At 41.9% G+C, this 144179-nt stretch overlaps 1 protein-coding gene and 1 pseudogene across 2 annotated transcripts; both read left to right on the forward strand.

Annotated features, from left to right (window-relative positions):
• Window positions 1–698: 698 nt before the first annotated feature.
• On the forward strand, window positions 699–1557 carry LOC308233621 (dnaJ homolog subfamily C member 7-like; annotated as a pseudogene). The gene has a single exon. The product of its transcript is annotated as a dnaJ homolog subfamily C member 7-like (transcript).
• A 25050-nt stretch (window positions 1558–26607) lies between these two features.
• On the forward strand, window positions 26608–67518 carry CTSC (cathepsin C). Its single transcript, XM_080643006.1, has 7 exons — window positions 26608–27380; window positions 29174–29319; window positions 49865–50031; window positions 55602–55757; window positions 59929–60044; window positions 65392–65523; window positions 66660–67518. Exons 1-7 carry the CDS (start codon window positions 27209–27211, stop codon window positions 67160–67162), a joined length of 1392 nt encoding a protein of 463 aa, XP_080499132.1. The 5' UTR covers window positions 26608–27208; the 3' UTR covers window positions 67163–67518.
• Window positions 67519–144179: the final 76661 nt, after the last annotated feature.

The raw sequence follows: 144179 nt of genomic DNA on the forward strand, positions 1-144179 counted from the left end.
CCAAAAAACTGGAGAAGGAGGAAGAATAGCTCATCTCTCAGGAGTCCTCAGATGAGGAGCAGACCACGCAGTGCCCCTGCTTCCTCACTGAGGAGCAGTTTCCTTCTGGGACTGGACAGCTCCGCTCCTACCATCCCTGCCCCTTCCCAAAGCCCATAGTCAACACCACCCACTAGGCCCGCCTGCACCAACTCAATACACAGCAAACCAGCTGCTGCAGCTCCCTCAGTGGCGGGGACATTGCCAACTGGGCTTCTGGTTTGGGGGGTCCTTTTCCCACTTTTCCCTCTGCCTGCTCATTAAGGGTCCTGGGAGGGCTCCCCTGGCCTTAAAAGGATTTGAGCCCCATCTCATTCTGACATGCCCACTCCCCTGTACTGGCAGCAGCAGACACCGCAAGGAAGCAGGTTTGAATTCTAGGCTATGGCCTCTGGGAGAGAAACCCTAAGTTTATCCTCAGTCTCTCCATTAAACTTACATTGCCAGCTCTTTGCTTTTACTCCTCTTATTTCAAGTACCTCAGCAGCTGGTCCTGTGTTCTTTACATCCCTCTGATTTCTAGCAAAATGGAAAGGGAAACTTGGGGACATATGATGGAGGAAGGATGATTTGATCCTACCTAAGAAATATGGATGATGTTCCGTGTTGTGGTAACAATAGTCAAGAAAAAGTTGCAACAGAGAGATCCTCCCATATGAATGGAGTCCACCAATGCAGACGCTCTATATGTATCAGACCTTTGCCTTCATTATGAAGATTGTCTTGAGAAGGTGGTTCAGTTTTTCGTGCAGGCTCTCAGGATGACTCCTGGACATGAGAAGGCCTGTGTTGCTTGCAGAAATGCCAAAGCACTTAAACAAAAGAAAGAAGATGGGAATAAAGCCTTTAAAGAAGGAAATTACAAGTTAGCATATGAACTGTCCACAGAAGTCCTGGGGATAGACCCCAACAATAATATAAAAACAAATGCTAAACTTTATTGTAATCAGGGTAGCGTTACTCCCAAGCCTGGGAAACTGGATGATGCAATGGAAGGCTGCACAAATGCAGTGAAGCTCGATGACACATACTCAAAAGCCTACCTGAGAAGAACTCAGGGTTACATGGACACAGAACAGTAGGAAGAAGCAGTGCTGGAACATGAAAAAGTATCAGATGGAGAAAACAGAAGAACACAACTCAAAAGATGCACGGCTGGAACTGAAGAAGAATAAGAGGAAAGATTACTACAAGATTCTGGGAGTGGACAAGAATGCCACTGAGGATGAGATCAAGAAAGCTTATTGGAAATGGGCCTTGATGGACCATCCGGATGGGCACAGTGGAGCCAGTGCCCAAGTTTAGGAGAAAAATTTCAAGGAAGTGGGAGATGCTTTTACCATCCTCTCTGATCGCAGGAAAGAGACTCGCTATGGCAATGGAAAGGACCTGGATGAGGGGGGCATGAATATGGGTAATTTTGGTGCATATAATATCTTCAAGACATTCTTCAGTGGTCCTGGGGATTTCAGCTTTGAAGCATCTGGTCCAAGGAATTTCTTTTTTCAATTTGGCTAATGAAAGGAAACAATCCGTAACCCAGGAAATGCAGACTTGTTCAGTTTAACCCTGAGTGTGGACACAGTTCACCACCTCCCTTCATCATGTCTCCATGTGCTTTGAGCAGTTCATTTTCTCAGTTGGATGCCTGTGTCTGTGAGTGGGATGAAGGAAAGGGAGCAAGTGCCCAAGACTGCAGGTAGGAGAGGGAGGTGGGGGGAGGGAGGGTTGGACAAGAAGGCAGCTTGTGAATTTTTGTTTTATTGTTTATTTTTATTTAAAAAGAAAAATATAAAGAGAACAAAATGTTTAGACCTTTCTGGGGAAAAAAACCCACAAAAATAAAATAATAAAAAACACCAAATATCCAGTTATCTCATATAATTTATTTTTTTGCATATATAAACACAAAATTACAGAAAATTTTTAGCAGGGAACTTGTTTTCATATGCATTATGGCCATCTTCCCATGTCTGTATTTAAAGTTTTATGTTACTATTTTTAAAAAACCTCCAAAAATATCTTACATATGGATTTTCCTAAATTTACTTCATTAGCCCTTATTACTAAACATTTCACTCTGATGAGCAATGCTATAATGAACCAATAACCCATACAGTTGCAGAGTTAAAGCGCATGTACCTAAAAATTTTATTGATATGTTCAATTGCTCTTTAAAGGGGCTATTTCCATTGTTGTACCTACTTACCCACATTTTCACCCGAGTGCATATGCCCAAACTATTAATTTTCATCAATCTTGTAGGCAAAACAGACTCATTTTAATATGCATTTTGAGTTAATTGGAAAGAATTAAAATATTTTTACTTCACTTAAGCTGCTAATTCATGTCTCTGAGTCATTTTTCTATTGCATTTTCTTTCCTTTTAATGAAGAATATATATTTGTTCAAAAGAGAGATTGACAGAGCTGACAAAAAAAAAAAAAAGAAAAGGAAGATTGAAATGCAATCAGTGATGAGCCTGTTAAATTTGAGTATTTTCCCTAAATTTAAGTATTTTCCCTGGGAGAAATAAATTATTTACAACTTTGTAGAGAAGAAAAGCCCTGAAGGGAGAGGAAAGAGTGAGAATCAAACTGGACAATTACAGCAAGAGCTAGGTTTGCCCCGATTCCTTCCCCATAAGCAGAGAATACCCTCAGCTCCTGAAAACAGGTATCTTAGCCAAAAAGCAGCAAGGAGGGTGAGGCAGGGCCCTCAGATTTCCAGAGGAAAAGCTACTGCTAATGCTTTGGATACTTCAGCTTGAGGAGATGTCAGGTCATCCATTCAGCAGGTAATAAGTTGCCCTGACTGAGCTTACAGTAAAGCTGGAGAGAAAAGCTGTTTGAATTCTTCTGCTTCCATGTGTTAAGCAGAGGTTAAGGAATAAGGGCAGGTGAGTAATGAGGAGCAAAGGTGGACAAGAATGATTATACCAACTGATCAATTTTGAGAAACTCTTGTTGTCAGAATGGGTAGATAGAGAGGGAGGGCTAGAGAATGTGCATATGGTGATTATTTTTCAAACATTTTTAAAAAAATCCTCACCCAAAGATATATCCTATATAATAAAGAGGAAATATGCTAATTGACTATCTTGCCCTCACAAGATGGCGGCACCCACAGCCAATAAAGAGGGAATATGCTAATTAACTACCATGCCCTCACAAGATGGTGTCACCCACAGCCACAAGATGGAGGCACCCTCAGCCCCGCCTCATCCAGCTGGAGTCCCCTAGTCCCCTCAGGCCTGCAGGGGAAGGCAGTTGGGGGTGATCAGTCCAGTAGGGGAGGGCAGTTGGAGGCCATCAGGCTGGCAGGGGAGGGCAGTTGGGGATGATCATGCTGGCAGGGGAGAAGTTTGGCATCAATCAGGCCGGCAGGGGAGCAGTTAGGGGGCTATCAGGCTGGCAGGCAGAGTGGTTAGGAGCCAGCAGTCCCGGATTGTGGGAGGGATGTCCCACTACCAGTTTAGGCCAGATCCCTGCAGTTGGACATCCCCCAAGGGGTCCCAGATTGGAGAGGGTGCAGGCTGGGCTGAGGGACACCCACCCCCGCCATGCACAAATTTCATGCACTGGGCCTTTAGTCTATATATATAAAAGCCAAGTGATCAGTATGATGGAACAACTGGAACGACCAGTCGCTATGACACACACTGCCACACCAACCGGCTAATCAGCACCCTGATTGGCCCTCCCAACCTCCCATGTCCCCTCCCCGCAATTGGACCCTCCACCTGATTGGGGGCAGGGCCAGCCGGCCAACCACCCATGGGCCCCCCTGCGGCTGGCCCCATCCCCAATCAGCCCCCCCATCAGGGGTGGGGCCGGCCAGCCTGGCCCCAATCAGGCCCTGATCAGGGTTGGGGCCAGCTGGCCAACCTTCCACATTCCCTCCCTACCACTGGCCTGGCCTGATCAGCCCCCATCAGGGCGGACCAGCAGGACCCCACCCATGCACAAATTCGTATCTCTAGTGTATATATAATTTTAGAGAGAGAGGGAGAGAAAGAGAGAAACATTGATGTGAGAAACTTTGATTGGTTCCCTCCTGTACTCACCCTGACCAGGATTGAACAGGCAACCCAAGTATGTGCCCTGACCAGTAACTGAGCCCATGAAACACTCCAACCAACTGAGCCAACCAGCCAGGGCTATCAAACATTTTTTATGAAGCCTAACAACTTATTATTCTTTGACCTATTAATTCTTTATAATTAACTAGTGTCCCAGTGCATGGATTTGTGCACATTGAAGGGAAACTAATTAGAAGAAATCCTATCTAATAAAAGATTAATATGCAAATTAACCATCACTCTGCTACACCCACAAGCCACGCCCACCAACCACACCCACCAGCCAATAAGGAGCGAATATGCAAATAAACCCAACCAACATGGCTACGGCCACAGAGAGCAGGAGGGAGGCTTGTGGAGGAAGCCAAGCTTTCCGCCTGCCCTTGCCAGCCTAGGCCTCCACTCAAGGCTACAAAGTTTCAATGATAGAAGATACATAAACCCAAACAGAAATGGCAGCAGCCACGGAGCTGGAAAGAGCAGGAGGCGAGGGTTGCCCCCGGTGATGGAGGAAGCCAAGCTCCCACAGCCCTGGCCAGCCCAGGCCTCGCTTAAGGCTACATAGTTTCAATGATAGAAGATACATAAATCCCAACAGAAATGGCTGCCGCCACGGAGCAAGCAGAAGGCTTGGCTCCGCTCCAGGCTACAAAGTTTCAATTGTAGAAGATAAATAAACCCCAGATACCAGGGCCTCTGCTTGGGTCGCCAGGGGGCATGGCCGGCCTGCAAACCACCACAGGCCCCTCGCCAAGGCCACCCCACACCCCAAGGGAACCCCCACCCTGATCCAGGACACCCTTCAGGGCAAACCAGCTGGCCCCCACCCGTGCACCAGGCCTCTATCTAATAAAAGAGTAATATGCAAATTGACCATCACTCCAACACACAAGATGGCTGCCCCCATGTGGTCAAAGACCCTGCCCCCATGTGGACACAAGATGGCCACCACAAGATGGCCAGCAGGGGAGGGCAGTTGGGAGGGACCAGGCCTGCAAGGGAGGGCAGTTGGGGGCAATCAAGCCTGCTGGGGAGGGTAGTTAGGGGTGACCAAGGCGGCAGAGGAGGGAAGTTGGGGGGACCCAAGCCTGTAGGGAAAGGCAGTTGGGAGGGACCCAGGCCTGCAGGGGAGAGCAGTTGGAGGGGACCAGGCCTGCAGGGGAGAGCATTTGGGGGGGACAAGACCTGCAGGGGAGGGCAGTTAGGGGTGAGCAGGCCTGCAGGGGAGGGCAGTTAGGGGCAAACAGGCTGGCAGGGGAGCAGTTAGGCATCAATCAGGCTGGCAGGGGAGTGATTAGGGGGTGATCAGGCTGGCAGGCAGAAGCGGTTAGGGGCAATCAGGAAGGCAGGCAGGCAGGCGAGCAGTTGGGAGCCAGCAGTCCTGGATTGTGAGAGGGATGTCCCAGATTGGAGAGGGTGCAGGCTGGGCTGAGGAACACACACCCCCGTGCACGAATTTCGTGCACCGGGCCTCTAGTATTTTAATATTGCTATTCGCATCTTGCTAATGAAAAGAAAATAGGATTCTATCGAGTCTCCTATCTACCTACTCCAGGACTTCTGTGAGGATCAAATGAGATGAGGCACAAGGAAATGCTTAACAAACATTTGGTTAAACTGTAAAATGTTTGCACCTGACTATAAAGCAAGCTGGGTTCCTGGGTTGAAGAAACTCCAGGGAGGCTAGTTGCTAGGGAGAGGAAGCCGGGTGTTGCTATGTGATGTCAATACCCAGTGCCCACAGTGACTGTTTCCAGGCTGGGCTGGGCTATGGCCACATTTTGCACCATGGGTCTTGGCAACATTGGCTGCAATTTGGTGGGGTGTTGCTCCAGGGTGGTGGTGGGGCCTGTGCCCCACTTGGGGGAAGGCAAGTGTTGGTTTGTCAGCACCAGGTCCATGGTGCCGTTTATTTTTAAATGGCCAGTGCGTGTCATGGCAGTTCCTGTGTTGAGTGTCTGCCCCCTGGTGATCAGTGTGCATCATAGCTACCGGTCGGATGGATGGACACTTAGCCTTTTATATATATACACTAGAGGCCCAGTGCATGAAATTCATGCATGGGAAGGGGGTTCCCTCAGCTCGGCCTGCACTCTTTCCAATCTGGGACCCCTCAGGACCTCTGGCTCCTAACTGCTCACCTGCCTGCCAGCCTGATCCCCCTAACTGCTCTCCCCTAACAGCCTGTTTGCCCTAACTGCTGTCCCCTGCTTGTCTGATCCCTCTAACTGCTCTCCCCTGCCTGCCTTGGCCCTGCCAACATGGCTTTGTCAGGAAGGACATCCGGAAGGATATCTGGAAGGTCATCCAGAAGATGTTCAGTCTAATTGGCATATTACCCTTTTATTAGTATAGATGCCACCTTGTCCTAAAAATGCAGGTTGTTCCCAGGTTTTCCTATCATGGAAGGGAAGCCCGCAGTAGCATCCTGGGTTCTGACCAGGGCTTATGCACTTGTGCCTTATCTCAGCAGATGTGATTCCTAGAAGAAGACTCTTGGATGAACCTTGAACATTCCTATTGAATTTGCCAAATCATCCTCCAAAAATGTTGAACCACTTTAAACTCCCACCAGTAACCATGCGTGTGCCCTCCATCCCACTTTGATGCCAATATCATTGATTTCTCCCTAGAAGCTTCCCTCCTGTCAGCCAGGACTGCTTGGTACTTGAGCCAACCTCATTGTTCAGCTGGGAACTCAATTTCCCGAGATAGAATTGTGGAGGAGGAAAAATCGTTTTCCTCTACCTTTCTGAGTTCTTAGTGGAGGCCCTTGTAATGAAAGACAGATCACCAAGAGAAAAACAAAAGTTCATTAACATGTGTACCTCGTGTATATGTGGGAGATCCCAGGGAAAAATGAGTAACTCCTTAAGGTGGCTTAGAATGCAGATTTAAATACCTTCTTCCTAGGGAAAGGGGATGGGAGATGTAGGCCTCTTAGAGGAGAGTAAATGATTTTTAGGAAAGATGAATGGGAGTGAGGGGGAAATAGTTTTTAACAAAGTTTGAGTGTGATGTCAACTTCTATTCTCCTGTCCTGTGACAGGAGTCAGTTTTCTCTGCCTGATGACACTTCTCCCGTCAAGGGGACCTATGACATTTAAGCTCCTTTGGGCGGGGGGGGGGGGGGGGGGGGGTGGTCCGATTTTAGGCAGATCGGGAGACTTCAGTATAAGCCTCTGCATGCATTTGCCGTTTTTCAAGCATCTGCAGCTCAAGATATCAATATAACAACACAGCATATGTTGGGGTGGCATGTTCTCTGACCTTCAGAATAAACCCAACAAAAGCTTGTTTCCTCTCTTAGATGATTTGCCACAGTAGCCTTATTCCCTGGAGACAGTATTCTGACCAGACCTTCCTGGGAGTGGTCATAACGTACCCTGTGCTTGTAGAAAGGTGTGGGCAACATCACTAAATAAACCAGGGGCAGTTTTCTCATCTTGTGGAAAGGGAGATAAAGTTATGATAGTTTATTTCCCTTTCCGCAGGTTTCTTGCGGGTTTGTGTCTCGGCTGCTCCCCCCCCCCCCCCCAGCAGCCCCAGTGCCTCGGCTGCCAGCCTTGGGGCTGCTGGGGTTTGTGTCCCCGATCTGGCCCCCTGCAGCCCCAGCGCATCCATGGTGGGGCTTGGAGCTGCAGGGTGCCGGCCGCCTGGCCACTATGGGCATCACCATCTTTGTTGGGTAATTTGCATACTCACTCCTATTGGCTGGTAGCGTAGCAGAGTGATGGTCAATTTTCATCTTTCTCTTTTATTAGTGTAGATTATTTAGCAAAGTTAACAAAAAACAGTTCCTGAGGTTCTTGGAGTAAACCTCCCTTGATCACCTCATCCCATTCCAGAGATGCTGATGGTTTTATTCAAGGAATAGACAATTCTTATAACAACATTAGTCTATTTAGCTTTATTAACTTGTCAGAAATGCCAGTAGATCCTTGGTGTGTTCCATGTTTGAAGAAATAGCCTATTTCTGCCTATCCCTAAAAATGTGAAATGTTTTATAAATCCCAACCTAAAATAAATTTCTAAATTTGAAATTTAAAACTGTGGTTTCAGCATATCACAACTAAAAGAACAAACAATCCAATTCCTCACTTTAGGAGAAAATGAATCAAGATTCAAATGACTTAAAATCCCTTCCGCTATGCATTCTACTCCTTTCATTCAAAACTCTTTATTTGTGCAAGAAAAGATGAAGCTAGAGAGAAAGATAATTAAAAGGGAAATTAGTACTGGGTTGGGTGGCATATGTATTCTGACTGTGCAAGTGAGAGTTAGCAGCTACAGAACCATTTCCTCTTTTCTTAGGGCCACTGCATGTCAGTTCACTATTCCCCTGAATCATTTATTACCCCACCTTCCAGACCTGATCAGCCCCTCTCACATCCCCAGTATACCTCACCCTACCCCCTTGAGAGCCATGGGATCTATTTGGGTGGTAGTTGCTCTTATTTTGAAACAAAGGAAGTTAAAAATGACTCTGCTCCCCAAAAGGCGAATCTTTACTTGTGGTTTTGTGAGCTCTGCCAAACTATTTGGCTTCCTGACTTCCAAGTTTTCTCTAGTGAAAGAGATATATTTGTTCAATAATATAAATGCTGCCTGGATTGTTAATTTTCCAAGGGATAATTTGTAGAGGGAAGTAGAGGCTCATGATAATGTTCAATTTTTCAGGTCATGGTGAACAGCAAGCTTTCCCTTTATTTTTATATATGGGTGCATGAGGCATATAGCATCGTGCAACAGAGCACGGGGACTGAACACTGACCTAGATTGAACACTGACATCATTACTTAGAAGCTGTGGGCTATCTTCAGGATGATAAACTGCATGTTATTATACCTATTTTAGGTTTTTTGAGGATTTTAAAAAGTAAAGTATTCGCAGAAGTAATGCAAAACACCTGCAATAGTAGTGGGTACTTTCCTCTTTGTGTTGAAATTCAAATAACCAAATTTCAGATGGCTGGGATTTGGGTAACTCTTTATGCAATAGAATTATCATTCCTAAATCTAATTCAGAGACTTTCATGTTTGTAAAATACTCTTTCTTGCGTGTTTGTTCTAAGCCACATTTGATTAACCCTGAAGAAATTAAGTCAAGGCAGACCCAATGCAGCAGAGTGACTTGTCACAGCTACATAGTAGTTATGTTCTAATCCTATCTAATAAAAGGGTAATATGCAAATTAACCATCACTCTGTCACAAAGTTGTCAGCGCCCATAGCCACAAGATGGCAGCGCCCAGTCCTCTCAGCCCCGCCAGAGTTCCCCAGTCCCAGGGGCAGGGGTGGGGGGCGGCCGCTGAGAGCAGGCCGTGAGAGTGGCCTGGCGAAATGCTTGCTTCATCACCATGGCGATGAGGCAAGCGTGAGCGCCCAGCTGCAGATGGGCCTCTGGCCAGGCTGGTGTGCGGAACACTTACGTTGATGCCCTGGCGACGAGGCAAATGTTCTACACCTGACCACGGATGGGCCTCTGGGTCTCGGAGAGCCTCTGGGCAGCAGGAGTGGAGTGGCCAGGCCCCGCAGAGAGCTACTGGCGCACGGATTTGTGCGCAGGGCTACTAGTATAAAATAATCACTTTAAATAATTTCTAAATGTCACTGACAACCTCCATTTCACCTCTTTTTAGCATTGCCTTTAGAGTTAGTTGCCAAGGAACATGCATGACTTAATATTTCTATACATTTCTTAACACAAATTTGTTATATTAATCACAGCAGACTCTAATAATATAATATGGAAAAGAGCCATGCATATCATTGAGACAAATTACCTATTTATATCTGTTTTGATGCATTTTTCTCCCTATATCCCATAAAACAACTTCTTGTGTTCTATATTTAGAAATCCTGGATATACAGTTATTCCGTTTTTCTTTCCTTTCCTTTCCTTTCCTTTCCTTTCCTTTCCTTTCCTTTCCTTTCCTTTCCTCTTTTCTTTTCTTTTCTTTTCTTTTCTTTTCTTTTCTTTTCTTTTCTTTTCTTTTCTTTCCTTTCCTTTCCTTTCCTTTCTTTTTCTTTCCTTTCCTTTTCTTTCCTTTCCTTTCCTTTCCTTTCCTTTCCTTTCCTTTCCTTTCCTTTCCTTTCCTTTCCTTTCCTTTCCTTTCCTTTCCTTTCCTTTTCTTTTCTTTTCTTTTTTCTTCTCAAAAGAACTGTGAGTTTCTTGAACTCAGGGAGGGCGGGTTCTTGGCCAAAGGTTGATGTTTACATTGTTTCAGTTCCCCTTTTCTCTTTCCTAACTCAGGAAACCTCCCACACTTAAGGGCCCTCATGCTATGATGGTCCCTCTGGGCTTTTTCCAAATCTGAATCCCTCTTTCACACCCTTTTCTAGCATCATTAACAGGTTGTGTAGGGAAAAAAATAATCTTAACCAATTATGAAGCAAGAAATTATTTTTTAAACTTTATTGATGGGGAGATCATGATTTAGACATATTTTGTTATAGTTCTCAGAGATGTTTGCATTGTAACCAGGGGCAATTCAATTCAATAACCATTTATGGAAACCTATTTCAGATCTGTGGAGTACTAGTCATAGTGAAACCAAAATGTGGGGTTTGAATCTGAGTTTGTTGTCTTGCAAAATCAAAGAATGAAGTCTCGGACAAAAGTGGTTAGTGGAACTAAAGTTTACTGAGAGAAGCCAGTCCTGGAAAAGATGCAGCTGGGGTTTAGGCCAGTGTCCAGAACTTCCGTTCCATGTTGTAGCTGTGTATAGTTTAGCATCCAAGTTAATTAAAGTCCATTAGGCCATGTGTAGAGTCCACATGGCCATGTGGGTGCAGGGCGCATCCCCCACCACAGGAACCAGGGGCCTAGCTGGCTGGGGAGAAAAAGGAGAGAGGAAGCACAAGCCTTTTAATCTAAGGGGTAGCTACAACCTTGCTAGCTCCTGATTGGTCCTTTCAAAGAATTCTGCCATAGCAACATCCTTGGGATTCGTATATACGTCTTACCACCTTGTGACTGGTTATCTTCAAGCTGCCCTTCTGAGCAACAATCCATACATTTTAAAATCTGTCTTTTGCACATGCCCTTCTTTCCATGCCCAGCTGGGTTGTCCTAGTAACTCTACTTAGCTGGGTCCCCAAGTTCTACTATCTCCTCCCATGGTCTTGCTTCTGTCTACCTAGCTTCCTCCTGTCTCCTCAATAGAACACCTATTATCCCTTGCCCACCCTAGGAAAATGCTATGGGACAGGGACACAGACAAATAAATTAATTAAATGAACCCAGTGACCAGTATGGTGGTGGAAGCAGGTATATTATAAAGCAAATATACAAAAGAAGGAATAAATTATTAAGTATCCTATCTAATAAAAGAGTAGTATGCAAATTAACCATCACACCACTACACCCACAAGCCATGCCCACCAGCCAATCAGGAGCAAGTATGCAAATTAACCCAACCAAGATGGCTATGGTCACAGAGCGAGCAGGAGGCTTGGGTTTCCCCGACACTGGAGGAAGCCAAACTTTCTGCACACCCTGGCCGGCCTAGGCCTCCACTCAAGGCTACAAAGTTTCAATTATAGAAGATAAATAAATCCCAGATACCAGGGCCTCCGCTTGGGTAGCCGGGGGGCGTGGCCAGCCTGCAAACCACCACAGGCCCCTCGCCCAGGCTGCCCCATGCCCCAAGGGAACCCCCACCCTGATCCGGGACACCCTTTGGGGCAAACCAGCTGGCCCCCACCTGTGGACCAAGCCTCTATCCTATCTAATAAAAGAGTAATATGCAAATTGACCATCACTCCAACACACAAGATGGCTGCCCCCATGTGGTCAAAGATGGATGCCCCCATGTGGACACAAGATGGCCACCACAAGATGGCCAGCAGGGGAGGGCAGTTGGGAGGGTCCAGGCCTGCAAGGGAGAGCAGTTGTGGGTGATCAGGCAGCAGGGGAGGGCAGTTGGGAGGGACCAGGCCTGCAAGGGAGGGCAGTTGGTGGCAATCAAGCCTGCAGGGGAGGGCAGTTAGGGGTGACCAGGTAGGCAGAGGAGGGAAGTTGGGGGCGACTGGGCCTGCAGGGAAGGACAGTTGTGGGGGACCCAGGCCTGCAGGGGAGGGCAGTTAGGGGTGACAAGGCCTGCAGGGGAGGGAAGTTATGGACAAACAGGCTGGCAGGGGAGCAGTTAGGCATCAATCAGGCTGGCAGGGGAGTGGTTAGGAGGTGATCAGGCTGGCAGGCAGAAGCAGTTAAGGGCAATCAGGAAGGCAGGCAGGTGAGCAGTTGGGAGCCAGCAGTCCTGGATTGTGAGAGGGATGTCCGACTTTCCGTTTAGGCCCGATCCTACCTACCAGGATCGGGCCTAAACAGGCAGTCAGACATCCCTCGAGGGGTCCCAGATTGGAGAGTGTGCAGGCTGGGCTGAGGGACACCCCCCCCCCTTCATGAATTTCGTGCACCGGGCCTCTAGTCTATATATATAAAAGCCTAAGTGACTGGCTGATTGGCTGACCAGCCAGTAGCTATGATGTGCACTGACCAACAGGGGGCAGATGCTCAATGCAGGAGCGGAAACCACAGGCATGGAAACATGGAACAGACTGATGAATCTCAGAGGGAAGGGGGTGGGGGAAGGGCGGGAAGAGATTAACCAAAGATCTTATATGCATACTAGAGGTCCGGTGCACAGATTCGTGTACCAGTGGGGTCCTCAGCCTGGCCTGTGGGTATTGGGCCAAAACTGACTCTCTGACATCCCCCGAGGGGTCCCAGATTGTGAGAGGGAGCAGGCCAGGCCGAAGGACCCCCTAGTAGGGCCTCTAGTAGTTGATATAATAGGGAGGCCTTAGAATACAAGTGAAATAAAAGTAACATTTCAGACATCAGTGATAAATGAGTATGGAAATTGCTACCAAAAAGCTAAACTGTTTTTTTGTATTTTTTGTCACATTAAACTTTTTCCAAACAAAATAGAAACTTTCATTTAACTTTTCCTCTAAGTACACCATCTAAGTCTCTCTCTCTCTCTCTCTCTCTCTCTCTCTCTCTCTCTCTCTCTCTCTCTCTCTCTCCCTCCCTCCCTCTCCCTCTCACCACCTAAGTATCTCTGTCTCTCGTCTCTCTGTCTCTCTTCCTCTCTCTCTCTCTCCCCCTCTCCCTCCTTGTCTCCCTCTCTTTCTCATATATATAACCTGCCACCAGCTAGAACCTCACCTCTACTGATTCAAGTCCCTTCCTTACGTTTAGGATAATTCATGGACCCTCCCTTTAGGCTCTCTTCACACATTGCTTATCAGATAATTCTGTGTATTAGTGCCATTCCACTTACTTTAATAGTAATAAACCTTCAGATTTTTATTGTAGATCTCATAGTTTACAAAGAACTTTCACATAAATAAGATCACATGTGACCTTAATAGCAGTTCTTTAAGGTAAACATTGTCTTTGTTTTACAATGAGAATATCTTAAACTCAGAAAATTCACCAAGTAAGTAGATGCTAATGTTTGGTCTTTAACACTAGTGCTCTTTCCACAATAGAACAATGAGAGCATGTTCTTTGTATAATATCTTAAAACTTGAGAAAATCATTTTGGATCTCCATGGGAAAGTAATAAGCTGCATATATATTTTTTAACTTTCTAATTTCCTAGCCTATGTTTACATGTTTATGTATCTGTCTCCAAAACCTCAGCTATGTTTCTGTTTTAGAATTTGCCTATGAAATTAACATGTACATAGAAAAGGGCTAATTGAATTTCATTTTAAAATCTATTTATAGAAGTCTTTCTGCATACACCTATATACTGGATTACTTGACTTGATTAACTTAACTATGTACTATTGAGATTATAACTGGACAAGTTCTTTCAAATACAGTGATTTGAATTTGTTTTTGTTACTAATTTGTAGGGTGTATTTCCTCTTACATGTAGAATAATAAAGTCTTAGAATTTAAAGTAGACTTAACCAGCGGTCACCAAACGGTGGTCTGCAGACCACTGGTCCGTGAGGTCCGAAAGGTTGGCGACCAACTGCTGGTTTAGACAACCAACTAGTCTTGGAATGACACTTAATAGAAACTAGGAAAAAGGGATAATAGAAACCAGAGCCCCGATAAGTTGTTATAGCTAATTAGTGGCAGAAACTTCCCTAGATTGGCTAACACTTAAGAGGAGGTAGCCAACTTTCCATTACCACAAAATAGTGCATATCATATGCCCATTATAATAATCTCTGTAAGCCAATTTTAAGAATTATTAGCATTAGCAGTAAGAATAATACAAAACAAAAATAAAAGTAGAGGCGGGGGTAGGGGGTGGAGCAGGTACAATTCTCAATTCTCAATTCCAATAATTAAAGGCTGTTGTTCCTTGTGATTAAGCCCCTATGGCATTCCTACACATCTTGTGTTAGACTACCTTTTCAAGATTGTTCCTACTGCTAAAAGCCTTGAAAGCTAGAATTAGTGTCTTCCTACAGGTCAAAGGATAGATTGCTGATCAAGATGGTAAAGATGAGGTTTCCCTCTTCTTCCTGGAGATATTCCAAGGCAATAAAGATAATATCTTTTTCCAAAGGGTAAGGCCAGGGCCAGGATGAGGCTGATTTGCCAGTAACTTCTGTATAAGACCAGGATATCTCATCTGAGAGTCAGATCAGGGTATCCTGACCTGAGAGTTTCTCAGTTGTGATCCAGGCCCTTGGTTTGAGCAGTATTTACCTGGGCCTGCATTGCCTCCAGCTTCTTTTAGTGTTACTAAATAAATTATAACACAAATGTTTTCTCATACTACCATGAACTCTTCAGAAACAAACTTTTATTAGCTGTGGATATGTCATAATTTGCATATACCATTTTTTTTCTCATTCTGTATAGTTATTTATTTTCTGAATTTTCTCTAGTACAAATATACTTTAATACATTTTTTTTCTTAAAGGTTTTTTTAGGTATCTCATATGCTTTTCAGTAGGATAGATATTCAGTCAAAGGCTCAATATTTGAGTGAAAGGCTAGAAATATTTTTGAGGTTCTTATTTCATATTACCAAAATGCTTTCCAAAAAATATGTACCAATTTATGTTCTCACTAGCTATGTCACAATGTGTTTTCATAACTACTATCTTTCATTTCTTCCCCATCACTCATTTCATTGGCTTTTTTGGGCTCTTTACAGTTCCTCAAATTCCTCCAACCTTTACATAAGTTCTTCCTTAGAATGTTCTTGATATACAGGACTCTTACCCTGAAGATCTCAGTTTAAATGTCACTTCCTCAGAGGGTTCTTCCCTGACTTCCCAAACTACCATACATTACCATCACCTTTGTGATACTCACCCATGTATACGTGTTTAATATTTTTAATCCTGGCTTAAATTTAAGCTGCACGAAAACAGAGATCTCATTTGGCATGCTCTTCAATGATTACCCTGTGCTAGAACAGAGCTTGACAAAGAATAAACACTTCATTTCTTGAGTGAGTTGTATCTTTTCAAAATTACAACAATCTAGTGAGTTTGATAGGGCAATTATTCCTAATAACGACAAGGTAGGAATCACAGAGATAGTTTCAGTTGATCTCCTCAAGGTCACCAAGTGGGTATGTGACAAAGATATAATCATAACCCAGCTTTCCTGGTTCCTAACAGATACTTTTTCTAGTACATTCAATAATTCAGCAAGTAATATATATATTTCTATTGATTCCAGAGAGAAAGGAAGGGAGAGAGAGAGAGAGAGAGAGAGAGAGAGAGAGAGAGAGAAACATCCATGATGAGAGAAAATCATCAATCAGCTGCCAGCTGCCGCCTGCATGCCTCCCCACTGGGGATTGAGCCTGCAACCTGGGCATGTGCCCTGACCAAGAATCAAACAGTGACCTCCTGGTTCATATGTCAACGCTCAACCACTGAACCATGCCAGGTGGGCAATGCTTCAGTAAATTTTAAAATATTTTTATCATTAAAAGTAGCATACCTTCATGCAAATTGGAATCTAAATTGGGAATAATCATATTCTCTAAATGTATTATTTTCTCTGTCGAAATGTATCATAATACTTCTGAAACAATTATTTCCTGTTAATGTATTTAGCTGAATCAAATCAAGGATTATAATAAAAAATTTTTCTTGGTCTTCTAGGGAGCCATGTTAACTTAATAATGTGCAGGAAATGAGATTATACTTTTCTTTTGACTTTTAGATATGTCATGTGAATCATGTGCAGATGACTTTTTTTTTCCATTAGCTCTCACAATTATGCAACAGGTCTATTGCTTACAACATAAGTTTTCAAAGAAAAGTCAATAAGGAAATTCAAACATAGCACAATAATTCCTATTTATTTAGGTTGTAAGCAACTAGAAAGTTTAAACTGTGGTAATGTATCTGCATCCTTTTATAAAGAGAGGCCAGTGATAAATAAGTGAATATGAGAAATTTGTTTTTTAAAGCAAGTAGGTGCCACACTGTAGTATAAAGGTATAATGGAACTAAGTTGGTTCAAAATGCTACTCAATCTATATCATAGAATTACAAAATATGAACCAATGCTAATAGTAATGTCCATCAAGTGTGGTCAAGGTTGCAGTTCAGATAGCCCTTAGTTCTCTAGAGGATTTCAAAACTGTTTCCTCCATGTTTCTGATCAGTTTCCCAAAGAACTGAGAGTCTTTGTCCTAAACCCAATAAACAGGACACTAACTGGGCAAGTGTCCTGGAAGAGGAAGCCAAAGTTGGTCAAGACTTAGTTATAGTTGAAGCAAAAATTCAGTCATTAAATTTTAGACTCAAAATTCCTTCTTCCTGGCTTTCATCATATCATTGTCTTTCTTGGTCCCCATTCTGAATTCTCTTTCTTAATTTTTCCATCATGAACATCTTTTCTTAACTTACGCATTAAATTGTGGTGATTGTAAGGTGCCCTCAACCTTTTTTGCCATCTTTCTCCCCTGAATTCTATGAGCTTGCGTGGGGTGATTTTCTCTACTCCTATTATGTCAACTCTCATTTATTTGGTGATGACTGAAAAAAGAAAAAGAAAAAGAAATGTATTCAGCCAATACCTAAGGCAGTCTGGACACCTTGCAGCTATCCTCATTGCCTGCCTATGTCTTGAACAAGTAGATGCCCAATAAAAATCTGTTGAATTACTGAGTGAACCCTCCCCCAAATCTTACACCAATATTTTCAGCTTATTACTAGACATCTCCACTTTAATATCCCATAGGTATTTCATATACATGTTTCCATTTGTTTTTATTTTCTTCCCAAACACCTACTGTACTATCATTTCCTCTTGCTTAGTGGCTGCAACACTAGTGATCTAGAATAATAAAAGCGTAATATGCTAGTAATATGCTAATTAGACCAGACATCTTTCCGGATGACCTTCCGGATGAAGCTGGGTCTTTGAGGGAAGCCTAGTTCCCAGGTGCCTGCCAGCGGCCGGAGGGAAGCCCGGGTCCTGGGTGCCAGAGGGAAGCTGGTGCTGAAGCCCGGGTCCAGGGAAGGGAGGCCTACTCTTGCATGAATTCCATGCATCGGGCCTCTAGTCTGTTGAATAAATATTTATTGAATAAATACAGTTTTGTGGTTAAAGAAGCATTATACTTCCTTTATTACCTATGGATGACCATTTATTCAAAATATCTGCCTGAGGCTGCAGGCTTAGATAGAATTTTCAGAGGAAAGGGCTGTTGTGGGAAATATATGTTTCAAAGGAGTACCAATATACTTACATGGAAATGCACCAAATAATACAGCAATTAAATTGCTAAGAACAAATGATTAAATAACTAAGAAGTTGATTAGAATGAAGTTACATTGAGATATTTCAATCACTTTTTCAGAAGTAAAAGATGTAATAGACAAAAAACTAAGCATAGACAAACTTACTTCAATCACACTGAATGTATATCAAAGTTCTCTTGAGCAGAGAAAATGTAATTTTAAATGTTTATTTTATCAAACTGAACCATAAATTTTACCACGAAAAAAAAAAAAAAAAAAAAAAAGGTGACTGCCCTGGCCAGTTTGGCTCAGTGGATGGAGCATTGGCCTGTAGACTGAAGAGTCCTGGGTTCAATTCCGGTCAGGGCACATGCCCGGTTGCCGGCTCAATCCCCAGTAGGGGGCAACATGCAGGAGGCAGCCAGTCAATGATTCTCTCTCATCATTGATGTTTCTATCTCTCTCACCTTCTCCCTTCCTCTCTGAAATTAATAAAAATCCTATCTAATAAAGAGGGAATATGCTAATTGTCATACCCTCACAAAGATGGTAGCGCCCACAGCCAAAACCGATTTGGCTCAGTGGATAGAGCGTCAGCCTGAGGACTGAAAGGTCCCAGGTTCGATTCCGGTCAAGGGCATGTAACTTGGTTGCAGGCACATCCCCAGTAGGAGGTGTGCAAGAGGCAGCTGATCGATGTTTCTCTCTCATCGATGTTTCTGACTATCTATCCCTCTTCCTTCCTCTCTGTAAAAAATCAATAAAATATATTTTTAAAAAAAAAGATGGTAGCGCCCACAGCCAATAAGGAGGGAATATGCTAATTGACTGCCATGCCCTCAAAGATGGCAGTGCCCACAGCCACAAGATGGCAGCACCCAGTCCCTTCAGCCCCACAGGGGTGGCAGGCGCACAGCATGGCTGGGCCCGCCCCCAGGTGGGTTTGGCTGCTCTGCGCGCCTACCTCCAGAGTCCCCCAGTTCCCTCAGCCCCCCTGCCACCCAGGGCCAGCCTAAGGCACAGGCAAGCCTCGGATGTTGGCTGCCCAGCCACCCAGGGCCGCCCAAGGCTCAGGTAACCAGGAACGACTGAGGCTTGTACTGCCGGCAGTGACAGCAGCAGAGGTGTGATGGGGGTGTCTCCTTCCCCTGACCGCTGGGTCATCTCCCGCCCCTGTGGGCTCCAGGACTGTGAGAGGGGGCAGGCTGGGCTGAGGGCCCCCCCTCCAGTGCATGAATTTTCATGCACCGGACCTCTAGTATATATATATATATAAAAGGTGACTGGCCCCAGCTAGTTTGGCTCAGTGGATATAGTGTTGGCCTGTGGACTGAAGGGTCCTTGGTTCAATTCCGGTTAAGGGTACATGCCTGGGGTTGTGGGCTCGATCCCCAGAAGGGGGCATGCAGGAGACAACCAATCAATGGTTCTCTCTCATCATTGATGTTTCAATCTCTCTCTCCTTCTCCCTTCCTCTCTGAAATCAATAAAAACACATTTTTTAAAAAGGTGACTGGATAAAGAAGGTGAAGGAAATAGCTAAAGAACATATATGGATATTCCATGAACCTGCACAATAATTTATTTGGTAAAAGCCAAGGAAAGGGGAAGTAGGGAAGGAGGGAGGACTTCCACAACAATGTCAGCTGATATTTTACAGGCCATATTCTTAGAACATAATTTAATAAAGTACAAATACTTATATACTGTCAATATAAGAAACATTCAAACCTGTAGAGAGAAATTTTGTGAATTTATTTGAATCAAATTGACAACAATTGTTGGGAAGCAAAGTCCTAACAGATTGAGAAAATGCTCCAAAGAATGGCAGTTTGCCTAGAGGGTTGAGGGTGGGCAGGTGGATTGTGAAGGGCTGGGAGCAGAGATGTGGTGGGAGAGGACAGTTGACTGGACCTGGTGAGAGAGAGGTTATCTTTATTAGGGCATAGGTTGAGATTGAGGAGTATTTCCTCCTTTTGGGAGAAATCAATATGTGCATGCTAAAATCCTAAGAAATCTCTGCCTAACGGTTATATGGGAGCAGATGGAATGAGTAGGAAATGGTGAGTGTCTGTAAGGGGACTAGTTGAAAGGTAATAGGTTGAGATTTTGAAAACTGTTACAGGTTGGTTGGTTCTTAACCCCAACCATTTGAATAGTTTCAGAACTCTGGGGAAGGGATATAGAAAGGCTGTTGGGGATTAAGGACTGAGAGGGTGACCTCAGTGTCAGTGAGAACTTTGACTAAATAAGTCCCTAATTTTAAAGTCTACTAGCCTAGGTGATTAGCTTCTAAAAGGGGAAAAGTTCCCATTGAATCCCTGGAACATCTCATCCCTAATCTTGTTTAGTAACTTTGGACCAGACTGCCTTATCCAGATTCAATTGGAGCCATCACTTATATTTGAGGCAATCCCTTTTAAAATGTCCAGGTTTTTGCAAAAGAAATAAGAGGCAGGGTTTTGATCTGGTGTCTGGCGAGAAGTGGGGGTAGGGGAATTATTTAATTGTTGAAGTTACAAGGCCATTAGTTTAGCCATTTTTTCCTGCAAGTCTAAGGTTCCGGTACTTTGAGTTTCTTTGTCTTTTTTTGTAGTCTTTGCTAGTGAGTGGTTGGCCAGTGAGGCAATTTGATGGGGTCTTTTTGCCTTCCAAAATGAGGTCATGTTGTTTTAAAAAAGTACCAAGGGCCTCATAAAGACCCATAATAAAGTTGGGATTGAATAAGTTCATAGTTTAGTCATTAAGGTTCTTTGGTTCCTGATTAAAGAAAGCACATTCTAACCTGGCTGAGAGTTGTATGCTCTGGCTCATGGGAGCTAACTTCGGAATGCAGTCCATCCTCTTTTCCTGAGAACTGCCTTCCATTATGGAAAGATTTACAACCTTGTGGCTGAAACAATCTAGTCCTGAGGCTCCCGCCCTTTGCAGCCCTAGCCCCTATTGCCTGTGATCTGGCCCGGGAGATGACTAGAGGCACCTGCCCTCTGCGACCCCCTGCCCACATTGCCTGAACCTGTAACCATTATACCTTGCCTACGTTCCCATGCCTGCAATTCTTACTTTCCCACATAGTCTTTATCCTTCTACCCAATATAAGCTGCAGGCTTATGGGGAGGAGCAGAACAGAATTTTGTGGATGACCTGATGCTCTCCCATACTGCAGGCATTATGGGAATAAACACTCAACCCTGTCTCTGCTTCATTGACAGGCAGCCCAGAACTATTGGTTGTCCAGTTACAAAAGGACAATAGGCCAGGTACAGAAAGTCACCAGGATGGAGAGCCCCTGGTGCTAAGCAAAGCGCAAAACTGGAGAAACAAGGACTTTGCCCTTAGGGTTTCGCTGGTCACGCAGTTTGGGCCCTCTGACCTTTTATATCACTGGTCATGCAGTTTAGATCCCGACTTTTCCTCCCTAATGATAACATCTAGGCCTCAGTTGTCTTTTAGCAACCAATACCAGACAAGTGACACTGTACCTGCCTCACTTGTCTGGTTTTGCACCAGAAAAGCAGCAAAACCAGATAAGCGATGACTTGGCTGCATTAACGAATGACCCCCTGCCCTTTGGAGACCACCAACCTGCGAGAGCACACCTGGAAAGCTGATGAATATTCTATTGAAACTCTTCCCTGAGACCTCCCCCATGATTCCCCACCTGCAAAAGAGAAATAAAAACCCTCAGGACTTAGGACCCAGTGGTGTGCTCTCCCTCTGGGGAGCATGCCCATCATTCCCTTCCCCTTCTCCTTTCCCCACAGGCATGCATCCCCTACACTCTAAGGGACCTCATGAGACTTGCGATAGGAGAGCAGTGGCAGTGGCAGTGGCAGCTTATTCCAGGCTAACCCCCTGAACCTGTCTCAACGCAGCCTTTTCTCTGATTTCCCAGTGAGCCAAAACAGATTAGTCCCAGCCGTGGGCAAACTACGGCCCGCTGGCCGGATCCGGCCCGTTCGGCTGTTCTATCCGGCCCGTGGAGCCGAAAGAGCGGAGCGTTCTCTTGCTCTCCCCTCCGCTCCTTTACTTTGAATTTATATTAGTTCACACAAACACTCCATCCATGCTCTTGTTCTGGCCCTCCGGTCCAGTTTAAGAACCCATTGTGGCCCTCGAGTCAAAAAGTTTGCCCACCCCTGGTAGGCCCTCCTATTGCTTCTTCTATGCTAATCCCTTCTTTATTTCCCTTCCCTGAGTGTTTTTGCTGGGGCCGATAAATTCTTGCTTGCCATGCTGTACTTTGTCTCTTGACTGAAATCTTTCCTTCAAGAAGACAAGAACTGAGATCTCATCGTGGTCTCGCTGGTAACATCTCAGTCTCTATTTTCTGATGTTAAATGAATTCATTAGACTAACAGGTCTCCAATATCACTTTTTTACTTACCATTCATTGAATAAAGACTGTTTTAAACTTCCCTCGAAGTTAATTATGCTACTTTGATTACACTCATAAATTTCCAACTTCACTGTCCAGCTCATATATATATATATATATATATATATATATATATATATATATATATATATATAACATATTTTTATTGATTTCAGAGAGGAAGGGAGAGGAAGAGAGAGACAGAAACATCAGTGATGGAGGGGATCATTGATTGGCTGCCTCCTGCATGGTGAGGACGGAGCCTGCAACCTGGAATCCCTCATGTGCCCTTGACTGGAATCGAACCCAGGACCTTTCAGTCCACAGACTGGAATCGAACCCAGGACCTTTCAGTCCACAGGCTCACACTCTATCCACTGAGCCAAACCGGCAAGGGCCAGCTCTTCAATATTGATGATCTAGTAAAAGTTTTAATGTTTGAACAACCAATGACACACTTTCGCAGGGACTCAGGAAGGCAATGCTACACTGTCAATGTATCTAAACTGTAAGTACTGTATGTTAATTTAATTTTATGATGCCAACTTTTACCCTGAGTAAAAGGCAATAAAACCTAAAAGTAGGGTGTTGTGTCTCTCTCCCCTTGCCTTGTGCCTACATTAGAGAGCATGTTCATTTCTGAGCTTTCAAGGGCAACTCCTCTTGCCAAATCGAATTTGGCTTTCAGGCCTAAAAAATAAGATAATGTTTAGTGCACTTAACACCCCAGGATACTTCCTGAGTGCTTTCAAGCCAGAATCTCAGGAGATAATGGTGAATAATGTAAACTTGCTCTCTTTGAATGCTTATCATCTGGTGGAAAAGGTGGACATGCAAATACTTATTTTAACCAGTGTAATGAGGGCAAAATGCATGTGCCCTAGAAGTCAGGGACACAGAAAAGTCTGTCTGGCTCATCACTTGTCCTTGATGCTGGCTCAGGGCCTGACACCTGATAAGCTCTGTGCAGGAAAGGAGCCCCAACTTCCAACAACAGCCAATAAAGTCAGAGGAGCTCTCAACAGAAAAGGGTGATATTTAAACTGAGCAAAGAAAAACAATAAACAGAAAATAAACTGAGCAAGGAGGCACCTGGAAATAACATGTAGGGGAAGAAGACAGTTTCCTCTACCCTCAAGGTGATACGGGAATTTTGGACGGAACGCGTGGTGTTCCCCTGGGCAGGGTGGCTTCCCCGGATTCTTTATCCCTTGGAGTCAAAGAATGAAACCAGGGACAGAAGATGGTATAGTAAAAGTGGAAATTGCCAAAACTGGTTTGGCTCAGTGGATAGAGCGTCAGCCTGCGGACTGAAAGGTCCCAGGTTCGATTCCGGTCAAGGGCATGTAACTTGGTTGCGGGCACATCCCCAGTAGGAGGTGTGCAGGAGGCAGCTGATCGATGTTTCTCTCTCATCGATGTTTCTGACTATCTATCCCTCTTCCTTCCTCTCTGTAAAAAATCAATAAAATATATTAAAAAAAAAGTGGAAATTTATTGAAGAACAAGTACAGACTCCCATGTGGGGAGGGGGGAAGAATCTCACAGCACAGACTCCCACGTGGGGAGGGGGAGAGTCTCACCGAGTTCCTTACCCCCCTCTCCCCCTACCCCTTTATAAAGGCTGCAGTTTTTTTGTGCCTCAATATCCCCTCTGATTGGCCACTATTCCCCTTTGATTTGATCACTGTAGCAACTCCTGAGCTCAAAGGTCAAACCTCACCTGGGGCAGGTGAGGACCTCCTCCCTCATTGTACTCCCATTCCCTCACTTCTTCCTCCCTCTTTGAATGAGGGGCTGCCTTCCCTTTATTTTGTAAATGTGTATCTTTTGCTACTCCCAGTTCCCTTATCTTATGGAAATGTAACTGCTGCCTCTTCCAACTCCCTTGTCTTATGGAAATGTACCCTTTGCAACTCTGTTTTTTTCCATGGACCCCCAATTCTAAAAATTCCCTAAACCTGCCTATTTCACCCCTAAAAATTCCTATTTCCAAGATTCTTTCCTAAAGTAATATTCAAATAGACATTGGATAGAGTAACAAAAGAAAATAATTTAATTATACATATATATATCCTATCTAATAAAAGAGTAATATGCAAATTGACCATACCTCTGCTACACCCACAAACCATGCCCATCAGCCAATCAGGAGCAAGTATGCAAATTAACCCAACCAAGATGGCTGTGGCCATGGAGCGAGCAGGAGGCTTGGGTTTCCCTGGCAATGAAGGAAGCCAAGCTTCCCGCACACCCTGGCCGGCCCTGAACTCCACTCAAGGCTACAAAGTTTCAATTATAGAAGATAAATAAATCCCAACAAAAATGGTGGCAGCCACAGAGCTGGAGAAAGCAGGAGGCTTGAGTTGCCCGCGGCGATGGAGGAAGCCAAGCTTCCTGGCCTGCCTTGGCCTCCACTCAAGGCTACAAAGTTTCAATTATAGAAGATAAATAAATCCCAACAAAAATGGCTGCAGCCACAGAGCGAGCAAGAGGCTTGGGTTTCCCCGGTGATGGAGGAAGCCAAGCTTTCCTACTGCCCTGGCCTGCCCTGGCCTCTGCTCAAGGCTACAAAGTTTCAATTATAGAAGATAAATAAATCCCAGATACCAGGGCCTCCACTTGGGTTGCTGGGGGGCGTGGCTGGCCTGCAAACCACCACAGGCCCCTCGACCAGGCCACACCATGTCCCAAGGGAACCCCCAACCAATCCGGGACACCGTTCAGGGCAAACCAGCTGGCCCTCACCCATGCACCAGGCCTCTATCCTATCTAATAAAAGAGGAATATGCAAATGACCATCACTCCAACACACAAGATGGCTGCCCCATGTGGACACAAGATGGCTGCCATAAGATGGCCAGCAGGGGAGGGCCGTTGGGGGTGATCAAGTCTGCAGGGGAGAGCAGTTAGGGGTGACCAGGCTGGCAGAGGAGAGAAGTTGGGGGAGACCGGGCCTGCAGGGAAGGGCAGTTGTGGGGGAACCAGGCCTGCAGGGGAGAGCAGTTGGGGGGAGACCAGGCCTGCAGGGGAGGGCTGTTAGGGGTGACCAGGCCTGCAGGGGAGGGCAGTTAGAGGCAATCAGGCTGGCAGGGAAGCAGTTAGACACCAATCAGGCTGACAGGGGAGTGGTTAGGGCAGGGGTGGGCAAACTTTTTGACTCGAGGGCCACAATGGGTTCTTAAACTGGACCAGAGGGCCGGAACAAAAGCATGGATGGAGTGTTTGTGTGAACTAATATAAATTCAAAGTAAAGGAGCGGAGGGGAGAGCAAGAGAATGCTCCGCTCTTTCGGCTCCACGGGCCAAATAGAACAGCCGAACGGGCCAGATCCGGCCTGCGGGCCGTAGTTTGCCCACAGCTGGGTTAGGGGGTGATCAGGCTGGCAGGCAGAAGCCGTTAGGGGCAATCAGGAAGGCAGGCAGGTGAGCAGTTGGGAGCCAGCAGTCCTGGATTGTGAGAGGGGTCCCAGATTGGAGGGGTGCAGGCTGGGCTGAGGGACACACACCCCTGTGCACAAATTTCATGCACCAGGCCTCTAAAATATATATATATATATATCCATCCCATAACACAAGAGAGTCAGAGACCCCACATGCACGAAATGTTCAAAGACAGAAAGGTAAAATGGGTATGTATGACAGTATGACATTCTGAGCTAGGGACAAGGTAAGGTGACTACAGAGCTTCAAAGGGTCATCGCAAGAGGATAAGAATAGATGTTTAGTAATTAAAAGTTTTCCCTGCCCTCTAGATAGGGCAAAAGAGGTTATGTCTGATCTCTTTTTATGGGCAAGCCCCCCAATTCAAGTCTTTTAGGTAGTTAATGGAGGGGCAGATGTTTCTTTTGAGCCCACAGCCAAAGTTGCCTTTAGCTCAAAAAAATCTGCATGTCACTGAGGCATATATTGGGGTGGATCTTTCTGAACCCCCACAGGTGCTACCCAATAATTACTGGAATCCAGGCTGGCACATTGGGATGCTGCTCATAAGACCAGCCTTCTCCTACCAGCTCCCTTCCTCACCCTGGACAAGTTACTTCCTCTGTCTGGGCCTCATGCTTTTCAGCAGTAAAAGGAGAAGGGGTTGAGCAATATAATCTCTGAGCTTTTTTGCGTGTGTGCACACCCCAGTGTGCACTAAATCCTATAAAGTTTTCAGGGAAAACAAAGACAACTAGGACACAAAAACTGCAAGCTTGCACTACAACTGAATTCTCTTATGGGCCATAAGCAAATAACATTAACAGGAAACCAAACAAAACCAAGCCAAAAGAAGGTAACGAAAGTTTTGGAAAACGGAAGGAAGAGCAGTTCTCAAACAGCTGAGGCGGCTGGGGGTAGCAAGTGAAATATTCTGAGAAAAAACAAGACAAAAAATCCCCCACAAAACCCACAACCTTGAGTTGGTGAGGACAAAGTAAAGGAAACAAATAACACTCCACTTACTAGATCTTTCCGTCTCTGGGACTTTCTCACCTCTGTCTCCCTCACCTCCCTTCCCTCTCTCTGTCTGACCTTTGTCCCTGCCACCCCAGTTTCTCTTGTGTGTCTGTCTTTCTCTCTCCCTGTCTCTCTCTCCATCTCTCTTCCCTCCTCCCCTCCCCCCTCCTCTCCGCTGGCGTCTCTCTCTCTCTCTCTCTCTCTCTCTCTCTCTCCCCCCCCTCCCTCTCTCCCTCTCTTGTGTGTCCTGCTTCTCAAGGAGGAAGTCGGTCGCGTGCGGACCCACTGTGGCTCTTAACTCCTATTTTGAGTCGTCCCTTGGCAATTAACCTTGCCCCGGCTCAGCCGGAGCTCACCCCGAGCTCAGGGTGCACGCGAGCGGCGGTGCTGGCTCCCAGCTCCGGGTCCAGGTGCCCAGCCGCCCTTCTCCCTCCTCCTGAGACCAAGACTGAGACCCCGCCCCGCCCCGCCCCGCAGAGGTTTCCGCCCTCTGGTTATTTTAAGAAGGGCGGTCTGGGTCGCCTGATTCCTCGCTGCTTCTCTCCTGCTCCCTGACCACGCGGCTGCCCTGCAGCATGGGTCCCCGGCCCCGCTCCCCGCTCGCCGCCCTCCTGCTGCTCCTCTGCGGCCTGGGCACCGTGCTCGGCGACACACCTGCCAACTGCACCTACCCCGACCTGCTGGGCACCTGGGTCTTCCAGGTGGGCCCCGGGGGTTCCCAGCGCGAGGTCAACTGCTCCGTGATGGGTAAGCGGCCGCGTGCCCGGACTCCTGCCCCTGAGCCCCTCTCCACACAGCGCCCCGCCGAGGAGCACACCTGCCGGAGGCCGGGACATCCTGGCTGGATCTGGGCCCATGGGATGCCCGCTCCTGCGCCAGGGCTGCCAGGGTCGCTAGGGCCAAGTTGAGCTGCTGAGAACTTCTAACTTCACCTTTTCTTGGTTATTCCCGGCGCTTCTATACTTTCCAAGAGACTTTCTTTTTTACTCCCCTTAATTACTGTTTTCTGGTTTTTGTTTGTTTGTTTGTTTTTCGGTTTATTTGGTTTGGAAGAGTTCAGACCTTGCAATCTTATTATCTCCCATCCAACCTGTAGGATTGTGTGTGTGTGTGTGTGTGCGCGCGCGCGCGCCAGTGAAAACCGAGCTCAACACTCAAAAATACTGTATAGCAAGAAAAGTTTTCTCCTTGTGTTAGGTTGTGGGAAAGAGCCCTTATATCCAGTGATTTTTACTTAGATGTGTGTTGATGCTACTAGTCTGAGAAAACTGCACTGTCTTATGTATCGTAGGGGTGTATATAAAATTTGTAGGGTTTTTTTTTGTTATTTTAATAACTCTTTAGCAATTAATTATATTTGGGAATGCCTGGAGCCAAGCGCAATGCCTGGCTCAGGGAAGGCACTCAATAAATATGTGAACACACTGGGATAGTCCATATGCCCTCCGGTAACGTGGTTACAACAATGACAAGGAATTTAGTGAAGGGAGAAAACACTGTCTTGGTCAGAAGTGGCACTTTGGTTCTGCCCGAGCCCTTACCAGCCTGAAATGAGTGAAGCTGTCAGCTACACTTTCCTTGTCAGCAGAACAAGGATCGCCAGGTGATTTGTCACTAAAACAGACAGATCCAACTGTTCAACTTCCGGTGGCTATGGCATTGCATAATCCTGGGCATTTTAACCATCTGCTCTTTTAAAAAGTTGCGTTGCAGGTCTGAAGCAGAAGAGAGGTGAGGATTTGCACCGTTTGGGCACATGCCATCTCCTATGTCAGAGCATTAAAACCAACCACGGAAAAACTGTCTAAAGTGTGGCAACCTGCAGGGGGTACCGCAGAGCCCTGTCCAGGCAGCCTCTGTCTATAAACTATGCCTTTGACTTTACTAGAATAATTGAAGGCACTCACGTGTCTGAGCCCCCATCTTCTGAAGATTAAAAGTTTGGTTCCTATCAGCACACATGAGCTTCACCGGATAGAACCCTTGAGTTTGCTGCATCCTTTGGTAGGACGCAGATTCTGAAGTTCTGAACTGTGGAGCCATCGTGGAGAAAGAAGCCCCATTTCTTTGTTGAAGAGATCATTTCCTTTGTCCTTCTTTTGACTTGGTGGAAGGTCTTTTTTATATGTTTATGATTCCAGTTTTTTGACTACAGTACTATTTTGTCTTCCCTTCATTTCCACCTGTCATTTTCAACATCCCCCCCTTTTTCCTTTTCTTCAGTGGAAGATTTTCTTCAGTCTTTGGGTGCTCTGGCAAGTTCAAGGCTGTACTTTAGGGTGTCTCTTTGCCTGCTGGCCTATTTCTATCTTTTGAGCCCTCACTTCACAGATGTGACTGAAACCCCCTCTGGAATGATACAGAGGGAGGCAAACCAGGTGGGAAGTCTTAGTATCGTCTTCACAAGCCAGATTGGCTCAAAGCGGGTGGCCTGATTTGAAAGGAAAGCAGTTTAAAAATTGTGGGAGTTACAGGGGAGATTTTTTTCTGCCATGGAAGTACAGGTAATTTTCCATTCTTGTGCATTTTCTTTTCTTTAGGACCACCAGAAAAGCAAGTCATGGTGCACCTTAAGAAGATGGATACAGCCTATGATGACTTGGGCAATTCTGGCCATTTCACCATCATTTACAATCAAGGCTTTGAGATTGTGTTGAATGACTACAAGTGGTTTGCCTTTTTTAAGGTTAGTTTTGTTGGAAAATCTATAATAATAAAAGTGTAATATGCTAATTAGACCATACAGCCGAACGACATTCTGGACGTCCGTCCAGATGAAGCCGCGGCAGTGGGGGCCAAGGCAGAGGCAGTTAGGGGCAATCAGGCAGGCAGGGGAGTGATTAGGGGCAAATCAGGCAGGCAGGCAGAGGGGTTAGGGACAATGAGGCAGGCAGGCAGAGTGGTTAGGAGCCAGCAGTCCTGGATTGCCAGAGGGTAAAGGCCAGGCTGAATTTCATGCACCGGGCATTCATAATTTCAATTATTTAATAGCAGTATTCAGAATTTTAATTTAAGGTTAAGAAGATAACCGGAATTGACACCACTTTTCCCAAGAGAAATTAGGTGGTGTAATTTTGCCATTTTATTTAAAATTATGATTTCAGTAGATTAAAAAACCTGATCTATATTTGAATATGGACAATCCATCTATATTTAAATGTAAATGTTGCTTTAATCATTTGGCTTTGTACTGAATCTCCAGGAAAGATACGGATATTATAAAAAAAATTTTGAGTAATTATGCTATTTTATCACTGTTTGTTGGTTCTGAGAAATTGACCTAAGTAACTCATTGAAGTAATATGATATACTAAGTATATTAATGTGAATAATTTATTTGACTAAACTAAGACAGAGAGAATATCGAGTTACTCTTTGGCTAATTAAAGTAAAAAGTTGTCCACTAAAAAAGTTCTCTCAGTAGGAAGAACTTTTTTTAATCTGCACCCAAAGATATGTTTATTTTTTTTTAGAGAGAGAGGAAGTGGGGTGGGGGGGGGGACATCGATTGGTTGCCTCTTGTAAGCTCCCTGACTGTGGTGCCCTGACCAGGAATTAAACCCGCAACCTTTAGGTGTATTGGATGATTTTCCAACCAACTGAGCAACCCAGCCGGGGCTATATGCGAACACATTGCTTCCAGTTGCAGGCATACTCCAGGGTAAAATAGTTCAGCATGGATTGTAGTCCATCCCCGCTATCCTGCTGCACTGCACTTGGAAATCTTCCTATTGGCAGGTTATGAAATGGTTTAAGTAAATTGAAACCACAGCCTGAGGCTAGCTGTTTCTCATTTTAAATTGAGTATAAATAAAAACAGACTTTCTCATGGGATAGGGTTTACAACCTTTGGAACATCTGGTAAGAGTTAGCCAATTTTAGGAATTCATGGGAAAGTGGGAGAATGACTCTGTTAATGATGATAAAAGACAAAGTACCAACAAAACACTAACTTTTAAATTTATTGTGATTTCTCCCAGGTTGTGATTTAATCCCTAGGATATGTTGTTAACATATGAGCCAACTCTTTCTTTGAATAATAACTCCATATATATATAATTTCTTTAATGGTAAAAAAGAAAATAGGAAAAAATTGTCTCTCCTCACCTGGATTGACTGGTGTGCTACTCAGCTGGCAGGAACCGTCTCTCCATGTTGGCTATTGAGGGTCAAAAGTCCATTTTATTAGTTGAAGCCCATGGTCAACCAGTTATTAAATATTACCTGTGGATACTATGTATTTTTAAAAAATCATAACAGTATTTATATGAAAATTTTAAAATATATTTTTATTTATTTCAGAGAGGAAGGGAGGAGAGAGAGAGATAGAAATATCAATGATGAGAGAGAATCATTGATCGGCTGCCTCTTGCACGCCCCCTACTGGGGATCAAACCTGCAACCCCAGGCATATGCCCTTGACAGGACTTGAACCTGGGATGCTCCAGTCCACAGGACGACGCTCTGTCTACTGAGCCAAACCAGCTAGGGCTTATATGTATTTTTTAAAACTAGTGCATATGTGGTAAATATAATTCAATCTGATTATAATTCTTGGTTTTTATATTCCTGAGCCTGGGGTTCTGCAGACTTCTTACAGATATTCTATCTCAGCCCTTCAATATTTTTTGCTTCCAGGTTGAAAATTCCTATGGAATTGATGCACAAGGAAAGAGATAGTCAAAACAGTTGTTACTGTGTATCATTCTCCCCTTCTTCCCTTCCCCTCCCCCTCCTTTTTTTCTTGCTTGACACATAATAGACACTTAGTTCATATTTATTAAAAAAATGAACTGAAGTGGAATTCAGTTGAGAAAAAGGTTGAATAAATTATGTAAGTGCAAGATGGAGAGCAGTATATAAATAGATGAGTAAGTAGTTTTACCCATTTGGCTTAGAAAAGTTTTTATTCTTTACTTCTGTGGAATTGGAGAAACTGGTAGGGAAACTTCTGAAGTCAGCATTTCATTGCTTGACTCCTAATCTGAAATAGACAAGGGCAGTTTCCCTCCATTAATATTTTTCCATCAGTTTGCTCTCAGCTTCAATAGTCAGGGGCTGGTGGGGGCAGAGGGAACAGCTGGTGACTGAAGGAGGACTCAGAACCCATTTTGCATTTCATTTTAAGTAACCGTGTAAGCAGATTTGGTCTTTTCCCATAGCCTCAGACATTAGTAGCAGGTCAAGAGAAAAACCACTGGTTAACATCAAATCTATCTATATAAAAGCCTAAGCGACTGTCGCAACTGAAACAACCGAAGAGATGACCGAACAGGCTGCGTGGGGTGACCAGGCCAGAAGGGGGGTTAGTGAGGGGCGACCAAACGAATGAGCAGCAGACTGCATGGGGCGCTGGGCCGGCAGCGGGGGGGGGGGGGGGCAGTTGGGGGCAATCAGGCAGGTAGTGGGGGCAGTTGGGGGCAATCAGGCCGGGAGGCAGAGGCAGTTAGGGGTGATCAGGCCAGCAGGGGGGCAGTTAGGGGCGACCAGGTCGGCGGGGGCAGGGGGCATGAAGGGGATCAGGCCAGCAGGCAGAGGTGATTAAGGGTGATCAGGCTGGCGGGGGGGGGGGGGAAGTTAGGGGTGATTGGGCAGGCAGGCAGGCAGGTGAGCGGTTAGGAGCCAGCGGTCCAAGATTGTGAGAGGGATGTCTGATTGCCGGTTTAGGCCCAATGATCAGCGTATGCTGAGCTCCTGATCAGGCCTAAACCGGCAGTCAGGCATCCCCAGAGGGGTCCCGGATTGAAGAGGGTGAAGGCTGGGCTGAGGAGACCCTCTCCCCCACACCTCCTGTGCGCGAATGTTATGCACCGGGCATCTAGTAAGGTTATAAGTGTTCTCAGCCATAAGTGGGAAGAGACAATACAGGGTGGGGCAAAAGTAGGTTTACAGTTGTGAATATGTGAAAGTTTATTTTTGTATTACATATTAATTATTGTATTATTTTCCATATGAACAACTGTAAATCTCAACTGTAAACCTACTTTTGCCCTACTATAGGACAGAACTCTAACTAATTATCTGCTTCTAGATGGTATTCTCTTATTAGGAATAAAAATAGGAAGACTGTTCTGCTACTGATTTCAGTATATACTTTTTTTAAAATGCGCATTTGACCATTATCAGGGACACGTTTTCTGTTCCTGCTGAAAAATCAACCCCTCTGACTGGTCAGTAGTTAGGACTGGTCTTAAAGATGGTAATATCAGTAAGCAGAGTAGAGTATACATTGATACTAGTTTTTAAAATTTCTAACATAAGCAGTTCCAGATAAATATACTTTGCAGAGTGGCAAAAGCTTATCCTTTTTGCAAATCTAACTGAAAGATGGGGAGCGGAGTTTTAAAACTTTTAAGAAAAATGATAGAGTGGAATCGATTTTAGATAGTAGGAAAGTCACGCACTTTTGGTGACACTGGTTAACACAGAAAGTTTGCTGGGTTTCACCATAAGCACCAGGGTTTTTTCCTACCGTGGTGCTGGGGAAACCATGCTGGGTGGGTATCTCAAGAACAGCACAAACTATTTAATGAGTGAAGCACATGAGACTTTTCCCTACAGACTTAGAGAGTATCTCCCAAATAAAGATTGATTGATTTTTTTTTAAAGGAACAATGATCAAAACGTAACCAGAATTTTGTTCAAGTTTAAGCGTCTCGTGGAAAATACAGCACACGGCCACAGAAGTATCTGGCAAAATTTAGCCAAGTATAACTGCTATCATTATTCTCTGCATTGTTACTTTACAAAACAGTTGGATTTCCAGATCTCTCCACTGACTCATACCAGACCCTACCACTTATTTCCTTTTGCCCTCTTCAGATATGCTTTCATCAGATTGTTTCTTACTGTTCCTGCTAGAGTATGCTGAGCTCCTGATGCAAGCAGGGTATTCTGTGAGGCTCCTGCTCCACTCTTCTGCTCCCCCAGGACATCCTGCAGCTCAGATCTCCAACTTTGATGCAATTGCAATACCACTTCTATTGCTAGGAACTCCCTTCAATAAGTTCTCCCTCTTCCGGCCTCACTTGGAAGATGAACGTTTTTCGTGGCTTTTGAGGTTCCTGTGCCTTTTTGATCTTGGTTTTTATCTGTTTAGTAATCTATTTTTTTTCCATGTGACTTCAAGCTAAATTAAAGCTTGGCAGGAAGTGAACCTTGACACTGTCAGTTTGTGCATAGTTTGAGTCAGGCAGAAAGTCAGGTAAAAAATGTTCTTACAAGATACTTTTCCCTTCTCAAGTTCCTGTAGACTTTCAGTTATCTGAACACTTTATGGGGGTTACAACTTCAAATGCATCTAGGGCCCACCCAGGCAGGTACCTAAACATTTGAAACAATCTTATGTAAAACAATAAGAAGTAATTAGACCTATGGCAAAATAGAAACTTCCTTAGAGGGCTTCATTTCAGTCTTCTTTCCAAAGAATATGCTGCCCAGTTTCTAAGACTATCAGAGTTTAATAGCATCTGCCATTGGGTTACAGTGGGCACACTCCAATAAATTTGAACCCTTAAAAGTACCTGCAGATTAAAAGCAGCCAACTTCTTATAAAATTACAACGTAGCAAAACAAAACAATGTAAAGGACATTTAATTATGGTTGGCTTTATGTGATGGATGGATAAGTTACAATTTTTTTCTTCTTTATGCTTTTATATACTTTGTTCATTTTTTATGATTAGCTTGTATAAAGCTTCTCTATGCACTATCCCATCCACCAAATTGCCCAATGGAAGGAAGCCGGATGAAACAAACCAAACTCCAAAGGATATCCTCAAGTTGAATAGGTTTCTAAACTTTTACTGTTTCTCATTTCACTTTCTCTGAGGCTGGAAAAGGGAGCTCAGATTTTATTTTGAAGATTAAGCTAAAGAAGATGTCTAGAAAGGAAACTAGACTCATTGTGGCTGAAAATTTTATTTGGTGATAGTCAAGCAAACTTCATTGATTTCTAATTGAGTTTTCGCTTTGGGCCCACCAGTTTTCATAGAACTGTAAGCTAAAAAAAAAACTACCATAGTGTTTCTTAAGCAGGTTGCTACTTAGAACAGGAAAATTTGAAAATCTTGGGGTGTTTTGGAAATGGTTGGTGAAATCCACACCAGAGGATTTATTTGCCCATTTTGTGTGCCAGTGACTTATAAGTTTTGTCACAACAGCCAGAAATATCAACAGTGTGTTTCCACGTAAAGGATTTGAGAATCGTGTACCATTTTCTCACCATGCCTTCTGGGTTCATTTTAAAGATGTAACAATTTAGCTTTTAGAATACTTGTTATTAGGATAGGTTTACTTGTTTCAATGTAGAGTCAATACACAAAATTAGGATATTTTTTTAAAAGCAACTTGGAATTTACTTTTTTAAAAATTTATTTTATTTTTGATTTCAGAGAAGAAGGGAAAGGGAGAGAGAGATAGAAACATCGATGATGAGAGAAAATCATTGATTAGCTGCCCTCCTGCATTCCCCCTACTGGGCTCGAGCCCGCACCCTGGGCATGTGCCCTTGACCGGAATCAAATCCAGGACCCTTCAGTCTGCAGGCCAACACTCTATCCAATGAGCCAAACTGGCTAGGGCATGGATTTTACTTTTAAGTATATTTCAATTCAGGGAAGGAATCAGAAGTTTAACACTTAATGCATGCCTAACTATATATTTTTGTTTTCTTTCATGATGATGTTTAATCTCAACATAATGACTCAGTTTCCTATTGTAAACTCTTCGTAGGATGTCACTGATTTTATCAGTCAGTTGTTCATGCAGCTGGGAACTGTGGGAATATATGATTTACCATATCAGAGGAACAAACTGGGTGAGCGCCATTGAAATATTTTTAATTTTTCTTTTTAAAAGCAAGCTTCTCTTCTCCTGGTGGCCTATGCACATTGATCTGTCTCTATTCATCAAGGCTATGGAGAGGAGACTGGAAGGAGAATGGTTTTCTTGTAGATTTCTTGCTTGAGCCTGCTTGCTTGCTGCCTTTTACATGCCTGCACTATTTTGTGTGAGTGAGTTTTTACTTTAACATGTTCTGTGTGCACACATCAGATGAGCTCTTCCAGGAATGATGCTTACAACAGAAATAGACATGAACCCAAAAAGGTAAAGACCCAGTTAAGAAAAGATTGACTTTAAGTTCAGTTCAAATCCTTGAAGTAGCTGTGCTCCCTCGAGTTGTTCATTTTTTTCTTCTTAAAAAGACTCACGAGGGAACCATGCGAGGCCAAGGCACCTGAAGGCTGTCTTCCATTAGAGAAGGTGGCTGTCCCAGAGACATTGACATACTTGTCCCTTATTCCTGTGAGATGTCACCCATCTTTTAAAAAATGGCTCCTTCTTGGAACATAAACTGTGCACTAGAATAAGAGGATATTTTTCACTCTTTTTTTTAAAATATATTTTTTATTGATTTTTTACAGAGAGGAAGGAAGAGTGATAGATAGTCAGAAACATCGATGAGAGAGAAACATCGATCAGCTGCCTCCTGCACACCTCCTACTGGGGATGTGCCCGCAACCAAGTTACATGCCCTTGACCGGAATCGAACCTGGGACCTTTCAGTCCGCAGGCTGACGCTCTATCCACTGAGCCAAACCGGTTTTGGCTATTTTTCACTCTTTACATTCTCACACTTGCAGAATAGATGTTTAAATCATTGCTCATGCTGGGTCCATTCATTTAAATGTCCAGAATTTTGATGGAAAAATGGGTGGTTAGAGAGTCAAGTTGATAGGGACTTAACCTTCCTTGCATTTTAACAACATTTCCCCGCTTTCCCTTCCTCCTTTACTTAGCTCTGAAGTACCAGAAGCGAGGTATGAAAAATGGAACTGGCTAAAGCATTATTCTAGGACAGCATTTGCCAAAAACTGTTTAATGGCCCCGCAGTGGTCCACACCTCTGCCCGCTAGGATTGCTCGTTAGATGTAACATTTCATCTGGTTATGCTTTAAGGGTCATTCCAGGCAGCCACCAATAGCAGATCAAAGTGAAAACTAGAGCTGAAACCAAGAGGCTGTTCCTTCTGAGTTCTTTTTCGTCATTGAATAATTTTCTTTATTTCAGAACTCCTCAGAATCTTTACTGTAATATATGGTGATAGTTTAGGAGAAAGATATAATAGGAACTAGGAAGCTATAATAGGAAATTTTCTGTTTGTTTTTACCTTACAAAAAAGTAAAGTATTCTCAGAATGCAGTTTATGCACTTCTGACTTAAAACTCTCACTCTTCCTCCTCATGATGGAGACAACAGTGAATGGGACAGTCCCTGGTATTTGCTCTTAAGTGATAAATAGCCCTGTACCTGGAAATATGAATCCAAGCAGTACTAAGCCTGCATTTAGCATTTGTAAGGTATACATGCTAATGTACCTAGGTTGCCAGATTAGCCTGTTTCTTAAGTACATTTCCAAAGTGTTATTAGGTTTGTACAGTGGCCGTTAATTTCAAATGCATCTGCATGTGCTTCTTAAGCTTGTTGACTGCATGGGCAATACCTGTTGCTTCAGCTTTCAGCTTTTGAGAATGGCAGCTTTTGGTGAATGTCTTAAGCAGCATTAAAAAATACCCAGCATCGGGTATTTTTTTTTTACTTAAAGAAATTAATATGGTTAAGCATTGTGAAGAGACAGTATTAACTCCAGTTTTCATTGTCTTGTAGTTATTACATAGAGCATCTGTTGAGGGGCTTTTTTAAAACCACAGCCCCAAACAGACTTTGGGGCTGTGAGGCAGAGCAGCATGCCGCACTGGACCACCTACCTCTAACCGCTAGCGGAGGCCCCTGGCAGCCACAGAGCCCGCTGGAGTCTGTATGTGCATGTAGAATGCAGAGGAGGCCTGGGGACCTACCTCCAAGGCAGCTGCCCTCCTGAACATTTCCGTGGAAAGCAGCCACCACCATTTTGGAACGTGAACCGCCAGAGATCAAAATGAAAACTAGAGCTGAGACTACGCAGGAGAAAGAAAAACTATTCTGGAAGTCTTAGGTGGCTTCACCATGCAGCCTTTGAGTAAAAGGAACAATACGCAACCTAAGTTTTATTCTCTTTTGAACACTCTTCTCTTGAGGGACCCAGCACCCATCGTAAGGAGAAAATAAGCCCTCCGGATATCTTGGATGCGCAGATATGTTATTGGTGGGAAGATGGTCCCATGGAAGAGGCTTTTCTGAGAGAAGCCAAACTGCTGAAGGGTATCTTTTTGTAGATCATAGGCCTGCAGTAGCCCTGGCCAGAAAGATGGTATGATGAAAACATTTTATATTTATCTTATGTTTTCATTGGGTGCCAGCCTTGTGCTAAGAATTTGAGGTACTTTACCTTTCAGAAACCCTATAAAGCACACATCACTAGCTTCCTTTCATAGTTCAGGATAGTCTCATGTAGTTCCTAAGCTCACACAGCTTAAGTGTTAAATGATAAGGGCTAGTCTTGCAAACCTAAGAAGCATTTCCTTGTTCTGTGCTCTGAACATTTGTTTTGATTATGGAAGAAGAGGAGATTGGGTGGGTATGAAATGGCAAATACATGTGAAAGAAAAGCCCTTCACAGGTACTTGGAGTCACATTTGGGTAGACTTTCTGGTGAGTCCCAGTCTGTAAACATCACAAACGTTCTTTTAATGGAACAGAATGTTGCACTGCATTGGCTCCTGTTGAGATTTTAGGAGAAGAATTGGCTTGAAGCTCAGGTTTCCTTTCCAAACGAGGTGACTCAGTTTCTTTCCCAAGCCAGGGTCCTGTCATCCAAGACAAAATTACCTTCTCCTTCCCTTTGCAGTCCCTCAAAGTGGAAGGAGAGTTTTGTAATCTTCAAATTAAGTACAACTCAAGTACCTTTGCCAAGTTCACTTCTCTTAATACCACTATTGTGCACACCGATTGCTATCATTCCGCTCTTTCCTGCTAAACAATGGACTAGTTTCCTCCTCAGTTGTTCAGAGCTGATTAATATCAGCCTTGGTAAACCGAACATGTGGGGCTCCACCTAATTCATCTTGTCTGGGAGGACTTCCCTCCTGCATTCCAGCTTGAATGAAGGAGTCTTTCCCTAGGTAGCAGGTACCATTACATTGTGAGCTCAGGTAACTCCTTTAGCACCTAAGAGGTCCTGTTCAGCAGCTCTGGGAAGATGATATCTTATAAAGAGGAAGTAACAGCACAGCCAACTACTACCTGGATACTTTCTTCCATCCTACCTCGGGACCTGATCATCCATCTTCACTCAGGGCCTTCATGCCACCTCTGTGAAACCCTCCCCAGCTCTTTCTGCTGGTGTGAGAAATGCCATTATTTTGGTTCTCATTGTGTATCTCCGCTCAGGTAGTACTAACCCTGCTGTATTGGAATGATGTGATAGCATGTCTTCATCTTTTTCCAGACTGAGCATCTCTTATTTAGCCCTGGATATCTTAAGCACTCAGTGCCCATAGAAATAGGGGCTTGGGAGATTAACCACGCTTCTCTTGTCCTTTCAAAGATTTCTCACTAGTGATACCAGCTTACAAAATAATTAATTCTGTAGAGTACAAATCAGGGATGGTACTATGTTTATATTTTTGGTTCTCTGCTCTAAGATATATCAGGATACCTGTCTCCAGAGTCCTGAGAGAGTTGTATATTTTCAAACTGATTTTCAGGATGTAAATTGTGACAAAGCAACCAATATGTGTAAAAACGTATTATGGAATTTAAAATCACCTCTAAAGTAATTTGTTTGTTTCTCTGAGAGTAACTGCATCTAAACCAGGGGTGGAGAACGTCTGGCCTGTGGCCTTATAAGGCCAGCAAAATCATTTGGCCCTGCCAAGGCATTAGGGATAAGTTTATTAAATGTTTGCCCAGATATAGCAGGCTAATTTTTAAGTTGATAATTTTGAATGGCCTGCAAATGATGTTATAAATATCCAAATGGCCTTGGTAGAAGAAAAGGTTCTTTATTGCTAACCTAAACGTTTGTTTTGATTATGGAAGAAGAGAAAATTTGGTGGGTATGAAACTGCATATATATGTGTTAAAAGGCCACCTGGGCTCAGCTAACATGGCTCAGTGGTTGAGCGTTGACCTATGAACCAGGAGATTATGGTTCAATTCCTGGTCAGGGTACATACCCGGGTTGCTGACTCGATCCCCAGTATGGGGCATGTAGGAGGCAGCCAATCAATGATTCTTTCTCATCATTGATGTTCCATCTCTCTCCCTCTCCATGCCTCTCTGCAATCAATAAAAATATATTTTTTTAAAAAAGAGGCCACATGGTATAGTACTGCTTAGCATTCTCTGTTGTAATTGCCTGCTTGTCATCTCCTCTGGTCTTTAAACTCCATGATGGCAGAGATCAACTCCGTATTACTGACCATTTTATTCCCCCTGTATAGCACAATATGTGGAAATAATAGGGCTTCAATAAATATATACTTGTAAAATCAAGAGAATTGAATGATAATGTCATTGTGTTGTCCTGTTGTTTTATGGATGTTTCTGGACATATTGTTGCCTTTGAGTCCTCTGAGCCTGTGGTGGACCCTCAGGTCTTATTTGTAGAATGACTTTAGAAAACAGATGAGGTTTTGACATTTTATTCTGTTTATTTATTTATGTTTTAACTTTTGTGTGAGACTACAGAGGTCAAGGTAGAACTCAAAGTTAAAAAGAGTAAACTTTCAGAATGACTAAAAACTAATTTAGCTATCAGGGGAAATAGCTTTGTGACTGCAGTGGTTCTCCAAACCCTGGAGAATCAACTAGCCTGGGATGCTGTAGGTTATGCTGCATTCCTGTTACGTACAGCGAGAAACACCAGCTAAAAGTTAGATTAAAACTAACATTTCTTTCAACCTCATAGTTTTAAGAGTTTATGAGTGAGGGATGTAAAGTACAACATAAGGAATATAGTCAGTAATACTATAATAACTATGGATGATGTCAGATGAATACTAGACTTTTGAGGTGACCGGAAACTAATATACTACTGTATGTCAACGTTAATTGAAAAATAAATTTAAAATAAAAAGAGTTTATGAGCAAGTAAGTGATGAACGAGCCAGTGATTTTGGCTACTTTGCTGAGTGGTAAATTGCTCTGTCTTCTTTTTAACTAATTCTAGATCATATATTTTGGCTCTAACTGACTTTTCAGTACTGGAAATAAATTTGTGACCCTCCATTTTTCCATGAATCTAGCTTCTAATTCCTTCAGTTAAATGCTGGAAGTTATTTGGTTGCAAGTAATGTGAACAGTTTCATAATTCATTAAAATTCAACAAAAACAATGGGTAAGTCTATTTAGTAAGCAGAAAACTAGAGCAAATCCTTGAAACTAACATAGGGAAGTTTGTTTCTTTAGAAGAAAGATATACTTTTGCCCGGCCAGAGGGGCTCAGTCAGTTGAGTGTTGATTCCTGGTCAGGGCACATACCTGGGTTGCAGTTTGATCCCTGGTCAAGGAGCATAAGGAAAACAACCCATTGCTCTTTCTGTCTTCCTCCTTGCCCTTCCCTTCCTCTCTTTTCATGTCCTCCAGTGAAGATTAAAAAAAAGATGCCGTACTCTTGGGTGCGTTTGATAAAATATCAATTTAGTAAAATGTGTCTTGCTCTCTCTTGTTGCCATCTAACAGCTTTACTCACCCCCCAGACCAAGTGGTTAGTATGGAAATAATACAATAATTAATACATAAGAATAAACTCACAACTGTAAACCTACTTTTGCCCAACCCATTATGTATACATTAAAACAAGGGCAAAAAGTTGAATAAACATCCTTTATCTTGAAGTATTGCTGGAATGTAATATCTCTCCATACGTGGTTTACCATTAAATAATTCCTCTTTTCTGAAATGGTGAATGATCTGGATGGAATAGACCTAGATGTCCAAACTTTTCATTATGGATTCCACATTATGTGTAGGTACATTTAAAAATTATATACATGCACTACTATACTAATATATTTTCTATCAAACATGAAATAATAAATATAAATAAATAATATTGGATTTATTTATTATCAGAAAAGTATCCTGCCAAAATATATTTCATGATGATAACCTTTGAAAGCAATACACAGATATGCTTCATTATCATGACCTTGTTGCCAAAAGCCATGTGAGAATCTCTGTTACCAATAGTTTTCATTACTGCAAATTTTCAACATTTGGAAACAGAATTTTCTAATTAAAATCTTTGAAATAAAAAATGTTAATAGTTTTGACCAATTGGCTAAAGTTTAAAAGTTTTGCATGTTCATTGGAGTTTAGAAGAATTACTGTTCTGTGTTAGGCATAGTGACAATTTAATAGACAAATTTGAATGGAATCATTTGCTTTATTGATAAACTAGTAGCCTTGCGCACGAATCCATGCGCCGTAGCTCTCTGCGGGGCCTGGCCACTCCATGTCCGCTGCCCAGAGGCTCTCCATGGCCCAGAGGCCCATCCATGTTCCGTGCCTGACCAGAGACCCATCTGTGGCTGGGCGCGGATCGCTTGCTTTGTCGCTGCGGCAATGAAGCAAGCATTCTGCCAGGCCACTCACACTGCCCACTCTCAGTGGCTGCCCCCCCTTCCTCCCCTCCCCCCCAGGACTGGGGGACTCCAGCAGGGCTGAGAGGACTGGGCACCGCCATCTTGTGGCTATGGGCGCCCCCATCTTTGTGATGGAGTGATGGTTAATTTGCATATTACCCTTTTATTAGATAGGATAAGAATAAAAAGTGATGGAACCATCTGAAGGCACTGTTTTTAAAACCTTATCTTTTAACTTGGCTGACAGAACTCACAGGGAATAGGGTAAATGTAAGCTTCATCATTTTCTTATGTGTGTTCCTATTCACATCTTTAGAATTTGCAAATATGATTTCCTTGCATGTATTATTTTAAGCTACTTGTTCATTTTGTGAGAGCTTAATTAAATTAGTAAGTACCCAAATAAATTCAAGCAGGCACATATAAAAGGGAATATGCTATGTCCTAACCCTCTCATAGATAGCACATTGTACAGGACAAGTGAACATATACACTGGAACTGCGTGGAGGTATTAGTGTTGCTTTGTATATTAAATAATAGTGGAGGTTGGTTTTCAATTTTACTTCTATATTACAAATATAAATAGAAATAATATTTTTTTCTAAAATTTCTATGGATTATCTTTTTATCTCATTTTGGAAATCCCTAGTTGATAGGATAGGCCCTATATTGACAATTTGGGTTGAAGTGCAAGTTCTTTGATGATGTGGATAAAGACTCAAACAGCTTTGTATCTCCATTGTTACAGATGGTAGTGTTTATATTGTTACTCGTTTAGTACTTTTTAAACTCTTCAAATTTCAATGTCATCTTTATCCTTTATAGGAATCCAATGAAATAGTTATTCCCATTTTCACATGAAGAAATCGAGGCTCCCTAGTTATGACTTGCTCATGAATAAGTGGCAGAACAAGGAATTATAGGTCAAAGTCCTTTTCACTAAACTGTATTTGTCTCATAGCCAGTACGTTACATATTCAAATATTTGCTAAGTATATTATTTATGAGAGAAACAGTGGAACAAGATGTAAGTGATTTTTCTCCCCTCTGTGTGTCAAAAAGCAGTTGAGAAAGAGATCCCTGGTAAATAAGTTATAAAATATGGCAATCTGTTTTGTTTCTTTTACTTGGTTAATATTTCTTAGTAGCATTAATTGAATAGTGGATAGGATAAGTGGAAGTAGAAGAAGGATTTTTATGATGAACGCTTGGCAACCCAGTAATAATTTTGAAGAAGCAAATGGATAGTTATTGAATCCTAGTAGTTTTCTAAACTTAAGTGTAAGGGTTTGGAGGTTCTTCAAATTTTATGAGATTATCTACTTTGCTGCAATAGAAATTGGCATAAATGAATAGAAACTTAAATTACCCCATCTGTGCAAAGCAGTATTCGGAGACTAATGTTTATACAAAAGAAATAAAACGCTTAGAAGAAAAATTTTGGCTACATTTCATTCAAGATTTCAGCTTCTTAATTGGTAACAATGTCAGAAACCACATAAGAAGTATTTCACAATAGCAGGAAAAATGACAGATACCCTGGGAACATTCAAACCAAGAAGATAACAGGGGCACTGTGTGTGGTCCTCTCAAATTAAGGTACTGAGTACTTGGCTTCTGGAGGGGTAAGTGCCTCATTGCTCCTAAGTTGAAGCTGTCTTGCATAGCAGTGTTCCAGCCCTGTCTTACCTTTCATAAAGTAATTTCAGATTCTTAAAAAAAATACCAAAAAACCCCAACAAATTATTTTAAATGGGGGAAAACGGCAGAATCCTATCTAATAAGAGTAATATGCAAATTGACTGTCACTCCAACTCACAAGATGGCCACCCCCATGTGGTCAAAGATGGCTGCCCCCATGTGGACACAAGATGGCCACCACAAGATGGCCTGCAGGGGAGAGCAGTTGTGGGCAATCAGGCCAGCAGGGGAGAGGAGTTGGGGGGGACCAGGCCTGCAGGGGAGGGCAGTTAGGGGCAACCAGGCCAGCAGGGGAGGGCAGTTAGGGGCAACCAGGCCGGCAGGGGAGGGCAGTTAGGGGTGACCAGGCCTGCAGGGGAGGGCAGCTGGGGGTGACCAGGCCGACAGTGGTGGGCAGTTAGGGGCAATTGGGCTGGCAGGGGAGGGCAGTTAGGGGAAAACAGGCTGGCAGGAGAGCAGTTAGGCATCAATCAGGCTGGCAGGGGAGTGATTAGAGGGTGATCAGGCTGGCAGGCAGAAGCAGTTAGGGGCAATCAGGCAGGCAGGCAGGCAAGCGGTTGGGAGCCAGCAGTCCTGGATTGAGAGAGGGCAATCGGACATCCCTCAAGGGGTCCCAGATTGGAGAGGGTTCAGGCTGGGCTGAGGGACTCCCCCCCGCACCCTCCTTTCTTTGCATGCATTTCGTGCTCCGGGCCTCTAGTAATAAGAAATAACATTTTAAAATGGAAAACAACTCCCATCCATTTAATGTATCAAAAATGGTACACAAATGGATAGCTTCTTTTATACATTTGTTTGAGCTAAAACAACAAAAACAGTTATAGTTTTTTTTAGGATTATTTAGTTTACTTAGACATATAAATACTCTAAGTACATAAATAAGGAGTATGTCTAAACTAAGCATTACTTGCCTGGCTTTATAAATATTAAATAGAAACCCACAGATGTAAGGAGTGGAATTAGGAAGCTTGAAGAGATATGTTGGAACTTCCAAGCTAAAATTGCTTATAGGAAAACAGGTTTGGAGAGGAAAAGTGACTTCTGGAGTAACATTGTGAGTCAGAATTTGGTCTCTGATCATGGCAGGACCACACTTCTGTTCATTTTAAACTTTGTATTTTTTTGGAGGTTCCATGTTATTGTTGAAATAAGACTTGGCATTTGTTCTAACTGCCTCTTAGTGTCAGACAGTATCCTACTTAATGAATAAACAAAAATCCTATTCTCTCAGTGCTTATGTGTGTGTGATTGTGTGTGTGTGTGTGTGTAAAGAGTAACCTCATAGGCTGCTGTGAAAATTAACTGGGTCAGCATATATAAAACCAGACCAATCAAGGAGAGGCTATTATTGTCATCCTGCTTTTATAGATGAGGAAACCAAAAGTACAGAGAGGATGAGTAACTTAATCAGGATCACACAGCCAGTGAGTGGCAGAGCTAGATCCAGTCTGGGTAGTCACACATGAAGACCATGTCCCTCACCTCTGCTCGGCATCAAAAACCCTTGGCAAAAGTGGTGAAAAGACTGACTAGCCAAGGAAAAGTAGGAAGTGGCCAGTATTTAGGTGACCCTTGAAGGGACTTGGGCACAATTTGGACCTCAGTTTTTTATTTGTTTGTTTTTTAAGGAAAGTGGATAAAACAGTGATCCTTGTAACCTGTCAATTCATATTTGAAATTTTTCTTCTCCTTTTCACTTTGCAAAGCTACTTTTTTTTTCCCATGAGTGGTGCAAGGTATTGGGAAGAATGCTTGCTTCTATGAGTCCTTGATTATAAATTCTAGTTTGACCACCTTCTTTAGTAAGTCTCTTTTTTTTCTGTTCCCTGAGACTATATTATCTCTATGTTCTCTTGAACCTCTAAGATTTATGAGTAATCTATTAAAAATGTTTATATAAAGTATGCAGTGATAGGTAAGTGTTGGTGGAGGAGCAGAGAGCTCTTGAACAAATATGAATGATCAAGGGACTGGAGCAAAATCAGTCATGCTGATTCAGTCTAGTGATTTTCCCTCTCAAATAGCAAGTCGGCCTTCCTCTTACAGGGGAAGTTTATTTGCTGATAACCATCATGCTGATAACTGTGACTCAGTTGTGCCAAGTAGGTGAGCAAAACCACACTGATGAGAAACACAGGGCCTATTTCTTCTACTTTGAATGCCCCTAACTCTTTTGGTATGTTGGGCAAGTCATTTCATCTGTGATTCTTTTTATTTTTTATTTTTTTTGCTGAGACGGGGAAGTTTCTCGGTCTTCTCCAAGCCTGGCTAGCTTGCTGAAACACATGATGTTGTATTGAACCATGTTCATGTTTGTTTACTTCATAGAATTCTAAACTTCTTGAGGGCTGGGGCCTCATCAATATATATGTACTTGCTAATACATATGTACTAGCACTTTGCACAATGCCAGGGAAATAGTATGTGACCATTATGTATTTGATAAATAAATGAAAGAACTTAGCAAACTATACCAAAAGTTATGTAAATAATGATTGTTTTCAGGAAGTGTAACCATAATACCAGATGGATCCAAGTCAGCAGCCTCTAGTAACACCTGGACCGCCCCTCACAGATGTCCTCTTCTAGGACTTTGGAGGCTACGACTCTCATTCTTAGGAAGTCAGAGCATTTTTAAAAGTGATTAATTTCACAAAATCTATATAACAATCTCCATTTGGTAAATAACCAAGAAAATTCCACCCAGAGACTCATTTCACCTTCCATGTCCATTTTTCAAAAGCATATTTCATGATTTATATATTTGCATTCACCTTAAGTATTTCCTTGTATTTTTCCCTTCCTAATGTGTCATAGGTGCTCTCTGTTTATTGTTCTATAGAGTGGTCAGCAAACTTTCTCTGGGACACTAACTGTTTAGGCTTCATAGGCTTATGGTTCCTAAGGCAGCTGCTCACTTCTACTGCTGTAGCACTAAAGCAGCCATGGACACATAAACAAGCGGCCCGGCCATGTGCCAGTCAAACTGTATTGATGAAAGCAGGCAGCCTTCCCTCCCCTTAGTTTGCTCACCTCTCTTCTATAGGACTCATATGGATCATTTAAGATGTTAGGTAATATCCCTTTGATTTATTAATTTACTTAGTTACTTGTATACTTGAAAATTTGGGCTATTTTTTAAAAATGTATTTTTTATTGATTTCAGAGAGGAAGGGAGAGGGAGAGATAGAAACATCAATGATGAAAGAGATCATTGGTCAGCTGCCTCCTGCATGCCCCCTACCTGGGATTGAGCCTGCATATGCCCTGACCAAGAATCAAACTGTGACCTCTTGGTGCATAGGTCAACACTCAATCACTGAGCCACACCAGGTGGAGTGGGGTATGCTTTTGTTCTTGTTTTTGTTTTTACCTTTGCCATTATACTGCAGTGAGCATCTTCTGTGTTTAATGTGGTTTTTTCCCATGTATTTATTTTTGCTGATTTCTGTAACATAGATCTCAAGCACTCTTACAGCCTTGTCAAGACTGTTTTCTAAAAGAGCAGAGGAGCAGGCAGTGTTGGCTTAGTCACATCTGGCCTGTGTGACTGGCATGTGATAGGGAGAAGGGAACATGACCAAGAGCCTGTGCCAAAGAGAAACTCTCAGGGATGGAGGTTGCATCGTATGAGGTTACCAATATTAGACTGCCTTAGACCTATAAAAATTGCTGTTTCACCATTAGCCTAAACTTTGTCAACCTTACACACAGCAAACCCTCTTAACATTGCAGCCAGAGTACATCCTAGGCCTTTATTTCAGTGTTCCTTGTCCTGGGTTGGGGCTTGAGCAGGGACGCTGGGAGTGGTGAGCTGACCTCGTGCTTGTGAAGATATTCTTAGCCAGAGGGAGACAGATGGGCTTCACAAATCATCAACTACTAAGATTGAAGCAAAATGTGTCTATTCAGTAGCCCTTAGTAATTTATCCTGTGCTATGTGGCTTTAGTGGGCGGTGAATCCCGGATTCAAATCCAGCTCTTTTGGACTCGAAGGATATACATTTTTAAATCTACCACTCAATATAACTTCATTTCAGAGCTAGTCAGACACAATTAGGTAATTTTATCTTTACGTATAGTTTAGCCCACTCATTCTTTTAAACTTGAGGTTTGCAAACTATAGTCCTGTTTTGTAAATAAAGTTTTATTGGAACACAGTCTAGTTCATTCATTTATGTATTCTCTATGCACCTTTTATATTGTATGGTGGAGTTGAGTCGTTATGACAGAGGCCTTAAACCTGCAAGCCTTAAAAATTTAAAATATGGCCCTTAAAAAGGAAGTATGCCAACCCCTGCATGCAGGTAAAGTAGTACTGTATTTGTTATCTTAGAATAGGACACGGCAAACTCTAGCCCATGGACCAAAACTAACCTACTGTATCCTTGGTCAAGAAAAGTATTGAAGCACAGCTGACTGTGGTGTCAATTTGAACTGCTTTTGTTCAATTAAATTAAGTCAATGCTTGAAATTGTGTCCAACTCCCCTCATAGAAACTTAGCATGAATTCCCCTCCCTCTGCATCTCTCTATCTATGCTCTCATTGTGGAATATGTCTCCATGAGGAGATGTTATAACATGAGGGTTTCAGGTTCTGAAGCCAAAGCCTTTGAGTTCAAATCCTGGATCTATCACTTTATAGTTACCATTGGAATAAGACAAAGGGCCATATTAGTGAAATAAAGTAGACAGAATACTTAGTAATAAGGTTACATTAGCTCTCTCATGATCAGAATTCTATGTAATAAAAGGCTAATATGCAAATCAACCAAAGGGCAGAACGTCCGGTCGCTATGACATGCACTGACCACCAGGGGGCAGATGCTCAATGCAGGAGCTGCCCCCTGGTGCTCAGTGCACTCCCACAGGGGGAGCGCTGCTCAGCCAGAAAACCTGAGCCAGGCTCACGCCTTATGAGTGCAGTGGTGGTGGCAAGAGTCTCCCTTGCCTCCGCAGCAGTGCTAAGGATGTCTGACAGCGCTAAGGATGTCCAACTGTGCTAAGGATGTCTGACTGCTGGCTTAGGCCCACTCCCAGAGCGGGCCTAAACCGGCAGTCGGACATCCTCTGAAATCTCTAGGACTGTGAGGGGGTACAGGCTGGGCTGAGGGACACCCAACCTCCCCCCATCTCCACCCCCCCCCCATGTACGAATTTCATGCACCGGGCCTCTAGTAGTCTAATAAATTTGGAGAATGAGAGAAGAAAGGATTTTGTTTAGTCCTATGGAAAAATTTTATCTCTTATTCTTATATTTTGTTGGAGTAGACCTTTTGAGTGGAAAACTATAGTCTACAAACAGCAGGATTTTGTTTCTGTTATATAACAGCTCTGTTCCCTTAGGTCCGTGGTCGGCAAACTGCGGCTCGTGAGCCACATGCGGTTCTTTGGCCCCTTGAGTGTGACTCTTTCACAAACTACTATGGCCTGGGCGAGTCTATTTTGAAGAAGTAGCGTTAGAAGAAGTTTAAGTTTAAAAAATTTGGCTCTCAAAAGAAATTTCAATCGTTGTACTGTTGATATTTGGCTCTGTTGACTAATGAGTTTGCCAACCACTGCCTTAGGTATAAGCTATCTATTCTCTGAGCTGAGCCTCCCTTTTCTCGCTGGGGAAAAGGGGTTCTGGGTGTCTGTTTCCTCATAAGCTTATTGTGAGGATGAAATGAGGTAATTTGTAAAATGCCTGGAATGTGGCAGTTGCTATAAAAATGTTAGTTTCTTTCCCTGCCTTTCATACCCAGAAGTGTTTTGTTATGTAAATTTTGTTTGGTGACTAACCATGCTTATCATATAGACATTTATTTATCTTCCTTTTCCAGAATACTTTCTCCTTGTAAGCTCTCGGGGTGAAGTTTTCCTTTTGATTGTCAGAGGCTGATCTGGAAGGTGAACCGAAAAAGGAGAGGGGGTGTCTTTACTGTGATGGGGAGGCAGGGAAGTGGACCTGCAAGTGGACCGCAGATTCACGAGGCCTCTCCTTCCCGTATTTAATTGCAGTATAAAAAAGAGGGCGGCAAGGTGACCAGCTACTGCGATGAGACCATGACCGGCTGGGTGCATGATGTGCTGGGCCGGAACTGGGCTTGCTTCACCGGAAGGAAGGTGGGGACTGTGGCGGAGAATGTGAGAGTGAACGCTGCCCACCTTGAGGGTCTCCAGGAAAAGTGAGTTGTCACAAATGAACAATGTATTCTGTTTCGTTTTTATCGTATATGACATTAGGTGTGTATGTTAAATTCTTGGAAAATTGTATTTTGATTATATAAGACGTATTTGGCTTGGAAACAAAACTTTACTGGAAAAATATGTCGACTGATGTAAATGAGAGAAGAAAGCATGGTTTTTCAAAGCCCTCCAAATGTGATGTGTAAGAGGACTACAGAACCACAGTGACTAATGAAGAAAAATCATTTTATTATTGCCATATAAAAGCATGTTGCATGATGTTTGTAGATACATATATTTATGTTGCAACAAGTGTAGGTGATACTAATTGAACAAAAATTTTAAACAAGGCAGTAGTAACTGAAATTACAATTCTTAGTGTTTATGTAGTGGATGCCATTTGCTAGGGCTGCCACAGCAAAGGACCACGGACTACATGGCTTAAACAACAGAAACTTGTTTTCTCACAGTCCTGGAAGCTGGGTGTCCAAGATGAAGATGTGGGCAGGTTTGGTTTGGTTTCCTCTGAGGCCTCTCCCTGGGCTTCTCATGGCCACCTGCTCTCTGTGTCCTCATGTGGTTATCCACTGTCTGTGTCCTCATTTCCACTTCTTAGAAGTACACCATACAGATTGGGTTAGGGCTCCCTCATATGACCTCTTTTTACTTTAATTACTTCTTCAAAGGCCCAGTCTCCAAATACAGTCACATGCTGAGATCCTGGAGGTTAGGACTTCAGCATCTGAATTTGGACAGGACATAGTTCAGCCTGTAATATGCAGTTAATGCTTTTGTTAAGTGCACTTAAGTTAGGTAACGTGAACTGCACAAACAAGAGATTTCAGACTTTATTGGTTTGGAAGGAAAAGAAAAATAAATATGATTGGTAGTAGATTTTTGTTTTATTTAGCTGTGAAATCCCCTGAAAGTGCGCATGAACACATCATCTAAAGCAGGTCACACTGACAGGAATGACTCATGCAGCGGAGAGGCGGGGGGCATGCGTTGAGAGGACGGGATGTGTGTGTCTGGGAAAGTGATGACCTAGGTCCACACTGACCCATGCCCCCCATTTAGCTTTTAAATTGCTTTGCTTGGCTTGATCATTGAGCAACACATTTCCAAATAAGCTGTTCACTTTTTACTCTGCTGTTTAGGATATACTATGTACTGTTGTACTTTTTTGATGTTTCAAACATTGCCTCATTTAGCATAGAAGCTAAATTGCTAACTGGAGTGCTCAGAACCTATGTTGCATCACCTATAAAAAGAGGAGGAAATTACTCTCAAGATCTCTTTCAGCTCTTAATAATCTGCTAACCCATAGTGAGGTACATAACTTTTTAATCTCATTAGGTTTAATATAGATATTAAACATATATATATATATCTCACCCATTAACTCCATAATATGCCAAGTATGAGCTAGTTTTCAGCAGTCACATCCTTGCTCACGGCAGCATAAGGATGTGATTAAGTGGAAAACAGAGATCAGAGACATGGCCAAAGGTGACATCACCCAGCCTATGCCATTGCAGTACAATTTTCAAGTTCAGTGCCAGATTGGTAAAGCCGGTTGGCTTCTGTTACCTTTGTCAGGGACTCTCACATTTTTGTAAATGAGACCATTTCCTGGTTTGAATGCTCAGTGGCTTTATCTAGAATCTTACTGGCAACTGGTTCCTGTAACACCAGGCCAGCCTTCTCTGCCCCTGTGCTGGGGCACTTCCCAGGGTAATGATAATACTGCAGGTTGCTGTCCCCTATGCCAACGTGAGCTTCTCCAGGCGGTTTTGTTCTCCATGGGCTCCAGTGTATTGAACACGCCACACCCTTTCATTTTGGCGAAAACAAGGGCGTCGCTCATGAGGTCTAGAAGAGGGTCTGGGTGTGAACATTGTAGAAAGAATAAGCAGTTTAGACTCTTGTGGATTGGATGGTTCACGATGGTGGAGGGAAGCGTGTCAAAGCTCAGGAAGTCTCACTGTTTGCATTTTCCCCACAAAAGTGTCAAGGCCGTTCTTGGGCGGGGAGAACCAGGGCTCCACCTCCGCCTGGCTCATGGCTAACATAAGGTGAAACTGCTTCCGGTACCTGGTACCTGGTGGGAAGCTGGTGCACTATTGGAATATCCTTTGTATCCATTGGCCACATTCCAGCTGTCTTGGGAGACTCTGGCAGTCAATCAGCTTCTGTGGGTTTAGGGACCAATGCCAGTACCTGCAGGTGCTGATAGGCTTTGGTAATTCCACCCATGCTGTGTAAACAGCTGGGAAAGTGCCCTCCAGGTGACCTGCCCGGTTATCTCACGGATCAGGACTGGAGCCACCCTCTTCGAGCACAGCTTCTGTGGACACACAGGAAGTTGATCTCCACCATCTTCTCTGTGTCACAGACCTGGATGTTTGCTCGGATGGTGCTGACAAACCCAACCAGTTTCCGACTTGAGAGCAGTCGAACCCACAGTGCCATTGAGGGAGCCAGCCAGGTGCTGGAGATCCCATAAAAGAAATTCTGGGGAATAATCAAGTTGAAACATGTTGCCATCCTCTTGCACATAATTCTCAGTCAGGAGGGTGTATAAGTCTTGTTCCACACCACGATCCCCAGGTCCACGGCGTCCCAGGTGAAGCCCTGTGGCAGGGCATAGGGCCCCTGGCGGATGTTGTCTTTGTCAGGCTCTGCACTCGGGATCCAGGCTGTTGACCACGTCTCCCAGTTTGAGGACCTGCAGCTTTACTTGCTAGCCTCTTACATTGTTTTGGCAATGAAAACATTTCAGTGGCCTTCTGTATTTCCCGATCCTCTGCTGGCAAAGACTTCATCTTCACAGGCCAATTCTGGGCTGACTCTGTCTCGCTGCCTTTTTCTTCGTTCCTCTTGTTTCTTTGTCTTCTTTTTGGCTCCAGTAGCATTGGCTGGCCTCAAACCACCCCAGTGTAGCTGCTGTCCTCCTTGTCTCCGCAATCACTGTGGTGCTCAAGACCATTTCATTTCCCTTCCATCACCTGAGGCCTGAGGCGCCAGTGACTGTCACTCTCTGCCATGCCTCCTTAATCTCATTGGATCTCAGACACGAAAAACAATGGTGTTTAAGACCTACTTTGTCATTACTGTAATACACGTAGCATAGGATATTTTTATTTTCTTAATATATTTTCATTGATTACAGAGAGGAAGGGAGAGGGAGAAAGAAACATTAGTGATGAGAGAGAATCATTGATTGGCTGCCTCCTGCATGCCCCACACTGGGTTCGAGACCAACCTGGGCATGTGTACTGACCGGGAATCAAACTCTGATCTCCTGGTTCACAGGTTGACATTCAACCACTGAGCCACGCTGTTTTGCTAGATGTTACAATACAGGTCTAGTTACTGCTTTTCAAATACTTGAAGTCCATGACTCTTATCAGTGGAAAATATTTCAAGGTATACATTTACAATTTAACATTTACTCTCGTCTAAAGAAACCAGTAACTGTCATTTGCTTTCATCGCAATAGTGTGGTGAGAAGTACGATACAGGCAGTTTTATAATCTATTTAAGGAAGATACATCTCTGGTTTCACACTTTTCAACAAGTGGGGAAGAACTTTGGTAAAAACATTAAAATGTTATCAAGGTAGTTGCATGGTTTTCTTATTAATTTCAGTGCTGCCAGGCTCTTTGACTATATCAAAATGGTCTCTCTATGAAATACGCATTCATATACTCTGGACCTAAATGGACAATGGTATAATCTTTCAGGAAGGCATTTTTTTTTGGGGGGGGGGGTAATGTAACATCAGCACTTTATTCAAATCTTTAAAACAGTCTTTATTATAAAATAAAAATGTTCTAAAAATCCACAGGTTAAGTACACCGTGGTATACTTTTGTTGGGAGGTATTCCAATAGTCTAAATTAAGAAAAAGAAAAGCTCACAGTATGCCTAAGATGGCACTCTGGTTAGGTTTATCTTGCTTTGCATAAAAGAAAGTTTATGGAAGTCTTGGATAGTGAGTCATATTTCAGCCACTGAATTATATTCAGTTGTAATAATATGATAAATTCTATAATTCTTAGCACCTGGTACCTGGTACATGTTTAAATTAAATGAATAATTAACTCTCCCCATTTTTTTTCTTTGTAAACATGTTCTTTATATGTTATATTTATTTACATCTGACTCCAAGCATTTAGTGTCAGGTACACCAGTGCTTCTCAAATTTTAATGTTATTGTGAGTCACTGCTGTGGGGAAGGTGGGATCTTATTAAAATGCATATTCAGATAGTGTGGGTTGGCTGCTTAGAGTCTGCATTTCTACCAAGTTTCCCTGTTCAACAACCCAATTTTAGTAACAAGGATATACACCAAATGTTCATATGGAATACTTTTTTAAATCATGTAGTTATAATGTTTGCCATATTCTGTGTACATTATACAGTTTGTTCTGTTCTCTTCTTTTTTATGATTACGAAGTTATAAAAGTGCATGGTAGAAACTGTAGGAGGTAGGGGAAAGATGGTGACCCTGTGTCACCACTCAGATAACCATGGTTGGCATTTTTAAAAGGTACTTATATTATAAATATATATTATACTTTCACGTAATTGGTTAATTTTCTATAAACTTCTTTGTATCCTGCTTTTTAATTTAATATAGAATTAGCACCCTTCCACATTACTAAATAACCTTCTAGACATTTTTACTGACTACACTATACAGTGTATTATTTATTTAATCAGTCCCTTATCTTAAAAGATTCGTTTAGGTTGTTTATAATCTATCACTAGTGTAAGTGTTTCATTGAACATCTTTGTACATACATCTTAGTTAGCTTGAACCTTTACTTTCATCAGAGACATTCCAGTTCCAGGCTACTGATACATATATGCATCTCCTCAGGCAAAAGTGGGCGGTGCCTTTTGGACTCATAGGCTGTCTCTTTATATATGAACCAAACCAAATTTGCTTTGGTGCCAGAAAAATGGCTTTGTTTGAACAAAGGATATGTACACAAACTGTACTGTAGCCTGATGTCTTTAGAGCCAAAGTAAGGGAATTTTTCTGATAAAAAATTGCTTACCATTTATCGTTGGAGCATCACTTGAGGCTCCCAAGTGTTCCTTAGCTGGGTTGATGGGTCATATTCAATACAAAATGCCTTGAGTACAGTGACTACTCATTAGGTTTGAGGATACTTCAGGGATCCTTACTATTTTGATTTTTGTCTTCTGAAGTTGGGTTTTATTTTACCTTATAATTTTCAGTTGACCTCAATTTTGTGTTCTGTATATTTGATATTGCTTTCCCATCGACTATTGGGAAATTTGGCATTGTATGTTTCTCTCTATACCACGGTGTACTTAATCTGTGGATTTTTTAAACATTTTTATTTTAGAATAAAGACTGTTTTGAAGATTTGAATAAAGTGCTGATGTTACATTACCAAAAAAAAAAAAAAATTGCCTTCCTGAAAGATTATACCATTGTCCATTTAGGCCCAGAGTATATGAATGCTTATTTCAATGGAGTCTAGTTACATCAATAAAGAGTATGCCTCAAGCTATCTTGTTTTTGTTGGCAGGTATTCCAATAGGCTCTACAAATATAATCACGACTTTGTGAAAGCGATCAATGCCGTTCAGAAGTCTTGGACTGCAACCACATACCTGGAATATGAGACTCTTACCCTGAGAGAGATGATTAGGAGAAGTGGTGGCCACAGACAGAGAATCCCCAGGTAATAAAGCACATCTCTTGACACCAATAAAGATATTGAATGCCATCATCTCTTCCAACCAGCATGTCTTCCTGGGTTGCCCACCATTTTACTGGTCATCCCAACTTACGTTTTTGTTGTGTGTTTTTTCTGTTATCTAAGGAAGGGAGAGAGAGAAAAGAGAGAAACATCGGTGTGAAAGAGAAACAATCTATTGGTTGCCTCCAGCTCCCACCCTGACCAGAAATTGAACTTGAAACCTATAGCCCTGACTGGGAATCAAACCTGCTACCTTTTGATGTATGGGACGATGCTCCAACCAACTAAGCCACACTGGCTAGGGCCTGTTGTCTTTTTTTCTGACTATTTCCCTCTCCTATTCACACACACTCTCAAGCTCTCCAAGCCCTGTTTATGGGTTTTGCTTTCACAGCATCTGCCGTTTCCATGGTTAACTTTCCATTTTCTTTTCTTTTTTTAAATATATTTTTTACTAGGGGGGTGGTACAAGTTTTAGGGAATGAAAGATCTTTGTAATATATTTTTTATTGATTTCAGAGATGAAGGGAGAGAGAGAGATAGAAACATCAATGATGAGAAAGAATCATTGATTAGCTACCTCCTGCACACCCCCTACTGGGGATCAAGCCAGCAACCTGGGCATGTGCCCTGACTGGGAATCAAACCCTGGCCTCCTGGTTCATAGGTCAATGCTCAATCACTGAGACACTGGCTGGGCTCCTTTCCATTTTCTAAACTCTGGCTTAGTTAGGGCTTTGTTGTCTCTTTCCTGCCTTGTGGATCAGCCTCCTGCTCCCTGTCTCTTTGGTCCTGTTTCTTTGGTATTTTTCCTGCTCTATCCCCATTCTAAGCCAATCTATAAAATATTGCCAATTTCATCTTTCTTTACTCAGCTATTATTGTGTTACTACCTATTGCCTAATGACTATATTTAACTTGGTAAGCAAAACCATCTAAACCTGACAGTAACTATATTTAGTACTGTGACCCTCTTTCAAATATATGACACACAATGACTGGAAACTTTCCTTTCATATAATCTCTATTCATTATATTCCCTTTGTCTCAAATACCCCTCAACTTGGCTGTAATAACTGTCAAAGTTGCCACCTGTAAACATCTCAAAATCATCTTTCTGTTTTAAGTTCCAACCAAAAATGTGTCTTGTTTATCAATATACTTTTACTACTCTCAGCCAGAAGTGACATTTTCTATCTTTAGCTTACACACCCCAGAGTGTATTGTTACTTTGGGAAATTAGGTCATAATGCTTTTAATTTATATAGTCAGGAATTTGGTAGATTTTTACTAGTAAAAAATTATTTCAAAACCATAGCTATATCTTTCAGAGTATATAGCACCTTAACATTTGTTAAATAGCCAAGGATGTTTCTGTGATGCCATACCTTGCTTTGGAAGAAATTGATAGAACTGAAGGGCAGGGAACTGGAAACCAATAGGGAGCTAGTGGGAGTCAGTAAATTGTGTATGTTGATATTTTCCCTTACTAATCAAAATGTTTTCCAAATTTCTGAGATGATATTGATTATTTCCTTAATACAAATAGAGTCCTTGGTCCAGATTTTATTGTTTGAACAGGCCACTCATAGGTTAACTGTTAAGTAATTAAAATGCATTCTAACTTTTTATCTGCAGACTAATAATCCTAATGCTCGGGCATTCTTCAACTATGAGGCTGTTTGGAGACTTTTCCTGTCTCTCGTAGTTCTGCCCCTTTTTCAAAAAGAATCTTACATGATATTTCTCAAGGTGTATTCTAAGGAACTGCTTGTCCATGAGATACTCTTGATAATCGAAATTGGGGCGTGGAGTATGTCGAGTCCCTTCTTAGATTCATAAAGTGAAAAAGTGGGGCTCTTGCCTGAAAGATATGAGCCTCAGACACAACTGCTTTGCCACATGTCATGTGTCATATAGCTGAGGAACTCCCATGCTAGCCAACCACCTTTGTTCTGGGGAAGGGCTAGCTTTATGAAGGGCTGCTTTTGAGGCAAAGGCTCCATAGGAGGCTTGGGATATGGAAATGGAATTGAGTGAAGTTGGAAAGACTGAAGTAGACATTGTGGTCTAGCTGCCCCCATTTCAATTGCATTTTATACAATAAAAACTCTTGGAGACTCTTTTTTTTTTAATATATTGATTTTTCACAGAGAGGAAGGGAGAGGGATAGAGAGTTAGAAACATTGATCAGCTGCCTCCTACACACACCCTACTGAGAATGTGCCTGCAACCAAGGTATACGCCCTTGACCAGAATCGAACCTGGGACCCTTCAGTCCGCAGGCCGACCCTCTATCCACTGAGCCAAACCAGTTAGGGCAAGATTCTTAACTTTAGGTGTAGGGAATTTGTGCAACTGCTGAAATTATAGAAAGGTTTATTATTTTGGAGCATCTCCCTGAGTCCAGAACTTTCACCAGATTCTTAAAGAATTTGGACCTAGTTGATTAAGAGCCAGTAATGTAAAGTGTAACTATAATGTAATTCCCATGTCTCCATCTTCCAAATTCCTCTTTCACTCTCTTAACTTTTATACCATTCAGCTTCAGTTGTCACACTGTTTTTGCTTTGTCCGTGGTGCATTGATGGGCAAACATTCTGCCTTATAGAGTGGTGGGAAGGAGGAAGTTAACATTTGAATGCATCTTGATTTCAGAGAGGAAGGGAGAGGGAGAGAGAGATAGAAACATCAATGATGAGAATCATTGATCCACTGCCTCCTGCATGCCCCATACTGGGAATTGAGCCTGCAACCTGGGTATGTGCCCTGACGAAGCTGACCGTTGACATAGGACCTCATGGTCGATGTTCAACCACTGAGCCACACTGGCTGTGCAGTGCTATCTATTTTTTACAGTTCTCAAGGTTATAATTGCTAGTCGGAAATGATTTCCCCCCTGTCTTTTATCTCACTTCCGTTTTGACCTAGCATTAACTTTTATCATTTCTTAGAGAAGTGTGTGAGAGAAGGACTTGGGATTAGTTGCAGGGGACATGAAGAAGTCCAGAAATAATCTTTGCCAATGACTAAATTGGAACCTGGTAAAAACCAACTTGGTAACCACTGGAAAGTTAGAAGACTGTGGTATGATAATTCCAAGTTGAGTAAGAAATTCAAGTAGTTTACAATAACAGAAAAATAAATGTTACCACAATATAACAGTAGTGCCCTAACACAAGAGATGATGGAGCATAGAGAGAAGTGGGTTTTTGTTGGGGGTTGTGGTAGAGGCTGTTGTATGAGCAGTCTTTAAAATTAAAAGTCAGGGAAAAAACTCTTAAGGGGATTTTTTTCTAATCAGTGGGCAGCAAGCATTTTAGATAAAAGGAACAGCAGTACAGAGACATGGAACACAGAGCATTTGGCAGACTTGGGCAAACTAAGAATTCAGATGTGGCTACAGCTAGAATGCTGTGTGTGTGTGTGTGTGTGTGTGTGTGTGTGTGTGTCTGTATGTGTTTTAAATCTGTAATACAGAGAAGCTTGTAGAATAATTTCCTCATTTCCAGGCAATGATGGATAGGCAAAAATGTCTGTCCATCATTTCATCACCCCAGGCAACTCCCCTTTTGTGCTTATTTTCCAAGCATATCCTATAAGCTCTAGTTCTATAATGATGAAGCAATTTTGTCCTGTTTATGGAGCTAGCCTGCCTACTTTACACTTAATCTTTTGTTTCTGTGCCTGCTTCACTTCTTTTACCTCCTCACTATCACTACTACCCATCTCCTGAGTTAGATATCAGTAATTTTTATATATCTTGTGTAGGCCATCTTTAACTTCCCATGTCTACTTTCTTGGTCAAAATCTGTTAAAAGTAAGAGAACGCAGCTGCTGACACATGCTAAAAATAGCATTGCAGTGATATACAAAACCAGTGTCATTTCACAGGGGAAAATTACTAGATCATGAAAAAGAAATGGTTAATGAAAGTCACACAATGTAGTTCTATAATAGAGATATTATGTAGATTGAGATATTATGTACATTATTGTGCAACACACATTGAAACATTGATGGGACAAGTGCCCCTTGGGTCTGAATGTATATCTTAGTCAGCAAGGAGGTTGAAATTATGGAATTTGAAGTTAGGAAATCATCCTTAAAGGAAAGACTATATATTGATGTCAAATGTATATTTCCATCCTAGGCCCAAACCTGCACCACTAACTGCTGAAATACATGAAAAGCTTTTACGTTTGCCAACATCTTGGGATTGGAGAAATGTTCATGGTACCAACTTTGTTACTCCTGTTCGAAACCAAGGTAAAAAAAAAAGTCTAATTTTTCATTAATTTATTCTGAAACATTTATTGAACATTTACTATTGCCAAGTTCTGCAGTAGATTCTGGAGATACAGAGGTTAAATGGGCATGATTCATTTTAGTAAGAAATGGAAATGATACAGCCAATGAATATTCACTTCTTCTTTTGTATCCACAACAGATTTTGGTACTAGATAATCTCTCCAACTGAACTTAGAATTTCTTAATTATCCTTCTCAATATAGTTTCCATGTAGCTAATGGGATTAATCAGAATGATATGTAAGCCAAACTCATTTGCTCTCCTAGTAGGAGAGACTCATGTAGAAACAAAGAATTGCATACAAATAGAATTGGTATTCTGTCTATAAGTGATTTGCTGGAATCCTACTTTGCTACCTGTCTTCCCCCTCCCTGCCCTGACCCCATCATTTAGTCTTTAAGTACTATAAAAGGCCAGAAAATGGATCCATGATTTTTTTCTGGTAGATTTTTTGATCTGTGACCTTTCCATTTATTTTATGTCAGGTTATTACCTGTTATGGTAAATATTAACCTGGCTTCCAAAATGGTGGCCTGGGAGCAGAACCTGGGTTTACCAAAAGTATGACTGTAATTCCATTTTGCAGGTTATTTCCAGAAATTGGATACAGAATGAATACATTTAATAACTCTTCCTCTAATAGCACTTGATAGCAAATTATCTTGTTATCCTAAATTTTAGCCAACAATGACTTGGAGAATCATTTATGTAATACTCAGGTTTATTACTTCTAAGCTCAATTTCAAGATAATTAGAGTACATATGACTGATTTGTTACCATAAAATATGTGTAGTATTTGCTTTCTGGTAACAATCTGATTGGTATCTCCTGAGAACATTATAAGTTAATAACATCCAAAGATAAATTGTTCTTCTCCTTTCCTAAAAATTCAGTAATAATCAGCCTGACCCACTTAATCAGCATTCACCACTGACCCTTCAATTCCGTCCTCACTGAATTCTTGCAAAACGTTCTAAATGCCCAGAGCTCTGAGCAGGTCTTATAGCAGCCAGTCAGCAAGGTTCCTGTCCAGCTGACACCAGAGGTCTTCCCTTTGTACCAGTTATTCTAGTACTCTGCAGCTCTAGAGAAAGTGTAGAAATCATTCCCTACCTTCTCTTTTTCTGGGGAGGGCTTATTTGGAAAAGAGGGAATGGAAATGAGAGAAATTTGAAGGTAATAGAGAAATGAAAGGACTGATGTTAAAAGAGAGGATTAAAATTTTCTCTATCATCAAACAGATTTCCTATACTTATTTGAAATGGTTAAGTAACTACTGCATGTCAGTATTGATTATGAGGGTCTGGCACAAGCTTGCTTTTGTTGTGTTGTATGTTTATAGAATACTAGAGGCCCAATGCACGAAATTTGTGCAAGGGGCTCAACCCTCGCAGCCCCGCCCACTGGTTGTTCCACAGTCCAGTCTAATTAGCATATTAGCTCTTTATTATATAGGATGTTGTGTTAGGATTTTTTTCTGGTGGCTGAGGATATAAAAACTAATATGACATGGTCCTTGTCCTAGATACTTACAGTTTAACAAGACCTGCAAGTGAAATATTAAAATACAATATGAAAAATTATTGGAGAAAGTGTTTTTAAAACTCAATGGAAGCATAGGAGAAGGTGGGAAAAAAAAAGTTTAGTTCCACTCACTCCCCAAACGATATGATCAACTAGTGATAGGACAATTATTCAGTGGAAGAAAATTAGACTTTCTAAAGCCAAGTTGGTTTTCTTATAGCTTGAAAAAGCTAATATTGTCTCCCATATCCCATGTTTCATGAGAGTTATAACTGTGAGTTGTACAGAGGCATGGGTAATTTAAAAACAGAGGGATTCAATAGATTAATTGCTTTTCAATTGATTCCTCGTTTGTAGTATCTTGTTCGGTACTTGAGAAAATAATGTACTTAGAGGTTCCTCTTTTGACTTTCTTTTGGTTTTCTGTACTTTCGGTTGGAAAAAAAAAATATTTTCCCTTCCTGCTAATTGGGCAACTTGGAAATTTCTACTAACTTTAAGAACACCAGTGTTCTGTATAACCCAGAATTCAAAATTAGCCGCAGTTAAGGGAATTCACAACTTTATGCAGAGAGCATATTCAAGATGAATGAAAAAAGAGACATTGGGAGGACAAATGAGGTTTTAGCTTTATACTTGGAAACAGGTTTAAGCCCCAGCCTTAATGGCTGGGTTGACTTTGAAGTGTGAGAGGGAAGAGAGCTCGGAAATTGGAAGACATGAACTTCCTTAGTTTTTCTTCCAGCTATGCTGCCTTTATTTATTCCATCTTCATGAGAGAAGAGGCTGTCTCTCGGGTCATGTTACTTAGGAAGTGTAGGGTGCTTTGCTAATGTTTAAAATGTAGTTCATTTCAGACTTGTTTTAAATACTGTTTATGCCAGAAGGCAGGAACCATAAACTGTGTGCTTCACCCTATTCATTTTACATACAAGATAGAGAGAAATGCCAGAGAGATCAAGTGACTTGCTCACAGCCACATAGCTGAGTGACGAAGCAAGTGGGAGGCAGGAAGGGGTAGGAATCCTAACTCCTTACTCCTAGTTCTGTATGTTTCCTGCTATTCTGAGGTGCAGCTGAACATTGTTAAATCTTGCCAAAGTCACATTATTTACTTGAGACTGTGAAAATGTGATTGTTGGAGAGTTCTGTCTGGGCCAGATCTCCCTTAGTCTTCTGAAGGGATAATGGTTCTTTTAGAATCTAGGCTCTGGCTTTGACGTTTGAAAGTCATTAATTACCTTGGCAGCTGACACATTCTTCTGGGAACTACAGGGGCTTGAGGGAAGTTATCTCATTTTCTCATCCCCATGTTTTCTTTTCTGTTAACAGAGCACATTCTGATCTCTTGAATGTACGTGTGACCTTCCCCCCCACACAATGATGGATGGTCAGAAATAACCAAGAGAGGTTATTTCCTTGGCTGCCATGGGCCAAGAATGCTGGGTGGCTAAAATGGGGCTGTTTCCAGACTCTTGTGGGATGTTACTTTCGACAAGACCCTGGTGTTTCATTGTAGGAACAACTGGCTTTGGCTGTTTATTGTCACTCATGTAGTTCTTGGACATTCTGTCACTTGGAAGTTGGGGAGGGTCCTAAGGATAGTGTTATTTGGATGGTTTAAACAAAATGTATAAGTTAGTTTTGGTCTATTTAGTAACTAGCTGACAGGGAAGGGGAATTTGAAGATTCATTAAGGTAGATATAGACCTGTGAACGGAAAAGGACACTAGGCCTGTGTTAGCAGACACCAGGCCCTAGCCCCTGCCATCTGTTGGCTTTGTGACTTTGGACAGGTCATTATTGCTTCTTTCCAAGTCTCAGTGTACGCGTCATCAAGTGAGTAGGTTGTACTACTAGATGAATTCCAAGGCCCTCTCTCAAATGTTTGTCTTTTTTAAAAAATATGTTTTTAATGATTTTATAGAGAGAGGGAGGGAGAGAGAGATAGAAACATCAGAAGGGTTCTGTCTCCCTTACAGCTTAGAAACAAGTCAAGATTCACTATTTCCATTGAAGTCATTTACCCCCCTGGATGTAAATATGTATCTTGTTCATAACTTGACTCTTTCTTCTACAAACATGCATTGCACTCCCTCGTTGCATCAGGCACCAAGATGAAGAGAACAAATTTCCTGTGAACATTCAAGGAAATTCACAGTATAGTTTGTGGAAAACAATATAAGTAATTCAAATACAGGGGTTGGCAAACTTTTTGACTCGAGGGCCACAATGGGTTCTTAAACTGGACCGGAGGGCTGGAACAAAAGCATGGATGGAGTGTTTGTGTGAACTAATATAAATTCAAAGTAAAGGAGCGGAGGGGAGAGCAAGAGAACCGGATAGAACAGCTGGATCTGGCCCGCGGGCCGTAGTTTGCCCACGGCTGGTTTAGGATGTTGGAGGCTGAGCATAGAGTATCCTAGATTTACTTTGCACTCAGGGAGGAATGAGAATCAACAGTTGCCTTTTCCAAGTAACATATTTTGAATGCATAATGTTCTTTTGAGTATTTTTCTCTCTAAGGAAGATAGTTACTAAATTATGAAAATTAGCTTTATTAAATAGAACAAACGCAGCATTCTCTTTATGTAGAATGCGTTTTTTGGATTGTAATATGTCTATTCACTAATCTTGTTTTATGTGCATAAGGAGGTGCTCACTATTCAGATAATTTGGTAACTAATACTAGTAAAGTGAACAACATGCCAATTGTATATACTTGCATTTAGTACCTATGTCTTGGCACTAAATTTGTATCAGTGACAAAGAGACGATGTAATAATAGAAATATTAATATTATGCTCATTTCTTTCTAGAATTATAACAAGTAGAAGTCCCAGTTTTGTTATACTAGTATATGTGCCATATTTTCTTATTTCTTAACCACACATATTGAAGAAACATAGAAAAGTAATATTGTTCACATATTTTTCCTTATATTTTTTCTTCTTTTGAAATAGCAACTATGTTCCTAGCATATTCTTCTTAAGTAAATTGATTTTGTCTTTGCCAGAGCATTCAGGTGTTAGATGAAGCTGTTTTCTTTTCCCTTCTCCCTACCTCAATCCAGCTATTTTCATGTTTCTTTCTTCTCTCGGTAATACTTTTCGGGGACCATAGCTATACCACTGTTACCCTTTTCCCCTTGGAATCAGTCTTCTTTTAATTTCACTACTTCCATGTCTTATATCTTTATTTCCTCCTTGGACATCTTAAGTACCATATTCATCATTATAATTATTCTCTTCCTTTCTTGGGCTTTGTTGTCTTTTTGCCTCCTTGATCCTGGTAAAATCAAACTCTCTACAATATACCCATCCTTGAGCCTGTCTTAGGGTTAGTTCCACCCAGCAAGTTGCATTAGAAAATGCTGCTCTAGAGATATTTAAAAGCTCAGCTTACTTGTATCCCTCAGTCTGTTTCTCTCAGTCTGGTGGCTCTGCAGACATAAGTCATTTCTTCATGATCAAGAATACTATCAAATGCTTTGCAGAAGTTAGGAGGTTTTTTTCTTTTTTTCTTTCTCTCTTAAAATATTCTCAAGGAAAGCCCCATATAGTAACATTTGCCTTTTGATGAAAAAGCTGAAGTCTTAATGTTGGCCTTTAAGTTCAGTCGTGTCTGTTGATGGACTTTTTTTTTTTTTTTTTTTACTGTGCTCAAGCAACACTCAGTATAAATATATTTAAAATATCTTAACCACTGAGCTTTCTCTGTTTTTGTGAGTACTTCAAAGGTCTCTTGGGTTATATATCTTTTTATTTTCTCCAACACCAGCATCTTGTGGAAGCTGCTACTCATTTGCTTCTATGGGTATGCTGGAAGCAAGAATACGTATACTAACCAACAATACCCAGTCGCCAATCTTGAGTCCTCAGGAGGTTGTGTCTTGCAGCCAGTATGCTCAAGGTAAGTGTTGTATTTCAGGCACTGTTTCCTGTGTATGTGGTTGGCCATGGTTGGTAAAGACAAAAGGATGGTGTAGTAGGGAGAGCACAAAGTCTGTAGTCAGAAAATCCTGATGCAAGTCTGGCCCCATCAGTTATTAATGAGTGGTTTCTCATGGAATTTATTGCACCCCCAACAGTTACTATAGATTGCATGAGCACTGCCTCTTAGGAGTTTCTTATATACATTACCCAATGATGCTCCAAATCCTGAAAGAGTAGATATAATCCCTAATTTATAGACAGGGAATAGACACGAAGTTGTTCTATAATCTTTTAAAGGCCACACAGCCTCTAACCCTTAGAGTTTCAGTTTCCACTAAGGTCTCCCTCCAAAACCTAATTCTTGTTAAAACCAAACTAGCACTGGTTTCTCTTTAGGATAATTTAAAAATTCTGTATGTACGTTTTTGAGAAGAGGGCATATGAAATGTATGTAGAAAGCCTAATTGCCATTCATTCAGAGAGAAACAGTCCCATGTTAAAGTTTTCTTCTGTTAACCCCAGATTTAGACAAGATAAAGTTTCTCAGTTCACCAGCGGAGAATGATTATTTGCCAGTGGGCCTTTCATTCTTTCTGAAATACTTATCAACCATGGATATTGTGACTTCTAGGCTCTGGGGACTGTGATGTATCAAGACAGTCCTTCCCCTTATGAAGAGCCACGGTGTGGTGTCTGGATATTTAATAACAACAATAATAGTGAACTTTTATTGCTTTTACATGAAGTGACTAATCCTACAAGAAAGGTGCTATTGCTGTCTATATTTTACAGATAAGTAAACAGAGTTTCAGAGATATTCTTCACACAGTTTTGGATTTGAACCTACATAGTGAGGCTGCAGAGCCTCCCACCTAACCACTAAGCTAGAGGTACCTTCAAGTGCAGAATAAATGTCTGTTAAATAGATAGGGATGATAGGATAGTGAGCTAGGTAGCTAATGGATGGATGAATGAAGTGCCATTTAAGCTAGGTACAACTTCCAGGTAGCATAAAAAATTAATGGAGTAGAAAAGAGAGACTAGGAAGTGGGACAATTTCTCCTTGTGTCCCTTTCTAATAAAGGGTAATAACTCTGTGTTATTCCTCCTCAGGCTGTGATGGCGGCTTCCCATACCTCATTGCAGGAAAGTATGCCCAAGATTTCGGGCTGGTGGAAGAGGCGTGCTTCCCCTACACAGGCACTAACTCGCCATGCAAACTGAAGGAGGACTGCTTTCGTTACTACACATCTGAGTACCACTATGTGGGAGGTTTCTACGGGGGCTGCAACGAAGCCCTGATGAAGCTTGAACTGGTTCATCATGGGCCCATGGCAGTTGCTTTTGAAGTCTATGACGACTTCCTCCACTACCACCAGGGGATCTACCACCACACTGGTCTGAAGGACCCTTTCAATCCATTTGAGCTGACCAATCACGCTGTCCTGCTTGTGGGCTATGGCACTGATTCAAAAACTGGTCTGGATTATTGGATTGTTAAAAACAGCTGGGGCACCAGCTGGGGTGAGCAAGGTTACTTCCGGATCCGTAGAGGGACTGATGAGTGTGCAATTGAAAGCATAGCAATGGCAGCCACACCAATTCCAAAATTGTAGCATGAACCACCTAGCATTTTATACTGACCACCATCAGTTATGAAAGGGGATGATTTATTCACAGGTTAGAGATTTTTATTGCAGCACTTTCAGAAAATTACAAATAGATTCCTATGAAGATTTTTGCCTTCAAAATTAAAACTGCCCTTGATTTAATATACCTTCCCATTAGCCACTAACCTAATTTTTTATAAGTACTCAATTAAATGAGTTTTTTTATGATGGTGGTGAACTGTGCACTAATGGATTTTGCTAATCATTTCTAGTTCAAACATGCTATATTTTGAACAGTCTATTTGAAAATCTCAAGGAATTACGGCAAGGACTATTAAATTAAAAAATATTTTTGTAAATGATCAAGTGATATATATTGTGGAATTTATGTGTGTGCATAAGAGAACTTCTACCATTGGCTCCTTCAGATTCATTGTGTCAACTATATAAGTACTTGAAGAAGGAAAAACATTTGAGGGTATTTTAATTAAAAACAAAAATTTATGAAACTTTATGACAGGGGATATGTTCAAATAATGGCTAGTGAGTGCTAAAGTTATCCCCTCTGTAGTTGATGAGCCAAAAGTCATAGTAAAAAGAAAATAGGACTTTTGATCAAAATGTTGATATTGGTTAAATTTTCTTATGGTCTATCTTGAATTTAGAAGTATTGGTTAGCTTTCATTGGGTGAGCAGTAATAGCTTAATTAGTAGAACATTAGCAGTTTAGATTTGGACAGATCTTTGGGTCTCTAAGGTATATTTCACAGTGATATGAAACCTCTATGTGGAGTAAATAGATGGCATCTATTAGAAATGATAGATTAGGCAAAATTAGGCAGCCATAGCTCTAAAACATATACAAGAACCACAAGTCTTTTGGAAGAGATGGTAAATAGAGATCATGCAATCAAACCTCTGCACAGAAAAAGAAACTAAGGTTTAGGAAAGTTCAAGTAACTCACCTACGTCACACAGGTGGTAAGTAAGGGAGTCATGAATAGCACCTAGATCTTCTAAGGCCTGTTCTCCTTGAGCAACTGAGACACTGAACCTTAGCACTTTCCACCAGAGCATCCAAAATCCTCAGGGATACAAGGTGCATACTTGGAAGTTTCACCTTGACATGTTAAGTTGTGTCTTAAACCTCATGTACTCTTTACATGACGATTGATCCACTACAATGACACTTTTATTCTCCTGATGTGGGAACCCCTTTCACGTCCCACGTGGTTCAGGGTTCTGGTTCAGGGTTTGGGTTCTGGAGAAGGCCGCACACAAATGAAAAAAGACTTAGAAAAGTATTAATTTGGGAATATTGGGGGCCAGGCGGAAGCCCACCTCTAGTGGGAGGACTACCCTTTGCTTTGGCCTTGCCATCCCTTTTATTCAGGTTTGGGATACATCCATTGCCCTTAGGCAGGTAATTCCAGTAACAGGCAGATTATCTTATCAGTAAGGATTTACATGATTATTTGGTGGGGAAGTTGCTTCAGCTACCATTGTCTTAATTAGATAGGGAGTGGTTGGCTCTGACCTTTCAGAGCTTCAAGGTTGACCAGCCTTCCAGGTTCCTTGTCCACACCTTTCTAATTAGTGAGACAATGATCGGTTTCCGGCATCCTTGAACTGAAGTGGCCTTCCAGGAATTTACCGAGAGTTTAAGGTGTGGCTTCTTGGGCTTCTTGGGACACTGAAACATACCTTTGACCTTTTTACCACATAGTGACACAGAACTTCCAAAAGGACTCTAATGACCAGTATTTTCTCTGTTCCTGTTACTGATTCAATGTAATTTTAGTCCTACTTTATGCCTAGCCTTGTCACTGTGAAAGTGTAAAAAGAATTTGAAATCAAGGATGCATTTATTTTTCACTGAAATTTATATAGATACGACCTGTCAGCTTAATTGATATGACTTTGTTAACATGTACACATGAGCTTATCCTCTGGGTTTTGACAGCAGTTAGCGGATGCATAAGAGAGCAAGTCATGAAGATGCAGAGTGCCCATGGTTTTGCACAATTTTCTGAGGGCCCTGACTGAGCCCCACAGGAAAATCATTGCTGGTATTATGTATTAAGTACTTCAGAAAAAAAACACTGGAAAACTAAACAGGTGTGAACCTAACTGGCAGTGGGAAGCAGCTCTCACAACATGATTAGTTGAAGACAAGCGAGGGTTTGAAGAGACCCTAAGTCTTCAAAGATGGCAAAAAGGATTGACAACAACGAGAGCTCAAGTTACACTGCACTTCCATCTGCATTTATCTGCGTGGAGTATGCTTCTCCTGTGTCTATAAGACAGAAAGATCACTTATTTCATCATCAGTGGAAGACTTAAAGACAGTGACTAAATGAAACACTGTGGTTCCTCAAGCCTTGTGATTAAACTGTTAAGCTGTACAAATAGCAGCAAGTTTCATTCTAAAACGTGTTTATATTGGTGTTAATAGCACATATAATCAAAGTCGGCTGACAAATTAAACTATGGAAAAAGTGGGATGGCAATTCTGGCTAAACTCCCCAAAGACATTCCCAGAAAAACTACAGTGAAAGTATGCATGGATGACACCACTGACCACAAAGAGAAACTAAGTTTAATCGGGTGTCTAGCTCAGCTGTGACACTGACTGTGCCACTTATCACCATGAAACCGTGGGCAGTTTTCTTAAACCACCTGTGCTTCATTTTCCTCATTTGTTAATGGAGATAATGGGATAGATCTCTTTTAACTCTTCCTACTTAAACCCTTGCTATTGCAACAAAGGAATCAAATGGATTTGAATCTTTAGGTGACATAATTTGCTTTATTTTTAAGATCAGGCTTTTCACCATCCCAAATGTGCGAACTAAACTAAATTCAGATAATGAAATCTTCCTGGCCTTCCAAACTCAAGGAACTCTGACCTCTCACCCCTGAATTCCGGAAGGGAAAAGGTTTGGATAGGAAGGGATATACATCTACTTCACAGAGTTTTCTGAGGATTAAATGCCTTCAGATATGCAAAGGATGCAGAAAAGTGCTTGGAACTTAAGTCTTTTTTCTGAACTCAAATAACCTTTTGCTATAGGAAGCAGCTAAGACATAATTCTGCTAATGAACAAAGTCTACTCTACTAGGAGGAGATCGAAAAACCAACAGAGGAACACTGGTACAAAGAATCCCACAGAAAAAAAACTTTCAAAAAGTACAAATTAGACAATTCTGATTTTCTGGTGTAGAGGTTTCACTTCCCCACCACACAGCTGCTGCTGCCCCTGTGGAGAGAACAAGTGTGAGTTGATCAAGGTCAGATGCTACAGCACAGCTGAAAATCAGACCCCAGTTGAGAGGAAAGTCACTTATTGAAGCAAAAAGGAGTGAGGCTAATCTAAGGTTGTAACAGCTGGATTTTCCTATTTGGAATTTTACTATTTGGATAAAGTAAGCATAACAGATTCACACGACAGTGCCAAAGGTCATCTAGTCCACCTCTGTCCTTGAAATAAAAATGGGTTTTACAGGTAAGATAACATGTCTGGGCTCCCAGCTAATAAAGATAAATCTGGACCCCAGTAATAGAACTTTCTACTGTACCCACTGCCTCCTAATTAAGAAAAATGGAGAAACTCTAAACATGAGACTAATGACTTCTTGCTCTGTTAAAATAATTTCTAAGATCTTTCCTAACTCTCAAATCCTTTTCTGGTCTCTTGGGGGAAAATGCTGTAAGCTCCAATCCATGTGGTTTGGAAGCTTTAACAGTTTTCTCCTAAATATAGTGATGCTAATATTTGTATTTCTTAATTGTAGTAAATATTTATTTTTGGTTTAAATAAAAGCTTCCTGACCAAGGAAGGAGAGCTTTGGATAAATCAAATTCTTCTGCTCCGAGAGAAGTGCATGGACTTGACATTAGCCATTGGACCTTAGTTTCATTAGCTGTAAAATATTGACCTCATTGAACTGTAGTTCCGAGTGAAACTGTAAATTTGCCTGAAATTGCCTGGGCTGTAAGATAATTGAAACCTCAGCAGACCTGGCCATGCGACACGAAAATTGCAGGAGATGAACTAGCCTTTGGACAGAAAATGCAACACATGCCTTTGTTGTTTCTTCCTTTTCCCTCTCAGAAGTCCATTTATTGAGATCCATTTTCTTCAAGTGCTTTTAAGAATTAGCAGCAGTGAAAATTTTAACCTCTCCTTTTCTGATCTTGAGACTGTGATGCTGATACAATATTTCGATTTTCAACTTTCTGTCCTAAAAGGCAATTTGTTTTTTGAAATTTAGTTCTATAGAAAAAGCCGACTTGTTCCTCCCTCTAATACAAAAGACCTAAAGAGAGAGAAATCCTAGCAATCAATTGAACAGAAATGAGTTGGAGAAATAGCCTTTCCCTGAGGAAATAAGAGAAATGCCATGAAGGTAAGGTGGTGCATTAAAGGAATCATTGAGATCATTTATTTTTTTCCCTGTACTATATTTTCTTAATCTTCAAAAGCATTGAATAGTTTCAGTGTAGTGTAAGATTAATGATAGAAAATGAATGCTGTTAGTATCATATTTTTGTACCCACATTCTCTCTTTTGTGGGATTTCTGGAGAGCTAAGAGAAAAACCAATTTTTCCTTCCGATAACTATCCCTGTGCCGTCATAAGATGCACAGTATTCCCAAGAGATAGTAGACAGCAGCCTAAGATTCAATTGTGTAACTGGATGTGTTCAGCAGCCTAAGATTCAAGTGTGTAACAGGATGAGTCAATGGAGAGAAAGTAAACAGAATAGCATTGAGCCGTCAAAATGTACTGGACTCTGGAACCAGTCCCGATGCTGAGACTGCTTCTCCCATGTTTGTTATTTGGACCTGAGTCCAATTACTGAACGGAGATGTCTAGTCTTCAGTGTCTTTGCCTGTTAAAAGTTGATGTTAATACTATCAAGGGTTGTGACAAGGTTTAAAAGAAGCAGTGAGTGTTTATGTATTAGCCCTCTTATGTCTTTTTTTTTTTTAAGTTTAAAGTGTTTTATAAAGGTAAAGATGCAGTAAAAAGTAAGTTAAAAAATGAACTGAAGTAAGGAAGATAACGGTAGAAAAGTAGGCTATGACTGAACACAGTTTGTACAGAAAGCGTGCATCATACTAGCTGATATATGGTGGAATTATGTTTGAATAGTGCTATACAACCAGAGGTGATTTTGTTCCTTGGACATTTGACAATGTGTGTAGACATTTGGGTTGTCACACTGGGGGAGAAGACACACTCCATAATGAAGAATTACCTAGCCCAGGTGTCAGGATAGGAAAGTCTGCCAGATAACATGCTAATAATGCTCTTACACTTACATTCCTGGGCACTAAGTGACTGTTACAGACTTTGGAAGAGGGAGGTAATTCTGAGGACTAAAGCTATCCCAGAAGCTTCCAGAGAATAGACAGAATTTGAGCTGAGCTGTGAAGAATCAAGAGAAGAAGTAAAAGACATGGAGGTAGAGGGAGCGGGTCAAGACTGAAATCACGACAGAAGAGAAGGCAATGCCCCTCATTTCAAGATGACAGATTGAGCCCTTTCTGAGTAGCCCCCGACCAATAGGAACCCACAGATAGGCTTTTTAAAAGATCTGAAACTACATATTCATAAATCATCGTAAGAATTGGGCTCATTAGTGGATCAGATATTGGTTGATTTTTTTTTTTTTTTATTCTCACCTGAGGATATTTTTCCCATTGATTTTTAGAGAGAGGGAAAGACAGAAACACATCAATTGGTTGTCTCCTGCATGAGCCTTGACCAGGGCCAGGACCGGGGAGGAGCCTGCAACTGAGTTACATGCCCTTGACCAAAATCAAACCCAGGACCCTTCGGGTCCCCAGGCCGGTGCTCTATCCACTGAGCCAAACTGGTTAGGGCCAGATATTGGTTGAGTTTAACAAAGGAGGAGAGAAGCAAATCAGAAGATAGAATGATAAATGGAAGCCCATGTGTGTGAGAAAATCCTGTCATAGACGATGAACACAACTCACCAAACATTTGGTCAAGATAAGGATGAAAAGAAATGAGGTAGGTTGCAGGATTTTTGCTTAAAAAGAACACTTGTGTAAGGCATTAATCCTCTCTTGCGAGGTCATGGACCATGGACCCTTTTGAGATGGATAAAAACTATGGCTTCTTTCCCAGGAAAAATGCATATGCTCATCTTAAATTTTGCATAAAATCTCAGCATGGTCTTGGAGATTGACAGGCCCCATCACAGTAAAGTATACTCTTGTGTGCATAGCGCCTTTTCTCCCAGCCAACTAGCTATTCCAAAGTGCAGATATTTTCCCTGTGTTCCTTCAGCTACAGGCTGGGAGGAACCATTGGGAAGTCTTGGCAGGTGGGATAGAGGGAACCTCTTCCAGGTAGATAACTCAGTGTCCAGGCATAATCCCTGGTTTGGTCAGACCCTGTTTGAAAACAGCTCCCCATTTGTTCTCTGAGTCTTAGTGGCTCTCAGTGCGCCCCCTTGTGTTGGTTTCTCTGGGTTGGGATCTAATCTCACTCCTGCTGTCACCATAACTAGAGTAGGATTCTGACCAGTAAAATTCTGCCTGGTAACTAGAGTCCTTCCACCAATGGAGCGAACTCTGATGCCCACTGCCTGCCCACAGGACTGTTCATTTTGTGCAGCCCCCGGGTTCCCGTCACTGAGCTCCTGCTATCCATAGGAGCAACACCAGTACTTCTCCCTGCTTGAACATCCTGCTGCCTCCTGACCTGGACTGCCCACTGCAGCAGGTTCACCCAGAGGGCCTCTCTATCTGCCAAATTACTTATTTTTGCACCCAGTTCTGTTTTTATTGGTAATAATAATAGTTGCAGATTTGTCAAGGTCTTACTTTAACACAGGTGGTGTGGTGAGCCTCCTTCAGTTCCTTGTAAAGATCCTGTCTTACAGCTAAGGAATCAGAGCACTTAAGTAACTTGCCCCAAATCACAAAGCTCATCCATTTACTTGAGATTTGAACCCAGGTAGGTCCTTTAGTTCTAGAACCACAGCTCTTCACTGTACTCCCTGCCTCGAGATGTCCTTCCTGTGTCTTTCCCAGTGGTTGATTTTTCAGGACTTGGTCCCTTTTGTTTGTCCCTGTGTTTTTGTAGGTAACTATCATACTTTGCACAGTCACTGGGGAATAAGAAGATGCCTTCATCATTTAAATCAGGATGTATAAAAGAAGGGTGGTCTCAGAGAGAGAGAGGTTGAGTCAGGAGGAGAACAGTGAGAGAGGGATGATGACATACTCTATTTTAAACATTGCATTTCAGCTGACCGCTGCAAACACAGTAAAAGCTACTTTCAAAAGCGTCTCACCAGAAATGTGATAGGATTCTTAGGAAGGATTTGGCAAATGTAATGTTTAGCAGATTTGCAACAATTGCTATAAGCTCAAATGGAAGATAGTTTCTGGCAAGGCACTGGGCCCTCCCAGGGAGAGTGGATTATTTTACTTGGTGTGCAATGGCAAGGAAGGTATTAAAGATAGCTACCTTCCTTCCAATATAAAAACATAAATAAACAAAAGAAGAAAGATGATTGAGGCCTTCTCTGTATTTCATGGACCTCAGCATGCTAGTAGAAAGCCATCCATGCAGGGTAGGTTCACAGAACACATACATTCAGGTTCACAGAAAGTTTAAGGTCGACCCGGGCACTCAACGATCTCTTTCTGTATATTTGAGTGGCCCACCTGTTGGGCTTTTGAAGTTTGGAATAATAAAAGAATAAAAAAGAAAGAGGCCCTGTAGTTTTTGTATGCATTTTCAGGGACTTCAGCTCAGAGCCCTTTAGCATGAAGAGTGCTGTCTTGGGCAAGCATCCAGAAAACATCTCTTAGGGGGAGCCTTCTGTTTTTGTTTTGGAACAAATCTGCAATTAATCAAAGCATTATTTACAGTTATAAAAAGTTGGAAACAACCTAGAAGTCCAACAAATAGGAAACAGATTATTTATAATATACAAACTTGACAATATATTATACAATATTAAAAATAACTATGCTGCCAATATAACCACATTAAGAAATGTTTATGTTATGTAGAAAATGGATGCCATGTTTTGTTATGTAATAAGCAAATGGACATGTAAGCACCTTCAAAAGGGCAGGAGGATTATGAATAGCCAGGCAAGTTATTTTCTCTGTTGTTTTTGTTATAACAGCTCTTTTATAAATAACAGAAAATGTAATCAAAATTTGCATAACCAAGAAGCCCTCCTCACATAAATGTGCTCCAGTCTCTCTCCCATCATAAAAAGCCACCAACTTTCCATTTTACTGCAAATATCAGGTTACTTTTCTTTTCCTTCTTTCAACAGCCAAGCTTCTTCAAAGAAGTTTCCTTTACCTTCCAGCTTTGTGTTTTTCCCCCTATCTATTGAAATCTGCCTGCGCCAAATCACTTCTTTGAAATTGTTCACATCAAGGTAAGCAAAGTTCACCTTGTGCTAAAGGCAGTTTTCAGTCATCTCACCATTTGATATTTGGTCATGCCTCCCTGAACCTTGCAATTCCCAGCTTTTCAGATCTCTATTTCTTTATAGTTCTTTTCAGGTTCCTGGTACTCCACCCACTTCTTAATTTTTCTGTTCTTCCAGCTTCATTACCAATTCCCCTTTCTCCATTTCTATACACTATTTCTGTTGAACCTTTTCACAGTCAGTATATATTGTCTATGTTCTGGTGAATCCCAAATCTAGCCTTCATCTCCAGAGCTCAAGAATAAGTTATCTATTGTGGCATAACAAATTATTCCAAAACTTAATGGTTTAAACCACACACACTTATTATTTTTCAATTGCTTCGGCCAGGAATCTGAGCACAATTTCACTGGATTCTTTGCTGTGTGACCTCTCAAAGTATGCATGCATCAAGGTATCCACCCATGATCTGCAGTCTCATCTGAAGGCTCAACTGGGGAAGGTCACTCACAGATTACAGGCAGTATTCAGTTCCTTGCAGGTTCTTGGATTGAAGTTTCCTGCTCACTATTGGCCAGAGGCCACCCTCAGTGCCTTAGCATATGGGCCTCTCCAATGTGACAGCTCACTTCATCTAAGTGTGCAAGCTGTGAAAGCAATAGACAGAGTGTACTAGTAAGATAGAATTCACAGTCTTTATAACCTAATCCTGGAAGAGATATATCCTCAGTGATCCCATAGTCTATTGGCCAGAAGCAAATTAGTCAAGGAGAGAGTATTACAGAAATACTAAATATCAGAAGATGGGATCATTGGAGCCATCCTAAAGATGCCTATCACCTCAGCCAGTGTGGCTCAGTGATTGAGTGTCAACTATGAACCAGGAGGTCATAGTTTGATTCCCAGTCAGGGTACATGCCTGGGTTGCGTGTTCGATCCCCAGTGTGGGCTGTGCAGGAGGCAGCTAATCAATTATTCTCTCTCATCATTGATGTTTCTCTCTCTCTCTCTCTCTCTCTCCCTCCCTCCCTCTCTCTCTCTCTCCCCTTCTCTGAAATCAATAAAAATGTATTTTTTTAAAAAGATGCCTATGATAACTCTAAACAGCTATCTCACCTCCAACTTATACATAGATGTACAACCCATTAGCAAGTGCAAAATGCACTAATCTGAATACATCATCTTTTTCCCATCCCTAAAGCATGCTCATTTTCATCCTTTTCGTTAATGGCATCAACATACACCCAGTTTCTGAAATCAGAAATGTAGACGTTATCATTGATTTATTTTTCCTTCTCAGCCACAACATTCAATTAGTCATGACCTCCTGCCAATCTGATTTCTAAATATCTATGAAATCTGTCATTCTGCACATGCCTGTCTTAAGCTATCATGATCTGTAACTTGTGTGACTGCTATAGCCTCCCAACATACCTTTCCACTTCCAGCCTTGCCCTCTTCCAATCCTCACCAGAGCAGTGGTGACAGATGTCACACCCCTGCTTAAAGTCTGTAATGACTCCCCATAGTTCAGGAATATTTCAAGGTGGAGAGGCTAGTAATGTGGAAATTCACATTCCATAAACCTGTGGTTTTCATGATGCAGGCTACAAAAATTTTAACTCTGCATAATCTTCTTGATTGGGAGGGATACATGGAAGTTGAATGGCAGACATTATGAGGGGGATGTCTTTCTATTTGAATAATATCCAAACTAATTGGTAGGAGGTGAGTGAGTTAGTCTGGTGTCTCAAACATGGGGGATGTAAAGTTAAAACAGTTGTATTTGTTTGTAGTAATGGCTGTGAATTGTTCTTTTTTTAAAAAATATTTTTTTTTATTGATATCAGAGAGGGAGAGAGAGATAGAAACATCAATGATAAGAGAATTGATTGGCTGCCTCCTGCATGCTTCCCACTGGGGATGGAGCCCACAACCTGGGCATGTGCCCTAACTGGGAATCGGACTGTGCTGTCCCAGTTCATAGATGGATGCTCAATTCCTGAGCTACGCTGGTTGTCAATTGTTCTTTATAATGTTATCTTTTTGAAAGCATGAATCCCTTGAAGATATTTTAGTTCTAGCATATAACTTTCTAGGCATTTCCATTTATTAAAAGTTTCATACCGGTTCTAAGAAAATCAGACCTATTGATTCTGACATTTTAATCTCTGAGAGTCTCAGTCAGCCCACAGGATGACAATGTAAGAACAGGGAACTGCTCCTGTGCAGGTCCTGGCAGAGGCAGGGCCCACACCTATCAGAACAGGGCTGTAATTCCTTCCCAGACCATGGTTCTAGATGCTTAGAATTTAGACATGTGGTCTGCTTGTAACAGACCTCCTCCTTTTTCTAATCTGCCCAGAGGGTGGGGATGATGAAGAGTGAAAATGGCATTTCCTAGACAGTTGTAACATGATTGGTTGTCAAATATTTCTCTGGCTGTTGTCCCCCCAAGGTGTTGATGCCAGTTCTGAAATGTTTGTCTGGGAGCTGTCTGAGCAGAAACATACCTGAATGTGCCAACGATAAGCTGGAGGCCACACACCTGTGCTTCTTTCAATCGGTGCTGCCCCTGCCTTCAAGATGTAAGTTACTGGATTCCCTAAAATACAACTCATCCTTAAATTCAGTTTAACTGGATCCATTTCCCAAGCCTGGAAAACAGATGATACTTGTTATCCCGACAGCCCCATAAAAAAATGAGATTTGAAAAATGCTGTTTTCACAGGGATACAGGAGAAACAACTATAAATCCCCTAAGACTTGGTTTGGTGGGGAAGTATTTTTCCATTCAGAGCTGAGTAGTGTTTTTGGAGCTTGCTGTTATACTTTATAGCTGGCGGCTGAATTATCCTGGTCTCTGCCGAAAACTCTGGCCTCAAAAGCGGATCTTCAAATATCCTGTGTTAAAAAAAAAGGATTTAAAACTTGTAATGACTATTTATATGTCAAAAATAAGACATTATATTAACCAGATTATGAGACACTATGCCTGTGTAAATAGCCATAATAATAGACAAAATAACTACCTATGAATGGTAGTGTATTGTTTATATTGTTCTTCATAATAACCTGAGGTAGGTAGGACAAATTTTAAGAGCCCATTTTACAGGTACAAAAACTGAGGTTCAGTGAGCTCAAAAGCCTGGCTCAGGGTATGTGGAAAAAAACAGTACTTGATCCCACAGTTTAAACCTAAGCCGATCCTTTTTCCATTTTGCCACATCCTTTTCAAAGTTTATTTTATGAAATGTAATGTAGTAGGCTTTGAGTTAATAATTCTCCCTTTAACTGAACCTGACAGAAAATTATACACCACTGTTGGCCAATAATAACTTAGAGAATTATTTATGCCTTCCTTAGCATTAGTACTTTAACACTACTTTTGAAGGTAATCATCCTAGCTGTGCTGATCTATTGTTATAAAACAGGTGTGGGCTTGGTTGTCTACCAACATGCCCATAAGTGAATGTATCCCAGTGCCATAAATTAGGATCACCCATGTTCTTTGTCTCTATAGGACTCCTGCCTCTATAAACTCACCATCCTCTACTTCATGCCCTCATATCGTTTAATGCTTAAAGCCTTTGTTATGAGACCAGGACCTAGCCTGTCTCCTCTGTATTAAAAACCAGTACCTTTCCCTCCCTATCTTTCAATTTGATGATACTTCTTGCTTATTTCAATCCTGTCATATTGCTCCCTATCCTTTGTTCTTTCTTTTTTTAAAAAATGTATTTTATTGATTTTTTACAAGGGAGAGGGAGAAAGAGTCAGAAACATCAATGAGAGAGAAACATCAATCAGCTGCCTCCTGCACACCCCCCACCGGGGATGTGCCCGCAACCAAGGCACATGCCCTTGACTGGAATCGAACCTGGGATCCTTGAGTTTGCAGGCTGACGCTCTATCCACTAAGCCAAACCAGTCAGGGCTGTTCTTTCTTTGTGGAGAAAGGAGATTAGAACTTGCCAAGAGGAGAGTCAAGTGGAATAGGATAGTGTGAGAACCCTCTATTTGTGAAGCAGTGCAGGACCTCACAGGTGGGTTGGTATGGAATAAAGGGAAACAACAGTCCAGTACATGGATTCTAATGAAACATGGTGATGTGATCGGGGCAGTATTGATATTTAAGGGGACATGTTCTACATTTGGTGGAATGTGGCAGCAGGAGCCCACTGGGTTCAAATGGTGGCATAACATGTTTGTAAAGCTTGGAAAGAGACCCCCAGGTAGGTAGTGCCTGAGTGAAGTAGGTAGGCATAGTGTCAGGACCCAACAATATAATAGGGAAGCATGGCATTTGGATACAGGAAAGTGGGCAGGGCTTTGGTGTGTGTGTGTGTGTGTGTGTGTGTGTGTGTGTGTGTGTGTGTGTGTGTGTAGGGGGAGCGGGGGCCTGGAGTACAATCCAGGAGAGTGTTCATGGTTCTGGGGAGGAAGGAAGGCTGTAGTGTCAGGCTGGTGATACATTGGATTTTAACAGTACTGAGTAGACCCACCTGCTAGTGAGAGTGGGGCCAGTGGGGAGGAAGATTTTACAAAGGGAAATAATACAATCAGATCTTTACTTTGATTATATTTTTATTTGTTTTTAAGAAAAGTTTGAGAGGAAGGGAAGACTGCACACAGTGAGATTAAAAGGCTGCTGATAACTTCAAAGCATTGTCTGTCTCACCTTTATCCTTGTGAGACTTATTTTTCCAAATATCTGTAAATGGACTGACTACCCTTACCAAATCTTTCAACACTTGCTATCTTTCTGTGTCATGCTTCTCTAATGAGATTGTAAACTTTGATGACTTTGGTGAGTTTAATTGTTTCATAGTATTAGGTTCACAATAAACAATCAGAAAAATACATGGGTGCTGTTCAGTGAAAAATAGAAAGTGTGGCAAATAAAGCATAGCGTGAGCATAGAAATGGAGGCATAGGGTGTTTTACAGGGTATAGATGCATCAACATGGAAAGGTGGATGGATTTCTATAACCAGGTATTATCAGGTGGGCACTTTGGGGCATCACAAGTGACACCAATTTACGTGTAGTGTTGGAAAACTAGAGGGTGGGGCAAAAGTAGGTTTAAAGTTCTTTGTATGGAAAAAACCACAGTAATAAATCCTATCTAATAAAAGAGTAATATGCAAATTAACCAACACTCCGCTACACCACAAGCCACGCCCACCAGCCACACCCACCAGCCAATCAGGAGCAAATATGCAAATAAACCCAACTAAGATGGCTATGGCCACAGAGAGCAGGAGGGAGGCTTGGGTTTCCCTGGCAATAGAGGAAGCCAAGCTTTCCACCTGCCCTTGCCAGCCTAGGCCTCCACTCAAGGCTACAAAGTTTCAATGATAGAAGATACATAAACCCAAACAGAAATGGCAGCAGCCACTGAGCTGGAAAGAGCAGGAGGCGAGGGTTGCCCCCCAGCGATGGAGGAAGCAAAGCTTTCCGCACACCCTGGCTGGCCCAGGCCTCGCTTAAGGCTACAAAGTTTCAATTATAGAAGATACATAAATCCCAATAGAAATGGCTGCCACCATGGAGCGAGCAGAAGGCTTGGCTCCGCTCCAGGCTACAAAGTTTCAATTGTAGAAGATAAATAAACCCCAGATACCAGGGCCTCCGCTTGGGTCGCCAGGGGGCGTGGCCAGCCTGCAAACCACCACAGGCCCCTCGACCAGGCCTCCCCACGCCCCAAGGGAACCCCCACCCTGATCCGGGACACCCTTCAGGGCAAACCAGCTGGCCCCCACCGATGCACCAGGCCTCTATCCTAGCTAATAAAAGAGTAATATGCAAACTGACCATCACTCCAACACACAAGGTGGCTGCCCCCATGTGGTCAAAGATCCTGCCTCCATGGGGACACAGATGGCCACCACAAGATGGCCAGCAGGGGAGGGCAGTTGTGGGTGATCAGGCCAGCAGGGGAGGACAGTTGGGAGGAACCAGGCCTGCAAGGGAGGGCAGTTGTGGGTTATCAGGCCAGCAGGGGAGGGCAGTTGGGAGGAACCAGGCCTGCAAGGGAAGGCAGTTGCGGCGATCAAGCCTGCAGGGGAGGACAGTTAGGGGTGACCCAGCTGGCAGAGGAGGGAAGTTGGGGGTGATTGGGTCTGCAGGGAAGGGCACTTGTGGGGGGACTCAGGCCTGCAGTGGAGAGCAGTTGGGGGGTACCAGGCCTGCAGGGGAGGGCAGTTAGGGGTGAGCAGTTCTGCAGGGGAGGGCAGTTAGGGGAAAACAGGCTGGCAGGGGAGCAGTTAGGTATCAATCAGGCTGGCAGGGGAGTGGTTAAGGGGTGATCAGGTTGGCAGGCAGAACAGTTAGGGGCAATCAGGAAGGCAGGCAGGTGAGCAGTTGGGAGCCAGCAGTCCTGGATTGTGAGAGGGATCCCAGATTGGAGAGGGTGCAGGCTGGGCTGAGGGACACACACCCCCGTGCACAAATTTCGTGCACCGGGCCTCCAGTAATAATATAAAAATAAACTCTGTGTTTCATGTGCTCACAACTGTAAATCTACTTTCCCCCCACCCTGTATATTATTTTATAACTTCATTATTCAACTTGATTGTGTTTCATGTGTTATTTATAAACAAAATATATAGTTGGGTCATTTTTAGAATCTAGCCTGATCTGTTAGTGTGTTGAATCAATTTGCATTTAGAATAGTTATTGAGATGGGTCGATTTCTGTCTACCATGTAGGTGCTTAATTTCTATTTGTCCCACACACTCTGTCTCCCCTGTTTTTTTTTTTTTTTCTTACCTGCTTTAGTTGCTCTGAGATTATTTTTGCTTTAGTTATATTCCATGCACTACAGTCTTCAACTCCCCAGTGGCAGAGTGATGCTTCCTTATAATTAGTACTAAAGGCCCAGTGCACGAAATTTGTGCATGGGGGGCAAGGGGGTGTCCCTCAGCCCAGCCTGCACCCTCTCCAATCTGGGACCCCTTGGGGGATGTCCAACTGCTGGATCGGGGCTAAACCGGCAGTCAGACGTTCCTCTCACAATCTGGGATTGCTGGTTCCTAACCGGTCAGCTGCCTGCCTGCCTGACTGCCCTTAACCGCTTCTGCCTGCCAGCCTGATCACCACCTAACCACTCCCCTGCCAACCTGATTGATGCCTAACTGCTTCCCTGCCAGCCCAATCGCTCCCAACTGCCCTCCCCTGCCAGCCCGTTCGCCCCCAACTGCCCTCCCCTGCTGGCCTGATCTCCCCCAACTGCCCTCCCCTGCTGGCCATCTTGTGGTGACCATCATGTGGTGGCCATCTTGTGACAATGTGGGGGCGGCCATCTTGTGACAATGTCACAGTGGCCATCTTGTGATGACATCATGTGACATGACCTATGCTTTTATTATATAGGATGATAAAATTTAACTACTATGGTAACAGAAGATTGTGTACCAAATCCTATAATTATAAAATGCTCAATTACATAGGATACATTTGCTGATTTGTGAGTGATAGAGATGGAAATTATTATCAAAGCTTTCAATGTTATCAATAACAGTAACAAATTCTGCCACTTTTAGATTTAAGACAATAAAAACTTTCCCAAACAGATTTTTAGAGAAAGTAGAAATTAAAACTGGTAATAAACAATTAAAGCTGATGATAACACTGCTTAGCAAAACTTACAAATGCCACCTAGGCTGTACATAGAAGATAAGCAATAACTTCAAAAGCTTTTATTATAAAACTAGAGGCCCAGTGCATGAAATTTGTGCATGGGGGGGAGGGTGTGTTCCTCAGCCCAGCCTGCACCCTCTCCAATCTAGGACCCCTCGAAAGATGTCCGACCGGGATCAGGCCTAAACGGGCAGTCGGACATCCCTCTCACAATCCAGGACTGCTGGCTCCCAATCACTTGCCTGATTGCCCCAATCGCTTCTGCCTGCCAGCCTGATCACCCCCTAATCACTCCCCTGCCAGCCTGATCGACGCCTAACTGCCCTCCCCTGTCAGCCTAGTTACCCCTAACTGCCCTCCCCTGCAGGCCTGGTCACCCCCAACTGCCCTCCCCTGCAGGCCTGGTCTCCCCCAACTGCTCTCCCCTGCAGGCCTGGTCACCCCCAACTGCCTTCCCCTGCAGGCCTGGTCACCCCCAACTACCCTCCCCTGCAGGCCTGGTCCCCCTCAACTGCCTTCCCCTACAGGCCTGGTCACCCCCAACTACCCTTCCCTGCATGCCTGGTTCCCCCCCCAACTGCCCTCCCCTGCAGGCCTGGGTCCCCCCTAACTGTCCTCCCCTCTGCCCTGGATCCCCCCACTGACCTCCCCTGCAGCCCTGGTCACCCCCAACTGCCCTCCTCTACTGGCCCGGTCACCCCTAACTGCCCTCCCCTGCAGGCCTGGGTCCCTCCCACCTGCCCTCCTCTGCTATCCTGATTACCCACAACTACCCTTCCCTGCCAGCCATCTTGTGGCAGCCATCTTGTGTCCACATGGGGCAGCCATTTTTGAGCACATGGGGGTGGCCATGTTGTGTTTTGGAGTGATGGTAAATTTGCATATTACTCTTTTATTAGATAGGATTAGGGACCCAGTGCACGAATTTGTGCACCTTGAAAGGAACTATGGGCCAGGAGGCTGCTGTGGGCACTGGGGCAGGTCTCGGCCCATCCTCCGCTCCCCCACCTGGCCCTTCTCACTGCGACCCCCCATCCCCTGTCTGCTGGCAGCCTTGCTCCCTCCACCACCACTTCCACGTGCTGACAGCGTGGAGCGATTGGTGCCATCAGTGGGTGTGAGCAAGGCCAACGCCGTCAGTGGATGCAAGTGGTGGCTGCTGCCCCGATCGCCCCTCAGGAGCAGGGGGAGGTGGAGAAGCCCTAAGGGGTGATTGGGGCCAGCAGCCGCCGCTCACACCCACTGATGGTGCCAAGCGATCGGGACTGGCGCCGGGAACCAGCAGCAGGTGTGAGTGGAGGCTCTGGCACTGGCAGCGGGTGTGAGTGCTGGGCAGGACTGCAGCATGTGAGAGCAAAGAATTTTCAGTAACCACCAGAGGCTCACCCTGATGATAGCAACTGGCACCCCGCCTTGGTCTGGTGCCCCTGCTCACCTGCTCTACCATCTCACCACAGATGACACCTGCCATGTTCTGCACACCTCCCCTGTCGGTCAGCATATGTCCTAGTGACCAGTTGTTTGGTTGTTCCACAGTTCGGTCTATTTGCTTATTAGCCTTTTATTACATAGTATGAGGCCTGGAGTGCTGGAGGGTATCTTGCTCTCCTCCTGCAGGCTCAGGTAGGCCCTGTGCACCTATGTCTTGGGAAGAGTGCTCTCCTGCAGTGCTCCTGCCCTCCTCCAGTAATGAGTGCCAGCTCCTAGCTCTCAGTGCCTGGGATGCAGAAGGCTTCTTTCGTTACCTTTCTTCACCATCGGACTCAGGCCTGAACATGCACCATAGAGTCTCTTTTATTTCCTCTTTTCTGTCCCCAGTCTCTTTTATGAGCTCTCAGTGAAGTCCAGGGAAAGAATTGGGTGGGTAATGTGATCTTTGTGCCTCAGTGTTTAACAGTTAATTAAGCCTGGCCAGTGTGGCTCAGTGGCCGAAAATTGACCCATGAACCAGGAGATCACGATTCTATTCCAGATCCAGGCAGAAAAACCAAAAATATATTAATAAAAATTTCATCTATTTTCTTCTTACCCACGTGCAGCTTCCTCCTCTTCTCACTGCTTTGTCAAAGGTAAGCCCTCTCATCAGAGGCTGTCACCTTTTGCATCTCAGTTCATTATGTCACCTGTGCTCTTAGATATTTAATAGACTAAAAACCTTTTATGGTTTTTATCCAGCTTATTCTCATTATTAGAGGGGAAGTGACATTCTCCTTTCACTTTCTGCATCCTAAGAAAATGTAGAACTCAGATGACACATTTTCCATACTTAACATAACAGTTGGCACATAATTGGGTCTAAATAAGATATTTGTTAGTTGACTAATAGAAATAGTCTCATCTAATAATTGTAAGTTTTTGTTTCATTTCATCTGTGCTTAAATTTAGATGTTCTTTTGGAAAAAATAAACACTAAAAGATAAATAAATGAATCCTAAACAGTAAAATAAATTCTAAAAAGTCACTCCATTGACCCTGGCCAGTTAGCTCAATTAGTGCTGTCCTGATACACCAAGATTGTGGGTTTGATCCCCAGTCAGAGCACATACAAGAAACAACCAATGAATGTATAAATAAGTGGAACAACGAAGTAATCTTTCTCTCTCTCTCTGTCTCCCTCTCTCTCTCCGTCAAATTAATAAATAACACTCCATCATGTCATGTATTTAGATATGTAGAGGAAGATGGAAAAGGAAATTCTTCTGCTCTTCTGAATATCTATATATATAAAAGCCAAGCGACTGGAACGATGGAACGACTGGAACAACCAGTTGCTATAACGCGCACTGTGGTGGCCAACCAGCCCAACTGGGGCCCTGATCAGCCCCTCCAACCTCCTGTGCCCCTCGCCCAGCCCCCAATTGCCCCCCTCCCCAATCAGGGGCAGGGCTGGCAACCAATCTCCTGAGTCCCTTCCCCCCCCCCCCCCCGCTGGCTCAGCCCTCATTGGGGTGGGTGGTTGGACCCCACCTGTGCATGAATTCATGCACCAGGCCTCTAGTTAGTACATAAGGGCAAAGAAGGAGTGAACCTTCTGCAAGGCAGGTCTTTGTGGTAATAAAAGACACTCTGGGATCACTTAATCTAAATATGACTATGAAATCTAATAACTAGCAAAATTCCTAGTATCTCCACAGTTCCTTTGTCATGGGTAATAAATCTCTCTGCCTTTTCCAGAGAGATCCCTGCCTATGCATAAACACAAAGACCATTTCTTAGTCATACTTTATTTCTGGGTCTTGGTAGAAATCTGTGGGAGATAACTGCTATGTAAACCTCATATAGATCTTTGATAACTGCACAGACATTCCTAAGTGTGAAGGAGAGGTCATCCAGCAGTTATATAATGGGTTAGTATCCCGTACAATAACATCTGGAAGTGTAGTCAGGGGAAGTGACCACATCACTCTGCAGTGTATCTAGGCCAACAGCCTCCCCTCTGAAAAGCAGGCTGGTTGCCAGGGAGAAAGAAGATGGGCTTCTTTCTTCTTGTGACCAGAACAGCAAGACCTTCGTGTCCTGCAAAAGCAAAGACAGACTAAAATATCATGAAACAGACCTGGGATACTAGAAATAAAAGAGCTATTTCTTGTTGCCCTGAATCTATTACTTACTTATAGAGGTGGGCCCCGAGCAGAACTTGAAGGAATCTAGAACATAAAAATAAACTACTAAAAAATACAAGAAACTAAAGGGAATTCTGAGTTATAATGAAAGGGAACAAAAGAATATCCATGTTGTCAGGAACTGAATTTGTTTAAATCTATCAAAGGAAAATTAATCACTAATGTATGCAGCCATATGTGTATATGTCTTCATATATACATTTGTACATATACATACATGTGTATACATGCATATGAGAGAGAGAGAGAAGAGAAATTGAGTATGAAACCAATTGCTCAGAGAAATCTGAAGTTTTTCTCATGAACTTGCAAATGGAAACTGGAACTGTGCCTGGATTGAAGATGAAACATTTTGACTGGATTAGGCTTTCCTCCAGTGCAATTGTTAGGGTGAGAATTTGCAGCATGGAGGTGCTTGCTCTGGGTGCCTGTGCCTCAGAGATATTTCAGCTCAGGCCTCATGTGTCCCTCTGGAGGTCCCTCTCAGTCTGATCCTGGGATTGCTAAACACCTGACTCGTCTCTTCATGAACCTGAGTCTGTTTTATCCTGAGGCGAGGCTCGCTGTCAGTAACTCAAGAACCTTCAGTCCTACCGTGAGCTAGATTTTTGCCTCACAGGAGAAAAGAGGGAAAACAATATTTTCTGAAAAACCAGTAATCTTGGTGTGTACCCTTTAAAATCACCAAATGGATTCAGGGCTGTGAAATGTTTATCTAGGTTATTTTGAGTTGCATATATTTTCAATTTCTTTGCACACAATTATTTTTATTCTTAATGTTACTAGCAATACTGAGAACTAATATTTATATCATGAAAGTACTCTCTATTTTATCATCTGAGTGATCTTTAAACAAACCAAATCTGTGTCAAATTATTTCTAAAACTGCATTGGTTAAACCCTTTGATTGCGTCTGTCTTTGGGTTAAAATTCAAACTGAGAGTTTCTGTAACACAGAGATTAAGAGCACAAGCCCTCGAGTCCGCTTGGGTCACCGGGGGGGGCGTGGCCAGCCTGCAAACCACCACAGGCCCCTCACCCAGGCCACCCCACACCCAAAGGGAACCCCCACCCTGATCTGGGACACCCTTCAGGTCAAACCAGCCGGCCCCCACCTGTGCACCAGGCCTCTATCCTATCTAATCCTATCTAATAAAAGAATAATATGCAAATTGACTGTCACTCCAACACACAAGATGGCTGCCCCCATGTGGTCAAAGATGACTGCCCCCATGTGGACACAAGATGGCCGCCACAAGATGGCCAGCAGGGGAGGGCAGTTGGGAGGGACCAGGCCTGCAAGGGAGGGCAATTGGGGGTGATCAAGCCTGCAGGGGAGGGCAGTTGGGGGTGACCAGGCCTGCAAGGGAGGGCAGTTGGGGGTGATCAAGCCTGCAGGGGAGAGCAATTGGGGTGGACCAGGCCTGCAGGGAAGGGCAGTTAGGGGTGACCAGGCCTGCAGGGGAGGGCAGTTAGGGGGAAACAGGCTGGCAGGGAAGTGGTTAGGGGGTGATCAGGCTGGCAGGCAGAAGCAGTTGGGGCAATCAGGAAGGCAGGCAGGTAAGCAGTTGGGAGCCAGCAGTCCTGGATTGTGAGAGGGATGTCCGACTGCCTGTTTAGGCCCGATCTTGGTAGGGCAGTCAGACATCCCTCGAGGGGTCCCAGATTGGAGAGGGTGCAGGCTGGGCTGAGGGACATCCCCCCCGCTCCGTGCACGAATTTCGTGCACCGGGCCTCTAGTATGAATATAAGTAATTCTGGATTGATATTTTCTAATATTACTAATCATTATTTTTGGGTGATGAGATACTGTTATTTTACTTTCTTCTTTGTAATTTTATATTGCACTGGATTTTTAATAGTGTAAAGATATTAAAAATAGTCACTTATTTAAAAAAGGAAGAAGGAAGGAAGGAGAGAGGGAGACAAGGAAGAAAGGAAGGAATAGAAAGGAAGAAAAGAAAAGAGAAAAGGAAATTTATAAAGATAGAATTCTGGGTCAGAAGTCACAGTTCTTCACACAAGTGACCTGATCAGATCAATCTGTCATAGCTTTGACTATTTCATTACTTGCCCTGAGACACTTGAGAAATTTGCTATTTTTCATTTATTGACTTATGTGTGACAAGAAAATGTCAAAATTTAGAATAATCTTATTTTTTCAATACTGCTTCCTACTGTAAGATTATGGAAGACACATTTAGTAACAATTAAGGTTCCAAAGTTAAAAATGGAAATTTAACCCTTGGCATATTAAAAGATGAGTGTCAAATAAAAAGTTATCTCTACACACACACACACAGAACTAAATGTGCATACCTGTAGACAATGACAGCTCTGTTACAATGTAGGCTAGCCTCTTTGGGCTTTGATTTGAAGGAGCATCTTGATTTCAGAAACATTAAAAAGTGGAGAGGAAATAAAGTGCGTCTTGAATCAAGACACTGTAATGTTTATTGTTTTTAGCAGAACATAGGGCTAAACCATGAACTAGGGATGGCCATATAGATTGAAGTCTACCTTTTATCTAGGGTTCTAATTGCCAATACTTTCCCAGTATCTATAATTTATTGATAATTTAAATTCTTCATAGTAAATTAAATGCCATATATATATATATATAATCAGAGAATAAGAACCCTACAAGATGTGTCATGAAAGAACTATTTAACAATTCATTAATATTTGCTTTTCTATGTTAATTACTTAAAAATTGGCAATTTATATGAACCATATTTGGAAAAATCCCCTTAGTTAAAGAGAGTGTATCAAATAAATTGAACCAGCAAAGTCTTGAAATCAAGCAAGTTGAAGTCCTCCCTAAATATCATGTTTTCGTTTCTATAGATAAAGCATCTATGACTTAAAGAATAATTTTCTAAATTCATGGACCTCAAGCCACACTTCCTGTCTTCTGCCCAAGGCCCTCTCCACTTTACCATCCTATTACAATGCATCTTATTCTTTGACCTGTAACAGATAACTAAACTTCTACGGTAAAAAAACACAGCCTGTTATTGAGCAAACAATTATATAGTTGGTCAAAATGAGCTTATCATCCAGAGGGTAATAGGTGAGCAGTCCACTGCCAAATGAGCCCAGGGTCCCTGTCCCAGTCCTCCCTGGCTTATCTGTGAACCTGTTCCACACTTAGAGCTTACTGGCCAGACCTACTCCTATGTATACATGTGTATTGGGGAATAGAATAGATTAACTGGCTTAATTAAAATGACAACAAAACCATTGTATGTATTATCAAAATATATATATATATATTATTTTGGCCTAAAAGTTTCCTTCTGGGAGCCCAGGAGGGATTATTGTGGAATGTTCTGCATTCTAAAGGCTATGTTTGTTTTCAGTTCATTTTAAGTGGAATATTTTTCACCCTTCTGAGTAGGGCAGACAAAGGCTTTAATTAAACAAACATCACATGGGAACTCTTGCCCCAAAAGCCTTTATTGGCCCTAATTAGCAGATGCAGCTGTAGACTCTCTCAATATTAGATGGTCTGTTTATTGTGTCCATTTATATCCTACTCATCAGGGAGCATGTGCAAGGCACCCCAGAATTATCAGCCTTAATTAAAACTTGCTCAATTGCTAGAGAAAACATCCCATGCAAAAATGGGTCAGGAAAAAGAGGAAGATTAGAAAAAAAGAAGGAGAAGTCTACTGGAACTATTACCAAGGCTTCTCTGGGAAAACGAAAGGAGGATATTTGATGATTTCATTGTCTGTAACCGCCTGAGAGAAGCACATTCATTTCGGGGCCAGGCTGACTGTACAGACGGGGGAACCACTGAGGCAGAATGTTTCCCTCCTCTGTCCAGGCAGAGCTCCTGGGGGACCACCAGGGCTCCCCTAGTTTTATTCTAAGCAGAGTGGGGAGGAGGAGCAACACGTTCATCTAGGCCAGTGGTCGGCAAACTCATTAGTCAACAGAGCCAAATATCAACAGTACAACAATTGAAATTTCTTTTGAGAGCCAAATTTTTTAAACTTAAACTTCTTCTAACGCCACTTCTTCAAAATAGACTTGCCCAGGCCGTGGTATTTTGTGGAAGAGCCACACTCAAGGGGCCAAAGAACCGCATGTGGCTCGCGAGCCGCAGTTTGCCGACCACGGATCTAGGCATGTGAATTGAATTCATCATTTAAGGAATTATATAACGCTAGATCTGAAAGGCCCTAGAACAGGGGTGGGCAAACTTTTTGACTCGAGGGCCACAATGGGTTCTTAAACTGGACCGGAGGGCCAGAACAAAAGCATGGATGGAGTGTTTGTGTGAACTAATATAAATTCAAAGTAAAGGAGTGGAGGGGAGAGCAAGAGAACCCTCCGCTCTTTCGGCTCCACGGGCCGGATAGAACAGCCGAACGGGCCGTATCCAGCCCGCAGGCCGTAGTTTGCCCACGGCTGATCTAGAAGGTTATTTTACTAGTATGTATCTCAGATACAATATATAACAAAACTGCTATTACGTCTTCAATTTTTTTGCTGTCCTTTTGTGTCTTTTGCATCTTCCTGATAAAATACCCGAGGCTGAAAAAATATGAAGCCCTTTCCAAATATCATACATAGAATCAGTACCTGATAGAATCAGCATCTAAACTTCTGTCTGTTCCCTTTCTGTACACTATAGGGCTTCTCCTGAATTAGTTATAAGAATTTAATATTGTGGCCAATGACTTGTTAATGTGGATAAATGAGCTGGAGCCTTGAAGACTGACACACTTGAGATTAAGCCCTTCTCATTTTCTTAGCGTCTCTAAGCCTCAGTTTCTTCATGCATCAGAGTAGGATGATAAATACTTCTTGAAAACTGGATTATGGGAGATAAACTTTGTGAAAAGATTTTGACTTTTGAAAAACACTAGATAAATACTATTTCACATCTCGTTTTTACTTATAGTCCACCGTGACCTTATTTGGAAGACACTTTGAGATGGAGAGTTCTTCAGGTCTCTTTGGAGTGTCCTTGGGCTTGCTAGCACAGAGGCCTTTGCAAGGGTAAGATGCACTGTTATACACCCTTAGTGCTCTACAGAAATATAAGCCTTCTTTATTTGTTCTCCTTCCCAAGGAAACAATTGCTTGGGGTGTGTCTTCAGTATAAAAATTGTAAAATGTGAAAGAAACAGTGACCAGACAATAATGGGAAAGCTGTAACAGTTTAGAATAGCATGTTTGAAATGTTCCAGTGAAGCTCCTCGCCCCCCTCCTTAAAGGCATAGCAGAATGAACTTGTGTCTCTCTGTGGTTTGAATGTTCCAACATAAATTGAAATGCTCCTTTACATCTATAAAGGATATAGTTTTAGCTTTAAAATAGTCAATTTTGTAACCTTAGTATATGTGTTTTCTTAATTGAAAATCATTAAATTAAGTCTACTCCCCTCCCGCTGACCTTTGAAGTCATTCAATCCCACCTATGCTCCAGAAGGTGTTGTTTATTTTGGGGTCCCTCATGCCTCCCTGTGACATCCCTAAGAACTCCTGGGGAATTCTGGCATTCCAGCCTAAGAATTACATCTCTGGAAAGTACTTTAACCAAGATAGAAGTAAGGCGAATCATGATTTTTGCTGTCTGAAAATTATTTCTGAAGTGATTGTCATGAAAATAAATTCATTTTTTGCTTTAGACCTGACATTCTGATAGTGGTCCTTAGGAGGGCAATTATTTCTAAATGAGGACAACAGAGAGGCAAGAGAAAAATAGTTGGTTCTACGCCAACTATGCATTTTCCTATAAATGTCACTGTCTATATGTTAGAATATTAAATATAAAAAAAAACTCAGTTAACTTACTATTCAAATGAAAGCAAGATTTAATGAGACATCACGACACAAAGTAGCCTGGGGTTTCCCAGTTTTGTAGCCTATTCCATTTTCAGGGTTACTTTTATTTTTTTTATTTATTTTTAAATGAGAATCTGTCTTTTTTTTAGTATATTTCCATTGGTTTCAGAGAGGAAGGGAGAGGGAGAGAGAGAGATAGAAACATGAATGATGAGAGAGAACCACCCATCGGCCGCCTCCTGCACGCCCCCCACTGGGGATCAAGCCCACAACCCGGGCATGTGCCCTTGACCAGAATTGAACCCGGAACCCTTCAGTCCGCAGGCCAACACTCTATCCACTGAGCCAAACCAGCCAGGGCTTCAGGGCTGCTTTTAATGTGGATCCTGTGGTATGTTGCTCAGAGATCCTGAAGCTGGCAGTCTCCCAGTTTCCCCAGGTACACTGAGTATTGCCTGATTACAGCTCCCAGATTAGGCTTGCCTCCCTTGCCACAATCCAAAACATCCCTGAAGGCTGTCCCAGCTCCAGAGCTCCCAGACAAATTGGTTCTGTTATTATTGCATCAAAAGTCAAATTTTCTTTTTATGCAATCCAGCTTTCCACATGCCTTTGCAGATGCTGTACCTGCAAAAAAAAAAAAAAAAAAAAAGGTTTTCCCTAAGGGCTGTTTATTGGGGAACCCAGCCTATGACAGCTTCTCACACTAACCAAGTTTATGCCTTCATTTCTGGCTTCACAGTGATTTCCCAAGTTTCATTAGAACCATATCTGAATTTAAATGTGAAAATCAAGTAACAACTACGTGAATCTGAGACATCGCTGGTACATGCATCGGTATCTGTAGTCAGCAAAGTGCTATTTCTAATTCAATTAGTTTCAGTGAGAGCATCTATTATGCTTCAGGCACATAGCTGCTTGAATTTACATATTTAATCTTATTTGCTTCCCACAACAACCCTGTGTTATAAACATCATACATGGTTAGGAAATAAAGAAATTGAGATTTATTTACTTGGTTAAAGTAATAATGTTAGCACACTGTGGAAACAGAACTTGAACCCAGGTCCTCTTTCACTAATTTTAGTAGTTGCGAATGTTTGTGCTGTTCACAAATATTTCCAACTCTCTGTCTTCTGAGCACACAGCAGAATTGCACCTCCCTCCCATCCTAATGCTAAGCATGGCCATGCCACTGGCTTTGGTTAATGAAATGGTAGAAAAGCTGGTAACTTTTTGCTTCACTTCCCTCCCCTGCCACAGGGAGCAGTGATGTGCCAGGTTGTAGTGGCTTTGCCAGCTTGTATCCCTGAATGAAGACAACATGGAACAGAACCTAGCCTAGCACAACCCATGAGGGTAAGTGAAAAGGAAGCTGAATTGTTTCAAGTTATTGTTCTCCAGGGGTTGTTTCTTATCACCTCATACTCTAACTAACATGATTGATAAATAAATTATGACTAAAGAGTAGTTTTTTTTTTCTTTTATTATTTTTTTAAAGACTCCATTTTTAAACTTCTTTAAAACTGATTTTAGAGAGAGAGGAAAGGAGAGGGAGAGAGAGAGAGAAACATCAATGTGAGAGTGAAACATTGAGTGGCTGCCTCCTGCACGCCCCTTACTGGGGGGGGAATCAAGCCTTCAACCCAGACATCAGGTTGTTTTTTAACTAAGATATATTAATAGAGAATTGCAATTTTTGCTAGAACTAAAATATCCTTAACACTAGAATTTATTTTATAATGCAACGTAATTGAAAGGAGTTTGGTTTTACAGCCATGTAGATATAAATGAATTTGAATCTGTGATTTAGCATACTTGCTTAATGACCTTAGGTTTTAATTTCTTTCTCAGCCCCCATTTGCTCATCTGTAAAATAGAGATAGTAATAGCTGTGCTACAGCATTGATGTGATGGTTTCATAAAGTAATGCCTGCAAAGCTTTTAGCAAATTGCCTAACACAGAGATGATACCAAATAAGTATTTTGCAGAAAGTGGTCCTCTAACCCTCTGGATCTGAAAGTTGTTAAAAAATACATATTTCTGAGACCCATACCAGACCTACTGATTGGAATCTCAGGATTTGATTTAACAAACTCCGTTAGCCATTCTTCACTGAGATTTGAAAGTGACTGTACTAAACAAATGTTAAATATGTCTGTCATATATATATGGTTCAGACAGCCAGAAAGCCTTCAGTGAGATTCTTGAAATGATCTTAGAACTATCAATGGAAGCATCACCCACTGCACAGTAGATACATCAGAATGAGCTCAACAGAGGATATGGGGAATGCAATGCACACTCGCAGACGTCCTCAAACTACGACCCGCGGGCCACATGCAGCCCGCTGAGGACATTTATCTGGCCCGCCGGGTGCTGCGGCCTGTCCTGCTTAGCAGCCAACTCGTCCCGGGCCCGCAGTGCGCATAGGAATTTGTTCATAGTTTTTTTTTTTTAAACTATAGTCCAGCCCTCCAACGATCTGAGGGACAGTGAACTGGCCCCCTGTTTAAAAAGTTTGAGGACCTCTGCTCCAAAGCATTAACATCTAAAAGGAAAACCTCTGTGAATTCTTTGCATCTCTAAGTATCACATGAACAGTACAGTTTGACTATGGTGATCTTAGCTGTTGAGAATTGGGGTGGGGGATGGGCATCTGGGACTTGAAGACCAGCTGAAATCAGAGGCCTGTGAAATGGGGGTGATGGCCAGATAAGGCAAAGATACATGCAGGCGTCCTCAAACTACGGCCCGCGGGCCACATGTGGCCCGCCGAGGACATTTATCCGGCCCGCCGGGTGCCGCTGCCTGTCCTGCTTAGCAGCCAACTAGTCCCGGGCCCGCAGTGTGCATAGGAATTTGTTCATAGTTTTTTTTTAAACTATAGTCTGGCCCTCCAACGGTCTGAGGGACAGTGAACTGGTCCCCTGTTTAAAAAGTTTGAGGACCCCTGGATTAGAGTAAACAGTTACACCTCCGGAAATGTTCTGGTGGGATGCTAGGCCATAACTTTTATTTTTGCTGTGTTTAGCAACAGAGAAGCCTTTGATGGTGTCTGCTGATGCTTTTTAGGAATGAAGAGTAACCTTGGGGCTTTGTGTTCCCCTCCCAACTCCCTTGTCACCAAGTCAGCTTTTTATACTTCTCTCTTCCTGAATTTGTGTTTACATATGCCTATGAACTTGTAGGCCCCAAAAAGAAAGTTTCCTTAGCCTGTTTGCCTCAGTTGATCGAGCATCAGACCGTGGACTGAAGGGTCCTGGGTTTGATTCTAGACAAGGGCACATACATCTGTTGCAGGCTCAAGTTCCAGTCCTGGTTGGGCATCGTGTGGGAGGCAACCAGCCAATGTGTCTCTTTCACATCCATGTTTCTTTTTCTCTGTCTCTCCCCCTCCCTTCCACTATCTGTAAAAATCCATGGAAAAATATCCTCAAGTAAGGATTAACAATAAAATAAAAAGGAAAGTTGAAAATAACCAAGAGTGAAGAAGCTGATTCCATTTCTAGTGAAGCAATTAGGCTTTCTCATTCAAAAACAGGAAAGTAAAGAGCACTTTTGACTTTTAGTTTTGTGGCTTGGGGGAGGGGAGGAGGAACCCATACCCACCAGGATCTCAGAGAAAAGGGCAGGGGGAGTGCAGGTCAGAGCTGGGCCCTGTGGCCTAAGACCACTGTGTGAAGAAGTACTGGGACTCGGGTTAACTGTGAGGGCCTGAAGTCCCCTAAGAGCCACCCTTCTGGACAGAGAGCTGGACAAGGACACCACTACAGCTTAGAGCTGAAGAGGTAGGGGGGCCACTGCTCCTTCCAGGCATCACACAGCCTCAAGGAGCAAGGGCAGCAGAGACACACACCCAGTGATCTTGCTTCCTCCTGCTCAAGATTGTGATGCTCAGTAGAACCATTTCAGGTCTGTGTGAGTCCCACCTCCCTCCTGCCCTGCCAGGTGTTCTTGCAACATAAGAGGGAAGAGAGAAAGGAACTCCTCCAAATAACTGATAATGGGTGGGCGGGGGAGTCCTATATAATAAGAGCCTAATATGCTGTGTCCAGTCAACTGGTCGGCCATTCAATCAATCAAAGTGTAATATGCTAATGATATGTAAGGCTGCTCAACCACTCACTATGACATGCACTGACCACCAAGGAGCAGTCGACCAGTCGCTATGATGTGCACTGACCACCAGAGGGCAGACACTCCAACTGGTAGGTTAGCTTGCTGCTGGAGTCTAGCAATTGAGACTGAGTGAGAAGGGCTGGATACGCCCTGGAGCCCTCCCATGGTCCCTCCCCAGCTGGCCAACTTCCCACGTCTCTCCCCGGCCCTGATGGTTCACTGGTGGTGTCCCTTGGCCTGACCCCTTGTGGGATGTCAGAGAGCTGGTTTTGGTGCAATCCCACAGGCCAGGCCGAGGAACTCCACTGGTGCATGAATTTGTGCACCGGGCCTCTAGTCTTAAATAAAATTGAGAAATGTAAATACATGTGATATCACTTACATTGGGAGTATCGAGAAGTTTGAGTTTGTGTTCTAATCTCATCACACTTGCCTAAGCTGGCAGACTCCCAGGCTTTGATTTTTGCTGGAAACTGCAACAGAATATAGCAGGTCTTAGAATTTTGTTATAACATTGATCAGATGCCTAGGAACTTAAGTATTATTTATATCAATTAGCCTATGGTAAAATTGCTTTCATGATCCATCATTTCCCTTCATGTCTCAGAACCTATCCATGACTTGAAGCGAGTACTTACTGTGCAAATATAAGGCAAGACTGTTCCATTCTGACTTAGCATTGATTGGGGGAGTCAATTGCTACAGTCATCTTTTTGCCAATTCCAGAGAATGTAGGAAATAAGAATGGGGCTCAGATTTGCCTTCACTTCCTTTCCTCTGCTGCCCTTGTGGGAGCCAAATCAGAAATCTTCCATTGCTTTTACCACTGTGAGTGAACTGGATTTTCATTTAGAGTTATGTTTAGTAATTATAAGCATTTGTGAATATCAATTGTGCTTTATTCTTCCATGAACTACCGCCCAGAGCAGAGGCTGTTGATTGCCCCATTCTCCATCCTTGCCTCTTTCTGACACTCCCCTTTTTAGGACATGCCTATGCAGGTCTACCAAAATACCCTGAGATTCTCACCTGAGGATATTCTCTAGGCCCCAACAGACTGGAAGTGCTAGGAGTTGGTGCACCAGGAAGCAGCCCTAAGCCAAAAAGAAATGGGAATAAGGAGATAAACATACATCTTCCTTATCCGTGAGGATGGGAGGTGAATAATTCTGTGTCAAGTTTTACATTGTGTCTTTGGGATTAGGCCTAGTTGCCTTCAATATTGTTTGATATGATATATTTTACTGGCTTTTCCCCACTTCTTGTTTCCTGGCTCCACTTTTCTATTGGTGATTCCCAAATCACCTCCCAAATATCTTATTTGCACACAACTATTCGTCTTAGTGGCATCTTCAGGGAATAGCCAACCAAAGACACCTTGGATTAGGAAAGAGATGTGATGAATAATTAATGGGTGACTAGGATGGAAATTTAAAAGATTTAATGTAGCCATAAGGTGATGTTGGTGGTCCCACCAAGGGAGACTGCCAGCTACCCTCCAAAAAACCCTCGCCAGGGGATATGTATTGTCTTGATGATTTTTCCCTACTCTGAGGTCTTGCCGATCTTGTCAACACAAGGAGCAGGTGTATCCCTTGAGCAGGATCATATCTACAAAGCTCATAGAACTGAGATCCAAAACTCAAATAACAGTTTGTGAATTTACCATAAGAAGTAATGACCACAGGGACTGGAATACTTGACCTCTAAGTGACCACTGTATACTGTTGCTAGAGGCTGACCTACATGGAATTCTAAATAAACAGCAGAGGTGGCATGGGTAGCATGTAATTGCTACAAGGGAAGCCAGGGGTACTCAAGACATTAGTCTTAAACACTCGGATACCCACATCTGCAAGTAAGGGCAATAGTGCCTATGAAAATAGAAAGCTAACACTCCTTTGCAGAAAATCCCTCCAACCTTCCACCTTGGGGATCCTTCAGGCATAGGACTTGGAGATTATGGGCTTTGCAAATGCTTCCATGTGGAATGCCTCTGAGGTTCCCAATTCCTCCTTCTGAGCCTTGCTTTAAATGTTAATAAATTCCATCAGCTTTGCTGAACTGTCAACTATTCAGACTTATGCATTGATTTTGCATATATTGCAAAATTTCCAAGGGGCAATCTCATTTCCTTAGTTTTTCATTTTGGAAGGGTTAACAAACTGTGGCACCCACTTATGAATACCATCTACACTGAGTAGCCAGATTATTATGACCACCCCATCAGTACTTCGTTGGGCCACCTTTTGCCTTCAATACTGTGGTGATTCTTCTTGGCATTGACTCCACGAGATGTTGAAAGGTGATGCGAGAAATCTGATGAATAGCACTGTCCAGTTCTGTGAGATTTGATGGTTGTGGAACCCGTTGCCTCGTCCCACAAATGCTCAATTGGATTGAGATCTGGTGATTGTGGGGGCCACCTAAGCAAGGTAAAGTCTCCCTCATGTTCTTGAAACCACTCCTGCACAATATGAGCACCGTGGCATGGCGCATTGTCTTGTTGGAAGAAGCCATCTCCATTGGGATCCGCCATCAACATGATAGGATGAACTTGATCAGCAATGATACTTAGGTATGTGGTGCTATTCAGATGTTGTTCCACACGAATTAAAGGGCCCAAATCATGTCAGGAAAACATGCCCCAAACCATAACACTGCCCCCACCAGCTTGAAGGGTTGTACTCATGCATGTGGGGGGCATGTTTTCATGCTGTTTCCGCCAAATTCTCACTCTGCCATCTACATGATGCAACTGGAAACGTGATTCATCGGACCACATGACTTTTTTCCAATGCTTGACTATCCAATCCTTGTGTTCCTGTGCGAATTGGAGACATTTTATCTTGGTAATGCAGACAGCAAAGGTGTTCGGAGAGGACTTCGGCTTCCATATCCCATACGATGCAGTGTATGGCTAATTTGCCTACAAACGTCAGGTGGTCATAATAATCTGGCCACTCAGTGTATATATCCAGGGTGCATTTCATTTGTTCTCACGACCAGTCTTTGAAGTGGATGTTGTTATTTTTATTTTACTTGCAGGGAAACAGAGATTCGGGTAAGCCTAGTTATTGTCCAAGGATGGAACTGGAATTCAAGTCTGGGTTTGTCTAAGGTTATAACTCCTGGTCTTTCTTTGTCTTGCTACTGAAAAGTTGTGAATGGTCTCAAGCTTCTGTATACAATATTGATATTAATAAAGGCTTTTACTACTAGAACAAATTTTGAGAAATCCTAAGGGTCCATCTAACTCTAAAAGTGTATGATTTTTTTTAAATGTACCTGGCTTTGTTAACCCTCAGAATGAAGACCTTTTCTCCTAAATAATTCTGACAAAAATTATTGCTCTTGGGACAAGAAGTTGTGTCTGAGTTATCTTTATAATTGCCTCACTTTTTTACTTCTCTGACCTTAGGATCATGTTATTCCTTCCTGTTACTCACCAAGTCTCTTTACTAATGCGCATTGCATCTGGTATAGATGTTTCACAAGGAATGAGAGTAACTTTCTAAGGATTGTAAAAGATCTAATTACCTTTATTGACCCTGCCCAGAAGCAACAACAGATAATGCTGTAATTAACTGAGTTTCGCTATAAATGGGAAACATGTGGGTGATTTTTATTATACAAGAAGAAAGGCCAGATCAGTAAGCTGATGGGTAACTTATTCATCCTGAAATTTGTTCAATGTTTCTGTATCTTTTTTCCTTTATTTTATTTTTTCCCATCACCATTTATCCTCCATATACCTTTTTCCACCTCCTCCCCTAATCTATTGTCTCTGTCAATGAGTTCTTTCTCTTTTTAAAAATTAAAAAATAATTTTAAATTGATTTCATAGAGAGAGGAAAGGAGAGGGATAAAGAGAGAGAGAAACAATGATGAGAGCGGAACATCGACAGGCTGTCTCCTGCACACACCTACTGGGGATCAAGCTCACAAACTGAGCATGTGCCCTGACCAGGAATTGAACTGATGACCTCCTGGTGTATGGTCAACACTTAACTGTAGCTACATTGGCCAGGCTAAATTTTTTTTATTGTTGACAGTATTACAGATGTTCCCATTTCTGCCCCTTGCCTCTTTTAACCCCCACCCCACCCCAAGCCTTCATCAGACTTACCTTTCTCCTTTTTTTTTTTCTTTTTTGCTCAACCCCTCCAGCCCCCCAACCCCATCCCTGGACAGTTGTCAGCCTACTCTCTGTCTATGAGTCTGTCTCTAACTGAACTAACAAGCTTCTGTATCTTTCTTTTTCTTCTTCCTTTCTTGCTTTCTATCTTTTTCTCATCCACCCTTCCTAATTTAAAAATGTTTGTTCTTCCAATTATGAAGTTAAATGATGATCATCAAAGAAAATTTTGAGAATACAGAAATATGGAAAGATAAAAATATATACATTTTTACTGTTTAGAAATGACTAAAGTTAACCTTATGATGTGGCTTTTCTTTGTGTGTGTGTGTGTGTGTGTGTGTGTGTGTGTGTGTGCGCGCACGCGCATACATGTAATGTAAACTGTTTTTTGTTTGTTTCTTTCTTTTAAACATTATGAAGGTAGATGCTCTTTGACCCTTTGGGGGGATTCTGTCTATTTTAAACTCACCCAGAAAAGGTGAGTTTAGACAGATCAGGAGGAGACAGCCAGATTGAAGAAAAACAAATATTCATATATTCATGGCAAGGTTGTGAGGAGTGTGAACACAGGGGGCCAGGAGAAAAGCAAGCAGTGCGGGTATGAAATGCTGAGAAAGGAGTGGTCAGGAGGTGAGCAGGGTCCAGATAAATGTGAGCCCTGAATGCTAAGCTAAGGAATGTAGATTCCAACAGGAAGGCCACAGGGAGGGGGTAATAACATGATCAGAGCTCTGGAACAGTACCTGGCACATAGCAGGAGCTCAGTATATATGTATCGAATGAATAAATGATGGTCATGTGGAGACTGGGGAACAATGACATGAACTAGAGGCCGGGAAGCCAGTGAGGAATGCTCGTTTCCTAAATTACTAAGGGTTGGAACTAAGGTTCTGGAAAGGGAGATAACAAAGGTAAGAGAATGAATTATGGAGAAATTAAATGTTTCCTCTTGTCCTAGCCAGTTTGGCTCAGTGAATAGAGCGTTGGCCTGCAGACTGTAGGGTCCTGGGTTCAATTTCAGTCAAGGGCATTTGCCTTGGTAGCAGGCTCGTGGGGGAGGCAACCAACTGATGTTTCTCTCTCTGTGTCTCTCCCTTCCCTTACACTCTCTCTAGAAATCAATGGGAAAATATCCTCGGGTGAGAATTAACTAACTCAGTAAATAAATAAATAATTGTTTCCCCCATCTCACCAAATGTTCCCCTTTTGCCAGATGGGTAGAATATCTTTGCTTAGTGCCTCAAGCTACTCTGTTATCTCACTTCTCAGACTGGCGGTAAACTTTGGTTTAATTAACGGTTAGTTGAATTAGCAATTAAATTAACATGAGGAGAGTGCTGGTGGCTTTAGCACGTACACATAAGATGAATTTCTATCCTCTACACATCTACTCCATTACATTCCTATGTATGTGAGTTATACATACATAGGGCCGTGCTTGAAATGGAAACACTCCTACAAAGTGGGACTTGGAAATTCTAAGCAAGCAAAAGCTTACTCTTGTGCAATACGGATCTTAAAACTGATCCTAAACATTTCACGCCATAAGGTCATGTCACTCCCTGTGTTTATTTTAAATCCAGTTGCTGGGAGAATTGTGAGCAAGCCCATGGGCACAGCATTTGCGGGATAAGTCTGCTCTAAACCACTTAGGTCACACACACCTTTTTGTATTTTTGTTTTGATGGTTCTGTCTTGTAAATCTGTATGTGTGTTTTGGACAGGATATTATTTCATATTTTGTAACTTCATGGCTGATATGGCTAAGTAGCAACCAACTTAGTTGAGTAAGAAAATAGCAGTACAGGTAATACTCGCATATAGCAAAGGTTATGGATGTGATGCATGAATGTTAGGAAACAATCACTGTTCTCAAATGCAGAAAGTGGATCTGACCCTTCCCGTATTTCTTAGTTAATTCCAGTTAACTTTTTACAGAGTCAAAGTAACTTGTTTGTTTGTTTGTTTGTTTTAATTTTAGGCAATTGGAAAGTTTACATCACTAGGATTTGAGTCTGTGCAACCCTTAAAAGTCTCTTTCCTCCTCAGTGTGCACCTACTAAGTACCTACTATGGATGGTCAAGGAGCTTATAGGCTATATAATTAGATTTTCACACTGAACCTATAAGAAAGGCATTGGTATTCCTGTTTTGAAGATGAGAAAGATGAGGAACAAGAATGTTGGATAAACTTTCCAAGGTCATGCAGCTAGTAAATAATGAAGCTGAGATTTCTACACAAATCTGAATCAAAAGTCCAAGTTCTTTGCACAACACACTCTGCATCCCAACAACTAATCCTGTGGATTTCCGAGGATTTGGAGATGGAAATGCTATAGCTGAAATGGGGGGGGGGGGGGGGGGAATTGACGTGAGAAAATAACCAGTTCTGGATACATAAGAATAAAAACAACATTTAACAAGACTTTTAAATCTGTATCATACTTCATTGTTTAAGAGCCATGTCACATACAGCACCTTTTTTAAAAAGCACAGTTTATTGATTTTTAGAAAGAGAGCGAAACATCGATGTGGGAGTAAGAGCACAAAATCAGTTGGCTGCCTCCTGCACACCACCTACTGGGGATCCAGCCAGCCACCCTGGGCATGTGCCTTTGATTGGAAATCAAACCTGCAACCTTTTGATGCATGAGTTGATGCCCAACCAATTGAGCCACACATGCCAGGGCCATACAACATCTTTTTAACATAACCACATGATGTGGAAATACAGACCAGGGTTGATATTCTCCATGTAGATGCGGAAATAGAATTTTCTAAGGAAAATTACAGAGACTTGCACACAGTCACAGGCTAATTTAAGGCAGGATTCTCTTCAAGACTTTAAAGCAGTATTCTTCTAAGAAGCAGAATCCAAGATTCCTGGTTTCTGACACAGTGCATCCTTCTTATGCACTGAGCGACCTCCACGCAGCTTGTACTTCAGTAGAAGGCTGGGCTGCAGACCCTGTAGGAGCAGTGAACTCTACAACAAGGGAGACAGCATAGGGGGGTTGCACACAGGCTATACCGGCCCCCATAGGGGGGCAGATTTTAGGTTGGCATAATTTTAACATCTTACCTATTGAAGGTGTGTGCCCTTTTATTTATTGATCTATTTATCTATTATTATTACTATTATTATTATTATTCCTCTTCATCATCATCAATATCACTATCACTATTACTGTTGAAAAGCTAATTTGTGGGGGTACTGTGCTAGTTATGAAGTTATAAAGTCAAATATTTATGTCATACAATGGACAGTGTGATATTATTATTATTTAGTCAATAATTTCACAGTGGTAGAAAGAGGTTACTGAGCCTTATGTATGAAACAAGCCACTAATGGGGAGGGAGAGTGTGATGTAGAGAAGGTTCCATGGAGCAGGAGTCACCTGAAAAATAATAAGTAGTTTGGAGTGAGAAGTCCAAAGGTCTTTTCAGAAGTGAGGCTTGTACTAAGGCACAGAGTTACTAAACATTCTGTATGTTTGGAAAAATGCATGTGCTTCCAAATTACTGGAGGATAAGTATGAGAAAAGATGTGTAGAAGTCAGGGGCAGAGATAGTCCAGTGTCAGAAGAGATTTCACAGCAAGAGGGAATCCAGGAGGAGGGCTGATTCAGTTAGAACGTGCATTATTAAATAGAAAGCAGGACATGCAGCAATATTTGTGTGTGTGTGTGTGTGTGTGTGTGTGTGCTCACCTGATGTCAGTGCTCTAGATTCTGAGAATGGAGATAGAGAAAGAAAGGATCTCAGACCTCAGTAAGTAGAGAGATAAATTGCTAGCTCTTTCAATATTCTCAGGTTCTTGTACATCAGCTGCTCTCCTGGCTCCATAATGTTCTTCTTTCTTAAAATATTTTTTTAAATTTCTTTTAGAGAGAGAGACATCTATAAGAGAGAGTAACATCTATCAGCTGCCTCCTGCACTCCCCGTCCTGGGGACTGAGCCCACAACCCCGGGCATGTGCCCTGACTGGGAATCAAATAGGACTTTTTGGTGCATGGGACAGTGCTCAACCAACTGAGCCACACTGGCCAGGACCTTAATGTTCTTCCTTTAAAGAAAAATTTCAAGTAATGTAGCTACTTATGGAAAACAAAACAAGAGAAAGAGACATATACACACATATCACCTATGATCCTGTTCTTCTATAATGTTTACTATACTGGTAACAAGTTTGTGTATTTTTTCTGTCTTGTTTTTATATTTGTTGATGGAAATTTAAAGGTAAGGGAAAAGAGTCCTCCATAATCTACTTCTATGGAAGCAGTTAATCACTTGGTTCTTTTTTTTAAAGTATATTTTATTGATTTTTTACAGAGGAAGGGAGAGGGATAGAGAGTCAGAAAGATCGATGAGAGAGAAACATCTATCAGCTGCCTCCTGCACACCCCCCACTGGGGATGTGCCCACAACCAAGGTACATGCCCTTGACTGGAATCGAACCTGGGACCCTTCAGTCCGCAGGCTGACGCTCTATCCACTGAGCCAAACTGGAGCAATCACTTGGTTCTTAAAAAAAAAAAATGAAAGAAAGAAAAGGGCAAGGTACAGAGGACCTAGAAGAAATCGGCGTCATTGACTGCACCCTCTCTGGCTCAGGACACATCTTCTCAGGGTCCTGGGATTACCCCATGAGAAGGATGGGACTCGTGATGGGTGTGATATCTGTATTATTATTTAGTCAATAATTCCACAATAAGGAACTTTCTTCTTTACTTGGTGTTCTTAAAGGAGAAGCTACAGAGTCAGATTTTAGTGCATCATTGAAAAAAGCAGAGTGTGCCCAGCAGCAGAATTGCCTCTTCTGGGCTCACCTTCCATCTTGTCATCAAAGTTTGGGCGGGGGGCGATTCTTCTCCAGCTTAGGTCCTCAGGTAGGGACATCAGAAGCCCAGGCTTTATTCTTACTGGTTTCATTACTTCTAAAACCTTCTTATAAAAACAAAAAACAAGAACATGGTGTTTATTGTCTCAACTGCTTGATCTTGCTTGGTGAGACAAAGCTTAGTAACACTAGAAACTAAAACATTCTCACATTCAGAACGTACTGACCAGAATGAAAATATGAGGTTTGCTTTCTTATTCTGATGTATTTCCTGCATAAAAACTTGACATTCTGTTTTCTTTATCTCCCAAAAGGGAAGCATCCACAAAAAACATATGGATTTGTTTTTACCTATTATATGTACACATTCATATTTATGCTATGAGCCCAGCGTGCAATTTGAAATCACATGACACCGTCCACCCTTGAGTCGCTGGTCCGGCCCTGCCTCCCTCTCCGGGCCCCACAGCAGACGTGGCCGATGCTGATCTGGCCCTGCCTCCCTCTCCAGCCCTTGAAGCAGCCCTGGCCACTGCTGATCAGGGCCTCCCCCAGCGCAGGTGCATGGAGGCCCCTGCCACCCTGCCCCCTGTGCACGCAACCTCCTCCTGTCCAGTCAACCCATTATGGCATCCCAGTTAATTAGCATATTTCTCTATTATATATATATATATATATATATATATATATATATATGTATATATATATATATATATATATATATATTCTTTTTTTTTTAAATGTATTTTATTGATATTTCACAGAGAGGAAGGGAGAGGGATAGAGAGCTAGAAACATCGATGAGAGAGAAACATCGATCAGCTGCCTCCTGCACACCTCCCACCGAGGATGTGCCCGCAACCAAGGTACATGCCCTTGACCGGAATCGAACCCGGGACCTTTCAGTCCACAGGCCGACGCTCTATCCACTGAGCCAAACCGGTTTCGGCTATATATATTCTTTCAGATGACTATATATTGTTTCATAATTTACTCTACCACTCTATGACCTTTATATGGCTTCCAATTTTTCACTATTATAAATAAACCTCTAGTTTTAGCCATAGATTATTTTCTTAGCTTTGAGTCCAAGGAAACAAATAATGAACCTAAATATGTAGTGGTTAAGAGTACAGGTTTTGGAGTCAAAACCAAACATAAAATGATATATGCAATTTTTACACAACCTCTGTCATATAAACAGCAGTGTTCAAATTCCCGCTCTGACATTTACCTGTGACACACTTTATTTTTGTTGTTGATCTTGACATTTTCTTCGGAACCATTGGTGTAATGTTACCTAACTCACAGAGTTGGTTGTAATAAGTAAGTAGAATAATCATTATACATAGCAATTTGAACAGTGCCTGGAATAAGTAAATGCTTTGTTGTTGTCTACAATTTAATTTTACTAGGTTATGGAAGTGTTTCTCAAATGTTTTTAACAATATAAAGTGACACTAATGAAGTCTGAGCGAGCCAACCTACTTTGTTTTTATTTTTTTTAAATATTTTTCTAAATATATTTTTATTGATTTCAGAGAGGAAGGGAGAGGGAGAGAGAGATAGAAACATCAATGATTAGAGAGAATCATTGATGGGCTGCCTCCTGCATGCCCCCCACGGGGGATCAAGCCCGCAACCCAGGCATGTTCCCTTGACCGGAATCGAACCCGGGACCCCTCAGTCCGCAGGCCAACATTCTAGCCACTGAGCCAAACCATCCAGGGCGTCAACCTACTTTGGATGTTATTCTTTCTGTAAATGTTATAGTCAATTTATTTTTTTAAAAATGGACTTCCTTTTACTTTCAATTTACAAATTTAATAAATGAAGATACCGGAAGCCTAATTAATACTTATATGAGCACCTCTATTTATTGGGGCTGCTACACATTACACTGAGTGGCCAGGTTATTGTGATCTCTGAACACATACTAATCTGGCCACTCAGTGTATTTGTATCTCAAATGGGTACCAAAAGTATTCTAGACTTTTGCTGGAGATCAACCACCTATTTGCCCTGAGCTTTCTATCAGCCAGTGGAAAGGGGAAAACTGATCAGGTGCACGATTTATAGTATCTTTGATATCAAATAAATGAGGTACTCAAGAAAAGTACACTAAGTGGCCAGATTAGTATGCGTTCAGAGATCATAATAATCTGGCCACTCTATAAATATAATGACACAGAGACTCTATCAGAAGACCAGATCACTTTGTCTCTAGAGATAAAGAGATGTTTTCACTGTAGTCATTTTTTTAATGTAAATATATCTGAGAGGAGTGAAACAGCATAGATATAGCAAGCATTTTTTAACACCATTGTATATATGCCAGAGATTGTGTAATAATTGCACATATCATTCCTACTATTACAACCATCCCTGCCTGATGCATTATTCCATTTCTTGGGTCACTGTACATCATTGTGGTTTATTTGCCACATTCACTTCTAGGACACAGGTCTGGTTGAATGAGGACAACTGTGGGAAAAGGGACCTGATGGGACTGAAGGGGCAGGGAGGCTACCAATGATAGCCTGTCGCGATCAGTTTTGTCCCACAATCAGCTGAAACCAAATCCCCATAACTCCTTGTCCTGATTGTGCCCATTTGAGCAAAGCAGACTGTCCCGTTTTACCATGGAAACAGTGGGCTGGAAACTTGCCTCTTGAGATCACATAATTTGTCCACAGAAAAGCTGCAGACAGTCCTTCCCACTCAGTCTGCTCACACCACTTCCTATAGTTGATTCAGACCAGTGACGCAGGCCTCTTTGATGATCTCAGATGCTTGAAACATCCATCCTCACTGTCATTGTTGTAGGCACAGTCCTGGAAGCCCGCTTCCTTGGGCTGTAAGCATGTGACCCCAGAACACGAGCTAATTAATGTTAAGCCAATACTACTTTGTCTCGCCGTAGAGGAGACTGATCAGGCCTGTCTCCTGTTATTTAAGCTGTACACCCTTTCCATTCGTAACCCTGAAGCAAAACAATTACTGTGACAAATGTAGAGACGTAGGGCAACACCGACTCTGGGTGCTGATTTTGTATTAACCACTAATTCAGTGTGTGACCTAACTACTCCGTTCCTTGACTGGCCTTCAGATTCCTCCTCTGTGAAAATGAAGGGATTGGTTTCTTACTTTCTTTGGTCCTTTCCAGCATCCACAGGCATCATAAGGGCTGAAGTGATTAATAATGGGCTGGAGGCAACCATAGGTTTTATGGGGTTCCACCTAGTGGCTGTGTCCCTTATTGCAGCTCTAAGTTCCACAAGGTATTCTCAGGCCTGTGGTTAGATGCCCCTCACAGAAGTTTTCGGTTGGTACATCATACAGTCCATTCACAATCAGCAGAACTGAGGAGAATGGAGAAGGGCGGCGAGGAGCAGGGAGGCAAGACAACTACTGGAGCCTCACGTTTAGTGAACCCTCACATTTAGATCAAAATTAGAGTTCCATGTTATCCCTAATTGAGGTATTAACAGACAGCGATTGAAACTGTGAATGTATGCATTTAAGCATGAACTGGTTAAATGTGAAAACTTAAAATATACTTCAGTTTTTGAAGTCATGTGTCAGCATTTCTTTACTTAAAATAGAGCTGAAACCTTAAATGATGGAAGTAGTTTAGACCATTCTTTTTTTGGGGGAAATTTTATATGTAGAGAAAACAGTGTATGCCAAGCAAAGTTTTGCTGTGGTAAATTCCTCCAGGGAAAGGCATATAAAACTAATTAGTCCTATAGAATGATCATCATGGTTTCCCTTTGCACCTCCTTTGTGGTTATGTTAAACGCCGGGGATAGAAATGCAGGAGACATGGTTCTGACTAATTCAAGAGACTGATAATTCTGTAGGAGAGGATGACATTTATAAACATATTTATAATGTTATATGTAAATAGATGAGCCACAACAGAGGGTTTTTTAAGATGACTACAGCAGCAACATAACAGAGAGATCTATTTTGTTGAGCCAGTTAAGGAATCGTTCATGGGATGGAAGACACAGAAGAGAAGAAGAATAGAAGGAATCTTTCACCGAATAGAAGCTGGTACTTACAGGATAATTCAAAGTTTTCTAATAGGATGGAGAGGAGCTCTTTGTAGATACTGAATAGCACATAAAAGTTCATGGTAAGTGGAAAATGATTCAAAATAGTAGTACGGTCAAATGTGAAGTAAACCTGGGCAACTGCTTTGCTCTTTGAGGTTCACGTCCTCATTTATATGTTTATTTATTTTAAAAATATATTTTTATTGATTTTTAGAGAGAGAGAAAGGGAGAGGGAGAGAGAGAAACATCAATGCTAGAGCGAAGCATCAATTGGCTGCCTCCTGCATGCTCCCTTCTAGGGATCTAGCCCACAACCCAGGCATGTGCCCTGACTGGGAATCATACTGGCAACCTTTCGGTGCTTTTCATTGCACAGGACTGCGCCCAGGCAACGGAGCCACAACAGCCAGGACTCATTTCCTCATTTATAAAAGTGAGAAAATAATAATACCTACAACAAAGAGTCATTATGAAGATTAGATGTGAGCACAAATAATATCTAGAATGAAAATGAAGGCATTGCTATTATAAAATTTTGATAAAATGACCAAGTTACATTTAAAAGCAATTTATTAAAAACATGTATAAGATGTATTATAAAAATTGAAAATGCCTCTATTTAATAAAGATATGTGTCTGAAAATTCCCACAAAGGAAACTTCAGTTACAGATAAGTTTAGTGGTGAAAATTACAAACATTTAAGGGAAAAATAACACCAAGCTCATCTAAACTTTGTCAAAGAATAGGAAAAAAGGGAACACTTAGTTAGTGCTCTTTTACTAAGCCAGTATAACCTTGATAATGAAACCTAATAAAGACATTATAAGAAAAATTTACAAGTTATAATCTCTCATAAACACAGATGCAGAAATCCCAAATTATATTAGCTGAAAACTGAATCAAGTGAGATGAAGGTGAGTTTGAGACTGTTTTAATATTTAAAAATCTATATAATCCACTATGGAAAGAAAGTAAAGGAGAAAATTATAGAATCGTCTCAATAGTTGAATAAAAATCATTGATATTTCTCAACATCCATCCACACTATAAACTCTTAGCACACTAGAAATAGAAATAAACTAATTTACTCTGTTAAAGAACATCTACCAAGCCCTCATGATTAATGGTAAAATCTTTGAAGTTTGCACCATGAGATCAGGGAGGAGATTAAGATGCCCACTATCACCTCTTCTAGATAACATTATGCTGGAGTTGCTGTTTAGAACAAATGGCAGAGTACTGCAGAGGAAAAAATGGACTGCCATTGTTTATGGAAAACAGGGTTATAGAAAGAATCTCCAGGTAAACTATAACAATTAGCAGGTGAATTTAGTAAATTGAGCGTACATATAGCAACTTGCATTTTATATACCAGCAAAAAATGATTAGAAAAAAATTAAAACTGCATAATGAATAATGTATAAGGTCTTCCTCTATACAGAACACTGTTTAAACATTGAGAGATTTTAAACATATTGGGATGGAATCCAGATCAAAAGCAAGACATTCAAAGATGCCCATAAAATGTTAGCACTAATTGCACGTAAGCCCCAGTAAGAAGGACACAACCTCTTAGCTGTTCATCATAGGATGGTTTTCAAAAACTGCCATGAAAACTTCAATGACTTCAAAACTTTGATCATGCCCCAACAAGAAAGGTTTTGGTATGTCTTATGAGTGTCTGGAACATCAGAGGATCTAAAGAAGATGATGTTAATAGTGATCTTCAAACTACAGATGACGAAGGGTGAGGAAAATGGAGAGTGCTGGGAGAATAAATTAATTCATACATATAAAGCTGCCATGAGGTTCCAAAGACAAGCAGCAGGTCACCTGACTTGGTTTTACATCTATAAACAAGGATCTGTATTAACAATAATTTCTGTCTTGTGATTCAACATTAATGTGTACCCAAATATGGCTTTTTGTACACCCAAAGTCATTTTTCAGTCTGTGTTCTACCTGAATTTATCAGTGAAACTCAGGCCATGTAGTAAGAAATATCAGGGCAATGTTATTTTAAGCATTGGTAAATTTTCTGTGCCTACTATTAGGCTTGTGAATTTATTGAGCACTACTGTGCCAATTGCTATAGAAGAGGTTTTACATATTTAATGTGTAACATATTATTATACTGTTCTTAAAAATAAAAGAATGAGACTCAAAGAGGATCTGCAACTTGTTTAAGGTACCCAGATAGTTAAGAGTAAAGAGTCAGTTTTGAGCACAAGCCTACCTGTCTCTAAGACATGAGCTGTTTTCATTATACCATAATGCATACAAACTTGAGGTATGTGATAAACTGTTCAGCTCAGTATCTGATACATCATTAGTATTCAATAAGTTTATTGTTATTATTACTAAAATATGACTAAGTCTTATGGGAAGTCCCTCTTTTTTTTTTTTTAATGAAGTAGAACCTTAATCTCTTATTCAATAAATGATTGCTCCTTCTTGGCAGCCCATCTTATGAAAAAGTATAGGATTGAGAATAGAAAACATGGTAGATACAGATTTATGTAAGCTTTAGTCTCAAGAAGCTACAGTTATGCTAGTAAGTTGACACTCAAATTGATGAGCACGTTCTGTACAGTGGGCTATTTTTTCTCTGCTGTATTCCCTTAGTGATAAACCCTTGCAAAATCTGTGACACTTCAAAGAGAAGGAAGTTTTGCTCCAAAACTTTGAGGACTGGTTTATCCCTGTAGTGTATTAGTCATCTGATAAGACCTTAATTTATTTACTAGGTAGTAATCCTGACAGCACCATAAATAAACTACTAGCAGCTGAATTAGTTCTTTCATCTTGATTGGCTTACAGTCATGTGGTCAATAGATCTGCCATAAAGGCATCTTTTCCTGCCTTCTGAGTAGGTGACAAGATTGTGCAGATCAAAGATTATTTCCTTTTCATACTTGTGTGAACTTTAGAATTATATCTGAATAGGTATATTGCAAACAGTAGGATGATTATGGAAAGTTGCAACTTGTCTTAAAAATTTTACATAAGCTACAGTGTCCAATATGGCTCAATAAAAAATCAAAAGGAAGAGGAAAGACCTAAGTTATTTGATATTTGTTAATGCAACACAGTGAAATTATACAATAGCTTTGTTTAAACAAGAACAATAAAATCTTCAAATTCAAAACTTTATAATTACTCAGTTTTTCCAGCAATGTTTCCTCTTTGTCACTTCTCATTTCTACCTGTTCTGATCCTATATATTTTCACTGCTTAGCTCTGCATTCTTAGGGATAAGCAGTATTTTTTTTGTCATGACCTGGATATTAAGGCTTGATTTTTGGTGATTTGTATGCATATCTTCTATATAAATACCTTTTGTTTTCCCTGAAATGTACAGGCCTTTAAAGACAGTGATTGTTTTTAATTTAATTTTTGTAATCCCATGGAGCCTAACACAGTGCCTTTCATTTAGTAAGTGCTCAATAAATGTTTTATTATGGAATAAATAACAGAGAAACTACTTTGGAAAAAAAGCAGTAGAAGTTAGAAATTGAAAAGACAAGGTACTCTTAAATTCTTCATGGGAATGGACTATTTTTCTTTTTGCTATTCTGGAAAAAAAAAGAGTCCAGTGGAAATGAATGAAGCCATTTAAGATGTTTGCATGATTAAACTGTAAAAATGTCCCTAGCTGATTTGGCTCAGTGGATCAAGCTTTGACCTGCAGACTGAAGGATCCTAGGTTCGATTCCGGTCAAGGGCACATACCTCGGTTGCAGGCTCGATCCCCAGCCCTGGTCAAGGTTGCATGTGGGAGGCAACCAATCGATGTGTCTCCCTCACATCAATGTTTCTCTCTCTGTCTCTCCCCCGCTGTTCCACTCTCTTTACAAATCAATGGACAAATATCCTCCAGTGAGAATTAACAGCAACAACAAAAAAGTAATTATGAATTAACACTTCTAATTTACCAATTATTTTCAAGGAAAGAAAAAGATTTTATTTAAAATACAATTGAAAATATCCAGATGTAAAGTCATATTGTGGGTTTTCTGTGACAAGTATTTAATCTTTAGCAATCTTTTTATTCATGATGCTAGGTACTCCAGGTAAGAGATCATTCCATTAGCCCATTTACCTGTAGGAAGTGCAAACTCTTTTTAGTTAAGATTAACCAAATGCAGTTTCTATTTCTCTGACCATTCTTTTCTGGATCATCTCCCACAACCTAACAGCCACTCAGAGCCCCATTCCCTCTTTCTCATCCACTGTTAAGAACTCAATTAGCACATTATATAGGTGGCTGTTGTTTCAACACTCACCTTTATCCCCAGCTCCAGTCATATATCTGCAAATGTCACCCAGTGTTACCACATACAATGCTGCACTATTATAAGGTCTACTATGGATTGAGCCACCTACTGTGCTCTATGTGCCTTACAAGTTACCCTTCATACCAGAGATTTCTTTAATTAAAAATAAATAAATAAAGGTATGTGATATTATCTTTATTAAAAATATATGTATTTTCAGCCCAGCCGGCCTTACTTAGTGGTTGAGTGTTGACCTATGAACCAGGAGGTCATGGTTCGATTCCCAGTCAGGGCACATGCCCGGGTTGCGTGCTTGATCCCCAGTGCGGGGTGTGCAGGAGGTAGCTGGTCAATGACCCTCTATCATCATTGATGTTTCTATCTCTCTCTCCCTCTCCCTTCCTCTCTGAAATAAATGAAAAATATATTATATATATATATATATATATATATATATATATATATTTTTTTTTTTTTTTTTTCAGAGTCAGAAAGTTTTGTGTGGCCAAGACTTCATATGATAGAGAAAGGATTCAAGCCAAGATTATTATGATTTCAAAGTTAAAGCTCTTTCCACTACTCCTCACTGCCTCCAACCCTCACTTTCTTATTCTCAAAATACAGTATAGTGGTTAAGAGCATTTATTGGAGTCAGACTACCTGAGCCTGAATGCTGGATGTTACACTCACTATACTTTTTAACTGAGATCAAATTACCTTATTTCCCTCTGCCTCAACTTTTATATTTATAAAATGAGACTGTAAAAATACATACCTCATTAGATTTTAAGAAGTAAATGAAATATAAAGCACCTAGTACAGTAACTGGCACGTGGTAATATCCATATATATAAAACCCTAATATGCAAACAGATTGAATGGTGGAACAACCGAACAACTGGTTGCTATAATGTGCGCTGACCACCAGGGGCCACATGCGGAACATGGCGGGCATCAGCTGCGGCGGGATGGTGGAGCAAGTGAGCAAGGGTTCTAGACCAAGGCTGGGCTCTAGTCGCTGTCATCAGGGCAAGCCTCTGGTGGTTACTGAAAATTCTTTGCTCCTGTGTGCTGTGGTCCCGCCCAGTACTAGCACCTGCTGCTGGTGCCGGAGCTGCTGCTCGCACCCACTGCTGGTGCCCAGTGCCAGCCCCGATTACTCAGCACTGTCAGTGGGTGCAAGTGGCAGCTGCCGGCCCAGATCGCCCCTCAGGGCTTCTCCACCTCCCCCTGCTCCTGAGGGGTGATCAGGGCTGACAGTCACCTCTCGCACCCGCAGCCGGTGCTGGAGCTGCTGCTGGCGCCCACTACCAGCGCCTGGCACCAGTCCCGATTGCTCAGCAGCTGCCAGCCCACATCGCCTCTGAGGGCTTCTCTACCTCCCCCAACTCTGAGGGGCGATTGGGGCAGCTGCTGCCACTTGCACCCACTGATGGCTCTGGCCCCAATTGCTTCGCACCATCAGTGGCTGTGAGCGGGGCTGGAACTGTCACCATATGGGAGCAGCAGCAGCGGGGCTTCAGGCAGAGAGGGAACCAGGGGCCACAGTGGGAGGGGCTGGGCGGGGGCACGGAGGATGGGCTGAGACCCGCCCCTGTGCCCACCACAGCCTCAAGGTCCACAGTTCCTTTCAAAGTGCACAAATTTGTGCACTGGCCCCCTAGTCTCAATATATTATCCCTGGGAATCATCTAACAGTCAAATTATGCTAACTTATCAATCCTTTATTCAAAATTCTTCCCTAAACGCCTTTTTATCTTTTCAATCTTAATGTCCATGGTCCAAATGTTGGAATCCATCATGGTGAGTGACTGGTCCATGTCCTATGCTTGCAACACACTCATCCCTGTATCTGCACCTTTTGTTTGGGCTGCACTTCCCTCCAGGAATATCTTTTCTGTCCTCTCTCTACTCAGATCCTGCCAACCTCTCCAGGCCAAACTCAAATTTGTGCATCACCAAAATCTCTCATTAATTTAATTAGAAGTTATACACTTTTTCTTCCCACTGAGAAACCAAGAATTGGCCTTGTTTTAGAATTGGGTAGGATTTACATTTTCAGCTCGTCTTACCCATTCCTGTGGACTTCCAATAGACATGCCCTTCTCTTCCATCCACACAACAGTGTTATGACATAGTTCACTACAGAACAGATTTGGGTGATTTTGTGATTCTCATCTGGCTTTAAGTAGAGATTCCTGTATACTTGGTCCTCCAAGGAAATTATTCTCTACTTAATGTTAACACCCACTGATTAATCAGAATCACTTGTGAGAACTATGCATATAATTGCTAATATTGTCAGAATTTTATGGAAAGAGAGTTAGGGCTGTGTTGAGGAAAACAAACTCAAATCACAGTGGATTAAGAAAATAAAAGTTTATTTTTGCTCCTGTTACAGCTTGCATATGGTCAGGTGATGTGCTGAGGGTTTGGGGATGGTGCTGGCTTCCAAGCAGTGACTCAAAGATCTTGATTTACTACCATGTAGTAAGATTCCCATCATACATAATCTCAGAGGCCCTCACTTCTAGGCATAATGTCAGGAGAAAATTAGGGCATCATTAGGGTGGTTTATTAGTATAGCCAGGTCTACATAGTAGCACACCTCCATTGACAGTTTATTGGGCTGATCCCAGTCACATGACACCAACCCAAAAGCAACAGAAGCTGGGAAATTACTTTACCTGTGTTCTCTGGAATTGATCAGCATCTAGATGTCTGTGACAGGATACCAACAGAAACAACTGTCTCCCCCCACCAATATCATTTCTTACAACTGCTACGATGCAGTTTTTCCCTGCTCCATCTAAAAACTAGCTCATGTCTTAAGACTATTCGAGTAACTCCCAGATAATAAAACATTATTTAGTTCTAAGAACATATTCAGTCTAGTAATTGAAATGTCCACTCTGAAAAACAAATAGACTATGAAATCCACTGGAAACTGAAGGTTTGTTCTCCAACATGCACCTACATCATGTTGGGAAGCCAGTTAATGGGATAGGAAACATGATGGGCTTCTTCTCATGAACTCTAATTCTTGAATTCTCTAGGATCAGGATAGGAAGAGAACAAAGAGGTCAGATTCAGGAAATGCCAGTCTTCAACTGTATGGTTGTGATTTGGAGCTAGTGTTTTGGGGGCATGGTGGATGTTAAATGATTTTTATTTTTTCCCTTGTGAGGCACATTTGTCAGTTCCTTGGGGATTTCCCAATTGGGATCACTTGATTTCTACACCCTTGATGTCAGCAAGGTCTTCCTCTTGGCTGTTCACTCACAACCCCCACCCCTTTCTTTATGAATCTAATAAACACATTTATAATGAGGCTGACTCTTGGACAAAGACTATTTAAAACTTTTTTATTGATTTTTTTTAGAGAGAGAAACATAATCAGCTGCCTCCTGAATGCCACACACAGCAGGTGGAGCCCAAACCCAGGCATGGGCCCTGACCTGGAATCAAACTGGTGACCTTTAGGTGCATGGTACAACACCCAACCAACTGAACCACACCGGCCAGGTTGACAAAGTCTATTTTTAAACAACTGGCTGGCTTCCTACTACACAATCCTTGTTGGATCCTTGACACATTTGCATCTTCCTCCTGTCATCAGTGGAAACTAAGCTGCTTCCCAGTGTAGATAGGACTTTTCATTCTGGAACTAGGACAATAGCCACAGCCCATTCATCGTAGATTTCTCGGGCATTAGTTTCCACTGTCCAGGGGATGTGTATCAAGTTGTCTAAGTGGTCGTCTTGAAGCCTTTCTCAATAGGACTGATGGAAAGAGAAGCATACCCTTTACTTGGGAGCAAGTGGTAAGGAAAATATATTACAACATTCTCAACCACTTTCCTTCAAAAAATTTCTCATCCTTCAATCTCAACTCAGGAGGTGGCTTTTTAGTCACATTTTTTGGGAAAAAAAAATCTACACAAATGGTCTACTATCCCTTGGGAATTTGGGGGGAGTAGGTATTGGCATATATTGTTTTGTTTCAGCTATGGGTCTGCCCTTAATCAATACGGAGAAAATTACCAATTTAAAATATTGTTAGTGTAATAAGTAAAATTTTCAAGGAATGGTTTATATTTTAAAAATAAGTTGGAATGGATTGACTAAATGACTAAATGTCATCTCTCAATCATTTGCATTCTGACTGGGAAATAAAGAGGAAGAGTGAGAATATAGTGCCCTGAGAATTGTTGAGCATCATCTTGAATGTGCTGAAGAGATTGTTTTGATTGTAGGAATCTCATTAGTCATATGTATCTTTGCAAAATTGATGTTGAGAGTACATGTTGAAGGGACATAAAAAGTACACCATACTTCATGCTTTTCACAACATGGCCATCACACATATCCATGCATGTAATTTGAAACCTTTTTGGTCATTTAGCAAATGAAGGTATCCTCCCACACTATCAAAATATGAGAGAAAGTGCTATGGGAGAGAGAGATGTGTACATATTTATTTAACCTAAAACTAATCGAAAGAGCTGGTGTTACTGAAGCATGGTAGCAAGCAACTCAGGTAGAAACTGCTGTTTGGGTTCTGTACTTATTTGTTTGCTCAAACAATAGAAAGCTATTTTGATTTTCTGGAACTTATGTATGCTATCCCAATTCTCCATTGATGATGGTTTGAATATCCCATTGATTGTGATCTCACTGGTTACTGAAGCACATTCTTCCGGGAACCAAGACAGCTCAATTATCCTAAATTGCCTCAGTAGCTACAGATAGTGCATTCCGGTTGACTCAGTGGTCCCGGAATCTGGACAGCACAATTATTCTAAATTGCCCTGGTGGTCCCAGATAATGTGTTTCTGTTGATTCAGTGATTCGTAGATACTTTAGATAACTAACTTGCTCAATTTTTGCTTCTGTAAAGAATGCTTTTCGCGAAACAGGTTCCTCATTCCAGACCCAAAGATGTAATCCATACCTTTGTGATATTCTGCCAATATAAGCCAGATGTGGCAAGCTGTTCAGGGGCTGCGAGGTCTGGAGCACTTTTGCTCCCTCGTATGCCGGCGGCTTTTAATAAATGACTCCATAATTCGACTTTTTGAGGCGTCCTTTGTAAGATGGGGGTTACACTACAACATTACCACAGTAATGCAAGGTCAACTTTAGAATGTGGAATATCACCATGGACAAGGAGGGTCATTACATGACAATAAAGAAGACACATCACTAGAAGCACATGACAATTAATCCTTATCTTGGGATTTAGATTGAGAGATTGGCAGATTTTTGTCTCTTTAGTACTGAAAACCCATGGGAGATACAACTATATCCTTCAGAGGTTTTCACACAGCTCTTCTGCCACCTACCTCATACAACTGCAAAATCTGGCCAATGTCTTAAGGGAGAGGTTGATTGTGTATTTGAGACCAGCCTCCTCTCACTGGTCTTTCTTTATATTCTAATCACCCTGAGACCAAGGAAGTTTCAACTTTTTCTTATAGAATCTTTTGCATCACTCCCAGCCTCTCTTCTGTCCCCAAATTTAGGAACTATTTTATGAGGGCCTTTATGACATTGTGATTTATAATAAGAAAAAATATATTTGGTCTTCCTCCCCTTTTCTGGCATAGAGCTCCCCAAACCCTTGGAATTTGTTAAGTGCTGAGAATAATTAAGTGTCTTTTGTTGTGTTAATAGGGTGGCTTGGAAAGCACCTAAGCATGGGGGAGGGGGAAGGGCGGGGGGGGGGGGGGGAGCTGGTTGCCAGTGAAGCCAACCCTGTGCTTTGAGGGTTGGATCAGTTCCACTCCTGATCACACAGAGAGGGGAGAGGATAGGGACTGGAGATTGAGTTCAATCATCAATGGCCAGTGATTTAGTCAATCGTGTCTAAAGTAGTGAAGTCTCTATGAAAATCTGAAAGTTTGGGGTCGAGGGCTTCTAGGTTGGTGAACATGTGAAGGTACTGGGAGAGTGGTATGCTTGGAGGGGACATGGATGCTCCGACCCTTTCCTCATACCTCACCCTGTGCATCCCTTCCATTTAGCAGTTTCTGAGTTATATAATTTTATAATAAATTGGTGATCTAGCATGTGAAATGTTTTCCTCTGAATTTGGTGAACTAGTCTCATAAAGTAATCAAACCCAAATTGGGATCATTGGGACCTCCAATCTATAGCTGGTTGTCAGGAGAACAGATGATAACCTGGGCTTGTGGCTTGTGTCTGAAGTGTGTGGAGGCAGTCCTGTGGGACTGAGCTCTTAACTTGTGGAATCTGATGCTATCTTAGGGTAGCATTGGTAGGATTGAGTTGACTTGTCAGTATACCCAACTGGTATCAGAGAATTATTGGTGGTGTGGAAAATCCCCTCCCACACATTGGAAATTGGGAACTAATCTGTAGTCTTTGAGCTCCCTCAAGTTTCCAGTTTGTTTTATTTATTTATTTATTTATTTTTATTTATTTATTTATTTATTTTTATTTATTTATTTATTTATTTTTTAAATAAATCTTTATTCAGATTATTACAATTATTTCTCCTCTTTCCCCCCATAGCTCATCTCCACCCAGTTCCCACCCCACCTTCTGCCCTTATCTCCCCCCACTGTCCTCATCCATAGGTGTATGATTTTTGTCCAGTCTCTTCATGAACCCCCCATACCCCTTTCCCCCTGAGAATTATCAGTCCACTCCCTTTCTATGCCCCTGATTCTATTATATTCACCAGTTTATTCTGTTCCTCAGGTTTTTAATTCACTTGATTTTTAGGTTCACTTGTTGATAGATATGTATTTGTTGTTCATAATTTTTATCTTTACTTTTTTCTTCTTCCTCTTCTTAAAGAATACCGTTCAGCATTTCATATAATACTGGTTTGGTGGTGATGAACTCCTTCAGCTTTTTCTTATCTGTGAAGCTCTTTATCTGCCCTTCAATTCTGAATGATAGCTTTGCTGGGTAGAGTAATCTTGGTTGTAGGTTCTTGCTATTCATCACATTGAAAATTACTTGCCACTTCCATCTGGCCTGCATAGTTTCTGTTGAGAAGTCAGCTGACAGTCGTATGGGTGCTCCCTTGTAGATAACTGTTTTTCTCTTGCTGCTTTTAATATTCTCTCTTTGTCTTTTGCTCTTGGCATTTTAATTATTATGTGTCTTGGTGTGGTCCTCTTTGGATTCCTTGTGTTTGGGGTTCTGTGCACTTCCTGGATTTGTAAGTCTATTTCTTTCACCAGGTGGGGGAAGTTTTCGGTCATTATTTCTTCAAATAGGTTTTCAGTATCTTGCTCTCTCTCTTCTTCTGGCACCCCCATAATTCTGATGTTGGTACGCTTGAAGTTGTCCCAGAGTCTTCTTACATTATCTTCAACTTTTTGGATTTTTTTTTTTTTTGCTTTTTGCTTTTTCGGTTGAGTTTTTTTTTGCTTCTTTGTATTTCAATTCTTTGACTTGATTTTTGTGTTCCTCTTGTCTGTTTTTGGGTCTCTGTATAATATTTTTTATTTCAGTCAGTGTATGTTTAATTTCTAGTTGGTCCTTTTTCATATCTTCGAGGGTCTCGTTATATTTATCGGCCTTTTCTAGGATATTCTTAAAAAGCCTTATAACCGTGGTTTTGAATTCTATATCCAGTCGTTTGTTTTCCTCCATTTCTTTCGTTTGTGATCTGAATCTTTGGCGCCGCATTTTCACTGCTTCCCTGAGTTGGTAAGGTAGATTTGTGTGCTAGGTTTCCAATCTGGCCCAGTGGGTCTGCCTCCCCAGTTAACCTGAGGTGGACACTCTTGGTGCACCCCTTTGTGGACTGTGTGTACAGCCTTGTTGTAATTAAGTCTTGATTGTTGTTGGTATCACTGGGAAGAATTGACCTCCAGGCCAGTTGGCTGTAAGGATCAGCTGTGTCTATGCTGGGAGAAGTTCGGTGCTGGAGACAGCCTTATAGGATTAGACTTGCCAAATTGCAATAGCCTCTGTGCTCAGCTTGGATGGGGTGGAGTCTCAGTCTTGGCTTCCCGTCAGCCTTGCCCTTGCGCGCATGTGCGCGCTTTCAGTCCTCCGCCTTCCCCGGCTCCTGAGTCTCCGCCCGAGAGTCCAGACTCCCCCCCACAAGAGCGTGGGTCCCCAGGGGCTCGCCTGGAACTGGGGTCCAGTGCAGTCAGAACTGGGGCTCAGTGCAGTCAGGAGCCTCCAACTCCCTTCCACTAGGGAAAGCCTGTGGCAACCTCCGCAGCCTTTGTGCGCACTGGCACGCGCGCGCCTTCAGACTTCTGCCTTTCCCAGCTCGAGTCTCCGCCCGAGAGTCCAGACTCCCCCCGTAAGAGCGTGGGTCCCCAGGGGCTCGCCCAGAACTGGGGTTCAGTGCAGTCACAACTGGGGTTCAGTGCGGTCGGGGGCTTCCTTCCCCCTTCCGCCAGAGAAAGTCAGCCAGGCTCTCAGCCGCCCTTCCTCTCTGCACGCACAAAGACCCTTTGCCGTACCTCCAATTCTCTGTGAGCTTTTCTTTTTCCTTCTAGTTATAGAATTTTCACTCAGCCAGCTTTCCTGTGGTTCTGGATGGTGTCCGTTCTGTCTTTTAGTTGTAGTTTTGAAATTGTTGTGCGAGGCAGCAGTTTAGGTGTTTACCTATGCTGCCATCTTGGTTTCTCCTCCAGTTTGTTTTATACCAGTCCTGTATGATTGCTAAAGGCTTTCTGATTTCTCTTTCCCCAGCAGAGATTCTAAGCCTGGGCTAACCCCAGTCCTCAGCCTGGAGTTAGAATGGGCAAATAACCTTAGAGGGGGAAATGATTTGAGGTCAAGAGCTCACTTAGGGTACTTCCTTCTCTGAAATTTTAATCTAATTTTTGTTTTCCATACCACCTTGATAATGCCTTTAAAAACAATTAGGATTTATAAAATTTATCTGACTTTTTCTAGGCTTAATTATTTATGTCCAGTCATAGTATAGGTAATATCTAGCTTACTACATTTGAAAGTGGAAATTTGTTGCTCTATTAATTTCTAACAGTTAAATTACATTTTATTATATTAAACTAGAGGCCCGGTGCACGAAATTCGTGCACGGGGGGGGGGTGTCCCTCAGCCTAGCCTGCACCCTCTCCAATCTGGGACCCCTCGAGGAATGTCCGACTGCCCGTTTAGGCCCGATCCTCCCAGGATCGGGCCTAAACGGGCAGTCGGACATCCCTCTCACAATCCAGGACTGCTGGCTCCCAACTGCTCGCCTGCCTGCCTTCCTGATTGCCCCTAACCACTTCTGCCTCCCAGCCTGATCACCCCCTAACCACTCCCCTGCCAGCCTGATTGATGCCTAACTGCTCCCCTGCCAGCCTGTTTGTCCCTAACTACCCTCCCCTGCAGGCCTGGTCACCCCTAACTGCCCTCCCCTGCAGGCCTGGTCACCCCCAATTGCCCTTCCCTGCAGGCCTGGACCCCCCCAACTGCTCTCCCCTGCAGGCCGGGTCCCCCCCAACTGCCCTTCTCTGCAGGCCTGGTCACCCCCAACTTCCCTCCTTTGCCAGCCTTGTCACCCCTAACTGCCCTCCCCTGCAGGCTTGATCGCCCCCAACTGCCCTCCCTTGCAGACCTGGTCCCTCCCAACTGCCATCCCCTGCTGGCCATCTTGTGGCGGCCATCTTGTGTCCACATGGGGGCAGTCATCTTTGACCACATGGGGGCAGCCATCTTGTGTGTTGGAGTGACAGTCAATTTGCAAATTATTCTTTTATTAGATAGGATTAGATAGGATAGAGGCCTGGTGCACAGGTGGAGGCCAGCTTGTTTGCCCTGAAGGGTGTTCCAGATCAGGGTGAGGGTACCCTTGGGGCGTGAGACAGCCTGGGCGAGGGGCCTCTGGTGGTTGGAAGGCTGGCCACGCCCCCACGGCAGCCCAAGCAGAGGCCCTGGTATCTGGTATTTATTTATCTTCTATAATTGAAACTTTATAGCCTTGAGTGGAGCCAAGACTCCTGCTTGCTCCGTGGCCACAGCCATTTTTGTTGGGATTTATTTATCTTCTATAATTAAAACTTTGTAGCCTTAAGTGGAGGCCAAGGCAGGCCAGGGCTGTGGAAAATTGGCTTCCTCCATTGCCGGGGGCAACTCTAGCCTCCTACTCTCTCTGTGGCCGCAGCCATCTTGGTTGGGTTAATTTGCATACTCACTCCTGATTGGCTGGTGGGCATGGCTTGTGGGTGTTGCAGAGGTGTGGTCAATTTGCATATTACTCTTTTATTAGATAGGATCTTGTTAATTTTATAAATCGTCTCTTGAGTTTAGGAATTTCTTATATTTATTGATACCATTGAAACGTGGGGCTCGGGGTGCAGAATTTTCTTCCCATGTGTTCTTGTCCTCGTGAAGTTTGAAGAATAAACTCGTGAATAAAAAGGCTTCTTTAATAAAGAATGTAGAAGTTTATTGGAAGCATATACAAACTCCATCTGGGCAGGGGTGTCTCCTGGGAAGGCCCCACCCCCATGGGAAAAGCCTACTTTCTCTCTCTTTCTAATGGGAAAATCAATCTAAAAAATGTGTTTCATGTCCCTTTGTTGCAGTTCTTGGTCTGAACCTGACCCTTTCTTATTGGTCCCTTTCCTTAATTTAGGACCCCCATGTTTTCCTCATTGGTCATTCTGCTACATGGTATTAGTTTCCAAGCTCAAAGCCCATGTGGTGCCCCCAGAATCTCCCCCGCCCTTATCTTGCTGGTTGGAGTTGCCTTTGATCTCTCAGTTGCTCAGGCCAGAGATAAGCCTGTCCATCCTTTGGTTTATGGCTGTTTTAATTTCTCAGGTCAAAATGTTTCCATCTGCCTGGACCCCCTCTTTTTGTGGCATTTCTCTATCCTCTGTATAAGATAAGTACCCTGGCATCTTCAAGTCTCTATCTATGCATTCCTCTCCTATGGACCCTTCTCATTCCTATAACTCCCTAAACCTGCCTATTTTATCCCTAAAACACCTTTCACCATCATTGATCCATAGTTTGTCTAAGCAGATTATTTTCATTGAGGAACAGTGTGAAATTAAAAGGATTTCTTTGAAATTCAGTCTTTTTATCTGTAAACATTAATCAAAATTTGCAGAGTTGTGAAAATAATGTAATATATATGGGAGGGCTTAGATAATAAAATGGGAGTGGTATTTTATTGCAATGTAGAGGTAAAGGAACAATCTGAAAAGTAGGATGGTTTCCTGTTACATTGTTTATTTTTGTAAGAGCTATAGAGGTATGGTATCCAAAGTACAGTTCAAACATCCTTCTCCTAAACAAAGGCTTAACAGACATATATTTAAGTCCAAAAGAGAGGAACACATGTCATTTTTTTGTATACATATTTTATTTAAATTATCTCTGAATTTTCAGTCTCAAAGATATTACCTTTTATGTTCTAAAAATAAGACAAATTCACACTGCAAATGATTATGAATCTTACATAGAGTCACACAAGTAGGAGACTGAAGGGCCAGCATTCAAACTTCTGAAAGTAAGTAGAAGCCTCAGCTCTTTGGGCAATACCAAAGACTCCCTGCCCCCTTTTTTTCTTAATCACAGTTCTACTGGGAAGAGAAATGAGATTAGAACTCAAAGATTCTCTGTAGTTTGTTCCAGTTGGAGCATAAAATAATACACAAGGAAGCTAGTTTCTCCTATAATTGCATGGCCACTGAAGCTCATTTGCCTGGAGGTTGAAAGAAGCCATTCTGGAAGTCCCCCTGTGATCTTTTGTCTCAACTGCTAACCACATATTAATGATTACACAGAGCATGCTAGACAGCCATGGGGAAAGCTGTATCCTTAGCAAAAGTGGGTTAACAGAAGGGATAGAGACTGTTCAGAGACAATGGTATGGAAAAGGAGGATTTTGCTGGTAACAGAATGCATGAGTTCCTGAGGGCATAATGGAAGGATTTCAAAAGTGTGGTCACATTAGGGGTCATAAGGGTGAGCATTTCAGAGAATGATCTGAGAGTTCTGAGCCTAGGGAAATGAGAGATAAGAACAGGAATAAAGGCACCATGGGATTAGTTCTGAAGGGCCTCAGGGCAGATGGTGCAGGTGGAACTGTGAAAGTTGGTAGAGGGAGGAGTGGGTAGTAGGTGAGAACAAGAACTAAGAAAAAGAGAGTGTGTCCCCCTGTAGGGAAGCCATAAGTGTTTAGTGGTACACAGACCATGAAATGGTGGGAAGACAGCCCCAGTGAGAGGGCAAGGAACTCATGTTCACTCATCAAAGAAGCTGGATGAGCAATGCCCAATTCTTCAGCCAAGATCTCTTTTGATTATCACTTACAAGTCCTTAAATTTGGCAAAAGATTGCAAGGTTTCAGTTTCATAGTTCCGGTTATTGGAGCTAAAGGACTGTCACATGATTTGTACTTTCTGGTTATTACTTTCTATTAAGGCTCTATTTTTCTTTATCGATGTCTACTAAACTGCATTCATCTCAGTTTCAATCCAGACACTCTAAGGCTTTGCTGAGTAATTTCAAGAGCTCAAAGCCAAGAAATCAATTATTAGGACATTAGTTTAACTCTATTCACTAATAGTATGTTTTAAGATCCATATCTTTGCATTATTTGTGGTGAGCCTATTTTATTACACTCACTTTTCTGGTAACAGAAAAGTACAGTTCAAACACCCTTCTCCTAAAAAAGATATAAAAATAAATATGGCCTTAGGCAGTTTGGCTCAGTGGATAGAGTGTCGGCCTGCAGACTGAAGGGTCCCACATTCGATTCCGGTCAAGGGAGCATATCTACTCTACTTTGCAGGCTCGATCTCTGGCCCTGGTTGGAGCTCCTGTGGGAGGCAACCAATCGATGTGTATCACATAGATGTTTCTCTCTCTGTGTCTCTCCCCCTCCCTTCCACTCTCTCTAAAAATCAATGGAAAAATTTCTTTAGGTGAGGATTAACAACAACAAAAAGAATAAATATGATCCAAGTACCCATCACAGAGGTAACCAGATGTGCTACATGTACATATTAACTTCACTGTCCACAGTGTGTCCAGATTAAACATGATTCCTGGGTGTCTCTGTGAGAGTGTTTCCACATGAGATGAGATTTGAATCATTGGACTCAGCAAAGAAGATTGACTGTCCCAATGTGGGTGGTTATCACCCAGTACATTGAGGGACTTTTCTAGATAGTTTATTTTGTCATAAAATTCACCACTTCATTCAGTTAGATTTTTTAAAATTCTGGCTATTGTTTTCCTAGAGAATCTACTACCCCTTGGCCTAGAATGATCTCCACATGCTATACCACTTAGAAAAGTCCTCTCAGCAGTTAAAACGGATTCTAACCATCTCCTCTTTAAAGGTTTCCTTGACCCTTCTCCCTCTACCACTACCATTCTGAAATTAATCATTCCATCCTCGGAATAATTCCTGGACTATATATACTATATGTATATATTTACCATATATATTTACTATACTGCTTTATACTTTATTTCTATATTTCTCAGTGATTATTCATGGGGAAATATTATATTATTTTCATTTGTACATCCAGAGCATCTAGTGTAGTAACTGTTCTCAATACATAGTCAATAAATTTTATTCAATTGAAATATGTGTGGCTTATGGACTAACTTGCCACTTCTTTAATTTTGACCAATTTTGGATTGTATTTACTTAAATGCATATTGTTAAATAAGATGGAGTCCAAGAAAGTGGTGAATAAGATGTGAAAACTTCCTTAGGGCACTTTAAGTCTAGGGTAGAATGAAAGGAACAATGCCACCTCTGAAGTATTCCCTTTCATGAAGGGTTTTTATTAATTGTCTGAGGTGTGAGGAATTTATGGGTAGTCCATTTTCATCCTATAATCCACCTCTACCTACTTCTCCCAGGTCCCATTTCTCCTGGTACTTTTCCTATCAACTTGAGAATTTCAGAAATGTAGAAGTAGCCCCCTCACTACATTAAGAAAATGTTCTATATAAAATTATTTCTCAAACTTGAGTATAATATAGACCTCCCTTAAAATTGTCATGGATTCCTAGTGTTGGTTTAACTTACTTTAATTACAATGTTACCAAAATGTATATAAAAAATAAGACTGGTTATAAACTCCCTAGCTCTTCAAAACTAAAAATTAAAACACATTCATAGATTAGATATGCAAATCTAGGATTTATTTAATTAAAATTAAAATATTAATCAAATGTGATAGGTGATATCATTTTTTTGAAATTCAAATTCCAATGTTGAATTTAATCATACAAATATGCATTTGCTTGGTTTATGTTTTAATTTTTGTGTACTGATTTTGTTCTTTTGAATTGCCATGGCCTATTCTTTGGATATTTTTCACTGTCACTATCATTTTAATTTAATTTTTATTAGAAATATTCTTGTAACTACTAAAACACTATTTTAGTGGGTCAATACATTAATCAATCATTATAAACTACAATTCTGAAAAATTTAAAGGACCATTTAATAAAAATCCCCTTCGTTTTATATTTATAATGGTACACACTGCCAATGAACTTGTACAAGATGGTGGGTACAAACAAATGACCTACCTGATAGATTTGCTTACAACCTGAACTGACTGTTTCCATACCAGTTTAGTTTGAGTTCAACATGTTGTTATAATTTTCAGCCATCACATAGCACCAAGGTGATGATAAACCCATGAGCATGCCAGAGCACATAAATCAGTGGTTCTCCAAAGGATCCACTTATTCCTGTGTTTGCTCTCCCAGATTTAATAGGACTTCATTGCTGAGTCTTGGAAGTGACTAGGAAACCTGCATCCATTCAGATATTTTCTTACTCTTTGTCATTGTTGGAAATAGCACACCTGTGCTTAAGAAGCCACTTTATTTCTTGTCTTGAGAAAAGGATAGGTGGCATAGTGGCATGTGCCACCTGGTTTTTTATTCCTGAAAACATCCTTGAGCTTTGTTCTTGAATGCTGTTATGTTAGTTACAAACATTTTTATCCTTTCAGGACCTGCTTTCATTATTTGTTAGGCAAGAATAGAGAAGCATTTAGTCTATTCTAGTTTTGACCCATACTTGAGACAAGTTGAATAGTTTCTTCATGCACATTTTCTAATCAGTACTTTGCAAAACACATAAGGTGTACCCTCAGCATGTCTTCCAATTTCTCTTCCTGGGCAGCTCTTTCCTTTAGAGTACAGTTGACCCTTGACTGATGCAGGGGTTGGGGTGCTGAATTGCCCTACAGTGGAAAATCCACATGTAACATAAGTTGGCCCCCCACAAAGGTGGTTCCCCAACTGTGGATGGAAAATATTATTGAACTCTAGCTGTCTTGGTGCCCCAGACTCCCATCTATGACTTCTTAATTCAGACAGTACACTGGGCTCTGCCTGAGTTCTCTCTCCCTCAACCATGTCCTACAAACTCTCTCAAGGCAGTTGTAGGGGCTTACCTCATTTGCTGTCTCTCAGTGATCATTGTTCTTCATTACCTGATGGCTATGGCCCTGAAAATCATTGTTTAAAATTATGTGCCTTGGCCCATGTGTTTAATTATTAGAGTGGCAGCCCATGCACGGAAGGGTCACAGGTTCCATTCCTGGTCAAGGGCATGCATGTACCATCCCCTTCTTCAGCAGGTGAGTGTGGGAGACAACCAATCAATGTGTCTCTCTCACATTGATGTCTCTCTTTCTCTCTCTCCCTCCCTCTCTTTCTCTGTTTCTCCCTCTTTCTTTTCCTCTCCTCCACTCTCTCTAAAAATATCGGGTGAGGATTAACAAAAAAAAACATGTTGTCTATTTTATTGGTTGTTTCAGGAAGGAGGATAAATCTAGTTCCTTTACTCTACCCCCTTTAGAAACAGAAGTGTCCAAACTCTACATCTTGCATCTACTCCATTCTCCACACACAGCTTGCAAGATCTCCTTTCTATCAAGCCATGGAAAGAGCAAAAGCATGAAGGATCACATGTAGGTAATTTTTATGAGTCAGGTCTGAAAGTGGTTGCTCACGTCGGTGACATTGCCCTGACTAGACATCAGTCACATGGCCACATCTGACCAAGAGGCCAGTGGGAAATAATAGTCAAACTGTAATCCCAGGAAAAAATTGGAAGTGGTTTTTGGTGAATGGTTGGCAAGTTTCTGTGATATGGTACCTTTATGGGCACCAAATACCACTTTTACTCTTCCACATAATAGAAGACACTGATTCCATGACAAAGGGGAGAAAATTATTTGTTCTCCCCTGCTGACCAATGAAAAGTATTGGAACAAGAATGAGATCACTGTAATTAAAACTTCCATTTAGACAAAGAAAAGTGTGGGATTCTGCCCTGTGGGCTGGTGTGGGCTGGTGTGGCTAAGTTGGTTGGGTGTCCTCCTGTGCAATGAATGTTTTGGGTTCGATTCCCAGTCAGGGTACATGCCTGGGTTGTGGGCTCAATCCCCGGTGGGGGGCATGGAGGAAACACATCAATATTTCTCTTTCTCTCTCCCTCTCCCATCCTCTTTCTCTAAAAAATTAAAAAAAAAAAAAAAACAAGAAGAAAAGAGTGGATTCTGCTGCAATCTGTGGTCCATAACAATGATGACCATGTTGTCAGGCAGGCATTGTGAGGTCCCTTGCCCCTGACAAATGAAGGATATTCCTTGATTAGATTTTATTCTACTTTCTGTAAAGAACTTTTTCATCTTTTTTTCTTTCTTTTTTCAGGTCCTAATTCCTCTCCCAGGACATACTTCCTATTAATTATCCTCCATTACCTTTCATGGTGATAACTGAAATTAGTTTGGGGAGCAGTCCTTCTTCAAGGGCCACTGAAATTTCATACTTCTTTTCTATTCATGAAATTTTGGGACTCATATGTGTTTGAGGCATGAATGGTCAAGGCATTTTTAGTATTGGTTCAGGCTTTGTTAGCAATTCATTTTCCTCGAAAATTAGTAGAACTATTTGTTTCTAGGCAATTTCATCTGATGGTTAATACACCAACATTGTTTTCTGGACATAAGTCTGAAATCTGGTTCATTTTATGTTTGCTTTCTCATCACATACCTCTCATTCTCAACAATGGCTACCTAGAAACCATCGGAAGGCATCTGTGGGAATGTCACACGTTATTAGGCTGCTGTGGTCTAAATCTTTTTTCACTCTTACCTTTTACTGTTTGAGGTTCAGAATAAGTCAACTTTTTCAATGCTTTGAGGCCCTGAATCCTGGAATCTATATGTTACCTTTTATTTCTGATTGAAAATGATTACCTAAGCTGATCTCTTTCTTGCAGTAAGTTGTTAATATAGTTGCGATATATAACTAAGATTCTGGATCTTTTCAACCACTTCCCCTATGCTATAGCCTCATAATTACCTTTTAAAGTACTGAAGCATTTGTTTTATGAAATATTTTTCTATTGTACAATATGGATCACCAGCTTTTCAGCATGTTTTATCTATAACTAAGTAACTAAACCATCTTTATAAAGTTTAGATTGTTCTTGGGGCATCATTCTGCTTCTGCTATCTGTATTTTAAAATAAGTCAATGAAGTAATGCAATAGCTCAAATACTATAATTTCTTTTCCTGGGTGCTCTTCATGGGCAAGTGGCTCTCCTTCAACTGATGCCAACCCAGGCTTTCCATCTTGTACACATGGCTCCTAAGACTGTGATATTTTTCTCTATCCGCAAGTGGAAGGAGAAAGCATGGGAATCCTGCCTGGGCTACACATGGAAGTAGACACATCAGTTTTGCCCTCTTCTTGGCTAGAAGCCAGTCACATGGCCACACCTGACTATGAGGAATGCTAGCGAATGCATATAGTCTGGTCGTGTTAACAGAATGAGCTGAAAACTTGGGTGCATAGCTAACGAGTTTCTTCACAGAGGCCAATACTGTGGAAGGTGGAGTAGAAAGACTGAAAAAGTTGAATCCTTTTAGGTACCCTTGAGCTACTCAGTCAAGTTTCACCATGTAACTAGGCTTTTCAACCATGTGAGCTAACTTTCCTTTTATTGTTGAAAGCTATTTTAGTTGGATTCTCTGCTACTTGCTATACCAAACTTGCTATTGTAATTAATATAGTTGCCCAGTGAATTTTCCATTAACAGCAACAAACCAAACACCCCCTGCTGACGTCCTGTTATTCCAGTTGTGTAAAGCACTGTCTGAATGTTTAATGATTGCGTTCCCAATAAAGCATCTGAGGTATTAGGCCTGCATCTTGGGAAATTCTTTTCAGGTGATGAGGCTTCAAAATACATGTGATGGGAGTTTGGGGGCAGGCTAATTCCAGGTCTGAAGGAGCCTTTGGTACGTATGCTTATTTGGGATTTAATCTTGTAGTAGGAATGTGGTCTGTGAGGCTCCACCAAACCCTCAGAATCTATGACCACACCTTTGAGCTTCCCTGAGCAGAAGAAAATACACAGATTAGTCACTGGTTTAAAACAACTTCTGTTTTTTGTTTGTGTGTGTGTGTGTGTGTGTGTATGTGTGTGTGTGTGTGTGTGTGTGTGTGTGTGTGTGTGTGTGTGTTTTCCAGCTTAGAGATCATCTGAGCTCAAATCACACTTCTTGGTGATAGTTAATCTGAATTTATGTCTTAAACTCAATTCAAGCAAGTTTACTTTCTAAGCGAAATAGAGCTGAGCCTCATTCTCATCTTTTGGTGTTTCCCTCCCTTTGTGTCCTCTATAAGAACAAAAACTCAATTTTCCCATTTCTTCTGCTTTTGGGAATCATTCATTGAGTGTCTATTGGGTATCACACATGCTGCCGTGTGCTAGAAAATAGCCAGATTGAGCAGTTTCCGTAAGTCAGGCTGGAGAAAAGCTCATAGAACATTCAGGCAAGGTCTAGAATATTAGTGTGATATGCGAAAAAAATATATAGGCTTTGAAGTTAGTCAGCCGTGGGCAAACTACGGCCTGCAGGCCGAATCCGGCTGTTCTATCCGGTTCTCTTGCTCTCCCCTCCGCTCCTTTACTTTGAATTTATATTAGTTCACACAAACACTCCATCCATGCTTTTGTTCTGGCCCTCTGGTCCAGTTTAAGAACCCATTGTGGCCCTCGAGTCAAAAAGTTTGCCCACCCCTGAGTTAGATGCTGCAGGCAAAACTCATGTTATTCCGCTTCACAGATGTTACGTGTTTTACAAACTAAAGGCAAGATCCTCCACCAGCAAAAAGATCAACTCACTTTATTCTTATAGGTTGTATTAATTGTGAAATTAAGCTGTTCTTCTCTGAGCTTCAATTATTTTATTGCAAAATGTAGATAATACTATTATTTCAAGGTTAGACTAAGAGCTAAATGATACAATACTAGTGAAAATTCTTGGCCCAGCGTAGGAATACAAGTACTCCCTCTTTTCCTGTTTATTTTCTTCTTTCTCATCTTCACTTTATATATTTTACCTTCTCTTCTTCCCTCTCGTATTTCTGTTTTCCTTCCTTCTTTCCCAATTTTCTAATTTCCTAATTTTATTATTTTTTTTAGGTAAACATGTTAATGGCTAAATTTCCATCCAAGATTCCAAGATTCCATTGAAATGTCATCCTTACACCAACGCTCTAGATTATATGCCCTTTGAGTAATCTAATGAAGAATATAAATAAAAATACTCTTTATGAGATCTGTACTTTTTTTCTTCCTAGACTGCTATGGACAGTTTCTTCTTCTGACTCTAAAAGTAACACATTCCTGTCCAATTGGGATGATGTCCATTGCCACTTCCTAGACATATTTTACAGGTATTACTGATAAAGAGCAATTAGACATCCAAAATAATAATTGTAGAGGACCCAAAACTAAAATAATGGCAGGGGAAGATATTTTAAATGAAAGATAGAAAAACTTAGTAAAGTTTTTAAAGCTATTTATTTAGCTGACCATACTTGTTAAAAATTGCTACTTGTATTCATTTCATTTTAACAAATAATTATCATAGGTAAAAACGAAAATAAATGGGTTTGTTTGATTCCATTTGCTGTATATTTATCTTGAAATAGAGCACTCATTTTAGTGCTCTAGAAATTGAGTTTGTAGCCATATATTATATGCTAGAGGCCCGGTGCATGAGATTCATGCACTGTGGGGTGGCGGAGGGTGGGGGGACCCCTCAGCCTGGCCTGCACCCTCTCACAGTCTGGAACCCCTTGGGGGATGTCCGCCTGCTAGCTTAGGCCCGATGCCCCTAGGGATTGAACATAAGCCAGCAGTGAGACGTCCCTCTTGCAGTCCAGGACCCCTCACTCCTTACCGCCCGCCTGCAGTGGAGGCAGAAGAGGCTCCTGCCACCCCACCACCGCTACTGCACTTGCCGGGTTCGCTGCTCTTTAGTGCTGCCTTGGAGGCGGGAAAGGCTCCCGCCACCACTGCTGAGCTTGCCAAATGTGAGCCTGGCTTCTGGTTGAGCAGTGCTCCCCCTGTGGGAGTGTACTGACCATCAGGGGGCAGCTCCTGTGTTGAGCGTCTGCCCCTGGTGGTCATGCACATCATAGTGACTGGTCATTCTGCCGTTCAGTCGATTTGCATATTAGGCTTTTATTATATAGGGTAGCATTTTATAAAGATTATTTTTGCAGAATTTCTTTGTTGAATATCACTGCAAATTAAATCTTTAATTAAAAAACTTTATTAGGATGTGTGAAATGCTTTGATGTATTCAAGATAAGAAGTGCTAGTGGTACGTATAATTAGATATAGAAAATTCACATGTGCTAAAAATTATGTTCAAATACCACATTGATATTTTATGATATTTGCATTTTGGATGATCTCCCAAAATATATGAAAGATAATTTATATAACTCCAGAAAAATATTTTTATTACTTCCTATTTCATTTTGGGGAAAAAGACATATGTTTTATTCTTTTGAAAAAGGACATATTTTCTTAACATGGCATTTCCAATAATCTAATGCTTCATAATGTGTTATAAATAAGTAAAAATGACTCATAAGACTCTAGCAATATTATACATAAAAATCACCATCTGGTTTCAAAGGTTGTAATTTGCTGAGCTTTATCTTAAATACACATTTAAGAGACAATGGACTATGACTGGAAAACATACATTTTATCATGTTTGAAACAAAGGAAATCCACACTGTGGAAACAACTAGAATTAAGAAACCAAGGCACATATATAGTATTGTTATAATTATACATATCTACTTATACACATTCCAAAGAAATAAATATAGAAATAAGTAATAGAGTAAGATGCAATGAAATGTTTGTAGTGAAAGACTTTCTAGCCCTGACCGGTCTGGCTCAGTGGATAGAGCATCAGCCTGCGGACTGAAGGGTCTTGGGTTTGATTTCAGTCAGGGGCATGTACCTTGGTTGTGGGCATATCTCTGTAGGGGGTGTGCCGAAGGCAGCTCTCATAGATGTTTCTAACTCTCTATCCCTCTCCCTTCCTCTCTGTAAAAAATCAATAAAAATAAAAAGAAAAGACTTTCTAGGGGGCTAAGACACCATTTCTACTCTCATAATACTCTCTAGGTTCAACCATGTTCAATGGTGCTTTCTTAGAGAAGGTTGAATTCTTTTAGTCTTAGGTTTATAGTATGGGCAATTTAGCCCTACAGTGTAAGTCTTATGTTTAGTCTTGTAGTAGAATATTAGTTTTACATCTTACAACAGAGTTCTTTTAGTATTACAATGGGAGACAATAGGAGTAGTGAGAAATTATAACTTACTTTTACATAATGATCTCTTCTGTTGCAATAAACAATTGCTCAGTCATTTATCTGATTTGATTTTTGTGAGTAGGGAGGGTGGAAACTATTTATTACATTTTACTGATAAAGAAGTCTGAGGCGCCAAAACCGGTTTGGCTCAGTGGATAGAGCGTCGGCCTGCGGACTCAAGGGTCCCAGGTTTGATTCCGGTCAAGGGCATGTACCTTGGTTGTGGGCACATCCCCAGTAGGGGGCGTGCAGGAGGCAGCTGATCCATGTTTCTAACTCTCTATCCCTCCTCTCCCTTCCGCTCTGTAAAAAATCAATAAAATATAAAAAAAAAAAAAAAAAGAAGTCTGAGGCTAAGAGAGATCCAATGACTGCTTCAGTCTCACTGCAATTAAGTTGTAGAGCTGAGACTAAACCCAATAATTTGGCTTTTAAAATTTATTCATTTCTTTTTATTGTGATAAAATACACATAAAATTTGCTTTCTTAACCATTTTAAGTGTACATTTATGTGTTATTAAATATATTCACATTATTGTTCCACCATCACTGGTACCTGTGCCTAAATTTCTTTTATCTTGTAAAATTAAAACTCTATAGTATTAAACAATAACTCTCCATTTTTCCCTCCACCCAGGTTCTGACAACCACCATTATTCTGTATTTATGATTTTGACTACTGTAAGTACCTCATATAAGTGGAATCATGGAGTATGTCTTTTTATGATTGGCTTATTTCACTCAGCATAGTGTCCTCATGGTTCAACCATGTTGCATATTGCAGAATTCCCTTCCCTTTCCAGGCTGAATAATATTCTGCTGTAAGTAGTATATACCACATTTTGTTTATTCATTCATCTGTCAATGGACACATGGGTGCTTCCATGTTTTAGTTACTGTGAACAATGCTGCTATGAACTTGGGTGTACAAATATTTCTTTGAGATCCAACTTTCAATTCTTTTGATCATATACCCTGAAATGGAATTTCTGGATACTATATTAATTCTATTTTTAATTTTTCAATTGTTTTCCACAGTGGCTATACCATTTTACATTCCTACCAAAAGTGTACAATTTTTCTACATCTTCGCCAACAATTGTTTTCTATTTTTTTTTTTAAATAGTAGCCATCCTAATGGGTGTGCTGTGCTATCTCATTATAGTTACAATTAGTGATGTTGAACGTATTTCATGTGCTTATTGCCATTTAAATATATTTTTGAAAAAAAATGTCTACCCAAGTCTTTTGTCCATTTTTTAAATATATATTTTTAAATTTTTAAATTACAGTTGACATACAATATTACATTAGTTTCAGGTTATTACATTAGTTTCAGGTATACAACCTCATGATTAGATAGTTATATAACTTATGATCACCCTGATAAACAGTACCCATCTGACACCATATGTAGTTATTACAGTATTATTGACTATATTCCCTATGCTGTACTTTACATCCCCATGACTATTCTGTAACTACCAATTTGTACTTCTAAATCCCTTCACTTTTTCACCCATTCCCCCTAAACCTTCTCCCATCTGGCAACTGTCAAAGTGTTCTTTGTGTCTATGAATCTGTTTCTGTTCTGCTTATTTGTGTATTTTGATTTTTAGGTTCCACATATAATGTTAATGAAATCATCTGACATTTGTCTTTCTCTGCCTTATTTTATTTAGCATAACTAGAGGCCTGATGCACAAAATTCATGCATGGGGGCGGGGGTCTCCTCAGCCCAGCCTGCACCCTCTCCAATCTGTGACCCCTCAGGGGAATGTCCAACTGCCGGTTTAGGCCTGATCTGGATCGGGCCAAACCGACAGTTGGACATCCCTCTCACTATCTGGGACCACTGGCTCCTAACTGCTCACCTGCCTGACTGTCTGATTGCCCCCAACTGTCACCCCCCCCCCCCCCCCGCTGGCCTGGTTGCCCCTAACTGCCCCTCTTCCAGCCTGGTCGCCCCCAACAGCCCCCCCTGAGGCTGGTCACCCCATGCAGCCTGCTGCTCATTCGTTTGGTCAACCCTCACTAACCCCCCTGCTGACCTAGTCACCCCACACAGCCTGTTCAGCCATCCGTTTAGTTGTGATGGTCGCTTAGGCTTTTATATATATATAGATACTCTCTAGGTTCATCCATGTTATTGCGGATGGCAAGATTTCATTCTTTTTTTATGGCTGAAACATATTCTATTGTATATATGCACAACTTCTTTATCCATTCATCTATCAATGGCACTTAGGTTGCTTTCATATCTTGCCTATTATAAGTAACTAGTGGGCCGGTGCACGAAATTTGTGCACGGGGGCTGGGGGGGTTGTTCCTCAGCCCGGCCTGCACACTCTCCAATCTGGGACCCCTTGAAGGATGTCCTACTGCCAGTTTACAGGGATTGGGCCTAAACCAGCAGTCGGACATCCCTCTCACAATCTGGGACTGCTGGCTCTAGCTGCTCACCTGCCTGCCTGCCTGCCTGCCTGATTGCCCCTAACCACTCTGCCTGCTGGCCTGCTCACCTCCAACTGTCCCCCCTAATGGCCTGCTCACCTCCACCTCCCCTCCCCACTGGCCTACTCACCCCCAGCTGCCCCCCTGCTGGCTTGCTCACTCCAAACTGCCGCCCCCCCCTGCCCCCCTGCTGTCCTGATCACCTCCAACTGACCCTCCAGCTGGTCTGCTTACCCCCAACGGCCCGTGCTGTCCCATCCTGGCCTGATCACCCCCTGGCGACCCAAGGTCCCAGCTCTCCTTTTTATCTTTTTCTTTTTTTTTCAGCACCTCCTTGAGCAGAGGCCAGGGCCGGCTGGAAGCAAGTATCTAGGATTTATCTTCTATAATTGAAACTTTGTAGCCTTGAGTGGAGGCCAGGGCCAGCCATGGCGGGTGGGAAGCTTGGCTTCCTCCATCACCAGGGGCAACCCAAACCTCCTGCTTGCTCCAGCTCCATGGCTGGCCACCATCTTGGTTGAGTTAATTTGCATACTTTCTCCTGACTGGCTGGTGGGCGTGGCATAGCAGAATGATGGTTAATTTGCATGTTTCTCTTTTATTAGTGTGGATACTTCAATGAATATATGGATGTCTGTGTCTTTTCAATTTATTGTTTTGGATAGATACCCAGAAATGGAGTTGCTGGGTCCTTCTTTGTCTCTTGTTATAGCCTTTGTTTTAAAGTCTGTTTTATCTGGTATAACTATTGCCACCCAAGCTTTTTTGTTTTGTTTTGTTTCCATTTTCACGGAATATCTTTTCCATCCCTTTATTTTCAGTCTGTGTGTGTGTGTTTTAATCTGAAGTGAGTTTCCTGTAGACAGTATATGTAAAGGCCTTGTTTTGTTATCCATTCAGCCACCATATATATTTTAATTGGAACATTTAATCCATTTGCATTTAAAGTAATTGTTGATATGTAATTATTGCCATTTTATTATTCATATTTTTATTTCTTCTTCTTCTTTGTCTCCTTCTTCCTTCTTCATCCTCCATCTTCTTCAAAAAGACCCTTTAACATTTCTTGTAATACTAGTTTGGTGGCAATGAACTCTTTTAGCTTTTTATTTCTGGAAAGCTGTTTACCCTTCAGTTTTGAATGAGAGCTTTTCTGGGTAGAGTAATCTTGGTTGTAGTTTCTTGTTTTTCATCACTTTGAATATTTCCTGCCAATTCCTCTAACCTGCAAAGTTTCAGTTGATAAATCAGCTGACAGCCTTATAGGAGATCCCTTGTGGGTAACTAACTGCTTTTAAGATCCTTTCTTTGTCTTTAACCTTTGATATTTTTATGATGATGTGTCTTGATGTGGGTCTCTTTGGGTTTATCTTGTTTGGAACTCTTCAGTGCTTTTTGAATTTGTATGTCTATTTCCTTCACCAGGTTAGGGAAGTTTTCTATCATTTTTTCTAATATGTTTTCAATTTCTTGCTTTCTCTTTTCTTTTTCTATCACCCCTATGATGTGAATGTTGGTACTCTTGAAGTTGTCCCAGAGGCTTCTTATACTATTCTCATTTTTTTTGGATTCTTTTTTCTTTTTGTTATTGATTGGGTATTTTCTGCTTTCTTATCTTCCTAGTGTAGTCTTCATTTCTGACTGGTTCTTTTTTATGTTTCCTATATCCATTTATATGTTCCCTGTTTCTTTGTTGAAGTTCTCATAAGTTCTTCTACTCTTGCCCTAGTTCATTGAGCTTCCTTATAACCAGTATCTTGAACTCTGCATCTGGTAGATTACTTGTCTCTATTTTGTCTAGTTTTTTTTCTGGAGATTCCTTCTAATCTTTTATTTGGGACATGTTTCTTTGTCTCCTCATTTGGCTGCCTCCCTGTATTTGTTTTTATGTATTAGGAAGAGCTGCTACATCTCCAAGTCTTGGTAGAGAGGCCTTATATAGCAGGTGTCCTGAAGGGCCCAGTGACACAGCCTGGGGAGTTTCAGGTGCACCCCCTGTGTGGGTTGTGTGCATCTTCCTGTTGTAGCTGAGCCTAGATTGCTGTTGGCACATCAGTGGGAGGGATCTACCCTTAGGCTAATCAGCTGCAAGGGCTGGCTGAGATCACCATAGAGAATCTGTGTAGGGGTTGACCCCATGGAGCAGAACTCACTTCAGTGGGGCTCAGGAAGCCATTGAGTCTTCCCCTTGAGTGTGTTGCTCATGGAGGTGATTTAGTGGTGCTTTGGTGTGGTCTGAAGCTGTACACTGAGTGGGATGGCTCTGTGCTTCCTGGGAGGTGCAGGCCCTGGTCAGCCGCCACCTGTGCCCTGACAAGGCTACCCAGCATGAGCTACAAAGTGATCTGCAGATGGCTGCTACTTGTGCTGTGCCTGGAGGTACCTGGAAGAGGCCAAGCTGCAAACCAAGGCCAGCTGCCACTAGTGCCAGGCCTGAGGTCACTTAATAAGAGGTATGGGGTATGCAGAAGCCAAATGCTGCTTTTTGAAGAGATCTTAGGAAAGTCTAAACCATGAGCTAAGAGAAGCTGTTTGTATAGAAAAGCCACTGGAAATTGCTTGGGTGGGCTGGAAAGTTGGTTGGGGCAGGGTCTCAAGGAATCACCTGGGTGGGGGAACAGTGTTAGCCGGGTTGATGGAGTTTCAGATATGGTGCCATCTGCCAGCTCTTTGGGGAAGGCTCAGCAAAGGAAGATTGATATCTGCCAGCACTTCTGTCTGGGAGAAAGCTGCCCCTCCAGCCCTCGTTTTGACTCTAGAAAATTCAGTTCCCCCTCATATGTCTGTGGTGCCTTTTGAGCCGCTGCCCCAGCACTGGAGCTCAAAGCAAGTGAATCTGAATAATTCCTTGAGAACCCTTTAAAGGGAATGTGTGGGACTCCAGGAACCTTTTGTCTCACTCAGTCACAATCCCTGTTGATTTTCACAGCCAGACAACCTCTTTTCCTGGCAGTGTTGCCTCAGACTGGGCATTCTAGGTATGGGCCTAAGACCCCTTATTCCTCAGGGAGGACCTTCGCAGATGAAATATCTCTCCTAATTTTTAACCACCACACATGGGTGTGAGACCAGCCCATTCTGCATTTCTGTCCCTTCTACCAGTCCCCATATGGCTTCTGCTTTACATCCGTAGTTATAGGCCTTATGTTCAGTTAGATTTCAGGCAGTTCTGAATGGTGGTTTTTCTGTAGTTTAGTGATAATTTTGATGAGAGATTCTGAGTACCACCTTTACCTACACCACGTAAAAAGCCAAATTAAACTTTTATTAGAGTCAATGAAAAAGGTTTGGTTGAAGAATTGTTTCATTAAATGGAGGAAGCATCAGCAAAAACCATCTTGACTGGAAGCTAGTTTGGCTTTTTACGTGGAATTTGAAGAGCCATGAATGCAAAGTTCAGCGTTATCATTGGATTCCCAGCTTTGTGAATCCCAGAGATCTGATACATATGTTTTTTTCTCTCAGCCAGGACAGCCAGGCTTCCCTGGCTGGGACCCATAATTACAGCCTTTTCAGGAATGCTTGTCAGGCCACTGTTCCCAATCTTGTTTTTCCTAGTTTTGCTAACTTCTTTGAATAATAAATGGCAGGCAGCACTAGCTAATTAGCAAACGGTGGACAATGCATGTTGATACACTATCCTTACTCCTCCAAAACCTCTATTTACTGCCAGTGACTTGTGACCTCACTGTGAACCCGGGTGGCAGTAAAGCTACCACTGTGATTAGGGTTAGAATACGGTAATCTTCTTAGCCTTAGTTGAAACCGTGAAAATCCCTTTCATCTTCAATTATTATTTATTTGGCCCATTTCTCTGGAGGGCAAGGGGCTGTCTAATCCCCCAGGCTGAGCCTCAGCAGTCTGTACCAGCAGGAAAGAATGCCAGCCTCACATACCAGGAGCTGGAAGACTGGGCCGTGGATTTGAGAGGCCCCAACACCAAAGAGGGTGGAGATGAGGAAACTTCAGGAACTTGCTTGTCTGATGGTTATTCTCCAAGAGAGCTGCTTTAAAAATGGTTCAAGAAAAGCTCCTAGAAGTGTAAAATTTTCCTACTTGGAGAAGAATCAACAAACTGTAAAACCTTGTATTACAAAAATACATAACATAAAGTAAACTGAGATACCACGGATGACTCAGGAGTGATTCAGCTGATTAAACTCATTCACTCTCAAAGGAGCTCATGTCAGCAAGTGTGCTCATTGGAGATGCACAAACTTTATCCCAGAACAGCTGAGAGAAGTGTGCATCCACACCACAGGCCCAGGTTGGATTATAGGAGGACCTCATCTTGGATGAGTCAATAGAAAAGGTTTGGTTGAAGAATTGTTTCATCAAATGGAGGAATCATCCACAAAAAGTCAGCAATGGTTGTCACTAGGAGCGTTAAACAAGACTGTTTCAGTGGAGAGGAGGCCCTTTTACCTGAACTGTGGTAAATACTTGTTGTAGGGGTCCGGGGGCTTTGGATATAGCACTGATCTTCCTAAGCCTTATGATATCCAACAACCTAGAGGGCCTGGTTCCTTTTGGGGAACTTCTTACAAGATTATTAGCGTCAGGAAGCCTAGTAGACATGTCTGGGGTGTCTCTGGTCCACTTTGTGTCTCTAGTTCCTGTAACATAGGCCAATTTGTATAACACCAAGCTTTACCTGGGGAAGATGATCCCAGCTGTCCAGGTAAGAATCTCTTCCCCAAGGTACTCAGGTTGCTACTAAAATTTGTGCTACATTAATATCTTGTGCATACATCTTTGAAAGACTGGTTAATTCTTTGGGATGAATTATTAAAACAGTAATGTCTGGTTAAATAGAATTTACTAGTTGTTGGAAATTATGCCTGTATGTAAGACTCAGTGCACATAATCAGATTATCTTTGAGAATGTCCTATCTATTTAGAGAAGCTATTCAAAGGTGGTGGGAGGATGAGAGGTGAGGTGACCTGGCTGACTTGAGAGTTAGTAGCAAAGTCAGAAATGGAACACAGACCTTACTTAGAACTTCCAGTCCAGCAGTCTATAATCCCCCCTTTCCTTTGATTTCTGTGGAAGCCTGCAGCAATGCTCATGTTCCTTGCAGGAAAAACAACAACAACAACAAAAACAGCTTATTGTATCCAGGGCTCAAATTGGTTGGCAGTAACAGAAGACATGGTTTCACATGGTTCATATTTTCCATTGTGATTAAAACGTTTACTGAGTGACTGTGTAAGTCATCTCACTTAAATGTAGCCTCGTGTGAATGAAGACAGGGCATGTGTTGAGCACACAGGTGTGACACAGCAAGTACTGTGCCAGGTGCTAGTAGGGTATACCATTGGTAGGATGTAGATTGGGAGGAAATCTACAAAAAAAGAATGCTGGTAGGACATAGACACATAAACTGCTGTTATATAGGCGTGCTAGGGAGGGAGAGGACCTCTTCCCATCTGACTCAAGGAAGCTTGTTATTTAGGATTCAGTTTGGCTGCATATAACAGAAAATACAACTCAGTGAAAGATTAAATAAGATAGAATTTATTGCCCCTGCACATAAAATAAGTTCAGAGGTTGTGAGCAGAGCAGAGCCCTACTGAAGGAATTTATTTTTGAAGAATATTGATTCAGGAGTGGGAACACGGTCTAAGCAGGGGAATGGAGTCTGGGAGATTCTGGGTGAGATGGCACGAGGGCCTGAGTGAAAGGACAGGCTGGGTGCCGGGGATATTAGAGGAATGAATGAGCAGATTGGTGTCACAGAGGAAAAGGAGGGCAGGAAGGAGACAAAGATGGTATCACGGTTTGGGAACACCACATCTTCGGAGGAAAGAGTAAGTGTCCTTTCAAGGCACACAGCACTGATGGGAAGGCTCCTGCCAGCACCTCGTGAACTAGGCCTGGGCTGCTGTGACAGCTGCTCTGGGACAGTGTGGGGACTTGTATGGTGTTCTGAAGTGTCAGTCTGACTCTGCCACCAATGAAACGGTG

Source organism: Plecotus auritus (genome assembly GCF_963455305.1).
Source record: "Plecotus auritus genome assembly, chromosome: 9".
NCBI classification, from domain to species: domain Eukaryota; kingdom Metazoa; phylum Chordata; class Mammalia; order Chiroptera; family Vespertilionidae; genus Plecotus; species Plecotus auritus.

Coding starts and splice junctions, on each gene's coding strand:
- CTSC (XM_080643006.1), top strand. CDS start 27,209: ATGGGTCCCCGGCCCCGCTCCCCGCTCGCCGCCCTCCTGCTGCTCCTC. Junction 29,320..49,864: donor AGTGGTTTGCCTTTTTTAAG/GTTAGTTTTGTT, acceptor ATTTAATTGCAG/TATAAAAAAGAGGGCGGCAA. Junction 50,032..55,601: donor CTTGAGGGTCTCCAGGAAAA/GTGAGTTGTCAC, acceptor TTTTGTTGGCAG/GTATTCCAATAGGCTCTACA.